Raw genomic sequence first — 144179 nt, forward strand, 5'->3', positions numbered from 1 at the left:
TCTGTTCCAGGCTTAACATTTAACTTAACGTTGTTTACTATAGCTAGGTATACCTTTAGCTTTCAGCATATTAAAAGTTTGAAAAGCTTATTCTCCATCTAGTCTACATTTTAAGACTGGGATTCTCAGACTCTGCTTTAAGCTTACTGTGTGTGGAGAGAAAAACCCATGACCTCAGATAACTCTGGGTTTCTCTTAATAGAACAACCATTATTCATGACAGCATCACGTAAATAGATAGTATGTCAGTTTTTTGTTTTGTTTTGTTTTTTTGTTATAGTGTTGCGGCCCAAATTGCTCGATTTTGCTGCGGCTATCTGGCGGAATTGTAATTGCACGAAATTGTTTTTCACGGTCTTTTGCAGTGATGTTTGTTAGTAAATGAAACCTCTTAGCTGTACGCATATTCGAGGCACGTGAATCGAAGAGGGCTTTTGCCGAATGCACGTTGTGATGACATCACGACAAGTCTTGGCTTAAAATCTTTAATTTTGCTCCCCCGAATATTGCAGTTTCCTTGATTTTGCGTTAAAGTCTACGATTGCAAAATCCTGGAGGGACTGAATAAAGGCAACACAAATGCATGCAACACATGTGACATAAGTCATTAAAAAAAAAACCTATCCTGTGGTATTTAAAATGTCCCCCTTTAACCACTTCAATTAAATTAAAACGCAAGACACACACCAGATTTTTCTTGGTTTAAGATCATTTATATACATATATGGCTTCATACAGCAGCAACATATTCTGGTTGTTGTATTGGAATACAAGCACATCAGGAAAAAGTAATTTAGAGAGCCTCACACTGTACAAACTGTTTGGCTAAAAGACAGTCACTTACTGCCAACAATCGTAAAGTAAGACACATTTATCAGTAAGGAAATGTCAGCATAATGATCTCCAAACAATATCATTTTCTCTTGTATATAGATTTATTATTTATACATACATTGATTGCACATTGAGATATAGAATTTTACTGTGAATTTCTGTACATAAGTTAAGAAATGTAACAGTTTGTTTCAAAATAGGTCACATCTTCACTGCTTTGTTTCTTTATGAAAGTGCAACATCTTTAACTGATAGATTCTCTTCTATAAAAATTGGTCCAAACTGCAATCTGAATACACAAATTACTAATTCATCTTTATCAAATTTACTTGTAGTTTAGCAATTTTATAGATTTTTTTTTCTGTTATTTCTATATTTAATTTAAAAACCGCTGTAAAATACAAGAATAACAGAGTCAGTTTACAAAAAAAGCTTTACATGTAAATCTACTGTCTAAATACTTCATATTTTTTTCATAACATCAAAATTTCTCCACAAGCCCATAGTACATGAAATATATTGTCATCAGTAAAAACAAACCAAAGGTAACAAAAGTAATAAATGAAGTACAAGAATGCATAGGTGTAAGCATTTGCTAAATTAACAAAGCATATACAATACAAGTCAGCTTGCCCATATCTAAAATATTGTTTTATGGTTTATCCAATAATATTAGTAGACATTTTCTATGTTATAGTCCTCTTTTTTATGAGTGGCCTGCACAAGAAATATAACTCAGGTTAATTCATCATTTCTATAATAGATATGTGGCAGTCTTTTAGCTGCTGCCTGCGTGTCCCACGCTAACCTCATGTAAAGAAATCAAATGCCATTATTTTAATAGTATTTCTGTGACACATCAGCTGTTTGATATTTATGAAGTCACTGCATATCACTTTAAAATATAGATGCTTTCACAGAATATTAAAATAGCTCTAAATTGTATCGTTGTTACATATGTCAGTATTCAAAAAGTCAGAGTCGAGCCTGCAGATTCAAGTCTTTCAGCGATGTACTGCTTAACAAAACAACAAAACTGCTCAACAAAACACTGTTTATTTACCATGCTTCAGAATAAGCTTGTATCTGACTCGGCCAAGTCTTGATTTAATCACACACAAAAAAGTTGTGATATACATACACACCCACACCCACACTGAGAGAGAGAGAGAGAGAGAGAGAGAGAGAGAGAGAGAGAGAGAGAGAGAGAGAGAGAGAGAGAGAAAAATGAACACTATCCTTGTACAACCAGTACTATGGAAATTTTGGACTTGAGTAAATAGTGAGCAAAAAAAAACAACAACAACAAAAATATGTGATGAGAAATCACTGTGGAAATCATTTGAATTATGTTCGTAATGTAGGTCTAATTAAATATGGAATTTCTGTTTAAATTCATATTGAGAAATAGAGATTTATGTCATTTATGTAATATATACTCATCTCTAAAGGATTACTAATACCGCCATAGACTTCTGTAGGTTGACTGGGGAATTTGAGTAACAATCTCTGTGATTATATGCTTAGATAGATTAGGGATGTGCCCAGGCTATTCGGTTACCCGCTTAACCCGCTAACCCGGATACCTGTTTCTGTTACTGAGATGCCAGTATTTGTATACTGAAATCAAACATTTGGGTATTTGTTATGCCCTATGACCACAAGAAGTCAGTGTGGAAAATATGGACAAACAAAAATCCATGTCTGGAAATATTTTGTTGTAGAAACTTGGTGTGCAAGTTTAGAAGTGCATCAAGACTGAAAGAAATTGTGGGAAAAGGTGGGCGGTCAGAAATGATGGTCACAGGAAGACAATACTTTAGAAAATAACGCTCAGTACATAGCTATTAAAAGTCTTAAACTACAGTCTTAAATCACCAACCTTGGAATTGCAGATTAAACACATCTGACATTAAAAGTGACACTGTGTGCCAATCTGTGAATCATTTCATTTTTATACAGAGAGAAAAATTGAAAAAATTATAATTGATCGTGTAATATTACAAAAAGTGCTTTTCTTCCCTAGCAGTTAACCAAATATCAATTGATTAATTCTTTTGGATATTCAAATATTAAAATTACGCAGAAGGTACATCGCTACCTTTGATCTACTAGATTTAACACATGCAGCTTTATGCACTTCATGAGTGACACATTCAGAAAGTCCAGATGTGCCAGAACTTTCAGACTTACACTCTGGCACACTGGTTTTTCAGGATTTTCAGTTTAGTCAGAACAATTTGTGTCCTCAGTGACCTCAATGCCAGCCAATAAAGAAACTCACAAATGCAAGAAAGAACAAAATATGAGAACTAACTGACATAAGTCTATGTTGGCAATGTTAAAATTACAGCAACTACTGTATATAATTTGATATGATATTGATTTCCCAAAAGCAAGATATCTCTGTTTTCTCTGAACTGAGCAACTACCCATAATTATAAAAGAGTTTTGTACAGTGTACAAAGTAAATAGCATGGTAGCCAGACTGAACAAAACAAATGAAGGCTAATGGGTTTTATGATGGTTGTACGAGGATAGTGAGACAAGTCAGCTTAAAAGGTAGGAGGGAAGGAAGCAAAAGAAAGAAGGCAGGCAGTAAGTCTAATTGTCAGTTTTTGAGAAAGCCATTTTTTCTGACATCAGTAAATGGAAAGATCAGTAGAATATTGGCATGTACATCACAGTGCCTGAATTTTGAGAGAGAGAGAGAGAGAGAGAGAGAGAGAGAGAGAGAGAATTAATTGTAATTGTGATTAATCTGTGACGTGACTCAATCACGTCTCTTCTCCTTCGCGCTAATAAATAAACTAAATACATTTCCCCACACTTTCTTAAAGGGAGAGGTTATCTACATGCACAGATGGTGGTCCATAAGAGCCTATCTGCACTGTAGTTCTTAAGTACATCGGGACTCGTGTGTCAGGGACTTTAAGAGAAATGTTAAAGGACATGTCCAACAGTTTATCAAAATTTCTACCATGCTAAGTCAAATAACAGGAGTCTACAGGGTAAAGACTGGTCACTGGTATACAATTAAATCATAGCATCTTAGGATGGCAGTATATTCCATATAAAATTGATTAATAGAGCTCCCAAGGCCATACAATTATATTATATAGCACGTTCAGGATACAAACACCTAAAGAAACTTTGCAAAATGGGTGGACCTGTCCTTTAAGGACCCCAAAACACTGTTGAAATGCATTTTACAAGCTTAATCTAACCTCAGCTAAAGCCAACCATACACAAAAACAATAACAAAATTTCAAAAACAAAATCTCAAAACGTATCAACTATATACTTCTGCCATATATATTTACCATATATTTACAAGAAATGTGGAAAGGTGTACACAGTCGTGAGTGAGAAAGAGCCAACCGAAATGTCAAGTGTCGGATCCAGTTTCTCTCGATTTACAAAACATGTCAAATCTGCTGCCCTGATTGCTGAATTCTTTGTGTAAACGTTCTGTACATGACATAATCACAATACACTCGTTAAAAATGAAGTACGTCTACTGCGATTCAAGCACACTGAGGAGAAAACAGAAAGTGTTGTAATAATTCATGTAACATCGTCCATCTAGGCAGAGAGATTTTCCTAAACTTCTTCTAGGTCCTGCCAAGAAAAGGACCTTCTCCACATAAAACTATGTACACTAATCTTCAGGATCCAGTTCTTTTTCCCAATAAGGTTCGCTTTGAGCTCTCTATGGTATTAAGCACTGTATGTAGACATTAGAAAGCAAAAGGCAGCAGGTTGGACTCTAACAGCATGCTAGACAGGTAGAGAAAAGGCATACATCACCCTGCAATGGTCAATTTAAAGGGCTGGTGAAGACAAAGGCTTGGATTTTAAGAATAGGTGCCTTAATTTAGGATATCACCTGATCACAGTGTGAATTTAGTAGAAAATTTGATTCTTCTGATAACCATGATGTAGTTGCATAAGTGAATGCGTGCTGTATGTAATATGCGAGTCTTAGTAGTGGACCACACCATTTTTGCCCTGATTTGACCACTGGTTCTCTATAGCGAGAAGAAGGCAGCAAAATAAAGCACATTTGATTTGGCTAAGGAGCACAGGCACCTGGTTTGGCACTTGGTTTGAAGGCGCATTGCAATGCTGGAGCAGGAGCTTCCTTCTTTAGCTCCCCACTGAACGAACATCCTTGGCAATGTGCAGTCATATCACAGCCATGGCTGAGCAGGACTAAAGCAGAGGAATGTCCATGATGAGAAGCAAGAGAAGAGAGCATAGCGTGAATGGGTGAGAATTGCCTCTTTGGGCTCTTACTCGACAGTCTGAGGGGCAGAAAGGTCTTACCTGAGAGAAAAGGAAAAACAGTTTAATGCGTTGTCGGTGAAAGAAACTCAAGATCACATGAGGTGGCTCTGCCAAGCAACCTTTAAGATTTAAAATGTTTCAAACTGAGCCAGAATTCAGCCTTGAATTCCCCTATTCTGTATATGAGTAAAAGAAAGGTAAGAAAGGTAAAGGTGTAGTTGGTTTTGTTTAAAGGGTTTCTCGATCTATATGTAATTAGAATACATAATGTGAAAGAAATAAAAACTGTAATGCAATGCAATGGATATGGCCAGTTTAATTACTTAAGGCTTCTGTTCACATTTTTCGCCAGAAATATCCCCAGAAATTAGTTCTGTTCTGAGTCAGAAGACTCTGACCAGCTCTGCCCCTTGAAAATCTGATTTGTAGTTTGAGTGTTTTTATTGGTAATTATAATGGAGCAATGTGTAGATGTTTATGTACCTTTACCCAGACACCCAGCTGTGAGTAGTGGTCTTCACCCCATGTGGCGGGAACCCCGGCTGGCTCACCATGGAGTCAAAGTTAAAGTCCAGTGGGTCTCCGTCCATGAGTGTGTCATGAAGTATGGACTCCATGTCACACTCAAAGCGCTCCACAGGCATGCCATCTAAGTCGCTGGGCAGCTTCTCCATGTGCTGAATGGGGGGCAGGCCCGGTCCAGGGCCATATCCATTGCCATTGATGTTGCAGAAGGGGATTCCTCCCCCTCCTGCCCCACCACCTCCTGCCATGTGACCCGAGGCCCCGTATTGCATCTGCATAGCTGACTTGACAGACCCCATACGTCCCCCGTGGCTCATGTTGCTCATTGGATGTATTGGACGCCCATTCAGAGCCACCGCGGCAGGTGGCGCCTGGCCATGTATGCTGTGAGAGTGAGACAAGACGTGGCCATGGGATGCTCCACCCCCCATTAGTTCAGCTCGCCCGCCACCATAAGGAGGCAGCATGCGTCCTCCTCTGCCGGCCGTCTGGGAGACCACGGTTTCTACAGAAGGAATCAGGTCTGTGTGTGGGTCGGAATCAGAGGTCAGGAGCTCCTTAAGCAGCCCCGGTGTGCAGTTAAACTGCCCGATCGATCCAGGAGAAGCTGGAAAAGAAGGCTTGCTCTCCAGAGTCTGCATGGACATAGAGGATAGGTTTCCCATGCTAGCCTGGCCATATAGGCACTTGCGGTAGTCTTGTTGGGGTTGCTGGTTGCTGTACGGTGCATATCCAGGGCTGCTTTGTAAGAGAGAGGAGGGGGATGATTGGTTAGAGCTTGAACCAGGCCCTCCAGCTGATCCTGGGTTATTTGGTGAGAGCAGGTTGAGATTGTCCAGAAGGTTCTCCATCACATTCTCTGTGCTGCCATGTCCCAAAGAGCTGGTCATCTCCGAAAGGCTCGGGAGAGTTGAGGTCATTTTGGCGGATGAGCCAGGGCCCGAGTAGACCATGTGCATTTCTGAGTCAGCCAAGTCATCCTGCTCGGGCATGAAGGGTGAAAGACGGCCGCTCACTGTGCTGGCATTGGAGCTGGTTCGAGGGCGGAACGTTGTCCATGCCTCTAAGTCATCATTGCTGTGCGAGTTGGGGCTGCCGGGCCACTTACTATACTGAGAGCCTGGACTCTCAGCACCAGCATCAGGACAACCATTAAGGGCCAGCTGCAGGAAACAAGAGTGGGTAAACCCATTACCACTAGCAATGATACCAACAAACATATCCTAATGAATGTCTGCTCAGGTAGTAACATATGTTTACCAGTTTTAAATTTTATTTAAAAAACGATTCTTCACATTCTTCAGGAGTCTTTGGATTAGGTGTGTGAACTTGAAACTTTATTTCAGCTTGGTGACCAGATCAGAATATTCAGGGTTAAGTTCAAAATATCTGAAGGCTTTCAAGGTTTAAGCAGTACAAAAATACAATCCAAATTAGGGTAAGAATAAATGCTGTCCAGGGTGTCAGGAGGTGGGTGAGGACAGTCTTTGGCAGCATACCTTTTTCTTGGCTGCACGCCCTCTACTCTTGGCAAACTTGCCGGTGTTATCCATGGACGCGGCACGGCGGCGAGGTGACTTGCCGTTCTTACCACCCTCTGGGTTGAGCATCCACCATGAGCTTTTCCCCGTTCCCTCATTTTGCACTCGGACAAAACGACTGTGCAGAGATAGGTTGTGCCGGATCGAGTTCTGAGAAAGAGAGATGAGAAAGGGAGAGACTGTTATGACCACCTTTGCCCTTTTCCAGTAAATTCTGTTCTGGTGGTATATCACGTCAGTGCAAATCCTCATAGCAGCTGTTTTCTATTCATCTCCTGCTTTTGACCTTTTCTTTCATATGTGGCCTACATTTCAGCTTAAAATCCCTCTGTCTGTCCACCAATCTTCACAAAGGACTGGGCCACTAGGCATTTTATGTACTCTAGACAACTAATTTTCATAAACAAACTGAAACTACCTTATGACATACTCTCTTATGATCTTTACATGGTGTAAATATCAGAAAGACAATCTGAACTGTTCATTGACAATCACAAAGGCAGCCATGGAGGCGTACAGGTGTACAGTACAATTGCTAATTTTGCACATTATCCCCCATTTGCCAGTTGATATAAGCTGAGTGAACACTTCTAAAAGTGGGGATATATTTATGACTGCAGTCATCGACTCCTTCCTAATGATCATAATGCATAAATATCATGTAACAAGTCAAATATTTGACACATTAGGCAAATGTGCATCATTACATTTATTTATTGGTTTATTATTATTGAATCTTTTTATCCCCCTAGACTGTCCAAACACAGGGCCTAAACAGTTGCAATGTGTTGCATCAATTATATAATGATTGCTCTTAAGTCAATTTCTCCCTGATCTTGCTAAAAGAGCCTTAACCATAAGTAAAATAATAATACAAATAAATTGTTCTTCGTGGACAGCACCAGAAAAGTCTATATTAATAAGGCATATCCGTTGGTTTACACTCCAATGCAAAACTGACGGAGATGCAAGAAAGAATGAATGGATTTGCCAGGGTGCTGTGGTCAGTCAAATATTAAAGACATCTTTGACTGGAGAAAGAGAGAAACTGCTTCTATTCTTTTGTCCACTTCACCAGTCACACACAATAGCATTAAGCAGAAAAAAATAATTTCTGTTTGACAAATGCTTTTGACAGATTTTTACATAGCAACACAATGCATCAATAGCAACCTTACCTACATCCAAATCAACACTCTGCAAGGGTCAGTGGCAGTATATCAAAATCCATGCAGTGCTTTTAGAGAAAATATAAACCTCAGTTCCATTTCCCATAATAGATGCTCAGCAGGAAAGCAGTGACACAGCACAGGTAAATATTCAGATGGCTGGAAACAGGTATTACTTAAACTGCCATAGTAATATTCACCATTAGTGCTATTTCTCATGAAGTTAAACAAAAACGGCATTTTTCAGGTACTGGCCTAATGGGTTGTCAGGTACAGGCGTTATTTGGAGTTGTTAATGGACAGGGCATGATGTGATGGCAGTATTGTTTGTGGACTAAAATGCTTCATGATCATCTTCATGTAACTGAGTGAATGTGAGCGTGAGCGTGTGTGTGTGTGTGTGTGTGTGTGTGTGTGTGTGTGTGTCTGTGTTTCTGTTTGAAACAGCATGTGCTGTGTATAAAACAAACACCATGTGAAATTTCTGTGTAGTATTTTTTAAATATGGGCATCAGAAATGCATCACTGAACAGAGGGTGTGTGTTTGTGTGTGTGTGTGTGTGTGTGTGTGTGTGTGTGTGTGTGTGTGTGTGTGTGTGTGAGTGAGTGAGTGAGTGAGTGAGTGAGTGAGTGAGAGAGAGAGAGAGACAGAGATAAATACAACCTAAAAACACAGAGGTGATTGGACGTGTGTATATACAGTGTGTAGTTCAGCTTGTTTTAAACTTTTTGTGGGGAAATTAATGATAGCACAAACACAATAGATAAACAGATATTTTATGGCAATAATTAGATTTGATATCAAAGGAAAAACTAATGCTGCCTCATTAAATAAAATAAAATAAAAAAGTTTGAAAAAGCATCAGGGTTGAAAGATAATTTCATTGCCTATTTGTACAATATCTTGTAGCTTTGTCTCCCTCTATCACAGATAGCCAAGAATCTGGGAGTGTGAAGAATAACACTTGCTAGCAAACATGTCTACATGGTACAGGTACATAACTATAGCGGTTAGTTCTAATTTTAGCTAACTTGTAACCAAAGCTGGGTAATGGTTTGAAATACAACAGTCCGATAGCAATCCTGGCTTCTGTTGTGTACAATATAATAGCTAGCTTAGTGTTCACTATCTTACTAGCACTTGGTTTTATTTAGATGATATGCTATTTAGCCTAGCTTAGCAAACTTGGGTAGCTGCAAATGTTACTGGCAGAGAGATGAAATTAGCCAGGCAAACTACTTAGCTACCAACATTAATGCAGTGCTGTGTTTGGCTAATGTTGCTAAAGAAAAGCCTGACCGCTCTGTTAAGCAACACTTCTGTTTCTTAATATTTACGGGTGCAAATACCTAAACTGTGTAGTCAGGGCAAATTTACATGTATAAGTCAATATGAAATGTAATTTTATTTCAATGACCAACTTGTTAATACTTGGCCGTCAATAATGGCCATTGCCATAAGAGATTTTTTCCTTTTTAAGAATACATTCCTTATGGTGTATGTTTGTGCATGTGTGTGTATGTGTGTGTGTGGGTTGGGGGTGGGGGAGGGGAGGGTTCAGAGAACGATTGCGATTTTGAGCCAGACGCCAGAGTGTCCTGTGACAGTCATATATCAGCAGAGATGCAGGAAGGAGGCTGGCCACGACACTCCAAAGTCTATTCAAATCTAGCACGAACACTAACACACACACACACACACACACACACACACTCTCATTACCCAACACCTTATGAGGCGTAACAGTTTTAAGCAGCAACAGGACAGTTTTCAGTCTGGTTTCGAGTAAACACAAACCCAGATTTTAATCTATACTGTGCTTGTACTGTAAATGAATTAACTCAACACACATTTACAACTAAATCACCATAATCTGAAATCAATCTGCTGCTGAATGATCATGTGATTATTGTGATAATTACCTTAGAGGTGGACTTGGAGTTTCACAGAATCTGTGTACAGCCTGTCGTTAAGGAGAAGACGACAGGGGGAAATACCAAGTCAGAACTCTGTGTGCTGTGTGAGGAGGTCTGGCAAACGAGTGTGTCTACAGTGTGGTCATACTCAGAGAAGCCCAGTTTCCTGCTTTGGGTCGTGTATGTAAGTAGGCTCTTTTTAACTAAGCATGAACTAATGGAACACTATTGCCTCACCCTGCCATTACCTAAGTGTGTGTGTGTTTCTATCCATTTTGAATTATCCACTATGTGTATATATGCATGGTCCAGGTTCAAAAACAAAACTGGCCTGCATACTTCTACTACTACTAGTAGTAGTAGTAAATCACAGTATCTATTATCAAGGTTAACTGATTTGACTGATGTTGCCGCTTTAATGGAATCCATCTTCCTGTTTGGACAACAGTTTATGTATTAGCAGTAACTGAAGACATGAACCTCAGCATTCCAGTTAATCACTGTGTTCAAAGTTCAAACACAATCACAGCTAGGCCATTGGGGTGCAATCTCTTAGGAAATGAAGAACGTGGGATTCTGCTTTGTCTCAATCCACATTCCTGAACAAGGTTACCAAACCACATGGTGTGTGTACTGTGGAGACACTCTAATCTCGGCTTTGCAACAGTCCCACCATTCCATGAATACCGTAACAATACAACGACACGGCACAAACGGAGCAATTTTAACAGAATGTTATTGGTGATTTACAGCACAATGGCCCATATTCAACAAAATGGCGTAGAAGCAAGAACAGACTTGAGGGCCAGGGACGACATATGAGCTGATCCACGTCTGATTCATGAAACTGCTGTACATCAACAAAATAAGCGAGGACATAAGGGATTAGTAAATCGGCTTCTGCTGTGTGGAAACAAAACCCTGCTTTCATCTACATATGAATACAAGATGTCCCAGTTTGAGACTTAATGAATTAAGACGTGATTTATTCGTAATACTGCAACTTTATTCCTGTAATATGAGACCTTCTTTCAAGAAGTTTATATGAGACTTTCCTTCTTGAAATACTACTTTAATCTTATGATATAATGCATTGTTCTCTTCAGAACTACTGTCAGAGTTTGTTTCCTAGCCCCAGAACTACATATTATTTCTAGATGTCTAATATGTGTATTATCTCTATTATTAGTAATATTAACAGTGATAATATTGATAATACTGAAAAGAATTACGATTTTACTGCAGTTACTGTACAGTTGTTAAAATTGTATGAATACTGAAACTGTAGGTACAATTTAAAGATCTAAATGAAAGCAACTTTGATGGATAAAGGCCAATGTGTCAGTTGTAGAGAGATAATGCAGGCTTATATACATCTGCAGTATAAAAAAAAAAACACTCTTCTTATCTATAGTACATGCAGGGATAGAATTTAAATTTTTATTTATTTTTGTAAATGCTAATGGATTGTTTTGCACACAGTCATTATGGTGGCATAATGCACTATTAATACCTGATTTATAGTATCCTCATTTCTACAGAGTTTTGAGCTGATTTAATCAGTTATAAAATTGTATGAGCCTCTCAGAGTTGCTGTGTATGAATCCAGGGGTCAATAGCAACAGCCAAACACCAGGAAGTGACCACATGAAAGAGGACTGTCACAGGAAGCCAGCCTCAATTCCTGTCTTTCAGGAAACAGTGGTTGCAGGTCAGTGTGTAGATGTGTGTGAGTAAAAAGGACTGGAATGCCAGCCCACAGCAATCAGCGCCAAGTCCTGGCGTTTTGGGAGGGGGGATGTCTGCAGTGCTCCCTCCCCATCAGCCTTCTGTTTTGGCTCCAGTGCCAGCAGCGCTTACACTTGCTGGCAAGAGAGAGCACACAATGGCCTGGAGTCCATCACAAGTCCTCACGAAAAGCTCATCTACAAGAGTACAGTCCAGAACATAGCATTAGAGAGAAAACATAACATGCTGTTATGTATATGATACAGTCCAGCCCAACAGCCAGTTAGACTGTGTACAGCTGTTTTTTAAATGCAATGCGAAACGAAAAGCATAACGTTCTTCTCGTGTAATGGGACATTTCAGAGTGAAACAGACATGTTTATAGCTAAGGGTGGAGTATAGAGAGATGAAATGTGACCTGATCGGTGAATGTTATTATTTTAATATAATATTTCCATGAATGCATGGTGAGATGATCAAAAATAACTTTTACCTGAATTTAATTGAAGATAAAGGACAAACAAGAATGTTTCATTTAAGTGAGCCATACTGACAAATCAGCCTGATCTCATGTGTACTCGAACGACCCCAGTGGATGTGGTTTGATGTCTTGGCAGATTTCAGATGAATGAAGAAAGAAAAGGTATCAGTGCTAACCCCAGACATAGCTCGAACATTACCCTTGTTTTGATTACAGGTTCAATTTCGATCTAGCCAGGGACATAAAGGTTTTTAAACAGTGGTCAGAAATGAGTCGTCGAGAGACCATGAGCTTGAATCCCAATGATGCCACGGCAATCTGTGGCTGGGAGTCTGAGGGCGCTTTCATAGCTTTCACTTGATTGGTCTGTTTGCCGTGTCAGAATTAGAGCATAAATTAATACTTTTGGTTCGTTTGCTTGGTTTCACACTGCAAAAAGCGAAAAAAAAAAAATTGGCTGAGGGGCATGTGAGGCTGAAAATATAGGCTCAGAAATCTTTCATTGGCCATAAATATAGCAATGGAGAAAGGAAATTGAACCTTTGCCAAGTGCGCATAGAAATCACAAAAATCACCCAAGCATGGAGAACAAGGCGCTGCATTAAATAAGTGATTTGAAAAATTACAGTGCGGGAAATAAGTATTTGAAGCGTCAACAGTTTTTTTCAGTAAATATATTTCCATTGAGGTTATTCACATGAAATTTTCACCAGACATCAGTATTAACGAAACAATTCTGTTCGTAATGCACAACATGTTTTGTTCACTTCATGCAGTCAGGCTGATTCAGAGTCAAATCGCTTTCTCACTCCAATTGAACTGTGCTGGAATCACATTGAGACCTTGCTCAGACAATCTGAGCACTCCCAGGTGCAAATCTCACCTGCCTAAACAAATTGCACCATGGGGGAAAACAGAGTGACAGTATCAGAGGGACACTAATTACCAATAACGAATGTCTGTGAAGAGAAGAGTTAGCGCTTTCAGCATGTTCAGCCACCCTGTGACATTGCAATGAGCAGCACTTCAGACAAAGTGACATGTCTCAGGAATGTGTGTTAAGCTTTCGCCATCCCTTTCTGAACCTGTTGTGCAAATAGGGAGAATTAGCTAGCGAGTGGGAATTGGCAATGACAAAACTAGGAGAAAATCGGGTAAAATAAATAAATAAAATATAAAGTGCAGATTTAAAATGACTTCAATATTATGTAGTTAGTCCTTTCTGAAAGACAGATGTTAATATTTTTTTTGAATTTAAAATTAAGGACAAAGAAATGTTGCATGACATCTGTGGCAGTGAGGCATGCATATAATTCTTTAGGGTGGGGGTGTGAGTGTGTGTGGGTGTGTGAGTGAGTGAGTGAGTGAGTGAGTGAGTGAGTGAGTGAGTGTGTGTGTGTGTGTGTGTGTGTGTGTGCGCGTGTGTGTGTGTGTGTGTGTGTGTGTGTGTGTGTGTGCATGCACTTGTGTGTGAATGTATATTCTCCACAAGCAGCTGGAGGTCAGGGGATTGGAACTGTCCATGCCAAGGACATAGTGTGCAGTTATCCTCTTTCTCTCTCTTACTTTCCTTCAGTCCAAGGAGGCTGAAAGGCAATACTGTTCTCTCTCTCTCTCTCTCTCTGACTGTCTGTTTCTTTGGGGTCTAAAGAAGCCTGCTAGACTTGGCCAAGTGAATCGCTCACTTCTTCAAAAGATCTCAAACGCCACATTGGCCTCTTTGGGGACCTCCCCAGAGAGAATATGAAATGAAGAGGAGCAGGAGCTAGTTTGAGTCAGCAGCCAAGGCCACATTACAGCTTCTTTTCGGTGGAGGAACTGAATTAGATGAAGGGGGGCAGGAGCACCGTTTCCGATGTGCACTTGATGTTTAGGCGTTGGAGTAGATGGAGAAAAAAGAAAGCATGCAATTACAGGCGAAGACTTCAAAGCAGGTTTCACGCCCTCGTGAGAGAGGTTACAGTCAAACTGTGAGATGGTTGTGAGACATGTATTCAAGCCTGGCAGAGGTAAAAAAAAAACAAAAAAAAAAAACACAAAAAAAATCCCCTTAAAACTAGGTCCTTCTGAAGAACTTCCCCAGGGAGACAAAGAGTAACAGGGACACTAAGGCCGGTTCACACAGTCCGTGGTAAAGCAGCACTGAGCTCGTGTTAGGTCATGTCTGGTTGGAGAGCCATCTGTTGACAGATGTACTTGCGTGTCTATGTGTATATGTGTATATATGTGTATGTGTGCGTGTGTGTGTGTGTGTGTGTGTGTGTGTGTGTGTGTGTGTGTGTGTGTGTGGTTAGCAGCAGACTGAGAGACAGCCCAGACCTGTCATTACCCCATCACTAGCGCAGCAGGTTTCTAACACCCTAAGTATAGCTTGCAGCACTTACAGGAGGTAAAGTCAGGTAAGAAAACAAAAGATTAAAAAAATGTAGCATTGACAAGGAGAGTACACTTTAAACTCATAATGCTGCATTCTGTACAACCCACTTTGTGCAACTGATGCAGTGCTGCTGTTGCTTGTCATTATGTTAATTTATATTGCCACTTCCATGGCCTGTCATGACCCCTCATGACCACTCATATGACTCGCTATGACATGTGCAGCAGCTTGATGACAACATGGCACTTCACAGCAACCGTGTCTCAGAGTTTGACCTTTTTGCTTACTTAGAATTATTCCAATATTAGTCCCAGTTCCTAAGAGAAATATATTTCATAGTATCATGGCATCACTGCTTGTTCAGAATGATGCCATGGAAGTCTCAGTTACATAGAACTTGATTAATGATGTATTCAGCTTCTCTATTTCCAAAACTTGCATCAATTGAGCAGAAATGACGTACTTTACGGCCTTGCAGAAATGAAAGTTAATTTTGTGTTCAGAAGCAAGGAAGTTCTTCAAAAACAGAAACACACACTCAGTTGTAAGCATGGATTAAGCATTTAAAGTGTTTAAAATGAGTATGATTAACTCGGTGAAATAATCCATGAAAAGCACATAAATAACCCAAAGCTGAATGGCACTTGTTGAAACCACCATGTTTCATAAATAACCTAAAATTCAGAGCAAACTGGGTGTACAGTATATCATCACTGACGTGAAATATAAACCTAAAAACAAACCTAGAAAATTTCAGACTACTCTACCTGTTACATGCTCAGGGGTTGTCCTGTCCTTTTTAACATGTAAGACAAGATAATGCTTGTGTTATAAGGGGAAAATCCCAGCCTATAATCACATCATAATTCAAATACACAGTCCAGTACCGTTGTTTCAGCCACTTTATAAGCACATGAATAATCACAAGGTTTATTGTGGTTTGATAAATCATGTTTAAATCACAAGAAACAACTGCACACATAATATAAGTCAATGGTATATGACTAGGAATTGTGCAGTTCATACCTCCAGCTGTATAAAGTTCACTCTAATACAGAAATGATCATCTCCTAGATTTGCACCTGCAGCAGACCCACTGTGTTTCACCACTTCCTGCCACGTACTTCCTGTTCCTTCTGTCCTCTACAGGTTTGTAGTCCTGGGACAGAAACTTTCTCTGAGCAAGACACTCTCTTTTTAGATGCAGTGGTGGCTCAAGAGTTCTGAACTAGTGATTAAAAAGTTGTGAGTTATGACTTACAGGATTCCTGTTGGACACTTGAGCAAGAACATTAACCCTCAAAGTGCTTGGATTGTATCCTGTCTCGACTGTAAGGCACTTTGGATAAAACTATCAGCCAAAATGTTCAATCTACCAGTGCTATCAAATGACTTCAGGTTCGGAGTGGGTGATGAGTGGGTGAAGGCATAAAAATCTAACTGAATAGTTTATGAGGTTTGCTAGCTATGTGCCAAATGAACAGTTTTCTATTTAATTTAACATACAAAAACAGAATGTGGATTAAACGAAACAAAAAAAGTCCAATCAGCTACTTGAGCTTGGTTAGTAGAAGTAAGATGATATAACTAATTTTGCGACATAAACTGCGATATCGATATTGTCATATTGAACATCATATTGAAAGGACATCAGGGAAAGAATACAATTATAGGCTTAGCCTGTTCTAGATCACTGCATGTATGAAAACGCAACACTTTTCAACACTTTTCCTCTGAAAATCACCTCATAAATGATTCTGGGAGCTCTTCGAGATGATGTAAGAGCAATTAAAGTCTCCAACCACATTCGCTACCACAACACGTGTCAAATGTCCTAAACAAACATAAGCAATTCACCCACAACAATAAAACCTGCCATAACAAGGAAAGGTTGCGATGGAAGAAAAGTCTATTAACCACGAAACGGGAAGGCTTCGAGGGGACAATAGCAACTCCTCAAGCCTCTACTGATTTTCTGTACACTTTGATTGATGATCTAGCCCAATGAGAAGTTGGTGGGTGGGGTGGTGCTGGGGGTAGTCACAGCAAAGCAAGCTGACCTACATTTGGAAAGTCAATACGAAGAAGCTCTATGAACGTCTGCTTGAAGAAAAGGTGGACGGGAAGCTTTCATGCCTCTGGCGTCTGGTCCTATTTACACGGCTCATCTCATTATAAATGGCTCCAGCAGAAAACCGTCACTGCAATATTGAAATACCTGGCAACCGACAATAGGTTGCCAAGGTATCACAGCTCAGGAAAATGAGGCAGGTCAGAATAAAATCCCAAAACAGTAAGTGGACCTAAATATGCAAAATAGAACCATGTAGAAACAAAATTCACAAATTATCTGGAAAGTACATCATTGTGTTTCGAATACTGCTGCTGACCAAAATATACAAAATATGGAAACAAATGGTGTTTGGTTTTTGAAATGAAATATATTCTTTTCATGTTTCTCATAATCATGGATATTCCATGCAGAGTCAGAGATTGTTCATCAGGGGTTTTCTTCTTCCCCTCTCACACTGGAACATGCACACACACACACACACACACACACACACACACACACACACACACACACACACACACTCACTCACTCACAGGGACCAGCTGATCAGGCACTCGTGTTGCCGCTGGTCACAAAAGAGTCCTTGAGTCATGCAGTTGCGTTAGTGCTGGCTAACTGAATTACAGATGAGGAGAGGCCCGTTAGACAGAGTGCTCAGTGTGGTGATCCTCAATCCAATTTGCTCTCCTGCTCTTGTTTCCTGGAAAAAATGTCTCATGACCTCATACTCCTCAACATGCTGAGAGTTACACGATAATGAGAATCTCTCGTGCTAATGGACCATTTTTCACATGCACAGATTGTGGGTTAAAATAAATTAAAAAAATTAATAAAAAAAATAGGAGAAGAACCCCCAGTGACTTCCAACAAATTATAAATTCTGGCACTGCTTCATTCAATCACTTTTTTCTCTTTTCTATTGTTTGTGGAAAAGTTGGTCTTTCCACACAAACATGAGGTAAAATACGTAGCTTGTTTTGCTGCCTGTGGAATCCACATGTCCATCAGTCATTAATGATGAACGTTTGCCAACAATTATTACAGGCCAGTGTTTAGTCTGTAACTCTGTTGTTCGTCTCTGCTAAGTGGACTCACGCGATTTCAAAACTAAATTCTCCAAGACAAACAGTTTTATATTCCATGTGTTTATGCAAGTAAACCATTCATTCATTCGTTCATTCATTCGTTCATTCATCTTCAGAAACTACTTTATTCTGGTCAAGGTTGTGGTGGATCCAGAGCCTATTCTGGGAACCCCAGGCTTAAGGTTTGTATACAATGTACAAGGTATGCCAGTCCATCGCAGAGCACCATGCACACACACACACACACACACACACGCACACTCAGCAGCAATCAGCATAGCCATTCCATCTACTGCCATGTTTTTAGGAGGAAACCAGGGAAACCAGTCACAAGGAGAACATGTGGAACTCCACACTGGAGCTCAGGATCAAACTAGAGACCCTGCAGCACTACCCACTTCACCAACAGGCCACCCTATCCATGTCAGGAGACCATAAAGGAATACTCCAGCATTTTTATCTTATCTTCTGCCTCGTTTGTAACATATGCTCCATGGACAAGATATGAACACTTTTCCTTTATTGAGGAAAGGATGGAAGACATTTAGTCAAAACTCTCTTATAATGGAGGTTTAAGGGCAGTTGCTGGGGAAGTCAGTAGACTTTTATGTAAGATCTATGTTTTTAGAAATTCTTCAGTCAAAATGATTCGTAAATTAAACTGTAGATCTTCATCAGCCCTTTCAGAAATGGGCCTACTTTGTAGACTAGTTATTTGTAGACATGTCACCAGTGTAGTTTTTTGGTCTCATAACATGTCGATACCACAAGCTATACAGAACATACTGTTTACTGTATCGCTCCAGTGCTCTAACGTTTTGGTAAGATGTTCTCTCAAGTCTGTCTCATCTTAAGATCTTTGTTAGTAGAGTAACAGTTATATTTTTGATTTCATGTTATATAGTCAACCCTGTGTATGATAAGAGGTAGAGAAAATGGTTGAATATTATATAGTTATGCCTTTAGACTACCTTTTTTTAATATAAAGTGGTTTTCTGTTTTTCTTTCAGTAGCCTTGTCATGTCAGAAGTAAGTGGCCATACACTCTATTTAAGAAAGTTATAGATTAGATTACTCACTGGAGTATTCCTTTAATGTTTACTTTAAAATGAAAGAGGGGATAAAGATGGGCTGCGTCTACAATTTGTAGAACAATTTCAGAATAATGTTCCTCGATGTAAAATTGCGAAGACTATGAATAGCTCATCATTTACAGTACATAATATCATCAAAAGTTTCTGAGAATCTGGAGAAATCTCTGTGCACAAGGGACAAGGGTGAAAATCAAAACTGCATGCCCATGATCTTCAGGCCCTCAGGCAGCACTGCATTAAAACCAGGCATGATTCTGTAATGGAACTCACTGCATGGGCTCAGAAACACCTCCAGAACTCAGTGTCTGTGAACACAGTTCACCGTGCCATCCATAAATGCTTGTTAAAGCTCCATCACACAAAGAAGAAGCCATATGTGAACATGATCCAGAAACACCGCCATCTCCTCTGGGCCAAAGTTCATTTAAAATGGACTGAGGCAAAGTGGAAAACTGCTCTGTGGTCAGAAGAATCTAAATTTTAAATTCTTTTTGGAAACCATGGACGCCGCATCATCTAACTAAAGAGGGACCACCCAGCTTTTTCTCAGCGCTCAGTTCAAAAGCCTGCGTCTCTGATGGTATGGGGGTGCATTAGTGCCTATGGAATGGGCAGCTTGCACATCTGGAAAGGCATCAATGCTGAAATATATATATATTATATATATATATATATATATATATATATATATATATATATATATATATATATATACACATATACACACATATATACATACACAGGTTTTAGAGCAACATATGCTTCCATCCAGATACCATCCCATCTTTATTTCTGAGAGACTCTGCCTCTCTAAGATACGCTTTTTTAAACCCAATCATGTTACTGACCTGCTGCCAATTAAACAAATTAGTTGCAAAATGTTCTTCCAGCTGTTTCTTTTTAGTAGCACTTACTTTTCCAGCCTTTTGTGGCACCCATCCCAACTTTTTTGATACGTGTTGCGGCCACGAAATTCTAAATTACCTTATTTATTCCTTAAAATGGTACATTTACTCAGTTTAAACATTTGATATGTTTTCTATGTTCTATTGTGAATAACATATGGGTTTATAAGATTTGGAAATCATTGCATTCTGTTTTTATTTTACATTTTGCACAGCATCCCAACTTTTTGGAATTGGGGTTGTAAATATATACTCTAACTGAGTGCTGTGTTTGTTGTTTGGTGTGTAGTGGAAATTATTCTGCTGTATGTGGTTTATTAGCTTATGCACTCAGTGACTCTTCCAGGGCCCCTCTGTGGCATTCAGGCAGGAATGAACCCAGCTTGGGTGTGGGTTAGGGGGCAAAGAGCAGGAGAGTAAAGCAAAGCAGCCGAGAGTTGTGCTATTAGCAGACTTCCTCCTCCATTGTATCCGCACAGGAAGTGCTGGCTAGCACTGATACCGATCCTGCTAATGCCTCTGCACTCTGTGCAAAAACACTGCCGTCACCGTCCGCTGAGCGAGGCCAAGTGCCACAAACTATCTGAAGATGAGGGTTCAAGAGCCAATGTTTCCGAATCAAAACGTGCCACTATGATAGTCGCAAAACAAGAGGAAAGGGAGGAAAATAAAAAGTCTCTTACAGGTTTTCCTCCACGGCATCTGCAATGGTTAATAAACACCTATGTTGTGAGGCAGCACTTGAAAAAGACACTTCCACAAAGGTACTACTCAAGAAAATTAATCACCTCAAACAAAAAAAGCCATTTCCTTTTGGCAAGTTGCTGCATTTAAGGTGGACGTCTCTTAATAATTCTGTCAAAATGTCATCCAGAGAACAAGTTTGACTTCCAAAGAGAAGAACGAGACAAGTTCTTTTAGCAAACTGTATGTGGGTTTGCCCACAGGGTAACAAGGTAGTGACTAATAAACCACTGTGACGTCAGCACGAAAGTAGGTGAATCAAACCGAGAGAGCTACTGCTGGCTTTGGTAAGCAACTCTGGAGGAAACAGAGAACTCTCATGCTTAATGCCTTTGTAGATTTTCCATGTCCCTGTAATGACAGGAAATACATCTGTAACCTTTATGTGGGCAACTTAGTTCAATAGGACAGTCAGTGAGGTACTTTACAGAGCTTGAGCGACTGATTTGAGAAGTGATTGCAGTGTCTGTTAATGATGGTAGAGTGAGATTGAAAAATGAGTAATGTTCTAATAATAATTGAGTGCTAGGCACACTTGGACTTGAATAAACTTTAATTAAATAACTACATGCTAGAGTGGAATGGTGGCACAGCAGATAGCATTGCCACCTCATAGCTCCAGGGTCCTTGGTTTGATCCGGAGCTTCAGTTACTGTCTGTGCATAGTTTCACATGTTCTCCTCGTGTCTCCATGGATTGTCTTCCGGTTCTTTGGTTTCCACCCACCTGCCAAAAACTTGCTAGCAGACTGATTGGTGACTCTAAATTGCCCCTAGATGTGAATGAGTTTGTGAATGTGTGTGCCCGGGAGTGGACTGACATCCCATCCAGAGCATATTCCTATCAGGCTCAGTGTTCCTGTGATAGCCTGCGGATCCATGGCGACCCTGACCAGGATAAAGCGATTACTGAAGAATAGTGTGGAAAGCACCGATTAGTGATCAGCTCTAGAGCTGTTCCCACAACTGAAAAAAAAAAAGAGAGAGGATTATTGTTTCTTGAGTATCAGGCTGTATTAAAGTCTGCAACAGGTTTTCTGCTGCAACCGAGTAAAATAAAAACTCCAGTAAACTCATTTCAACTCCATTTTATTTGTATAGCCCTTTTAACAATGGACTGTCACAAAGCAGCTTTAAAGAAATATATAAATCACGGATATACATTTTAAATTGATACTTTTATTAAACTCTACTGACCTCTAATTCACACTCGCTATCGTACAAGCGTCTATATCGCTGCTGTCTTCTCGAAATTGACACCATGAATGGACAGAGTCAGGTTTGTGGTGGTCAAGGTGGTAGAAGCGTTATTTTGGAGTGTGTGTGGCTGTGTTGTACTGGTATAAAGAAGCAGTGTAAGAGTGACACATAAGCTTGTGTCAGGATTGGTGAGGTGGGGCTTCAGACATGGGTTTGCTTGTAGTCTGTGTGTTAGCTATCGGCAGACTAGGCTACAGTGTAGACTCTTGCCCTTGGGGTGTTGTCCCAGCCTGGCCACAGGAGACCTCCTTTAGGTCCTGTGGACATTAAGTGAGGCAAACTGTCACGCAACCTCTGGCTGCTATAGTATGGATGGATAGCCTGAATGTTTTCAGAACAATCAAAGTACTAGACTATCAAGTGAGGACCAAAGACTTTCCCAGGATCCTATGCATTTTGCTGGTGTTGCGGTAGTAACAAGTGTTTTTCTTGGTTATTGCGAATATCCTTGCTGATTACATTTCCAGACCCTGAAATAAATAGGCCATACACAGGAATAGTAGTAGACCTGTTGCTTTGCCCTCCCGTTTTCTCCTGAAAGACAGGTTAGATTTACTTGAGCAAAACCATAGTTGTAATACAGCCAGGCCTATTTTTACCTATACAAGTCAACAGCACAAGAAACAGTACTTGACAGACGTCTAACATCGACCACAAAAACACATCACATTGCAAACGTCACCAGACAGACACTAGTCAGGCTATACATGCCTTCATTGCAATAGGTTTGTACTGAACAGGTTATTTGTGCTTTTGGGTAATTATATTTCATACACTGCTCGTTAGTTCCTAACTCAGACCAAAGGCCAGACATATGCATTAAATCGCATTATGATCTAAGAAGGCAAATCTTGTTACTTTCATTGGTTATAATGAGAGCTAGGAATGATAGACACAACTGGTAGTCTTCTCTGTCAGTGTCCTAAGGCAATGAATGCACATGTACTGGTTTCATACCGAGTCACCAGTGACACACATTTGCTCTAATATCATTGCTCAATCCCACCCCCCTCCCCAACCCTCGGGCTCTGGATTTGGTTATGCAACAGGAAAAGACACTCGCAAATGACAGAATCCAGTTACCCTTGGGAAAATCACATCGACTAAAGAAAATCCTTTAAAAAGTTACGATAAGGCTTCAAAGAATATTCTTCAAGTAGAAGCTTTAAATAGAACCTAGCATTCGTTTAGTAGGAGTCTAAACAATAAGGGGCTGAGATTTACATTTTAGAATAGAGGTTGACTTTTAGGGCAGACTGTAGATTGAAAACCCTCACTAAATGTAAGTTGACTGTAATCCCTCAAGACTTTCAGTCAAACTAAAAGGATCAATCATAAAAATTCCACTTCTGTTCCATTAACATTCCAGTTGAGCCTTACGGCAGAGAGGAAAGAGGACATGGGAAGGAAGGACGAAAGGTCCAGGCGAGAGAGAAAGTAAAACAGGAAGATCGTATTCCACTGGCGTCAGAGTCATTGCTCCACCCCATTATGGTGACATCATCACTGCACTGCTGCGTACCCTAATGCTTTTATAAAGGCCTGACTTCCTGTTAGTGGTTAGACTGATTTGAATTTACAGGACTATCACAATAATCAATATATTCTATCTATTCTATGATATAATATGATCTGGGCCCTATATCACATGTATCACACTTTTTTCAAAGTGATTGGAAGTAGTTACTGTAATACTTCAATAACACTGACTAACTCCATTGTTTTTTACAGCAGCAAGCAGCTAACTGGACATTAAAATATTCATTCAATAAATACTGAATATAATATATTGTATCTAAGCAAAATTCAACGTTCACAACATTAAATGTTGCTACAAATGGATAATAAAAGTATGACGTGCCATTCTTTAGTGAATAAAACATTGTAAGCATTGGCAAATTGTTGCAATACAAGTGGAATTAACCTCGTTACCTATCTCACCTAATTAGAAAGTAGTTACAAATTTAGCTTTCCTGGGTCTTTAATAGCAATGGATTCAGATTGACTCAGTAAATGTGATTCAGCATCCTTGCTAAGGGTTGTACATTTCCAAATGAGGTGCACTTGACGTGTCAACCCAGGGCTTATGGTAAAAGTGTGGGCCATGATATTAGACATGAATCATTGTTTGAATTACTCAGTTTTTCTAATCAGAGTAGGAACAATACTGGAATATTCTCTTCAAGTAAGGTCCAGTGGCTTTTCATGGTCATTCCTCTCTCTCTCTCTCTCTCTCTCTCATACATATATACATATATATATATATATAGATATATATATATATATATATATATATATATATATATACACACACACACACACACACACACACACACACATTATATATATATATATATATATATATATATATATATATATATATATATATATATATATATATATATATATATATATATATATATATATATATATATATATATAGCTTGTACTCGTCATTTCTCCTCGACCATGGTGCAACACAGTACAGTACGCAAGACAACAAACAGTAAAATACACAACAGTGTGAGACACAGGCAGATAGAACAATAGAAACACAGGACAATACAGTGAGGGGAAAAAAGTATTTGATCCCCTGCTGATTTTGTACGTTTGCCCACTGACAAAGAAATGATCAGTCTATAATTTTAATGGTAGATTTATTTGGACAGTGAGAGACAGAATAACAACAAAAAAATCCAGAAAAATGCATGTCAAAAATGTTATAAATTGATTTGCATTTTAATGAGGGAAAAAAGTGTTTGACCCCCTCTCAATCAGAAAGATTTCTAGCTCCCAGGTGTCTTTTATACAGGTAACGAGCTGAGATTAAGAGCACACTTTTAAAGGGAGTGCTCCAAATATCAGTTTGTTACCTGTATAAAAGACACTTGTCCACAGAAGCAATCAATCAATCAGATTCCAAACTCTCCACCATGGCCAAGACCAAAGAGCTCTCAAAGGATGTCAGGGACAAGATTGTAGACCTACACAAGTCTGGAATGGGCTACAAGACCATTGCCAAGCAGCTTGGTGAGAAGGGGACAACAGTTGGTGCGATTATTCGCAAATGGAAGAAACACAAAAGAACTGTCAATCTCCCTCGGCCTGGGGCTCCATGCAAGATCTCGCCTCGTGGAGTTGCAATGATCATGAGAACAGTGAGGAATCAGCCCAGAACTACACGGGAAGATCTAGTCAATGATCTCAAGGCAGCTGGGACCATAGTCACCAAGAAAACAATTGGTAACACACTACGCCGTGAAGGACTGAAATCCTGCAGCGCCCGCAAGGTCCCCCTGCTCAAGAAAGCACATATACATGCCCGTCTGAAGTTTTCCAATGAACATCTGAATGATTCAGAGGACAACTGGGTGAAAGTGTTGTGGTCAGATGAGACCAAAATGGAGCTCTTTGGCATCAACTCAACTCGCCGTGTTTGGAGGAGGAGGAATGCTGCCTATGACCCCAAGAACACCATCTCCACCGTCAAACATGGAGGTGGAAACATTATGCTTTGGGGGTGTTTTTCTGCTAAGGGGACAGGACAACTTCACCGCATCAAAGGGACGATGGACGGGGCCATGCACCGTCAAATCTTGGGTGAGAACCTCCTTTCCTCAGCCAGGGCATTGAAAATGGGCCGTGGATGGGTATTCCAGCATGACAATGACCCAACACACGGCCAAGGCAACAAAGGAGTGGCTCAAGAAGAAGCACATTAAGGTCCTGGAGTGGCCTAGGCAGTCTCCAGACCTTAATCCCATAGAAAATCTGTGGAGGGAGCTGAAGGTTCGAGTTGCCAAACGTCAGCCTCGAAACCTTAATGACCTGGAGAAGATCTGCAAAGAGGCGTGGGACAAAATCCCTCCTGGGATGTGTGCAAACCTGGTGGCCAACTACAAGAAATGTCTGACCTCTGTGATTGCCAACAAGGGTTTTGCCACCAAGTACGGTTTTGCAGAGGGGTCAAATACATATTTCCCTCATTAAAATGCAAATCAATTTATAACATTTTTGACATGCATTTTTCTGGATTTTTTTGTTGTTATTCTGTCTCCAACTGTTCAAATAAATCTACCATTAAAATTATAGAATGATCATTTCTTTGTCAGTGGGCAAACGTACAAAATCAGCAGGGGATCAAATACTTTTTTCCCTCTCTGTAAATACATAGAACATACGGCTGTACACTTGAAACTATTGTGTAGTATAGCAGCAATACTGGCAGCAAAATTGAGGTCCCTAATAAAAGGGGACTGATGCAGCTTTGTAAAGTGCAGGTGTGTAATGCTTTTGAGTCACACTGGGTTAAGTGTTTGACTAGCCCAAGTCAACGTTGGTAGCCAGCAGAGTGACTGCCTCAGTGAGGAACCTGTTGCGGAGTCTGCTGGTGGTGGCACGGATACTCCTGTACTTTCTGACAGATGCTTTTGCTCAGCCTTCTTCGCTATGCATGTGGTGTTGAGGGTCTAGGAGAGTGCCTCAGTCATGTGCACACCAAGAAACTTGATGTGCAGTGGTGAGTGGTCTACTCGGGTCCTCCTGAAGTCAACAATCATCTCACAATCATCTTATCAACATTAAGAGATTGTTGACACCATTGTGAGAACTGGTTCACCACCTCTCCTCACCTTTTCTTGAAACAGATTACCAGTGATCCTCAAGGAATCTGATATATTCAATGATGATAGTTTTATTCCTCCAGTAAATATAGCCCGGAATCTTAAGTGTTAAAATGCTTTATAAAAAAAATTAATAAATAAATAAAAAAATTTTGGCATCTCAGGATGATGTTAGATGTGTTTAAGTTCACTAGTATTATTTACATGGTTCAACAGACACCAGAGAAAATGATTCATTAATAAATACCTCAAAAAATGCTCAGTAATTCCTAAAAAATTAGAGTTGGCCAAACAAAAAAGTTTTCCAAAAGTTCTGACCTTTAAAAAAAGAACTGTCTGAACATGTAGGGGGAAAAAAATCAATCAGCATGGACCTCAAAGAGGCCGCAAACAGGCAGCAAATCTATTTAGTCCAGTAAATAAACAGACACATTAGTGCTTTGGGTTTAAAGAAATATTTACCACTTCAAACACTGCATCGTGCAGTACTATTGTTTTCTGAACATAAAAGACATGCTAGGGCACAGGTTTTCAGCAACTGAAGATAGTCAGAACAATAATTACAGTTTGTACTCTGAAAGCAAATTAGGTATAACTGAGTATATCCAGTGCATGCTCAGCAGGATTAGTATAGCAATGAATGGTGAGGAGATGGGTAAACACCCCCCCCCCCCCCTCCACACACACACACACACACACACACTTAAAAATTCACTGCGTACTTTTGTTTACGAACAGTCAATATTGAAGTAAAATGCAGGTAATAACCTGTGGAAAGGAAACGAATACTGCATGGGAATCCCAGGCATGAAAACAAAGACGGCATGGCCAGCGCTAAAAAAAAAAAAATTCCCGCCTGTTTGGTTGCCTCCGTACACTCTGCTCCAGCAGGCTGGCGTACCAACACATCAATGATTCATTGAGACAAAAACGAGTGCACATGTGGGTACACGGTTAATCTGCCCGACTGGCTTGGCCTCTGCTCAGGAATTTACCATCCCAAAAAAACACCCCCCCACAAAACACACACACACACACACACACACACACTGCTGAGAAGAGGTACAAAGAGGTTCCATTAAAGTACATTTAAAGGCTTGCTTCTCCGTTTATGCCATTAAGGCTAAGATAAAAGCATTAGAAAGCAAAAGAGAAAAAAAAATACTTATTAGTAATAAGATTACTATTAGTACAGTTATTATGCTTGTTGTTGTTGTTGTTTTTTAAAAAAATATGCACTTGAATTGCCATAACTGCATTTTGCTGTGTAATACTGTGACTGCTATTCAATCCTATGAATCTACCATGCAGTGAGGAACTGAAGATGAAAGAGAGAAACACAGATAAAGAGAGTACAGAAACCATAGTAGACAAAAAAAGAAGGAATTCCCACATTGTGTAGATGTGAGATAAGGCCAGAGTAGCGGCACATCAATTTACCGTGGACAGCAGAGCTCTTTTCACTCCTAACACAAAACCAGCAAGATGTTTTAAAAAAAAGAAAGAAAGAAAAAAGCACACTTTCTTTTGTGGCATTTGTGTTTGTGTGTGTGTGTACATACAGTTTACATGTCATGCAGGGAAATGTCCTGAGTTCATGATTATTTATGCATGTGTTTCAGACTGAGTGCGAGCATGAAGCAAACCGGGCAGTGTGTGCGTGAGTGTGGTGGGCCAGCCTGACAGGCACCACTCATAATCGCTTTAGGGCAGGAGTTGCACAACAATGTGGAGAGTCTAATGCCTGTGGTTTGAGCCCTTGGCGGCAAATGGGCTCATAAAAATGACTGCTAAAATCTCAAGCACTGACACTGGATTCAACACACACATTATCTCATACACTCACACACATAGCATTAGTAAGGTATCTCTAGCCATGACTAGAATTAGGCTCTTAGATAGTGTGACTTAGTAGCTTGTCTTGAATAGTGCCTAGTTTCTCTCCTGGTGTGTGTGTTCACTCTGTGTGGCCCCTTCTAGCACTTCTGGAATACTTGTCCCTTAGCAAATAAAACCTCATCCTTCAGCATCATACGAAATAAACAGTTCGATCCTGGCATTCACAGAACAACCCTTTTTTCTCATTCTTTCTAGTTCTTGTCATATCTTAGCAACTAAATACAATGTTTACGAGAACATTCCATAAGAACAAAATTTTCTGAAAGCTCAGCACTGTTGACATTTCTTGATATGGCTGAAGAAAAGCAATAGAAACCCTCATAGAATATACTATGGTTTTAATGGTTATAATGGGAATAGTATTGTTTTAATGAAAACTAATGGTCACTGTGGGTCTCTACTGGTAATTTGTTACCTTCTATTGGTGGCACATTAGGTCTAGTGGATACTATTAAGGACCAATAATGGTAATGGTAATGGCTTTAATGGTTAGCTGATCTTCTGGTGGTATTTGTAGTGGAAACCATTAGAATTTCTGTGATGGTTTCTATTGGGTTTTTTTTTTTCACCAGGTCAGGTGATGCGAAATAATGTCATTTGAATATCATGCTGCCTTTTCTACAGTTTTAAATTCAATGTCATATGTCAAAATATTCTGTAAATTAATTCTGATTATTTACTTATTTATTGTTGATATTTCTTGATGTGGTAAAACTCATGGAAGTTCAGTTTGGGGCTTATGCCAAGTGTAATTACAATGTAATTGTAATCATTGCCTCTCCTCACAAAATTACAAACATATCTGAGGAAAAATATTGATATTGCTGACTATTTTTCTTATTTCCACTGTCACCATACCTTCATACAGGGCCCATGTACGAGCTAGCTAAATCATTAGCTTCAGTAGCTACTTCATGCTCAGTGTCCATATTTCCCAGTTGCCTAACAATTTCCTATGACTATGACCATTTGAATGGTGATCATATTGTGTTTTTGCCCCTTCCTAGGACAATATATTTCAACCAAAAGTTCTATTTAAATGCATGATTAGGAAAGGTCAGGTTTAGGGAACAAAAATTAGTAAGGGGAACAGTTCCACGTTAATTTCATTAATCAAAAACGCATCAGCAAAACTGCTTTAACATGAGACCACATTACATACAACTGAATGCATAGGTTACACTGAGAAAAACAAGCTGTGCATGTAGCCATGAGCCTGACAAGAGCGCAGCCCTACAGTTACACTGACACACAGCCTTGCCTCACACGCGTCTCTCCTCCCGGTTCACCAAAACAGCTCTGTGACTCACTCTGACTCACGCACCATGACTGCTTGCTTTTTAAATGGTCCAATATGTGTATTCGCGCCATCAGACACTTTTGTAAACGGAGCAGAAAGAGAAACATGAGGCGGAGAAGCTGGCTTGTGTCAGGGCCCTGGGACGAGTCGGCCTACATGTGGAGGTGAGGTTGGTTCTGTTTAGAAGCACTGTTTGTGACCCGTTTAGTGAGCTCTCTGCGTGAGGTATCTGCACATTGGGGGTGAAACTCTTTGCCGTTAGATGTTGAGAAACAGTCACAGGAAGTCTGGCTTAAGTGTTTTCTTGGTCTGTTGGAGAGCTGGCCAGCATATTATGGAATAATTTCCAACCCGTGACCTAAAGGATTTCTGTCAGTGAGCTAGACACAATGTCACTAGCTGACTCTCGCACACACTAATTCATCAGCAGGCAACAGTTTTGTGTGGATCGGTGAATACTTGGAGATTAAACTATTAAATCTGGAAAGTACAGCTGCTTTCACATAATCTCACTCGTTACATGTTGAAGTTTTAACATTTAAGAGTAATGTAGCCTAATATTTGGCTTTTTCATAGACTAAAATGGAGTAGGAGTCACGAAATTGGACCAAGCCTTAAGATAAAACTGCTCTTGAATCAGATCACTACTCAGTGTAGTTAATATTATATGAGCAGATGATAAATTAATGATTCCCCCTCCTGCTCCACCCCCATTATATTTTACACCACTAAAACATTAGCACTGGTAACTTAGTGAACATACTGACTGATAATACACACACACACACACACACACACACACAATACACAGACTGTTAAACTAAATCATGAGGTTGTGATGTACTGTCCCTGGACTTTGGCCAGCTGTATGCTGAAATAGCAGTGTGCTGTGTTGTGGCTTGAGCAGGATTGAGGCCTCTCTTACACCACCCTGACAGCACACACAAATAGGCATAGGAGGGTACATGGGGCGAGGTGCCAACGCTCCTCTGATATCATGCCCCAAAATACTTCCCCACCACACCCCCTAGCTGTAATTTTTTACGTACCAGGCTGTTTAAGCTCTGCTGCACTTGCTATCTGGAACCCTTCGACCTCTCAAGCTTTAACTTCCACGCTCAGATCACAATGTCATGCAGCTGCAAATACATGTCCTTACCTGATTGGCTAAACAGATAAACACGGGATCTTGTTTGATAAACAAACTCAGATTGCGAGTCAGTGACCTCCAAGTAGAATCACATCAAATGACGTACAGTCTTCTCAGAACTGAACTGACAGAGCGGCATTTGGACACGTTAAAATCGTGCAGTGCTGAGAAGAGTTTCATTGTCGCTCATAAAACCTTTTATTTATTTCTCTCTCTTTTTTTTTTTTTTGGATAAATAATGGACTAGGTTTGGCATGTCTACAGCAGCTTGGAAAGGTGCTGACAGTTTGTCCGGTACTTTACTACTACGATTCTTGGAGGGCTTCAGCATTTGCTCAGTACTAAATACAGCTCATTTTTCCTTTTCCCTTCATTCTGCTTGTCAGTGGTATGTTTAGTCTGGAGAAGCACAAAGACATTCCCTTTTTCATTTTCTTTCTCTCTCTCACTCTCTGGATTGATGGCCGACCCCAAACAAATTGCCGAGTTTCATAAATGACGACTGTTGTGTTTAGTCTGAAAATCTGTCTGCATATTCACTAATTGGCATGCATGAAGAGTGTCCCCATATAATCAAATGTATGTTTTTCACTGTTTGCTCTGGGCAGAAAAGCACCGAATGCATACTTAGCCATCTCACAATACATCATGCAGTTACATTCATGTATGCATGTGCATATCCATATCCTTTGCTTTTTAAGACCCCTCACATGCCAGGACAGTGATTCATCAAACCCAAATAAATAATAACATGGAATTCAGTAGATCGAAATGAAAATACGGAAACATATGGATGGTTAGGAAGGCAAATGATAGTTAAAAAAGTTTAAAAAGATGTGACTAGCATGCCTATGTTGCTGTCTCAAGTCATTTGTCTGTCGTAACCTGGTTTAGAAACTTAGCTCAGGTTTGTCGTGTGCGTCTCTAAAAGGCCTCATCTTTCCAAATGCTCCACTCACTAACAAGTGTCACCACATTTTGGCCCAAGGCTCTTGGATTCCTGTAAAATATCTCGTTATGCAACCTTTAAGAGGTGTCAAACTTATTTGAAGCGTGTGAACCTTGCACTGAGACGGTCAGCCCTGGGGGGCTAGAGAGAGAGAAGCACTTTGTTCTAGACATCTGTGCCTACTGACATCTATCAGAGTTTATGCCAAGTCATGTTTGAAGTGTCCCGTGCTGGTGCTGGCGGAAGAGCAATTGCTGCCAGGATATAAGAAAGGAAGAAGTGTGTGGAAGAGGAGGTCAGGCATTCTGGAAAACACAGTCTTCCAGTCACGGAGCAGGGCTCGATCATGTCGTCCCAATGGGAGCTTCATATCTGAGGCACAGATTTTCTGTGCTGATGTCATCCAGCTTCCCAAACTCACCAATATTCTTAGGACATGTAATCACAGACTTGGCTTAGTCCAATGATGAATGAGAAAGGTGCTTGAAGAAAAATGTCATGTTAGAATTTTTATTCAAATTTTAATGCTGGCTCACAGAGTTTGGTGTGTTTTTCAGAAACTAAAACGCATAAAAATCTGTTTCTGGAGCTACTGGATTCTTTCCACGGATGTTCACGTTTTTAGATGCTTATGGCTTAAATATAACCGAGAAATATAAGTAAATATAACTTAAATATAACATCTGTCATGTTAGACCGCTGTACTGACTATAAATATTTAATACATTTATCTCAGAGTCACACACAGCTCAATACATTTGCCTCGCACCTCTGGGGTTGGGGGTTCAAATCCCGCCTCCGCCCTCTGTTTGCATGTTCTCCCCGTGCTTCGGGACTTTCCTCCAGGCACTCCGTTTTCCTCCCCCAGTACAAAGACATGCACTGTAGGCTAACTGCCATTTCCAAATTGTCTGTAGTGCATGTGTGTGTGATTGTGCCGTGTGATGGGTTGGAACCCCATCCAGGGTGTCCCCCACCTTGTGCCCAGAGTTCCCTGGGATAGGCTCTAGGCTTCCCTGTGACCCTGTGTAGGACAAGCTGTATGGAAAATGGATGGATGGATGGATGGAACTGGCTCCATCCATCAACTGAATGGAACCGGCACTTTAAAGTCATAATTTGTACCAGTCTCAAAGCTACTTTACACCAGCATAATAACTGGTGCACAATAAGTACACAAGCAATTATTACTTGACAGGGATCTTACAACATCATAGGATATCATTTTAACAATTTTAAAAGTAATTATACCAGGGCACTGTTGAATGCTTGACTGGTCAGAAGACATGCAGACTTGTATAACAGACACTCCACGTAAACAGATTTTTAAAAGATGTGTATTTGATGGTATGGTGATGATTAATGGTGGTAAGGAGAAACCCTCACCATATCATATTGATGTTTTGGAATGAGTCGCCAGTATCAGTGTTTTGTACCAGTCATAGGTAAGGCTGTAACTTAAAGAAAGTCCAGGACAGAAGGTTTTGCAGTTTCTCTGTATTATTACCAGCTGTCTTTTTTTCCTTATTAAGTTGTTTTTTGGATGTTCCACAACATTAACTGTATCCATAAACTAATAAAAAAGTATTGGTATTAGAGATCAAGTTGATTCTGTTAGTCAAAGAATTAGTATTCGAGATCATTTTGATTCTGTTAACTGCTATGGCTGTGCCATCAGGTGGTAGCATATCACACTGTCACTGATTTTACAGCACACCCTATTGTGTTTTATTCCTTACATATCAGTGTCATTACACAACGCTGGATATCCAAAAGATCTGTGAAATTAATGTAGAAAGAAAATATTTCAAGTCAACATGATGCCCTTCACTTGAATGCTGGAACCGAGCTTTAGTTTGTTTTCAAAAAGCTTCGGGCGACTGGCAGAGGTGGTGGAGAATGCGCTATCATGAGAATAAAGTGTGTGACGTACTGAAGGACGGGAAAAATCGATTCTTGGCTTGTAAGCCAACACAGATGGTTGGTGGCCATGTGCTGCATCAAATATTTGCACTAGCCGAGTGACGTCTGTGTCGTATAGAAGTAACAGGAAGAACAGATACAGGGTCATCTGTGCACGGAGCAAAGACATCTGGCTAGGTGTGTTTGTGCGCGCAGTCACATGCAATATTCTGAACACACCGATACTAAATTTGTATGAAATGTGCACTCTAAGTATAGTCATCAACCTTATGTATAGCTTTTTCTGATGAAAAAACCCGAACTATAGTCAGTTCTCTTAATGCACTAAGAGGCTGAAAAAGGCTTCAGAAGCAAAGGACATGATGACTCACCTCTTACTGCATGGAAATGGCTCAATGAATATCTTCCATTTACAATCAGTGCCATTCACTTGGTTATTAAGTTCCAAAAAATGCTAGAAATTTGAGGTTATTAGGGATCATTTTTATTTATCTATTTATTTTTAAACTTAGAACTGAATTCACAATTCTCACTTATGATTCTGTGAACAATTTTGTAAGGAACAATACATACATAACATTTATTAAATGCGTACATTACCGTAGCAGACTGTAGTAACTACACTTTCCTAGCGGATGTACGTGAATGACGGTTTGCTTGCATTATGAATAACTGATTTACTGGAATATTTGTATTACAATAAAATCCTGAGCAAAAATAACTGCTATTTAGTATGGATTTTTAATCATTTTTGGGTGCCCTCCCAAACTGAAAAAGAAACCAGCAATATTAACGGCTGGGTAAATAAATTGCTGTTGTTTCTCTTATTCTATGAGCGCAACTCATAGCCACTTGGTGAAAGTCAGTCTTGATAAACACACTTTATGCAAAATGCATCACTGGCTTCAGGTGCATGGATGAGGTCATGTGACACAACGTCCATGGTCATTACTTACAGTGCTTAAGGAAGAATAGTGGCACTCTCATATGCAGTTTTATGCAATGGATGCAAAAGCGCAAAATTGTGTAAAATTTTATGATGCAAAACTCCGCAGAATCGACTGCTCTTGCGTTGAATTGCATTGAGAACTGAATCATGACTTAAATATGATTTTTTGTGCAATCCAACAAATATCTCTTGTTGTACTCTTTATGTAAAGCACAGCCTTGTGTCTCATGCAACTAGAAGAGATCACAGCCGGCGTGGCAACAAGGGTTTCTCCCTGGGAGGTTTTATATTAAAGCAGTGTGAGTTACTTTGTAAAAAGGATCCGTTTACACTCTGGACTTGAGTTCAACTGGACCTGTTTCAGAATTCCTCTTCACTACACAAGTCAACAATTTAACTCTAGTGAATCAGGGAAAGTGCTTGAGTGACTGTGGAAATCTTTCTCTTCATTTCTGAAAAGGATGCACACTTTTATCTGAAGAACAGATCAGGTTAAAATGCCTGTGCTCTCCTACTCAGTGTCTATTCTCCACTTCCGCTTAGTAGCCTTGACAATAGAAGCTGTAAAGTTGCTTGCAAGCTCAACAGGGCATTTAAGAATAAGCAGTGTAGTGATGCCTCCCCCCCACCCACACTCTCACCTAGGCTGGCCAGATTTACACTCTCACTCCTAATCACACACACTCACATAAACGCCTACAGGACAATAAGAGCCTAGTGTTCATCTGTGCAAGCACTGAAGGAAAAAGGTTTAGAGAAACTGAGTTGTGTCTAACTTTTAGACACAATACCATATGCAAATGAACCTGAAGACTTCAAACAAGAAAGGATAAATAAAATCAGTGCCAACTGTAAAAGTTTATGGTATCAGAAAGAAAACATATTACCCACCAACTGACCTTAAATACCCATGAGTTATTCAATCGATGAGATTAAATGACTTTTGCAACCACAACACTGGCGTAGTAACAGACGTCATGTATACCGTACCACTGAATTCCTTTTTGATAACTATATCAAAACACTGTCTACATTGTTACGTAGTGTGTGTCATACAGTAAGTAACAGGTCTTTTCGTGACGGAGAGCTCTCTCAGAGTGACTCATACACACATTTAGTCAGGTCACAGAGCACTAAGCTTGCAAAATAGCACCCACAAAAGCACAAAGCCTGAGGAATGCTGGGACAATGAACTCAAATCAGTGGGTGGAACCGAGGTTTGCCTGCATGTGTAGTCTTTCATGCAAACATACCTGGCATGCATCGTGGGCGAATTGACGCATAAGCCGTTGGTTATTAATAGTGTGTGGTGCGACAAGGTACTACACCTAACAACGTAACTTTGGCTTCTGTATCACAAGGTGGTTTCCATGGATTTCCACGGGAATGTTTTTGTGTTTCGCTGGTTGTCAGGTGGCCTCGGGCGTATGAGGAACCAGACAAACCATGAGGGTGTCTGTGCCATCTAAAGAAGCTGTAGTGTCGCAACTGACTTCAGAACACTATGCCACCTGGGGTTAAACTGGGGTGGCCTCAAGGGTCTGGCGCTCTCCCACTCTTGGTTTATGTGAGCGGCTGCATAAATTTGAACTCTGGTACTATCATTTGACGTGAATGCAAAACCCAGCATGGCATATAATCGTCATGAAAATAATAACAAAACTTACTAACAAGAAGTACTGAGACCTTATGATCTGGTCATCCTATTAGCCACTTAGGAATGACAGTGATACATCTGAAATATATTTCTATGACATCAACATTGTTGATAACTGTATATAGTAACACAAATGATAAAAGGTAATGGCACATTTTTAGAATGCATGAAAGAAATTCCAAAAAACCCCAATACCAGATGGTATGCTTCCACACACACACTAAATCAGCATTTAGTAACACAGCACAGCTGTAGACTAAATGCATCCAGAGCCAGGAATCCTCCTTGTCAGCAGACACTTCATGCCTAACTTTACTCGGGACCTGTCATATGACTGGCAGTGGGACACTGGCAGCAAGGGACCTGCTGTGTGCACTTTAGTTCCCCATGTGGTACACATAAGGAATCAGGAGATGCCACAAATCCCTCAATCAAACATTGGATGACAATCCAATGTTTCAAAACTCAAGGACATGCAATAAGCTGCACTGCTTTAGTGTTGTTCCTTTATTGCACGTGTAATGTACCCTGCACTGTATAAATACCTTCCAGCCGGCGGAGCTGTTGCTGTCGCCCTTGTCCTTGAAATAAGGCACGCTCTTCACCATCCAGTCGTAGATCTGCGAGAGAGTGAGGCGCTTCTCGGGCGAGCTCTCGATAGCCTTGGTGATCAGGTCAGCGTACGACATGTTGCCCCAGGCGTTGCGCCGTGCCGAGCCGCTCTTCCGCTGCGCCGCCGCCGCAGCCGCTGTAGAAGAGGAGGAAAGTAACGGCACCTGTTGCTGCTGCTGTTGTTGTTGTTGTTGTTGTTGTGGAGGGAGCTGAGCGCCGGAGATCTGCTGCCGCTGCTGCTGCTGTCGATGCCCGCAGTTTTCTTGGCACTGGAAATCTGTGCACAAGACAAGCGGCTTGTCGTCAGCATAGTCCTCGGATTCTTCAAGCAGACTGAGGCTCGTGAGGAAGTCCGCGGTGCCGCTCGGCTCGTGCTTGACAGACGGGGCCGGCGAGGACGTGCTCGAGTCGGCGGGGTTGGTGAACTCCGGCCGGGGCAGCGGCCAAGTGCATGATCGGGGCCGCGATAGAGGCTCAAAGTCCGGGTCGATGTCGACCAGCTGCTGCTGCTGCTGTTGTTGTTGCTGTTGGGCCGCTTCCGCCATGGTACCGACAAACGCCCAACGTCACATAGAGTTGGCAGCGCGCGAGTGACTCAAGCGCGACGGCGCGCACGAGAGCGCGGCTTAAACAGGAAAAAAAAAAGAAGGCGGCGATGAAGAAGAAACAAAAAAGTTTGGTGAGAAGTAAATACTGCTATCCTACATTTGTAACGCGTTGAGACCGTAAGTGAAACCGAGTCCTAGCGCGAGGAACCGGAGGGCGCCTGACATCTGAAGGGTTTGTTATGAAGTTCAAAGTTTCAGCGATACGGCCAAGCTAGTACTCCGCTCGTGCGTGCTCCTGGCACTGTGTGTTTGTGTGCGTGAGTGTGTGTGAGACCGAGAGCGAGCACTAGTCTGGAAGCGGCGTTACCCGAACTCATCTATCATTGGTCAGAGCATACCGCCCACGCTTGATTGACAGCTGTCAGCAGCCAATCACAGAAGCGTTTCGAAAGCGAAACCGCCCCAAAACAGCACTTTTCTCCGCCCAGGACTAGTAAACACATTTCATTGTAGACTCTAAAGTAAACGCGCTGCGCTTCAGGTCACAATGTACCGCCTTCAAGTGCACGTGGATCCTTCAAGGAGCTTTAATAAACATTATGGAGTGTTATTATTACTGGTCGTGTGTCTGTCATTGTGATAAACATAAGTGCATGACCTGGCTATCTAGGAACAGGTCTAAGCCACAGAGCCACATAACATGTCTACATACAGCCTATAGTCGAGCTTTGATACTTTAAGTATGAAAACATGGGACATGTATTATTTGGGTAAAATATTTTATGGGAAATAGGCTTAACTTGTGTGGGGGTGGCTTAATGGTTAGGGTGCTTGCCTTGCACCTCCAGGGTTGGAGATTCAAATCTCACCTCTCACCTCTGCCCTGTGTGTGTGGAGCTTGCATGCTCTCAGTGCTTTTAGGGGTTTCCTCTGGGTTCCTCGGTTTCCTCCCCCAGTCCAAAGACATGCATTGTATGTTGATTGTCATTTCCAAATTGGCCATAGTTTTGAGAATGTGTGGTTGCGATTGTGCCCTGTGATGGGTTGGCACCCCGTCCAGGTTGTCCCTTGCCTTGTGCCCCGAGTTCCATGGGATAGGCTCCAGGATCCCCCGCAGGATAAGCAGGATGGAAGGTGAATAAATTGTCCAGAAGATCCGAGCTGTCTACCTAACTTTAAATTTAATGTCAACTTAATATCAATTTTTATAAAAGGTTTGAATCAACTAACATCATTCACCATTGCAAAACATGACGGATCTATAGATTTGATCATATAGAAATTAGGACCCTGTAACGAAATGGTGATATAAAATCAAGAAAGTAAATAAGAGCAACTTGTTAAAAACAAACAAACAAACAAGCAAACAAACAAACAGCACTCCAACTACTAGGCCTACTGCATTTAACTTGACATAAGTGAAACATGTAATTATTTGGTCTGCAGTGCCAATACCGTGCCAGTCAAACGCTACTACAATGCACTGCTGTGGAGCAGTTACAGCCGTGCGGTCTACAGAATGTTCAGTACCAGTGCTGGCGTGTTGTTTCCACTCAGTTTAGCAGATAATATGCAGGGTTTTTTTGTACCCCTCTAAAATGTGGCGCACGTGACTATACCGCCATCTTGTGGTCAATGTTAAAACTGCTAAGTCATTTCTCATGGGTGTCTCTTCAGTAAACTGCAGTTCAAGACAGTAATGTCACTAACGTCGCTAGTCTAATATCATAATACTGTTAACATTAACACTCTTTGTGAATCAGGTGTGTTAAAAAGGGAAATAATTAAAATGCACTTGTTTATTCACGTTCTGTATATTTCTTGCCTAACGTATACTCTTCCTGTGTTTATTTTACTGTATTTTCTCTTCCATATGATGAATAATTCAGGTATATCAATCAAGACCAGAGATAAGACCTGAGCTAAAACAGAAGTTCTTCATTTTATTCACGAAAAGACCCAAGTTTTCATTTCAACCAAACTGGAGCTACACCAGATTAAATTTTTTTAATAAATACGCCATCCATCCATCCATCCATCCATCTTCTATACCGCTTATACCTCAGGCTCGCGGGGAACCTGGAATCTATCCCAGCGAGCATCGGGCACAAGGTGGGGTACATCCTGGGCGGGGGGCCAGTCCATCGCAGGGCTTTAATAAATAATGTTAGTCTTCAAGCTAGTTGCTTGGCTGGAATTACACCCCTTATTTTACAACCTGAGAGCCAGATCCCCTGCATGTGTGCTTATCAATGTGTCTTTGAGTTGTTTCCGTCGCCGTGGAGATGCCGGTGTCAACCATTATGCAACAAATCTTTGTAGTGTTTATTTATTAGGGCTGGGTGGAAATAAAACCGGTTCTCCGATTTTAATCGATTTTCAATGTAACGAAACTATATCTATTTGGGAAATCCCCGAATCGATTATTAATGCACGTGCTTTACTTGAGAGGATGTGAAAATTATCTGTAGTTCGCCTCTCATCCTGGAGATGTCGCCATCGTTCATGTTTTGAAATTTGAAAACGGTTTTATTTCTTAAACATGTTTCAACTTGTTAATGAATTTCACTGTTGCATGTTTACAGTGTTTATTTATTTTATTTTATTTTATTTACAGTAATGTGCATTGTGTAGTTTGTGCTTACCTTGTGTGCACTGTATGCACATATTTATGATTATGATGCATTTTATGCACATATTTATGATGGGCCCCACTGTTAAAGTAAATGTGTATTTCAGTAATATAGCTAAGTAGGAGGGTTTCGATTACAAGCATTTATATTAAAACATGGATTCCATGTCTGCAAAACTAACATTTTAAATGAAATATTGATGTATAATCGATATTGAATCGAGTCGAATTCTAATTTGAACCCAAACTATATAAGAAAGTAATCGAATAGCCAAATTGGTCGCAATACCCAACCCTATTATTTACTTATATATATATATATATATATATATATATATATATATATATATATATATATATATATAATTATTATTATTATTACAGAGGCGTACATTCAAATGTTGACCTTTAGTTGAATTGAATTGAATTTAGTTCACGTGTTTTCTAGAAGATTAGGTAAACCCGGAGTTGCACGCGCACGCAGTGCATGTTGTAATTCCCCAGAATCCCCATCAGAACGGAAACAGCGCGACTCACCACCACGTGACCCAGAGGAACGATGGAACTGGACCTCCTGCACCTTACCTCGCCAATTTAACGCTCATCTAGACCAGAAGCAGTAACGAAAACGCAAAATGTCAATGAAGACATGGATGAGAAAACACGAATATCTCCATTAACTTGTCTTTCGTCTCATCATCAGATCGACTTTAATCCTTCCACATCACCGGATCACACTCGGTTGTGATCCAGCTGGAAATCCACTGCTCACTTCACCTGGTCAAAACATGGCAGCTCTGAGATCCAACTGGGGGGGGAATGGGGGGAATCGTGTATTCAGGGTTTACACTCAAATGAATGCGTGTTGACGTGTCAGTTTGTTTCAGCGTAACACACACAGTTTGTTTCACACACACACACACACACACACACACACACACACACACAGAGAGAGAGAGAGAGAGTGGTACTTGATGCCCTTCGGTACTGCTCATTTTTCTGACTCGCACGCGGAATTAACAGTAGACGAGGAAGAAAACCTTGAAGTATCTCAGATAAGAAGATACGGTAAGTGTGAAGTTGTACGTCTTTGAAGGAACCCGGAAATGAAAATAGTCTTGCTTAACTTCTGAATGAAATGCCTCAACGGGCTAAGTGTATGTTGTGATGTGCCTTTGAGTATAGTTTTGCAATGAACTAATGACAGGGTGAGTCTTGTTTAAATTCAACTTGAGATTGCTTATACTGCTTTAGCAGTGTCCCAGCTGTCCACAATCCTTCAGCTCCTCTGAGCTTTAAGATCTTTAAACATATGGGCATTTCATGAACTTACTTACAGTTTAGTAACAGGGTTAGTAAAAGTGTCAAAGTAGTGAGCAGAGCAGTAAACTGTCAGTGTGAGATACACACACCTGCCTTTTACTCTTTCTGGAGCCTGAAATGTCTTAGGGTTGCATTTTACAGTAATGTCTGGTTTATTGTGTGGAGTTGTACAGTTATATTGTCTGAGAGCATGTGTGTTATAGAATGGGTTATGACAGCACTGCTCACATTTCTGACAGATTAAGCAACGCAGATCTCAGGACCCAGAGTTTGTATCCTGGATCAGTCCTTTTTTATGTTTTAAACTAAACCTGATATGATAAATTGTGTTTAAACTGCATCCTAAACATAATTGTACTGTTTTAAATCTCACGGTCATTAGGATTGGTCAGAGGGTTGAAAACCTTCATGTATTGGTTCATAAATGGTAACTTTTCATCTATTTCCAAGAGTAAATGTTTTCATGAAACTGCTTTATGAATAATATTTATTCAAACTGCTTACACTGTTCATGAAGTGTGGATGTCTAGGCTGTGTATTGAAAGACTTGTGTGTTTTTAACAGGTGGTAACACAGGAGAGGTTATAAAACCATGGCACCGAGTCCTGTCATTCAAGCCATCATTGATTTATCAGCCGGAGCCTGTGGTATGCTACAATATTGCAATTTTAATATATTGTGTATGTATGTACTTTGGAAATGTGGCAGTGGTGGCTTAGTGGTTAAGGCATCTGGGCTCAGTTTGAGTCCATTGTCATGTTAGGTCATTGAGCAAGGCCCTTAACCCTCTTTGCCCCAGGGATGCCATTATTATTATTACCCTCTGCTCTGACCCTAGCTTACTAACAAATTGGAATATGTGAACAAAGTAATTTCACTGTATTGTATCAGTATATTCTTTCTTTTACTTTGTGGATATAAAAATGAATATACATGTTACTTTCTCCTTTTTGTTTAAACACACACACACACACACACACACACACACACACGCACACACACAGCTGCTGTTCCTTTAAATAAACCTATACATGTACTGTAACTTGTGGTAACATTGTGGCCTGTGCTATACCCTGAATGACAACTTGCCAGATTCTTTATTTCAAGAGCAACACCAACAGCCTATGTTACTGTTATCTCGAGATTTCACCTTGTGTTTATGACCACTGAACGCTATGATATAAAAATGGGCAGGCCAATAACAAAAAAACACTGGAAGAGTACATGCTTGCCAGTAATTAACAGTAGTGTTAGTTAGTGTGTTTCAGGTGTACAATTTAAATACAGTTTTGGCAATAATTCGATCCGTGAGTTTGCATGTTAAAGGCTAGTTTAGCAAGGTGGTATTGCTATACATGTTTTATTTTTTTTAACATAGGATATTACAAGACAAAATGTGCAATACTTAGAGAATGAAGTCAATAAAGTCATAATACTATAATGGAAATAAAACAATACTTTACAAATAAAGAACACATCAGGACCAGATTACTATTAGTATTAGAACTTTGAAATGACTTTTTCAAATGAATTATTCAAATGACTTCCAGAAATTTTGTTTATTTTGAAGAGAAAACCACACAAACTGGGCGGCATTTGCCACCAAGCCCCGATGTTGACTTATCATATGGACTTGAACCAAAAACTTAATTGGAGACTTGACTGCTGTACTGTGTGCGCTGGAGTTACTGCTGTTATGTCACAGATGTAACCATCGATAGTTTTGTAATTTCTCCTTCAGCAAAAGAAACAATAATCTCAGCAAATCCTCAAAGTCTCTCATGTTAACACACAAATGTTGTCATTTGGGCCATTTTATAAACAGTGGCCCTAAAACGCTGATGTACAAACATGATCAAAATAAGAAATAAACATTCAAGTATAGATTTTGTTACATTTTTCAGCCATGTCACTGGTGCTGCTCTTATCTCTCTCTTTGCTTAAGGTGGTATAGCATGTGTGCTGTGTGGCCAGCCATTTGATACCGCCAAGGTGAAGATGCAGACATTTCCCGGGCTGTACCGTGGCTTTGTGCACTGCTTTGTGTCCATCTCAAAGCAGGTGGGGCTGCGTGGTCTATATCATGGCACTACCCCAGCTCTGATGGCCAACATCGCTGAGAATGCAGTTCTCTTCATGAGCTACGGCTTCTGCCAAGATGTTGTGCGTTTTGTGGTTGGCTTGGACAGAGGAGCAGAGCTCAGGTTAGACATTTCCAACCTATTTATCTTATTATCTCAATTTTTTTTTTTTAAATCACATACTGTAGACACATCACTCAGATGTGTAAGGCTAAAGGGTTGCTATAGTGCACCCACAGTATTGGAGAGTTTAGCATTCTGCTTCATTTAACATCCCTGATTCAGCTTATCTGCTAATTACCGAAGCTGTCACAGGCAAGATTTAGTGTATTTGAAGAGGGAGAAAACAAATCCATGCAGTATTTTTGCCTTCAAGAGTCTGATATCCCGGCTATGGAGTTAATCTTAGCTAACTAACGTGTTAGTATAGTTTCTCAGTACGATGTTGCACATATAGTGATTGTTGGATAATAAATGAGGATGCCATGTATTGAGGAGTTGACCTATTTCCATAACAGCAGGTAGCATTCAAAATATGCTACACCCACACCATATCAGTTGGTATAACTTGTGGAAATTATGCATTTAACTGGACACACATGTCATATACGCTCGCTGTCCACTTCGACCACATTGATCCTTGAGGCGTGTTGAGCATCCTGAGATGCTTTTCAGTTGTAGAGTGGTTATTTGAGTTACCATAGCCTTCCTGATAGCTCAAAACAGTCTGGCCATTCCTCTCTGACCTCTCTCATTTTGTGTAAACTCTAGAGGCTGCTGTGTGTGAAATTCTCATGAGATCAGCAGTTTCTGAAATATCCAAACCAGCCATGTGGTATCAGCAACTATGCCATGGTCAAAGTTACTTAGATTACATTTTTTTCCCTATTCTGATGTTTGATGTGAACATTAATTGAAGCTCTTGACCTGTAGCTGCATGATTTAAGACTGGTGCTGCTGCCACATGATTGGATAATTGCGTGGATGGGCATATACAGGTGTTCCTAATAAAGTGAATTCACACCAACATGTGTATACTTTATGTTACAGTACAGTATGCGTCATCTGTTTATTTAATCAATTCTAAATGATTTAAAGTGTGTTGGGGGGGGGGGGGGGGTTAGGGGGGGAGTTGGAATATACAAACTGGCATGCACATGCACATAATGCCAAGAAAACTTATGAAACGATCATTTTTATTTCATGCTGTTTCCTATTTTGTGGGCAAATCTTACAAGGAACGAACATGGCATTAAAATAACAAAAGTCGTACATTGAATTTTCTTCCTGCAGTGACAAACTGAGAATGCTTTGATACATGGTGGGGTGGTAGATAACAGTGTAAGGCCGTTATATTGGAGTCATTGTTGTCATGACATTGTAGTCAATTTAATGCTAAGATATTTGTAGGGCCTGGCTTATGCCGAACCAAAATGGCTACTATATTAGATACAATTGTGTCTTAGCTATACTCATTGGCTATTTTATTATATATTTAAAAATTGCACCTTTTATGCATTTCATAATGAAAAAGTGGAATATTTTGTGTGTATGTAAGTACTGTGTAAGCCTATTTGCTTGGTATTGTGTGTGGCACTAGTAATATGGGCTACAGTCCTTCATTACCTGCTTATAAAGTGAGCCTAAGAGAAATCGCATTTAGTTGCCATTTAAATTAAGACTAAAATTAAGACATTTAAATTAAGACTCCTTTATTTAGTTGACTATTAACTGTAGTTCACATCTAGTAAATGTGAACTGACAAAAGAATGCATCTTAACATTTAATACTGTTATTCAGAAGTTATTCAGATGGCTCGCTAAGAGACGTACAAGCTTCGACAAGCATTTGTCGCTCATGAATTAGGGCATAATCCTTTCTCTGTCACTCGCCTCCAATAAAAGCTCTGCGATGCAACAACGTTGTTCAGCCTTTGTGCTTTCTGCCTTTCAGGCTGCTTTCTGCCTTTCAGGCTTGATTTGTTCTGTCTGGTGGACTAGTTGTAACAAGAACACATGAATTATGTATAATTATTTACTCTTCTTTTTTTTTAAACCTTCATTGTTGTTTAATGGTATTTCATACTTTTTAAAGTTAAATATTTTGCTTTTCATTGCATTTACACTCACATAAGAATAAAAGTAGCAGCATTTTAAAAAAATTAAAACTATCTGACTAATGAAAATATCATATTAAAGAAGTTATATAGATTATATAGATTTCTAAATAGATTAGATTTAAAAAGAGATTCTATGCTTCTTTCTGAGTTATTCTTTATGAGCTTTTTTGAGGTGAGATCCTATTTAACATTAACTGATTTGGAAGGATTTGAAGGTTTAATCAGAAAATGCCTAGATAGGGTCTTAATAATGTGCATTTAAAGCACTTTGTGTAGGCCTTGACTTATAAATGTAGAGTACACAACCAGCTCAGATATATATATAATTTCTAAAAACTGCTCTTCAACCAGATAATTTCTTTAAATTGTTATAACTGTTATAGATATTTATTTTCCAATTGTTATTTGGTTATTGAAAGGTTATTACCTTCTTAAAAGACTTCTACCTAGAGCCCTCTCTGATAGGAAAACATTGGGTTCTACATAGAGTTTTTCTCTTTTCTCTTCACTTTAATTGTTTCTGTAGGGGAAAATCCACAGAACCCTAGTAAGGACTCTAGATTTAATCTTTTGCATCTAAAAGTGTACATAAGTCACACATTGACTTAGTTTAGTCATGGTGCTTGAAATTGCTATACAAATCAGAACAGACTGTGCATTATTTTCAGTTGATGAAAATGTTTAACAAAATGTTAGCCGAGCTTTTGTGATTATGCGGCCTCTGTCTTGTCACCTCTGAGTTAAATTCCAAGCTTCATTAATGGATGGTGTGTTGTTTTAGTGACGTTCAAAAGGCTTGCTCTGGCTCTGTGGCCTCCATCTTCTCCTCACTGGCTTTGTGTCCCACTGAACTAGTGAAGTGTCGTCTGCAGGCTATGCACGAAATGGAGGCATCAGGCAGGATCGCTGGTGGACAGAAGAGGTAATGACTATAACTGGGCGTCAGATTAGTCAACTACAGGATTTACAGAAGCATTCAAACATGCTATTTTGTGTACACTCACATAATGTAGTGTGGTTGTTCTCAGTTTATATTTATATACAGTAAGGTTTCAAGATGCATAGCCTTTTCAAGATACTGTCTCCAAATGAATTCGTCTCATCCTTTTTTTTCTTCCTCCCTCAGCACTGTGTGGTCTGTGGTTAGGCATGTGTTAAAGACAAACGGTCCTCTGGGTTTTTATCAAGGCCTGTCCACTACTGTAGTACGTGAGATTCCTGGCTATTTCTGCTTCTTTGGAGGCTATGAGCTGAGTCGATCTGCTTTTGCCCGCACTATGGGCAAGACCAAAGAGGACATAGGTAACCTGGCTATAATCTGATTATTAAGTGCTTTTCAGTGAAATACAAAACACAGCAATAGAGTTGAAATCATTGGTAAGTTTGATTGAAGTTTTAATTTTTCTTCTTAATTTTCTTGATTTGACTTTGTTTAAAAGGCTACATGTCCAAATTAAATTGAGCTCTATTTATATACCATAGAATATACAATTTAAATTAATCTGACAGTAAATTGTCTTTAAATAGTCTTTTTTTCTGAAGTTATCTTTGTTATCAATCTGAGGGAACCCTAAAAGATTCTATGTAGAACCCAAAATTAGAGTGTTTACCTGTTAGAGAGGCTTCCAAGTAGAACTGCTTTAAGAAATAAATAACCCTTAAGTCCTCAGAAAGTCTTTGAAAAACCATTTGATTGCACAGGCAAGCAATATGTGGGGTCTTTCCTGGACTACAAGATGTTGACGTGATGGTACATCCTAAAAAGTAGCCGTATAGTAATGTGCACATCTGTTTGGCAGGCATCCTCCCACTGATGTTTAGCGGTGGGTTTGGAGGGGCCCTTCTCTGGCTAGTTGTCTATCCAATAGACTGTGTGAAATCCCGCATTCAAGTTCTGTCCCTGGCTGGGAAACAAGAAGGATTTATAAAGACATTCCTTGGAATTGTACGCAATGAAGGTAAGGGTTCAGTTCTTTTGTCATTGGAGAGATAGGTTTACCCAGAAGTTTAGTATGTTGTGCAATTTTGTAGGTGAGAGGTTGAAATATTTCAGTGACTATACAGTATATTCCAAAATTAGCTTGGTGATCTAAATATAATATTCACAAGGATATTAATAATTTTAAAAGCAGAAATGTGACTAAGCACACCTCATGATTTTATTTTCTCTTTTCCAGGAGTGCGACCTCTGTACTCAGGTTTAACTCCAACTATGATCCGGACATTCCCTGCTAATGGCGCACTCTTTCTGGCCTACGAATTTAGCCGTACGACGATGATGAAACACTTTGATGTGTGACACAAGGGTCCATAATTCCTTTTAAACATTCTGTGCTGTCCGCACATTAGAGGTGCTTCTATATTTTAAAAGATTATTCCAAATAACTTTAATGCTGACTATAATTTTTTTTTAATTATTTTATTTTATGTTGGTATGAATAGTAGTCATATGGTTCATACCCTCCACGTTGTCTAATCTATGTTTAGGACTTTTTATCTGCCAGGTCAGGTGCTGGCTCAAATTTAGCCTATTACCCAAAATTCAACATAGAAGCCAATACTCACATTTACCTCTGAGCCCAGTTGGAGATAGAAAAAAAGACACCAGCCGTGAGTGAGAAGAAGCAAGGGTCCAGCTTTATTGGTTCCGTTCCACCACACGAGATCCACAACGATGAGAATTCTCAGAAGTGATCCGATACCCTGAGCCTAAGCTCCAGTATTTATACTGTATTTACCCAGTAAATAACCCATATGTTTCAAGAAAACTATGATATCACTACCAATAGGGTTAAAAAAGAGCTCATCTACCTTACTATTATGTTCAAGAAAAGGGCTATTCCACTTACACATAGAATAAAAACCAGGGGATTTCAAATTTCACATAGAATCAAAACCAAGGGATTTCGAATAACCCATAGAATCAAAAAGTGGAGAGACAAAACAATCTAGAGTGACCTTGGTCTTACTATTATCTCGTGTGGGTGGGGGGCAGCAGCTTGACTCAGCCACCCTTATAAATGGCTCCTCATGGTTTTCTCTTAAAATTAAGGCCTTCCTTGCGAGCCTGCATTTCTAATTTCTAATTTATTTTCATATTTGCTCTATATCTCTATTTTATATATAGTTATACTGCTTGAAAAACGGTTTACTGTACTTCCTACTTCATAATATCATTAAATTACCCTTCTACTGTCCCACATATCCTATTATTCTGTTTTTTTTATAAAGAGTATATATATTATTATTATAAGATATTACCCTTATAATATCTTAATATTCCTTTTTATTATTTTAATAAAGTTATAGTAGTATGTGTGAGAGAGAGTGTGTGTTATGTCTACATGCCCGCCCTTGACTGTACGAGAGTGTGTGTGTGTGTGTGTTAGCACTCCCAGCTCGTATACTTCTTTTTGACCCTTTGACTAATAAACCATAGTGTATTACTCTTAAAGATCTAAGATCTTTAATGTGTGAATCCAATTCAATATTCAATATCAGTCAATATCCGCCTCACACCACTTCTGTGTGTCTTTTCCGTCTTTTCTTCTTCTCCCCTTTACTGGATACTAGGTCTCCCTCATGTTTATTTTATGACATTTTTTATCCACAACACAGGAAAATCTATATATAAGAAAATATTTTCCTAGAAGCACAAATAAGGGTATTTTACCCTTTTTGTCATTTTAATTTGCACCTTGAACTGTATGCTTTTTCTGTCATTTTATATTCTGCCTTCACACAGTTCTTTGCACAGTGTAGTCACATAATGGAAATGTTGAGTTCAAAGTACTGTCACCATGTTAGACTACTAGGTGCACAGCAAGACTTAAACACAATGAATAAGGGTGTGTCACATTTAAAAACATCTTTACAATTGCAGTGAACACAATAAAAAGTGATATTTTTATATGATAGACATTTCCAGGAAACTTAAATGTCCAAAACTGTCCTGGATACTCTACCTTGACAAATTGGACAAGTCTTCCTATGCCATCTTTGTGCAATTTTGTGCTTGGTTTTTGTGTGTTGGTTTTTGTTTTTGTTTTTTTCTTCTCCAGACTCTGGAGGTTTTACCTCTTTTTGGGATCTGGAAGAACGATGTTAAGGAGTCCATTCAGGTGAATGAACAAGAAAAACTTTTAGGTTATATCTCTTTAGCATTTCCATTCCAGTGGAGTTTGTGTCTATGGTGAGGAGTGTTATGGCTCCCAACATACCCAGCGTTTGAGGGAGTAGTGGACTTCTAATTCAACAATAACATAATGGTTCCAGAGAGAACCAGAGCTATTGTGAATATAGACAATATACTAAATAGAAGTTGTGCTGTACGTGGACTACTTTTCATTTTACACAGTTATAACTGTATAGAGAAGTACCATGTTGGTAATTTGCAAATCAAATAAACATGATTTCACTAATTAAAATGTCTTTTAGTTTTTCATTTTGTGAACATCTATACAAGAGAATATAAATAACATAACTCACAAGGCTACTTTTTGAACTGCAACTGCAGTCTGATTTTTTTGTTTGTTTATTTATTTTTCTTTGTTTAGATGTTAAATGACTAGAATGCATTAGATACATTATATCTGTATGAAAACATTTATGTCCATATTCAAGCATACGCTTAAGGCCAGCTTTGCCCAAATTCACATTCCATATTTTAAATCATCATTTAAACACTCCTCATATAAGTAAATCTGACTGGATTTAGAAATACTACTACTAATAATAATACAAAATGCTCATTTAAAAATTTCGGTTCTTTAAATGAATCAAATCAAAGTGTAAAAATTACTATAGATCATGAAAAGTACATTTAGTAAGAAAAAAGAACAATAAAGAGGTCAATTTAAACATTTTTTAACTGGATTTAAAATCACCCACTGAGATGGTGTTCCTCGTGTTCTCTGTGAGATATAGCAATATCCTTGAGATTAACAGCAGACCTGTCTCAACTATGCAAAGCACTGGGGATAGGCTATAATGCTTCAGGGGATCTGTAAGAGCTAAACCATTCAGAGCTTTAAATGTAATGTTGAATGTGTAGTTTATAAGGAACTTATTAGGCTGCCATGGTATTGAATAATGAAAAAGAATGGTGAAATATGCACTGACTTTCTTTTCCTGGCAAATATGCAGTCTATCTGAACCAACTGAAGGTTACAATAGTCCAATCTAGAGATTATAAAAGCATGCACTACTTATTAGAATATTTCTCATTTTGGCTATGTTTTTCAGTTATAATACTCAGTGATTCTTAAATATTGTTTAAATTATAAACCAGCATCTGTATGGCTAGATCAAGTTCTTTAAATCTAGCGTAACTGTAGATTTCATATTATAACTATCAATTTCTAGGGTGAAATCTCCAACCTTATCGAGTACCAGACATCTGTATTTTTGTTTTAATAGAATTTAGGAGAAGGAAGTTTCTGTTCATTCAAGACAACAGAAACTTCCTTCTCCCAAATTCTATTAAAACAAAAATACAGATGTCTGGTAATCGATAAGGTTGGAGATTTCACCCTAGAAATGCTTGTGTCAAATGAGTTCCACAGTAGACGTGACTCTTTCATAACTGTTGATGGAACAACAAAGAATTCATCTCCACATAGCAGTTTAGAGGTGGATCCTGGAGAACCGGTCTAGAAGCCAAAATACTGCGCACACCTGATAAATACATAATGGCAGGCAGGGCTGTTTCTCAAACTTTGAGGGTCCTAAATGACATCCTGTATACTTAGAAGGGCCCCTGGTGGCCCTGCCTGGTTGCGGACACAGCAGAATATTTCAGCAGACCAAACCGAGCATTTAAATAAATACTGTGACAGAATGTAGGGGGGAAAATTGCCTGTAGTTCAGTGACTCCATGAGCTTTTTTCACATTTTTTCTAAATACATGCACTTACGTCAATTATTTTTAAAGGATCACACATTTGCTAGAGTGCTAGAATCATTTGCTCAGAAAGGACTGTTACAGATTGAAAGGAAAGGAATGTTACAGATTGTCTTAGATTTTTTTTAAAAAAATTTACTAACTCTATCTTGTGTGAATAGTGCAGTGATGATGTGGCTTGCTAAACATTTTTTTTTTTTAACAAACCACAAAAGTTGATGAGAAAATAAAACATTTAAATGATGTCAGAAGTGTGCATTTAAACTACCCACTTTATGTTTAAAACAGATTTTTTTTTAAGTTTAAAATCTGTTCTGGTATTAGTTATTATTCATTAGTACTCATGTAAATTACCACTACAAACCAAAACAATTATTTCAAACTCAAAGGTGAATATGTAATGTCCAGCAGAGTGCGAATCCATTCTCTTATAGCTCAAGAGTGTGCAAATGAATGCTTGTTATGAATAGCGTGGGTTTAGAAAAACATAAGAAGCCATTCAGACACAGAAATGGTAAAAGAATGTATGGGGGACTGCCCAATCTGCACTATGGATGAGCCACTATTGTTTATGAGGGTCCAATTACATACTCATTGTAATATTTAGCTCCATAGAGAGTTAATAGAGGCCCATTGGCGCATGACTCATGCTGCCTCATGGTGAGGTCAGGTGATCAGCCAACAGGATATATCAGGCAAAGGCAAACCACAAAAACCAGGAAACAAAGTCCTTGTGCTGTCAGTGTGCTTAAATTGTGTGTGGTTGTATTTGAGTGTAGGTGTGTTCATTCAGTACGTGTCTATGATGTACAGAACCATTTCTATTGCATAGATTGAACAAGGAAAAGAGGGATTATGAATATCCATACATCAAAACCATATATATAATATCCATACATCAAAACCACTCAAAACGAGCTACTAGTCTATATAGCGGATGAGCATGTTATTGACTCTCAGCTGCCTATTACAGGGTTGCTCTAAAATCTCATAGAGTCTGATAGCCTCTTGAGTTAATTTTGTTTGAGGTTATGCTATTAATGTCATCCTACCCCATCAAAATCTATTGTCATGAGTCACTGCTGTTCAAACTTTTAATTGAATACTCACATATCAGCCGAGTCTGGAAAGGCTCTGATAGCAGAAAAGACTCCAGAAAAGTGATCATTTCTATAAACAGAATTTACATGGTTGGTTTATAAAACATTTAAACAAAAATAGCTGCAAAAAGTACCAAGACATATTAATGAAAGAATCATAGAAATTTTGAGTAGTTTAATCCAAAGTTAATAGGCATGTAATGGGTTGTCAAGATTATTTGAAAACGAATGTTGAAAATGGCAGCTGAGTTACATGTAGATTGTTTCCCCACCAAATGACATTAAACTGTGAGAAATCAGCATTGTGCCAGATGACACCCAAAACGTTATATTTAGAGACCTTTAATTCATTTCTAAATATATAAAAGCCAGTTTTCTGTTGGCTACAGGGCAGGGCTTTTTAATTTTTTTTTTATTTTTAATAATTACAGTTAGTTATATTCATTTTGATTTGAATTTTACTTGCTATGGACACTTTTGGACGGCTACTACTTGAATATCAAAGTAGTAAGAATTGAGAGCATGTGTGTAGTGTTATGACCATTATATATTGGTACAGAAATTATATTATTATTATTATTATTATTATTATTATTATTATTATTATTTATCAAATCAAATAATCAAAGAAAAGCAGAGAAAACCTTTGCTTTGATAGTTTATTTCTTATCTGAGCATGGTAAGGCAATTATTTCGTTAATTTAACCTAAAGTTAAGTTAAATGTTAGACTAACTTAATTGTATTGCAGATAATGCAAAAATTTCAGCTGTTTTCCGTGAGTTAGATCATCTGGCTCAACTCACAAATACGAGCCGTCTCCTCTAGCCTATTGCCTTTTATATATATATATAACCAGACAAAAATCCATTACAGAATTAAGACCTGAAGCCCTGCCGTATTTTGTAAAACCCCAGTGAGTAAGCGGAGATAATCAATAAAAGGTCTGATACAGTATGTCTCAAGAAGACCTGATTTTTCTGTTCTGATTGAATCAGCTACCATTACATCCCTCCTCTTTTGTCCATTGACCTTCCCTTTTGTATTCATTCTTCCACACCAGACTTCTTGTGCTATTTCCATTCAATGTCCTAAGAATGATGCAGCAACATTTTAACAGGATGGCCTGAAAAGGAGGTGATCACAGAAATACATCTACAGTTCTGTAACAACTATAACAATGCTGAGACTTTGACCACAGCTCTAACAGTCTGCCATGTATGATCATAGATTTCACAGAAGACACATAACTCGTTTTTATTAATTGCATTCGGTCCCCCCCATAGTTATAATTTGCAAGTTGTTTTGTAGAATGCATTACCTTAAATTATATTTATCTTGAAGCTTTTCTGAGAGCAGTATTTAATAAGTAGCCTCTATTTTGTCTTAATTTTGTATATTATATAACATGCCAAAAAATGTTTTGTTCCACCCAGTATTACAGCTTGCTTGAGTGTGTGTGTGTGTGTGTGTGTGTGTGTGTGTGTGTGTGTGTGTGAGAGAGAGAGAGAGAGAGAGAGAGAGAGAGAGAGAGAGAGAGAGAGTGAGTGCATGTGTCTGTATGTAGCTAAGATATAAGCCCCACCCTTTTTCATGGCAGAATTAGAAGCTCCTGGAGTGACGTATCTTCTTACACACCATGCAGCAGCCTCCAAACAAAACAGAGTGACTTCTTCTCTGGATATGATGAACAAAAACAGGATTGACAGGGAAACAATGGACAGAAAATCTGACAGCGTAATACCTATTATACAAGGTATATATATATATAAAGACATGTATCTATTGATCTATGAAACAATTAATCTGAGAGTACTTCTGTGATATCAGATAGACTATAGAAAGTCAATTGTGATGTCAGTGTTTTTCCACAGTAGCTTGTTTTAATAATAGAGAGGGAGAACTTTAGTCTAACTTTATAATGGAAATCAATCTTAAACAAAAAGAGTAGTAAACTGTTCTGCTGTGCGAGGTCTCTGAAACATGCATAGTCATGCTTGGCAAGTAGAATTGCTAATGACTAGTGCTGTATTTTCTGGAGGGAAAGATTATCTGGAATCATAAGATTTTACTGATTGCAGCATGTACTGTAGTATTTATTAAGAAAACAGCAGATTGGAGGACATGCATAAGGCAAAATATGTTAGTCGAAAGTGCAGTTCTCGACCAAGAAAGACTTTGCTTCTTAAGTGTCTTAAGTGTTATGTTTCAGATGCTTTGGACATAGGACTTCAATAAGGAATGGGTGTGTAAGTGTTTGTGCGAATGTGCCTTGCGATAATCCCCGTCCAGGGTTTCCCCGCCTTGTGCCCTGGAGTTCCCTGGGACAGGCTACAGGTTCCCCATGACCCTAAGGGGGCCTGTTTCACAAAGCCGGTTTTGGTGAGTTTAGTTTGAGCAAACTCGGTTTTTCGGTCTCAACAAGCCATGGTAACGCGCCATGGTAACACGCTACACGGTTAACCTGCTCTGGAGCAGGTTTTATTCTGGGTAACTCTAACTCAATTTGGACCAATCAGCTGTGAGCAAAGTGATATAAATCTGATGCATCAAAGCTAAGTCTTTAGTGTTTTTAGAGATGACTTCACCGTTTATGGAGCTTGGAGCGCAAATAATAATGACACTTCGACGGGAAAGAACTTTTACAGACAGACACAGTCTCCCTGGCTTCTCCCGAAGACCATCTGTATGAAAGCTATGGATTTGGGGCAGATGGTATATTTTATCTCTGCTGGCTTCTTGAGCCATACATTAAAAATCTGGCATGCTGATTAAATGAAATTACATGAAATATGTTGGGGTTATAAATTTCCAGTCTGTTTATTCTCATTGTGAGCCTATAAAAGTAAACTTATACATGTACACAACAGCAGTATTCCCGAGCTGTGTGATTTTTACGGTTAGTGTAGGTTTACATTCCTCATATTTTTGCATAATAATTTCCTGCTGTTCAACTGGAAGTATGCAGGGGACTAGGGTGAATTGGTCTGCACCGTTAAACTTACCTCTGGTCCCAGCACCTCACTCTCAGGAACCAAATTAATACACTTTGGAATCATATAAAACCTGGCTGCACGATTTTAATCGTCACCATGTTACAAAGTAGTCACGTGGAAGGAAGGTCATTTTAAGACGTGCCAGTGAAGGAATGGATATAGACTGTGATACTATGCCTAACATGATAACCATGGCTGCATGTGACATTATGAAGCAGAAAAATCAATACTGTAACATCAAAGCCTTCTTTCATTTAAAGTTTTAATTTCCACATCCCAGTTAGACAACTGAATAAAATTGCCATACAAAAATATTAATAATAATAGATTTAAAAAAAACAAAACAAGCATTTTAATTTACACTAACTTTAGATTTGTTTACTGAACCATAATCTTGGTCTTTTAATTGTTAATTGTGATTACTGGCATTCTGAAGGGATCACACTGTCATCACACAATTTTAATGTCAATTTCTCTCCTCATCAGATGACAGCCCTCGTTCTTTGGGTTTCTGTGGCTGGATTTTACTCTTCATCTCTGTCATTTTCACCATAGCCTTGTTTCCTGTCACCATATTCATGTGCATCAAGGTATGTTTAAGATCTAAAATTAAAGTTACAGGCTACAGTAGGATTGTAATTAACGCTAATTTTCTAAATGTTGGGATCTCAGTAATTACATCACTTGTAGTCTGTAGTCCAAGAGAGCATAACTGGCTCTGCTCTCTGTGTGGGAAGATAGCCTTTCAAACATCGTCATCCTGCTAGATAGATACAGTGCCCTCCACTAATACTGGCACCCTTGGTAAATATGAGCAAAGAAGGCTGTGAAAAATTGTCTTTATTGTTTTTGTTATAAAAAATTCACAAAAATACTCTGCTCTCATGGATATCAAACACTTGCAAACAAAACACACGTTTATCAAAAAAAAAAAAAATCTTTGTTAAATATAGGTGCGCAACAATTATTGGCACCCTATTAGTCAATACTTTGTGCTACCTCCCTTTACCAAGATAACAGCTCTTAGTCTTTTCCTATAATGCCTGATGAGGTTGGAGAATGCATGGCGAGGGATCTGAGACCATGCCTCCATACAGAATCTCTCCAGATCCTTCAAATTTCGAGGTCCATGCTGGTGGACTCTCCTCTTCAGTTCACCCCAGAGGTTTTCTATGGGATTCAAGTCAGGGGACTGGGATGACCATGGGAGGACCTTGATTTTGTGGTCAGTAAAACATTTTTGTGTTGATTTTGATGTATGTTTTGGATCATTGTCCTGATGGAGGATTCAACCACGCCCATTTTAAGCTTTCTGCCAAAGGTAGTCAGGTTTTCATTTAATATCTGGTGATATTTGATATTTGAGTCCATGATGTCATGTATCATAACAAAATGCCCAGGTCCTCTGGGAGAAAAACAGCCCCAAAACATTAAAGAGCCACCACCATAGTATGTAACCATGGGCATGAGGTACTTTTCCATATGGCTACCTCTCTGTGTGCGCCCAAACCAACTCTGGTGTTTATTGCCAAAAATTGTAGTTTTGGAGATTTTATGACCCCAAGATGCAACTAACTTCTGCAAATCTCCAGCTGTGAACGTTGGAAATTTTTTGTCCACTTGAACCATCCTCTTCACAGTGTGTTGAGACAATATAGACACACGTCCATTTCCAGGTTGATTCATAACATTTCCAGTTGACTGGAATTTCTTAATTATTGTCCTGATGATGGAAATTAGCATTTTCAATGCTTCTGCTATTTTCTTATAGCCACTTCCCATTTTGTGAAGCTCAACAACCTTTTGCCACACATCACAGCAATTTTCCTTTGGTCTTACCCATTGTTATCAGTGACTAAAGGAATTCGGCCCATGTGTTACCTCATATTTATACCCCTGTGAAACAGGAAGTCATGGTTGAACAATTTCCTGTTCCTAGTCACCCAGGTGTATTAAAATAAAATATCAATGGGAATATACGTCAAATATATTTTTCTCATGTGAATTCAAGGGGGTGGCACACCTAAATTTAACAAAGATATATTTTTTTGATAAACCTGTGTTTGTATGTTTCTATGTGTTTGCAATTGTTTGATATCCATGAGAGCAGAGTATTTTTGTGAATTTTTTCACAGCCTTCTTTGCTCATATTTAGCAAGGGTGCCAATATTAGTGGAGGGCACTGTATGTTGGTGGGGGATAATATGAGGAAAAAATTGCCAATGAAATTGAAAGAAAATTGGGTGAAAGTATTGTGCTTTTCTATATGTTATTTCCGCCCCCTAATTCAGCTCGTCCAGGAGTATGAGAGAGCTGTGATCTATCGTTTGGGTTGCATTGTTGACAGGAAACCAAAAGGACCAGGTATAACAGCATCTTCAGTTTATGAAATGGTGATAATCATTTAATGAATCTTTTAGGAATTAATGAATTTCTAATTCCTAAATATTCTATTACTATCTGATGCTTCATACATTGTAAGTCAGAATATGTGGAAAGTTTTATCATTTTTTCGTTTCCTCTGTTCTGCAGGAATGTTTTTCGTGGTGCCGTGTGTTGATACTTTTACAAAGGTGGACTTGAGATCTAAGACATTTGAGATTCCACCTCAAGAGGTACAGTCATCATTAGGGTACAATTCAAGTCTCAGATTTGAAGCCTAGATCTCGCTAAACAGCATGCATCTTTTCTCTGAGCACAGATTCTGACAAAGGACTCGGTGACAGTGTCTGTAGATGGTGTGGTTTACTTCCGGGTCAGTGACCCCATCTTGTCTGTAGTTAATGTGAGAAATGCTGATGAGGCAACTCGCCTGCTGGCCCAGACCACACTGAGGAACGTCCTGGGTACTAAAAACCTGTCAGAAGTACTATCAGACAGAGAGGGCATCTCCCATAGCATGCAGGTTTGGAAAACATGATGTCTCACTGATCATAATGTTATGATTTTATAGCAGTATAACCACACTCACTGGCCACTTTAATATGAACACCAGTACACCTGTAATTTCATGAAATTGTCCTATAAAGCGTCCAATAAGTGGAAGTGACACAATGCATAAAATCATGCACATACAGGTGAAGAGCTTCAGTTAATGTTTACAGTATATCAAACATCAGAATGGGGAAAATATGTGATCTTAGTGACTTTGACTGTGGCATAGTTGTTGGTGCCAGACAGGCTGAATATTTTAGTAACTGCTAAACTTGATATTTTATGCCCAACAGTCGCAAGAGTTCACACAGAATGGTGCAAAAACAAAAAACATCCATTGAGTGGCAGTTCTGTGGGCAGAAACAGAATCTGAGGCTACAGTTGGCCCAGGAATATTTTTCCAATCCTTAGCTGTCCAGTTTCAGTGAGCCTGTTCCTCACTGAAGTCTCAGATTCCTGTTTAGGGTTGATAGGAGTGGAAGCCAATTTGGTCTTCTGCTGCTGTAGCCCATCCCTCACAAGATTTGACATTTTGTGTGTTCTGAGATGCTTTTCTGTTCACGAAAGTGAAAGTGGTTATTTGAGTTAGCCTTCCTGTTAGCTCGAACGAGTCTGATCATTCTTTTCATTTTTCCCACCATGCTAAGTAAATGCTAGAGACTGTTGTTTCAGATTGGTTTTTAAAAAATAAATGTAATGCATGAATGTTTTTTAATGTATTTAAAATGCGTCTCCTTGCTGTGAATAGAACACAGGGCTTAAACAGGTATATGACAGTATGGCAAACAAATGCCTTGGTTGCATTATTTGTCTAGATTATTAAAATATGATGAACAGCAGTCAGGCTACACTACCCTTCATGTCTCTGTGCTAACTATCTTACTGGCAGTTTGTCCTAGATGAGGCCTCACATCCATGGGGTATCAAGGTGGAGCGAGTGGAGATTAAAGATGTTAAACTCCCTCTTCAGCTCCAGAGAGCCATGGCAGCTGAGGCTGAAGCCTCCAGAGAGGCTCGTGCTAAGGTGAGTTTTATCATCAGTCCCGAGTGCACAAAGCTGTGGAAAGGCAGGGTGGAAACTTATCATCTACAGAAGTTACCAGTCTTATTTTGCAACACTTGCAGAAGACTCAGTTATTCACAGCTCTGGATGACTACCTTACAAAAATAATGTTCACAGTGGAAATATCTTGCATGTAGACAAAATGTAGCTAGTATTACTTATTATAACATTATTATACTATAAATGTTAAACATAAATAAACAAAAACTAGTCAGCCTATTTTTAGAATTTTATACTAAATTAAAGTTTGAAATGTTTTGTTCTGTTGGCAGATAATTTTCCTATTTTCTAAAAATAAATTATTGAAATGTGCAACTTATTTACAAAACTGGCAAGCAAACTAACATTTGCTCATTGATGGACACTTGTATCCAAAACGATTTAGAATATAGACTGCATATCACTTGGCAGATGAGGGTTAATTGTCTTGGTCAAGAATAAACAGTGGCAGAATTTGAGTTCAAACCTTCAGATCAACCCAATAATCCCAAATCCTTAACCAGTGAACAACCCCTTCCTTTCTTCCTTCTGTCCCTCCATCCGTGCATATATGAATTATATGCAATTTAATAATATAATACGCTAATAGTGGAGATTATGGTAAGTTTTTAAGGAAATGCTTGGCAGGATGATCAGTACTGCTAAAGTTTCTATTCCCTTCTCCCCTGACAGCTATACATGAATAATGTAGAAGGTTTTGGTTTTGATGGTAAAACAATAGTAGTGTTAAAGTTCCAGGTACACAATGTGAGTGTGTAATCTTTGCATTCATCCTTGATAAGTAAACACTATGTTAATTTTTAATTGTTCTAAATGGATGGACTGTTATGGACAAACCTAGTGGAGTGTGTTCTGGATTCATGATAAAATTATGATATTTAAGTCTTAATGTGTTTTGTGTTGTTTTTGAAGGTGATAGCAGCAGAGGGAGAGATGAATGCATCACGGGCCTTAAAGGAGGCCTCTCTGGTCATGTCTGATTCACCTTCAGCTCTGCAGCTCCGTTACCTCCAGACACTCAGCACCATCTCAGCTGAGAAGAACTCCACCATCATCTTCCCCATGCCCATTGACATATTGCAGCACTTTGTGTCCCGTAAATGATGTTCAATTATAAGTCTTCAGTAACAGGTCGTATATGTCATTTCATATTGTTATATATTATCGAGGGGGGAACTCTGGACTTCATTTCCCAGCAGCAACTGCACTATACTACATCACTATCACATGACCACCTGCACCTGTATCACATTTTTTGTTTAACGAGCACTCATATATATAGCCATTGTTTGTACTGCTTCCTAGTCTTACATATTGTCTATCCAGGCTTTTGTCCAAGCTTCAATGTTTAGTTTTGCCACTGTATTTTGCCTCATGTTATTGTGTCTTTGTTTTTTGTCTGTTTGTTTATTAAATGTTTGAAATCTGCGATTGCTTCCGTCTCTACCTTTGAACCATGACAGAACGTAAGACCTAAAACTCGGAAGCAGCAGATTCATCATGAAATACCTGGGCATCACTCTGCCACCTATGTTCAAGGAGAACTACGCTACGCTATGTCAACAGGAGGAGGAGTACCATGCTGCGCTACATAAGCAGCAAGAGGACATGGAGGAGTCCGGGTACAAGTGGGAGCCTGTTAACTGGGCAAGTACCATCTCCCATCCTCCCTCCCCTGGATCTAGTCCAGCAAACGGAGTCAGCAGAGAACGCAAGTCAGCCTCCCTGCTCGTATGAGGATGCTGCTCAGCCTTTTGGATCAGCCAAGGACGTTGCTCAGTCACCCTGGTTGACTGAGGACGTTGCTCCGTGTCCCGACATACTCAAGTGCTCCCCTCTGTTCGCCAACCCCATGCACAATGCCACTGTGCTTGTCTGCTCCGCTGAGGAACTCGCCCTGCTTTTTTGCACTGCTGAGGGCATCACTCGGCTTTACTGCTCCGCTGAGGAAGGCACTCCACTTTTCTGTCCGGCTGAGGGCGTTGCTCTGCCTACCTGCTCCGCTGAGGACGTCGCTCTGCCATCCTGCTCGGCTGAGGACGTCGCTCTGCCATCCTGCTCGGCTGAGGACCTCGCTCTGCCATCCTGCTCGGCTGAGGACGTCGCTCTGCCTTCCTGCTCGGCTGAGGACGGCACTTAGCCTTCCTGCTCGGCTGAGGACATCGCTCTGCCTACCTGCTCGGCTGAGGACGGCACTCAGCCTTTCTGCTCGGCTGAGGACTTCACTCTGCCTACCTGCTCGGCTGAGGACATCGCTCTGCCATCCTGCTCGACTGAGGACGTCGCTCTGCCTACCTGCTCAGCTGAGGACGTCGCTCTGCCATCCTGCTCGGCTGAGGACCTCGCTCTGCCATCCTGATCGGCTGAGGACGTCGCTCTGCCTCCATGTTTCGCTGAAGACGTCACTCCTCTTCTTTGCTGTGCACCGTATGTCTGCTGCACTTCCTGCTCCACGGAGGGCATCGTTTCCCCCTCGTGCTTCGCGGAGACCATCGTTCCTCCCTTTGGCCTCACGGAGAACTTCGCTCCCCTCTCTGGCCTCGCGGAGAACCTCGCTCCCCTCTATGGCCTCGCAGAAATCTTGGAGCTTCCCTTGGTCCTCACGGAGAACATTGCTCCCCTCTCCTGTCCTGCTGAGGAAGTTGTCCCGCTGTTCTGCCCTGCAGAGGACATTGCTCTGAGCTCCAGCCCTGCTGAGGACACAGCTCTGCTTACCTGTTCCGCTGAGGATGCTGCTCTGCTTGCCTGGTCCGCCGAGGACGCCGCGCTGCATACCTGTTCCGCTGAGGATGCTGTTCTGCTGGCCTGTTCTGCTGAGGACGCTGTTCTGCTTGCCTGTTCCGCTGAAGACGCCGCTCTACTTACCTGTTCCGCTGAGGACATCGCTCTGCTTACCTGTTCCACTGAGGATGTTGCGTTGCTTTCTTGTTCCGCTGAGGATGCTGCTCAGTCTCCTGGTTCAGCTGGGGACATTTTGCCCAGGGGGCCAGGACTGCCAGAGGGAGAGAGTGCATTTTGGGCGCTCTGGGAGAAGCGCCCTTCTGGGGGGGGACTCTGTCATATAGCAACGAGGGAACTCTGGACTTCATTTCCCAGCAGAAATAATAATAATTAAATAATATAAATAACAATTATTTGATTGTTGTTTTTGTAGCACTTTAAGAAAATATTCTACAAAGCATTTTACAGAGCAAATATTTTACTAGATATAGCAAAATAGTTATACTGAATATATAGTGCCTGCGGCCGCAAGCTTATGGCCGAATCACAGCTGCACAGATATTCAGTATAACAGCATGATTGCGAGTGTGATATTTCAGTTTTATAAATAAGAAATTAATATTGAGTAACTAACATTTTGGCCACAATAATAATTTGTTTATTTTTGCTCAGCTAGCAGAAATTTATCCTAAAGAAGCCACATGACCTGTTTCACACGTCCATTCTTCCTTTTCACCTTCACCTGGCGAGCTTTCATACAGTATTCTAAGTCAGAAGTTATATTTATGAAAACTGTATCATTTGCTATATCCACTGATGATGTCGGTAACTCTACTGTAGTAACGGTTTCAGTGGGACTGTTGCTAGAGTTGGAATTTTATGTGGCGAACAAGCACAGTGATTCAAACAGTGAAACATCCCAGTATACAGTAGTTATACTAAATATAAGCACTCTTGGAATGCTGCTCATCCAATCAAATCAGTGGACCAGAGCTAACTGTTGTATAAATAGCATACAGGTCTTTCAGGTTCACATTTATAGTCAGTATATCTCCTACAATGTTAAACTGTAATGCTGATTTACTTACAATTACCATAACTATGAAAACTAGATCATAGCTACAGTATACTGTATTGTACATTTAGCTTCTCGATATGAAATTAGTTAATTCACACCTTCAGTTTGGGGATTGGCCATCACTGATGACTGTGGATGAACAGCTGCTTCAGGTTGATAGAAGATATATAACAATAATTATGACTGAAGAAAAGAGTGCTTATTCTCATACTCACCTCTTTCATAACTTGAAAATGTCTGCCATCTTGTAGGGAGTCCATTGTCTGGTTTGTCCTGATTATAAAAGATAATGATGTGCCAATACATACAATACATACTGTGAGGTATGGAGGCAGATTATTAAATAATATACTTATTAAATAATATACTGGTCTTGTGCTATCTTCTAATATATTCTTTTTCTTGCCTGGTGAATAACATTCACCTTGTTGTCTAATTATTCATTTAACATCCAAATAGATAAGAACATAGAGGAGACTAGAGGTACGCATACAGAACACATCTGGGTTTTTTTTATTATTTAGTTTGTGTGTGCAAATAGTAAATGGTCTGCTTTGGATAAAAGTGCTTTACACTGGTTCTCATTCACCCTCACACAACATGGTAGCAGAGCTAGCAGAGCTTGCCCAAGGACACTTCGGTATGTGGAGTCACATGGGCCGGGAATCAAACCACCAACCCTACGATTAGTGGACAACCCGCTCTACCACCTGGGCCACAGCCACCCCACAGTGTGTGTTTGATCTGCATATCTTTGCCTATACAGATCCTCAGGTCAAATACAATATTTCACTGCTGATAATTAGGAGCTGAACATATGGGTTTAAAAAATAAAAAATTACTTTACCTTTAATTTTACAGAGACGTCCTATTGAGATCGAATGATCTGTTTTACAAGAGAGACCTGGCCAAGGTGGCAGCTATGCAAACTCACAAAAAAAAAAAAAAAAAAAAAAAACACAACATGTAATTAAACACCGAATTATTTTACCAAAAACAATTACACAGCTCCTTCACCACATTCTTTATGATTGCCTTAAATTCAACAATAGATATAAGTGTACTCAGATTTAAATCTTTCTGCAATTTATTCCACGTCCAAGGTGCATAATAGGAAAAAGCAGTTTTCCCAAGATCTGTCAGAACCCAGGATACATTAAAAAGTAGCCTAAATGTCTGTTGGCACAGTAAGTGCAATGGGTAGTGTTTTTGCTTCATAGCTCCAGGGATCCCTGTTCATTTCTGTGCATATTGTCTCTGTGTCTGTGTGGGTTTCCTCCCACCTCCCAGAAACATGTAGGTAGGTGAATTTGTTGTGACGTCCTTCTTGTGTGAATATGTGAGTGCACAGTCCAGGGTGTATTCCTACCTTTTGGACTCATATACATCCTGACACTTATTCATTAATTCAAATTAATGAATTGTTGCTGTACACTTCGGTGTAGGCTTTATTATTTACATTTATGGAATATTGCAGACACACTTATCCAGAGCAACTTACATCTATCTCATTTATATAACTGAGCAGCTGAGAGTTAAGGGCCTTGCTCAAGGGCCCAATGACAGCTTGGTGGCACTGGAAGTTGAACTCACAACCTTCCAAACTAAAATATTGTATTAAAACTTATATCAGGATTTCTATAATTGTTCAAAGTGCTATATAAATAAAAATTGACTTGAAAAATACAATGCTATGGTACTGTGTTCTTTTATTTATTAATTTATAAACCAATACATTATTGGATTTATTAGATCATACATAGCTGCTGCCTGCTGTTATACCATATAATATAACTAGATTACGATCCTTGTAAACTGTAAATAATGATATCATTCCTTCTTTTAAAAGTGCCTGATCCATGTCCTTGAATTTGCAGTTAATTCCAAAGTGCAATATATACAAAACAGATCTTTCTGAATACAGTCTAGCTCCAAACTGTAATCTAATCTATACTTATATGGTTTACAACAACTTAATACAACAAAATCACAGCTTTAAGACATGCTCTCTTTTCAGATAAAACATATAAACAAATATAAATGTTACAACCTAATTTAAAACACAGAAACCGAGAAGGAATAATGCACAGTTCAACCCTTGACTTCAACTCTATTCAGATTTTAGTTTTAAAATGAAAATGCATTTCTATGGGATACTCTCTCTCTCTCTCTCTCTCTCTCTCTCTCTCTCTCTCTCTCTCTCTCTCTCACATACACACACAAGCATAAGTAATAAAATCATGACAGGCTACTGGAGAACTGGATCCAATGTAATTTCACAGTTTGACACAGATGGATCAAATATGAAATCATGAAAACATTAAGCAGTATTTCTCAATCTCTCTCGATTTCTCCACAGTATGTTTAACTGATATGTTGTTCTCTAGTGATTTGTATTTTAAATATAACAATTTCATACAGTTGAAATGTGTAAGTTAAAAACAGATGTTGTTGCTATTATTTGTACATCTATAGAATTTAAGAGCCTTCAAAAGAACCTTCTTAACCTGAGATTAAATTCTGACTGGGATATATGATTATACATAATACAAAATGAAATACAAAAAAATAACTACAAAAATAAAAAATACTGAGCTCAACACAGAGAATGAGACAAGCGGTTTTAGCTTTGGAGGTTTGTGGGATTGCCAAAAATGAGTAAACACTGACCAGAGATATTGTCTGGTTGAGCTAAATATGATTTTGTACTGTAAAAATCTACAGCAATTATAGAAAAATTAAGTACACTTACTGTATACTGACATTTGCAAATAAATAACACAATTCATGATTAATAATAAATTAGCTTAAAACATAAAGGAGTCAAATATTTTACCTTCTCATTCCCACATTTGCTTTTGTATCAGTACATCACTCATATAGGTTCAGGTATTTGAAATGTCTATAGTAGCAGCCAATTTTCAATTAATAATTTATCATTAGTTTCACTGGAATGGACGTACAGGCAATGGAACATAGGTTGCTGTAACTAATAACCCTTTGGCTCCCAGTCTCAGTTCCCAGGATTTATTCTTAATAATCTGATTTAATGGCTAGTTGTTAAGCCCTTTATGAGCTGGTTTGTATGTGTTTGTGTAGCAGGGAAAACAGAAGAAAATGTGAATATGATGCTCGAATAGTAAAAAGCCTAAATGAAGATTGGAATTTTTCTTTTCGGAAAAGCATTATGGCTTTGAGTTTGTACATCCTGAAAGTCTCCACGGTTAACCAGAAGCCCAACTAACATAACATAATTTCAATAATTGACTATTACAATGCTAAAGTACTTACCGTGCCTCCAGATTTCTTTTGGTACTCATTTTAAACTTAATGTTACAGACAGTAGTACATCACTGAAAATATTAACCTGCTAGCAGTTTCAGCATAACGTATTGTAGCTCAAGTGCTAACATTGAGGTACTAGCATTATGGTATTATCTTGATATACTTTCATGTTAGCTTAGCAACATTCCAATGTAGCCAGGTCTGTCTCCTGACATGATGAAATGTCTTCAGTGTTGCCTTAGCAGGTAAATGGTATATAAATACAACATCTGTGTTCAAACGGAAGACTTGTTTAGCAGGAGGTTTGTTCAGCATACAATCAGTCCATAAGAGGAACAGCAGTGGCAGTTTGCCTGAATGGAGGCTGACATGGAGTTCTGTAAACTTTTCTGACCAGAAGATGAAGGCATGAACTTTTTTTTTTTTTTTTTGCACTGAGAAGACAGTAGTCTTGAGAACAGCCTGATAGTGAAGTATATTAGCATAATGTAAATTATTCAAATGTAAACACTTTGAACGTATTTTACTTTTCTCACTCAATATCCAATGTCAATCTGTGTTTAATATTTTTTTGAACAATGAGCTCATGAAAACCATAAAATGTTATGGAAACAGAGAATGAATGAGGAACTACTTTGGTTGTATAAGAACAGTGATGGTCATTATTTTTCCTCACTGCCAAACAATAAGGACTATACAATATATTTGAAGGGGAAGAAATATCCATTTTAAGTATGTGTTCTGTGTGCATTAGTGTGTAATTCTTTAAAGAAACTGAATGAATAATAATTTACAAGAATTGAAAATACGGTTACTATCTGTGTGGAGTTTCCTGGGATGTTTATTATAAATAAATAAATAAATTTAAAATAATAATAATAAAAAAAAGGTATAGGCAGCTGCTTAGGACCCCCAGTGGGATTCATGAATTTTAAAGAATTATATGTGCAAAAAAGCACACCTTTCTATCATAGAGTTCTGCAGGGATGAGAACTGCAGGAATGAGAACTGTATTTTTGTAGGCCAACCCGGAAGTTAGCATCACCCTGGTTTCCTCGGAAAAATTCAACAGGATTATTTCACTGGCTTTTAGATCATTACTGAAAATAAGATCTGTGGCCAACAAAAGTTTATTATCCTTACATGTTTTATATATATATATATATATATATATATATATATATATATATATATATATATATATATATATAAAATTATTTTTTTTTTTTATCAAGCCTAAATACAATCGCCAGAAATGAAAATAAATAAAATAAAATAAATAAAGTTAGTCTATAAACGAACTACACCACGGTCGCATGACTTCAACGTCACAACCGCTAAGCTTCTGACAACTCAACAAACAAAAAAACACCATAATTGGAAAATACTATAAATTGATAAATCTACAAGTTGGAATGGTTTGCAAGAGCGCGAGTATAAACACAAGGCTGCAGTAGATGAGATTTACTGTTCGGCGTGATGACGTCTAATGTCCCCGACAACCTCTGTAGTCCCATTTAGTCACTTGCTAGCAACCGTCCTTTTCAAGACACGTAAAAGCTTTTAAAAATCACGAGTAGGTAGTACTAATGTATTTTATATCGTAGAATAAAGCATGAAAATATCTTGAGTTTGTGTTAACCACAGACCTTATTTCAAGAATTTAACCAAAAACCCATTCAAAAAACCCATTGACTTCGGGACGCTGAAACCGGAAATGCAAAATTGCTAACTCATTTCCGGGTTTTAGGACTCATTCCTGCACCACGCTATTTGGTGAAAAGGTTTATGCATCAGTCAGTTCGAGGGGGCCCCCTTGTGGTGTGAAAAGAATAGAAACTGCTTTTTAGGTAACAATATATTATAGATCTTGCTCCGTTTTCCAGTTTTCATATTTTGCAGGCATATTTTAATATGTATACGTTAATATATATTTATTTTATTTATTAAACTCCCCTCATCCAAGATATATTGATTCTTTTCATTCTTATAAATAAAATAATATAACCGGTGAGAGTAAGGAAGGGGTGGGGAGTGTCAGGGGTGATCCTGACCAGGATAAAGCACTTACAGGAGATGAATGAATGAATGAATGAATGATTAAGTATATGAATCTTGTATCTTGTTTATGCTTTCATTTTTACTGTTTATCCTATATAAGCTGCAAATGCTAGTCAAAGCAAAGCTTGACATACAGGCACCACAGAACCTAATTAAAACTGCCAATTTGCAAAACATGCCAGTGGTAATTAGTACTTCATTATGCATGATACAAGTAAGGTAGAAAAATCTGCAGCTCAAAACTGGCTGTGTTCATGTTTATATATGATGGTCATTAAAATTTGTTAAAACGAATAAACTAATGGGTTATCTGTCCAAGTTCTGTTATACTCAAACTGTATTACACAGAGCCCCATTTGTTCATCCAGAATTAAAATGTGTAAGACACAGATTTACAGAGGGTTTAGGGGTTTGAATTCAGACACACTCCTCCTGAGCCTCCTGAGATAACCTAGTTATCAGCACCCACTTACAGCACATACAGCTCAACTGATACAGTCTATAACACTACAGAAAGCACCTTAAGTGTCTGCTTGAACTTACGCTTGATAAAAGAGGGTACAGTTGAAATGAAATCGATGAAAAGACAGAGAGAGGAAGAAAGTGAAAGAAGGATAGTGGGGTTCATCTAGGAAAGGGTGGTAAGTGGGATGGTGAGCCAGGGCCTGGAGAAGGTCGATGGAGTGGCGACTGATTTGGTGACATGTGTGGGCTCAATTCGCCCGTCTGCAGACGCCAGAGCAGCTCTTCATTTGTGCGACTCAGGCGCTTTTTCTCATTACTCTCCTTCTCCACGTACTCCTGCAAGTTAGCATTCTCTTCTGACAGTTGCCTGAGAGAATGAGGAAAATGATTAGCTTGATGCAAACTACATCCAAGATAATAATGTAACTAATATACCAAAGGCTTTCATTTATCTAACTGTTTTCATTAACCATTTTAAGTCACAATTATTGCCAGTGATAACATAATTGTATATCTACTACTATCTGCCCGTGTACCACAATACGCTGAATTCTTGATTTTGAAAATTCTGATCATTTTCTGTGACAGCAGCTCCGACAGTAGGTAAAGCACAGCTTTACATTAATGCACTAATACATTATTGTTTTCGATAGAAACAACTCATACAGGGACTTGTGCAGCAGGCGCTCCAAATGAACTGATGTGTGTGTAATCTTTGATACGGTGAAAGTGTCTGTGAGTAGACATTTATTTTGAAGTTTTAAAAGGCATCTCCAGTGTCAGTGCTTTGTAACAGTCAAAGCTAATCTGTATCTTTTCTGACATGAGAAATTCTTCACAATGGGGGACTTTGCACTTTCTCTATTTTTCTTGGTATTATTAACTTCAAAAGAGAGAAAAAGAGAGGCTGGCGCTTCTATAATACAAGTGATAGCAGGAACTAACTTATTTTGTGGACCTTCCACAACATTAAACGCAACTGTAAACTGATCAAATTTACAACTTCATTCTTTCTTTTTAAAAAAAAAAAAAAAAAAAAACAGTATTGAAAAACTGCTGTGGTATAAGAGGAATAAAACATTTGACACATGCTGTTAAAGTAAATAATAAAGTAATCAAGTTCCTTTGGTCCTATAACAGCATGCCCCATCACATTTTTTTCTTACATAGCTCACAGATATAAAGTGCAGATTATAAAATTTAATTCAACCCCATGTATGTTTGTTTTTGTAGGATTTAGGATTTTAAACATATACAATTATTTGAAGGTCAGAATAATCATTTGGAACATATTGCGTCTTTCAATAATCTTTAATGTACAGATGTGTAGAGACCTGGACATGGCAAGGTTGAGATCTATTCTCGCCTTAAGGTCCTCATTCTGCTGCTGTAGCACCTGAACACGCTCCTCCAACAAGGCATTTTTCTGGGCCTGTACAGACACACATAAAAATGTGCTTCTTCAGATCTACAGATATATACTAAAAGAGCATTGGAATTAGGCTCAATATTGCACAATAAATTTTATCATTTATTTATTTTTTTAAAATTAGAATGATCAGAATAGGTATAAACCTTTAACTTGGTGATTCAGTCCTGATTGTTGTAGCTGTTGTTGTTGTTGATGTTGTTGTTAAGAACAAGTCAGTGTTACAGTTTTTGCTGAATAGTTATGTGTGCCAAGTCAAACTGAGATGCAATGCTATTCGGCACGTTCCAAGGCTTCTTTAAACCGCAGTGAGATTTTAGAGATTGTGAGCTTAAATGAATATTACATAGTTGACATGTTGCTCAAATTACTTTTTTGTCAGTAATCTGTGAGTCCTTTTCACATTCTTTTTTTTTTCTCCTGTACATGAGCTTGTAATTGTAACCTGTGATTGCTGAATTGTTTAAAGCAGTATAAGCTCAAGCCACAGTAAATAAAAAAAAAAAATACTGATTGAAAGCTGAATGTAGTTTATCCTTATAAAGTACTTTCTTTGTTAACTCTCCATAAGCAGGTAATGCAGTGTTGTTAGTCACAACATAACCATAAGATACTTTCTGCATCATATGCTTGATGTTAGTCTTGCAAGCCAGACTTCAGGCATCCATAAGAGAGTCTGGTACATTTGGTCCAAGAATGCCCAAGTTTACAGAAAGAAGATAGTATGGCTGACATTGTGATTACCCACAGAACCTATCATATGGTTTACAAAAAACAAACTCTTTTAGACAATACAAATATCATTTAAAAATGGAAATGAAAAGCTCATTTTGTCACAGTATTTAAAAGTATGTTTTCACAGTGGAAATTTCCAGATAAGTGTAAGATAGCAAAATAAGCAAGATAAGTGTACAAAAGATATAAGATGCTTTGTAGATTACGTACCATGAGGTTATCAGGTTAAAACTAGCTTGATGTAAACACTGGATGTAAACAAATAAACAAATACCATATTAGACAAGCTCAATTCCACAATGCAGTGTGACGTGACACTGATTATCAATCCCCACAAAAGACATGGACTGGCTAGATGCTAAAACAGAACCTTTACGGCATTCGACTGCCATTTTGGTCTGTTAGCACTGTAAGACAAAATCTAATACATCCGCTTGATTTGATTCTAATCATTTTACATTGATACAAGGCACATGAGTTTTGAGAAGTAATTCTATTTGTTACCACGGTTACAGCCCTGATCATATGAATATGCTTTACTTTCACTTTTTCCTTTCCTTCTGTAGTAACACTAACCAGTTTCTCCAACTCAGATATCTTGACTTCTTGTTGGTGGATCTGTTGATTCTTCATCTCCAAAACCTCTTTGAGACTTTTTAGATCCTCTTCTATGTGCTGATAAGGGGCCAAAGCTTCCTGAGTATATATAAACACAAGCATACACATTAAAATATGCCTCAAGATATGGAAACTGGAAAATAACTTTGAGAACATGTTTATAGAATGTATTATATATATATATATATATATATATATATATATATATATATATATATATATATATATATATACACACACACACATATATAAACGCAAGTGAAGATAAATGCAGTACCACAATCTGTTCATCTGTACTTCTGCGCAGCGCCTCCTCAAAGCGCTTGGCTCGGTCGCTCAAGCTGCGGTTCTGAAACGTCAGTGTGTCCACCTGATCCTGAACGCATCACCATAAAAACACACACACACACACACACACACACACACACACACACACACACACACACACACACACACACAAACAAACACACTTATCACACTGGGTGTCAGAAAGAAAAGGAAATGTATGTGCTTGGACAGTAAAGGCAGTTTTTCTACCTGCAGAGACAATCTGAGTTTTTCAAATTCTTCTTCCAGAGATTTCTTCTGCTGTTCGTGTGCCATCCTGAGATCTGAAAGAACAATCTCTGTTATTACTAATGAAGCCATGAAATAAAAGTAAACCAGAACCAGTTAAGTAAGAAATATAGCACAACAGCGCTGTAGACTACTTCATTTCGCTTATATCTCGACAACTTTCCAACCAATTTTTTTATTTGTAAAACACCTTGCAATTTTTATCCATTTATAATTACACTTAATATAATATTAATATAATATAAAATTTACTGCATACACGTATATATCAGCTAAAACATATCAGCTAAAAACAGTTGACACTTCACCAACATTTGCGTCTGTGATTAATTCTCTCTTGAAGACTTTCCCCATGCCATAAAATTAAAGGCAACAACTTTACATCTGACTGTTAAAAAGTCTTCAACGATAATCCAGAAGCTTGGAATTATAAGCTTCTGTGTGTTTAAAATATCAAGCTGCAAAGTTCTGACCAGCAACAAGGTCAAAGCATTTACTTTTCAACTTCATATATAATTTTAAATACTCTGAAGCAATATTTTGCAATTTAAAGACTGGTGTGCAAATAACATACTTATTAATTCATGTAAAACAAGTCAGATAGAACCTTATAATCCCTTGGCCTTTTGAAAATGTTGACTATAGAATTTTTCACGGTTAAAGGACAATTATTTTTAATGAAGCAGAGCATCTGCTGAACAAGTCTCTTTGAATTCTTTATTAGTAAAGAGACTGAGTGCGTTAATATTTACCTTTGTGTTGGCATTGCTTATCCAAGCCATACTATTGTAGAAAAAACTCAACACCTTCTGACCAATCATTATCAAGAATTCAGCACTATGGTATCCATCCCTTTTCCACACCGCTTATCCTACATAGTGTCGTGCGGGAAGTCTGGAGTCTATCCCAGGGAACTCGGAACACATGTGGAGGACACTCTTGTTGAGGTGCTAACCCATTGCGCAATCACACACACATTCACACACTACAGACAATTTGGAAATGCGACTCAGGGTACAACGCATGTCTTTGGACTGGGGGAGGAAACTGGAGTACATGGAGGAAACCCCCAAAGCACGAGGAATACATGCAAGCTCAGACAGGGCAGAAGCAGGATTCAAACCCCCAACCCTGGAGGTGTGAGGCAAATGCAACCCGCTAAGCCAGTGTTATGGTATAACATTTTATTTGTAAAATGCTAACTATATCCTCCGGGTTTTCATTATTTATATGGTTTAGAACTTATGGATTTCTCAAAGGACTCACTTTTGACTGTCCTAGCATGCTCCTCCTGTAGAGTGGCCAGTGTGGCGTTATGAGCAGCCTCCATCTCCAGCATGGCCGCCTCATGGTTCTCGGTCATCTCCTCCACCTGACAAACCATATTATTATTAAATCTTGGGATTAGAGCTTGGGAGAGCTTGAACATGTGTAGAAAAATACTGGCTTAACGGCTGATGCATGTGTCTGACCTGCTGTTGGTGCAAGGAGCTGAACTGCTCTAGCTGGCTGCTCTGCTGTTGCTGCAGAAGCTCAGTTTCCTTCTGCTGCTCTTCTCTCAGACTCTCCTGCAGATCCTGCAGTTCCTTCTCCTGCTCCACCTTCAGTTTCCTCAGCTGCTGCTCAAAATTGCGCTCCAACTCAGCCTTCTCACCCTGCAAACGCTCCCACCGGCCCACGCTGACAACTACAGACAACAACAGGCAGATTTACATTTACAAAGAAGGGAGTGGGAGATTACGTACAGAGTGTGTGTGTACCTATTTGTCATCTGACATGATGACATCATGCTACCATTTCAAGTGCTCTATCTTGCAAGGGTTTTTGTACAAGGTGAATCAAAGCAGCCTCTTCTCCACTTACCCACTTCATCCCTGATCCTGGAAAGCTCCAGGGACAGTTCCCTCTCCTTCACCAAGGCAATCTCGTTCTGCAACACACAGACATACGTAGAGGAGCATAAATTAGTATATACAAATACAAAATAGTCTTACCAAAAATAAATGAAATCCTGAAACAGATAACATTTGCAATTAAATGAAATATATTGAGTTCATTAAGGACTATTCCCAGTCTGTAATAGATGCTGAGATGGCTATATGGTAACCAAACCTGTCCAGAATATGACTGTAATATTTCACAAAGAATATCTTGCACTGAAGAAAAAAAAAAGTGAAACAATCTTGAATATTTTAAAATTTAATTAACATTTTTCATCATGATATTATGATACAACTAGCAGCCATTGTTTCTCATAATGAGACATAACACATTTTTTATATTTTATACAAGATATTTTCACTTGCTAAGATTTAATATTTTTTGCAGTGTGGTTTCTCACTAATATTTATTTTTCACTAATATTTTAAACTAGGAAATTCCATTCATTCCTAACTACATAACCACATCCATTGTTATAACCACATATATTCCATTCAATTTAAATGTCCATTTATTCCAGCTATAATTCCAAGACATTTTTCATAATTTTATTTATCCATCTTTGCTGAGCGTGCCAATATTTCTGTATCTGACTGTATCATAAGTCACTGAGAATGTCAACTAAGTAGGATTTTAACATGTGTGGAATACTTAATAATTGTGATCCCAGTAAAAAATGAAAGTGAACAGAAATACTCAAAAACACTCTTCCTGATTCACATGTCTGTTTGCACAAATGCCATGTAATCAACTAACACAGTGACACACAAACAGTATAAATATCTCATAGGGATGAAAATTAGGTGGTGCTCTATATAAAGATAAGCAGGATCTATGTATATTATCTATTGCATTAGAGACATTGCTACATAATCAATGTCAATGTTAATGCATTTTAGTATACAGTTATTCTTACAGAAAATTCTAGTGCATCATAATGAATCAAACACTAATGAACTACTGAACATTCTAGCGTATCTTATATATAGTCAGAAACGTAGAAGTAATATTTTCTAGGTCTTAAAACGTATATATATACAGGTTATACCAGTTTTTTTTCAGTTAGGTCTTTGCAGGTGCAATCTCCCACACATCATCTTTGTAAGCAAAATGCAGGGTCATGACCTACAGTATTACCTGATTTAGTTTGGTAACCTCTGGGTGTGAGTTTATTCACATCATTCTTCCAATCAGATCTTTTTATTCATTTATTTATTTTAAATATACTTGCTAAGACTTGCAGGTCGTAAAGAAGCCTTTTCATGAATATAAATCCCTGATTCCTCTGTTTTTTTTCCTACTAGAGACCATTTGTGTTGGACATGACAGAGGCTGTTTCAAGGACACTGTTCAAACCTATTACCGACCCCATAAATTCAGTCCTATAAAGGGATTAAACCCCCAGCACATCCGCAAATGTGAAGGCACTGCACATAACCATGTAATATTGAATATATGATTATATTTCAACCTGTAAAGTCAGTGAAGGAAAGGAATTTGTAAAAATGAACAAAAGTGGAAATGAGTGATTAAAGATGATGAACAGTGAGAAGGATCACTAGTATGGTTTCACTATATGGCTTCAGGTGTCTGAGGGTAAACATGGGGCGTGATCTGATCTCTAGCATGTCTTGAGGACAGCCACAACTGCTAATCAACAAACACAAATACCACACATAAAAGCTCACACATAATTGAATTCACACAGATAGAAGCAAAAAGAAGTACACAAACTACATCAAGAACAATCTCTGAATCAGTCCATGCACACAATATACACACAGACACAGATGCACGTACACACAGGCATCCTCCCTGAGAGTGCAACTAAAGCAACGCCTGCATTACCCGTGTCCAATGAGCATCCAGACAGCAAAACAGGGGGAGAGACTTAGAGAAATAGCATATACTGCAGCTCTGGCCCATGCTAATGCAGAAAAATAATGAGAGAGAATAAGAGAGAGACAGAGAACATGTGGGGAGGGTGATATCATGCAAAAGAAAGAGGAGAACGCCAGCATCCCTTTAAATAGCCTTACCTCATCCCTGGCATCATAGCACGACAGCTTTGGCAAGAGCTACCGGCAAACGCCTATATCTCAGCTTCTCCTAAGACACCCTTACCTCCCTCCCTCTTCTCTACCTTCTCTCTCTCCCCCACTCTGTATCTCCCTCCCTCCCACCCTCACACCCTCATCTTCTCTGCTTCTCACACACTGAAATGCACACAGGGTCTCGTCCGTCGACTGAAAAGCGGAAGTGGATGAAAGGGGGAGGGATGGAGAAATGGGAGGATGAGATCGATAAAGGGCTGTTCTAGCCTCTTGCAATGCATGATTCAACAATGTCCACAGGGAGCCGAGACACATGCAAAGCAATTAAACACAATGGGAAAGCATCAAAGCCGACCCCACTCTCACAATAGCACCACAGAGTCTTATAGGTCATCCTCAGTTCACAACACTCTACCCTGAATAAAAGATGTCTTTATACTTTACAAGAAGACTGCAAGAATCAGTTCCACCAGTGATAGGAACAGTAATAAATTCAATTATCTTGTGAGTTAATTGAGAGACAAATAAACAGAAAATAAATAGCAGAACATGCAACAAAATCAGCAAAAATACAAAGACAAAAATGGAAACATTGAGCAATAAAAGAATATTCTACACTGCTCATCTTATAGAAGGAAGAATTATTAGGTTTATTAACTGTAGTAAATGACCATGGGAGCAGCTGCTGCTGTAGTGATTAGTCAGTGTAGGTCCTCAGACTAATTAACTCCTCCACATGTGTTTTATTATATTTTCAAACCAAATCTATATGCAAGATAAAAACCCTGAGAAAAATCTAGCATTTTTATTATACATAAACATTAGTATAAAAAAAACACCCTCACATACTGCTACCACTAATTCATATTAATATTAAAATATGTTTAATGATGAGTGAATGAATGAATAAATTAATGAATTAATTGTTCTTCTTGCTTGCCATAATTTTTTGTAAAGAATTTTTGCTACGAAAGTTATTACTATTACACCAATACTAAATTTTAATGTTTACAGCAATTGCCAAGTTCAATCAGTGTATTTCATTCTACTTTACTGGAACAGTCTGAATGTAATTTAATCAGAACAAATCTTCTATAATTACATGTGTAGCACAATACATATTTATGTTTCATAGTTAATACTAGCCCTGTGTTAAGGTAGCACTAGCACTGTCTATAATAATTAATCATTATTTATTATCAAAGTGCTCATTTATAGTTGTTTAGTTAGTATCTAAGAGCAATCAGTTAATAAGTTACAAGAAAATATAGGTTTCCTTATTTAATTGTTATTCTGTATCATTTTGTTTTGTCTGTGGCAATAATAGTGAATCAACTATAACAAAGTATAATAATCTCTGGGTGTTCACAACTTTTGAATGTCAATGTATTTGCAGTAATGCTGCATTTAAAAAAAAACACAAAAACCCCCCACAAAAAAAAAACAGTGATTTTATATATATATATATACAGTGAGGGAAAAAAGTATTTGATCCCCTGCTGATTTTGTACGTTTGCCCACTGACAAAGAAATGATCAGTCTATAATTTTAATGGTAGTTGTATTTGAACAGTGAGAGACAGAATAACAACAAACAAATCCAGAAAAACGCACGTCAAAAATTTTATAAATTAATTTGCATTTTAATGAGGGAAAAAAGTATTTGACCCCCTCTCAATCAGAAAGATTTCTGGCTCCCAGGTGTCTTTTATACAGGTAACGAGCTGAGATTAGGAGCACACTCTTAAAGGGAGTGCTCCCATTATCAGTTTGTTACCTGTATAAAAGACACCTGTCCACAGAAGCAATCAATCAATCAGATTCCAAACTCTCCACCATGGCCAAGAACAAAGAGCTCTCCAAGGATGTCAGGGACAAGACTGTAGACCTACACAAGTCTGGAATGGGCTACAAGACCATTGCCAAGCAGCTTGGTGAGAAGGGGACAACAGTTGGTGCGATTATTCGCAAATGGAAGAAGCACAAAAGAACTGTCAATCTCCCTCGGCCTGGGGCTCCATGCAAGATCTCACCTCGTGGAGTTGCATTGATCATGAGAACAGTGAGGAATCAGCCCAGAACTACATGGGAGGATCTTGTCAATGATCTCAAGGCAGCTGGGACCATAGTCACCAAGAAAACAATTGGTAACACACTACGCCGTGAAGGACTGAAATCCTGCAGCGCGCGCAAGGTCCGCTGCTCAAGAAAGCACATATACATGCCCGTCTGAAGTTTGCCAATGAACATCTGAATGATTCAGAGGACAACTGGGTGAAAGTGTTGAGGTCAGATAAGACCAAAATGGAGCTCTTTGGCATCAACTCAACTCGCCGTGTTTGGAGGAGGAGGAATGCTGCCTATGACCCCTGGAACACCATCCTCACCGTCAAACATGGAGGTGGAAACATTATGCTTTGGGGGTGTTTTTCTGCTAAGGGGACAGGACGACTTCACCGCATCAAAGGGACGATGGACGGGGCCATGTACTGTCAAATCTTGGGTGAAAACCTCCTTCCCTCAGACAGGGCATTGAAAATGGGTCGTGGATGGGTATTCCAGCATGACAATGACCCAAAGCACACGGCCAAGGCAACAAAGGAGTGGCTCATTGAAGAAGCACATTAAGGTCCTGGAGTGACCTAGGCAGTCTCCAGACCTAAATCCCATAGAAAATCTGTGGAGAGAGCTGACGGTTCGAGTTGCCAAACGTCAGCCTCGAAACCTTAATTATTTGGAGAAGATCTGCAAAGAGGAGTGGGACAAAATCCCTCCTGAGATGTGTGCAAACCTGGTGGCCAACTACAAGAAACGTCTGACCTCTGTGATCGCCAACAAGGGTTTTTAAACCAAGTACTAAGTCATGTTTTGCAGAGGGGTCAAATACTTATTTCCCTCATTAAAATGCAAATCAATTTATAACATTTTTGACATGCGTTTTTCTGGATTTTTTTGTTGTTATTCTGTCTCTCACTGTTCAAATACAACTACCATTAAAATTATAGAATGATCATTTCTTTGTCAGTGGGCAAACGTACAAAATCAGCAGGGGATCAAATACTTTTTTCCCTCACTGTATATATATATATATATATATATATATATATATATATATATATATATATGTATGTATATGTAGATATATATACATACATACATACATACATATATATATATATATATATATATATATATATATATATATATATATATATATATATATATATATATATATATATATATATATATACATATACACAATATTGTAACTTTAACATGACAAATAAGGAAAACTAATTATTTGGAGCGAAAATAGCTTTTAACATCTGATCAACTCCTGGCTGTTACAGGTACCAGCAATGTTAGATGTTATTAAAAACACATTTTGCCCGTGATATCTCAAGAATGTGTATTGAGACTTTGAGAATGTATTACAATATTGATATTGTAATAGTCACAGGTGAATGAATAGCAGTGTGTGTTTTGCTGGTGTAAGTGTGTGTTACCTTATGGCAGAAGTGCTGAGTGGTAATTGCCAAGACGTCCATGCAGATTGAGGTTTCTCCAAGTTGGGCCTGCAGGGCGCTGATCTGCTTGGCTTGTTCCTCACAGCGCTCTTTCAGCCCCTGTACCGCTAGGAGGCGTTCATCCAGTCCCTCCGTCTGGCCTCCGAGACGCGCCACACATGACTTCTGACGCACTGATACACAACCATACAAATGGGAAGTCAACTTTATTACCATTCCATCTATATAAAAACATGGGATTAAACAGTGTGTCTCCAGGATCAGAGGAGATGGAAAGGGTATAAAATAAAAGAACCACACTCTACTTGCTAACAGTGACTAAATCGTTTACTTCTGTAATTAAAGCCTCAGAATTTGCAGTGTAAAAAAAATCCCTTGCTAACTTGGTTAAGTCAAGTGTTAAAAATCTTGTTTTAATCTTTTTAACAGCTTTGAAAAGACATTTAGTAACATAGATGTAATCCTTAGCACAACACAATTCATGAACCACAACACAATTCAAGAACCACACTCTACTTGCTAACAGTGACTAAATCGTTTACTTCTGTAATTAAAGCCTCAGAATTTGCAGTGTAAAAAAAATCCCTTGCTAACTTGGTTAAGTCAAGTGTTAAAAATCTTGTTTTAATCTTTTTAACAGCTTTGAAAAGACATTTAGTAACATAGATGTAATCCTTAGCACAACACAATTCATGCTAACTCTGTAAAATAGCAATTTTTAGTTTAATGTATATGCTGGGTTACAATTAATGGCAGCCATTTTTCATTCAGTCAAAGTTTTCAGGCAGCTTTTGCTTATTCCAATTCGAGGGGCAAATGCTCTTTATGGTCATCACATAGAGATCATGGAGGTTATCTACAGAGCATCACATGCACCATTCCCATTGTAGACATTCCAATAATTCTGTTCCATGAAAGATTTGCCAAACATGGAAGACTAAACAACTGCTTTAAATCAGGAGTATAATTATAAATGTAAGGGAACTGCTAGTCTCATAGCTAACAGTCATATTTATGTTTGTAGATTGCCAAAAGTCATTTCATGTTCAAAATCAACTAGCTAACACAAGGCAACCTCACAGCATATGTATCCAGAGTATGTGGAAAACTAGTTTGCTATGGTATTGGCAACAGAACAATAGGTACTGCTACATGAGTATCCATCCTCAGGTAAGCCAATATACTAGCAAAGCACTTAAGGGTGTCCTGAACCCTACTCCTTTTTGGTTAAAATAAATAATTGGAGGATGCTGCTACTAATTCGGTGGTCAAATTCTGGCAAACTGCCAAAAGCACATGACATATCAGGTATTTTGGTAAATTGGTATTTTCTGCAAATAATATACTTACACACCTACTTCAAAAGAAATGTTACTTACCGTGCGTTTTTATTGAATTATCTTCCTACAGAGATTACTTTGGGAACGAGCCAGTTTAACAGCAGGCCTAAACTACAACCACCAATTCCGAAAAAGTTGGGACAGTATGGAAAATGTAAAAAAACAAACACCGGATTCCTTGAATCTTTTAATTATATTGTGCACTGTAGAAGGTGAAATGCCCAAGATCCTACTGATTTGTCTTTGGCAAATACACATACAAAAAACATGCACAAGTATTGATAAGTATTAAGAGGGGGGGATGGGCAATTTACAGTAATCTAGGAGGTATGGATTACACATAAAACACTGAGTGACACAGAATACACATAAGAGTGCATGAAAAAAGCAATAGTCTGTGTGGATAAGATTTTAAAAATGCAAATGTCCATGTCTACAAAACCAGAAAGCACACACAGTTCACAGAGATTTTATCCCAAGTTTGTCACAGTTGCCTGGTTATTTATATGTCGATGAAATTAAGGTATCTCACTATAAGTCCACAATCAAACACCCAATATCACATCTATTACTATTATATCTTTCACTTGTATTTTACATCACTAATTATGAATTTATTATGGAGAGCTCAACTTTTCTTGTCTAATCTTATTTAGTTATACATACACTAAGGTGTGGAGGGACAAGCCTGTGTTCCAGTGGGTCTTTCTTCTCGTAATGTTGCTATGATAACCCCCAGGAGCCATGTGCAGTGTAATTAGATATGAGATGTGTGTGGGAGTGGTAATCAAGATATATTACACACACACACACACACACACACACACACACACACACACACACACAGGAACAATGATGCACTTACCAGGGGAATGAGGTTTGGGCGAGACCATTGCAAATCTCTTTGGGGAGGACAGAGCAGGATGAGCAACATCTCCATCTTTTTGAAACTCCTTTCTAGAAGCTTATTTACAACAAACAAAGAAACATTAATGCATAATAACCCACTGTAAAAAAAAAAATGTTAGACTCTATTGCTCCAGTCTCAGAACACTGGATGAAAATCCATAACAGCTTTGTTAAAACATTAAATCATATCTATGTTATCATAATACACTATATATCTGAAAGCATGTGGGAAAGATTTCCACAGAAATGTGGGGGGAACAAAAGGGGGGAAGAACTCCATGTTAATGCCCATGGTTTTGGAATGGGCCCATATGTATGGGTAATGAACAAGTATCTAACCCTAGGGCTAACCCTAACCCTAAAGGGAATTTTTTTTAAGTATTAGAGACAAGATTGAAACAATGCTTATGCTTCAACTATATATATATATATATATATATATGTATGTATGTATATATATATATATATATGTATGTATATATATATATATATGTATATATATATATATATATATATATATATATATATATATATATATATATATATATATATATATATCACTGTGCAGAAGTCATAGGCAAATGCAAAGAAATGCTGTAGAGCAAAGATGCCTTCAAAAATAATGAAATGAAATGTTTCTTGATTTAAAAAAATACTATAAAGAACATTTATTTTTGTGCTGGAAAACTAATGTTTGGAAATCTAAAATGTTTTTGTACGGACTCGATAATGTGGAAGTCATAAAGTAAAACTCCATAACAAAGTTTGTACTAATACAAAATAGTTTGCCTAAAACTTTTGCACAGTACTATATACATTACCCCGTATATTGCCCGGTTCAAAAGTTTAAATACCCTTGATTCTTAATACTGTGTGTCGTTACCTGGATGATCCACGACTGTTTTTTTTTTTTATTTTATGATAGTTGTTCATGAGTCCCCTGTTTGTCCTGAGCAGTTAAACTGCCCATTGTTCCTCGGAAAAATCCTCCAGGTCCTGCACATTCTTTGCGTTTCCAGGATCTTCTGCATATTTGACCCCTTTCCAACAACAGCTATATAATGTTGAGATCCATCTTTTCACACTAAAGACAACTGAGGGACTCGTACAACTATTACATAAGGTGAAAACATTCACTGATACTCAAGAAGGCAACACGACACATTAAGAGCCGGGGGTGTAAACTTTTGAACAGGATGATCGGTGTCAATTGTTATTATTTTGCCTTCTGGGAGATATATAGATATCTTATTTAGCGTATGAAGGGCAACACTAAATGAAAAAACAAAGATCTTTAAACAAAACAATAACAATTTACACCAAAACAAAAGAAAATACCTTCATAAGAAATGATGAAGGTTTAAGATTTAATATTTAAAGTTGAGGTGAGGTGTATAATATAAACCTTAGCATAAGTTTTCATCAACATGGAACATTCAACACAATCTTTTTTTTAAGTATTTTTCCGCAATGGATCTTCCATCCTTTTAACAGAATCAAGACAGTTTTTGCGATCAATAATTCATTTTAGTATTATTTTAATCTAAACATCTATATAAAACTGAAGTTCCTTATTCATCTGCCTTTTACAAATGATTTTTCTATCCCTTTTATGACATTCATGTCGGTTTTATTATTCGATGCAGTGCTAAACCTGACTCTAACTGGTTTTCCAGAACTCTAACACCCAATCAAACTTTCACTTAAATGTATAGGTTTGAATGAATCATATGTCGCCATTACATTGGACGCAGGATACGAAAGGATTTATTCATGTTATCTCAGTAGGTCTCCCTTGACGCAAGACCAGACTGTGACCAGTAGGTGGCGCACCTTTCCCACATTTCCAAACGTCTTTTCTGCTACAAGCACTGCAGCAAATCTAGTGAAAAGCATAACTAGCTTAGCGCTCAGTCACTGTTCCACCACTAGATGGCACTTTTTAGACATCTTTAGAAGCCTATGATGCAGACATACCCAACAAATTTCACCTTCGTCATATGAGCAAAAGTGCTGACCGGCTGTGTTAGAATCCTCTGAGAAACAGTTTGTCCTCTGCCTTGACCATGCTCTTTGAGAAGCCATGCACATGATTCTGTATTTATCCTTGATGCTTTGCATGCACTGTTTTAGAATTAAATAAATAGTAACATTTTCGGAGCTAAGGAACGCTACATGGTCATGCTATAAAATACTTGTGAATATTACAGGTCCAAGAAATAAATTCAGCTAAATTCATACACCGCAGATATGTAAGACAGTGATTAATTACAACAGCATGACAAAAACATGAGTTTTGACACTTCATTCCTTTGAAAATTTAGTCCCATCGCTAAAAGGGAAAAAAACAGCTTAATGTGCCTCATCATATACACTTTGTTTGACAATCCAAAGATTATTTTTTAAATGATGAATGTTATTGCTGGTGATGTTATTGGTGTTATTGGTGTTATTGTAGTTGTTGGTTGTGTTATTGTAGTTGTTGGTTGTGGTATTATTGTTGATGGTGTTATTGGTGTTATTGCTGTTGGTGGTGGTGTTATTGGTGTTGTTGTTATTGTTGGTTGAGGTGTTATTGTTGTTGGTTGTGGTGCTATTGTTGGTGATGTTATTGTTGTTAGTGTTGTTGGTGGTGGTGTTAGTGGTGTTGTTGCTGGTTGTGTTATTGCTGTTATTGTTGTTGGTTGTGGTGTTTTGTTGTTGTTGATGGTGGTGATGGTGGTGTGATTGGTGTTAATGGTGTTGTTATCTTTCTCAAATTCTCAAGGCAGAGAAAACAGACAGAGTGCATATACAGTATATGCAGTCAGTGATGATGTAATATGAAGTAACAGAATGGTAATGAAAAGAAGGAGGAAGGATGAAGCTAGACATACACAGCAGCTGTAATAGCAGCTGCATGACTACATGTCTGCACAGCCAGCATTCTTTGCATTACCCAGTATAGGAATGACACCTGCAGAAGTGGAACAGCCTAGAACACTAAATATATGCTCTTACGCCCAGCCATTACATATGGGAATAAGATTACAGGGCACTAACAGGATCAGTGTCTTATTAGGTTGTGAAAAACTACTGATGACAAAGAAATCACACTAAGGGCCTCTGAGGCACAGTTTCATACACTGTGTGTGACAGGGTGTGAAGTGTGAATGCTACCATAGTGACAGTGGCATGTTCCTGACAGCACCAAACCACTCCAACTGACATCCCAGCCTTCAATGTGGTCCTGTGGCTACAGTTTGAGCGAGTCAGCAGAGAGATAGAGACAGACACCTCTCCAAAAACCCAATCACTTTATAAAGACTCCAACACTGCTAGTTCAACAGTGTCTTCATGATTTGGATATTTGCCTGGTGTACTGAATACAAGAAGCCTACATGTTTGCACACACCATGTGTGCACAAAGAATAATAATAATAATAATAATAATAATAATAATAATAATAATAATAATAATCTTATTGGCACCCTTCTATAATCTATTACCTAATCTTATTGACACCCTTGAAAAGAATAGGCAAAAATTATTATATCTATTATAATATAAGAATTACACAAAACTCAAATTTTTCAGTAAAACAATTTGAGAAACTATCAAACTTTTTTATAACAAAAAGTCATTCTCATAAATATATATCAATTTGCAGTATATAATACTATTTTGTCTCTAAAAATGTGTGGCAATTTTGATATTTTAACCAAAATTGTGTTTTTCAGCCTGCAGCATACTTTGACACCTCAACATAATATTAAACCATAACTATACTATACTATACTATACTATACTAATTTTTAATATACTGCTTTCTGTCTCCAGGAATATTATTGCCCCATTTCTATGGTATATAAATATAGAGTTGCACATGGATTTGTAAAATCCCTATGCCATCTACTGTAGCACTGTTTGGAAAACAAAACAGACAGATGGCTGTTGAACAAGTCACATAATGGAAATACAAATACGTAAGGACTTAAAAGTCCCATTTTCTACAGTCAGGAACAATGAAAAGAATGTTTCAGGAGTCTGGGACAGTTGACGATTTGCCAGGAAATGTACACACACACACACACACACACACACACACACACACACACACACACACACACACACACACAGAGAAACACACACAGTGAAGAGGATGGTGTAGGAGTCACAGAAGATGGTCTTTCAAAAATATTGGTCAGTGCAGCCATTGTAAATTAAATAAGACTAAGATTATACACCAACCCATGAAATATCAGTGGCACGGAGTCTTCATAATCAGACTGTTAAGACACATAGCCTTAGCGAAGACACTCACCAACAGGCGAATCCTGCAGTGGAGGCACCATAGAGCGGCGGCTTGTGTTATGGGCACTTCCACAGCTAGCTCGTCTACCGCTGCCACCATGACTGGGGGAGAAAGGAGTACGAGGCACAAAGGTCTCCTCATTTTCACTGCTTTGACCTACAAAGAACAAACACAGTCTGAAATATTATAACACATGAAGTCCTGACTCTACTGCATTCTCCCTGCAGTTTCCAGATTATTTCCCTAGACTGTTCACAGTCTCAAACAAAAAAAAACTGCTGGCTCTGTGTTCTGCCAAAAATGAGGCCAGTATTAAGAACACTGACTCATTCCCCATGCTATTCACACTAGTAGGCAAAAGCTTGCATCACTATGTAAGTATTAGAGAAGAGAGAGCTGTGACTCAACAGACTGCCTTCAAATGAATCTGAACACATAGCAAGATCAAATTATTAAATTCAAATTAGTGACAGAAGTTTAAATTCTCTAGTGGAACCTCTGGTGAATAATGTACTAATAAAGAAAAAAATCTTATTCCACACAATGTTAAGCATGGGTATATTTTGTAACATGAACCCCAACAAAATAGCACCATTCCAAATCCACCAATTCCACTAATCAGACCTTAGATCTGAATTATGCTAGATGCATAGCAGATGTAGAGCAGATCAACAGACCAAAACAGGGAGATACAGAGATACTGCAGGCCTGACAACTCAACATGAAATACACATCAACAAATTACAGAGGTTTCAATACTAACAATGAGTCACATGACCTCAACTCTCTGAGACAGCTGACTTTTTGCTAGATAATATCTAACAGCTAACAGGAAAAGCTTCTGGGATTTGTACAAATTTTAAGCTCTTGTCAACACACAGTAGCAAAGCTTAACATTTATTTTACAGTGTTTCTTTAGAAAAGAGAGCATTTACATTTTAGTAATTGGTCATAGCTATCATTACTGACAATATATTTTTCTGTTTTTAAAATATATTTAGGTTTTATTGGCGTTTTATTGCAGTAGGAAAGGTGGTATTTTATTTTGTAGGTTTTAAAAAAAAAAATACATTTGTGAAATTTAGTATTATATCTGAATACATTTGTATGTACTCACCTCCATTTATCCATGCAAACAATATCACCCTCACAAATTTCACCAAACTACATATACAGTGACCCAAAACATTAGCATGAAAAACATTTAAATAATCAAAACTAATAAGGTTGTTTTTTCCTCTTTCATATCAGCAAGCCAATCTATTTGGTATTTAGTTCTGGGAATGTGTTATCATACATTAAGGTCACAATGCCACATATATTATTAAAGCTATGATAAATAAGTGTCAAGCATTTTAAGATGAAAGGATATAACACTTTCCTGTGCAAACTCGAATCCAAATCCACACTTACATGAGAGCAAATCCTGCTTTGGCGTGTCTCTTTGAAAAACAAAGGTAAGAAGAGGTACAAAGTATCCTAGTAACGTGAACATTTCAGCATCAAATCCTCTTGACTTAATTTCTTTGCTACATCGTTCACATTGACATCTACTTTCAGAGCAGTGAAACTTTAAGATAGGAGTTGATAGGCACACCAGCAGTGTGCTAATGGATGCTAATATCAATAGCTAACAGCCACGTCCATTGCAGAAGAATAATTGAAAGACAGATGCAGTTATCACCAGACACTTCAGAGCAGGTTAACTACAGTGTCTCCCACCATGAACTAGATCATACCTTAAAGCAAAAGTGCTCATAAAGGCGTGGACAAGAGATCATATCGGGTGTGGACAACAGCTGTTGTTTTAATTCTTATTCAAGCTTTCCATTTGTGCTTACTGGCCCCAGCATCTGTCAAAAATGCTATTGGCATACATGTAAATAACAAGCAGACGAGTTGTGGATAGCGAGGCCATAAAAGTTGGCAGCACTAGAATGCACTGCCATTGAACCTCCAGCTGTCTAAGAGCCAAATGTTTCCTCACTATAGTATCAGACAAGCTTGAACTTCTCTGAAAGTCATACCAGTGGTGACAAACTCTAGATTTTGGAGAGTCATAACCACGCTGAGGTTAGTCTGATTTTCACCAACTCATACACAATGTATCAGTGGATTGGTGGGAAATGTTTGGTGCTGTACTAGTCTACGGTTATGTTAGGAGAATGCACAATCTCAGACTAATAGGTTGAATACTAACTGCATGTTGCCACTTAAATTAAAAAAGGGCCAAGGCTTTGTACAACCAAGAGCAAAAAGTGACAATACTTATTGTCTTATTACAGTTACTGAATGTTAACTGATGGTTTTGGGTAGATTCAGAAGAGAAAGAATGTGAGAGAGAGAGAGAGAGAGAGAGAGAGAGAGAGAGAGAGAGAGAGAGAGAGAGAGAGAGAAGGCTATTCTCAGCATTTTCTCATACTGCAGCGATTGACTCAGCACCACTTCTGAAGCAGAGGAAAGACAATGAAGTCATGCAGTGACTGCGTTTAGAGAGCAATGCCTACAGGGAAACTTGCAGCAAAAAGATCTACTGTATCACACACCACATACTACAAGCCACCTCACACCTTATAAAGATACATTAACATATAAAAACATAGATGAATTTTCAACATTAAATATTGCTTATTTTTGTCTCCTACAGGCAAAAATAATGTCTATACTTATGCTTATTCTATACTTATACTAGCTTATGACAATTTGCTACATCTTCTTATTCAAAGCATCATATAGCTGATCCTGTATACAGTCCAGGTATACAGCTGAGCGGTTGTGTAAGGTGCTAGTGATGGTTTTCTGGCAGTCCTGATATTTAGAAGCTTACATTTTGACAAAAGAGCTACCATAACTGTTTTGGGCAGTTTTGCAAGAATACAAAGAAAAATACACACCGTAGGTATGACTATCAGTAAGCAAAGCACATGTACATTTCACAGTATTAAGGTGTTCAGACTGCTGAATGGAAGTCATGCCACAAGGTTGATCATTCATGAGTTTTTCAACATAACTTCATTACCAGGAACCAGAGCAAATCTGCATTTTGAACATTAGGCTGCAATGACTGAAAATAAACAGTAAAATAATAAAAATGTGGTTTGTTTTCTATGAAAATAATTATGGAGAGTGTAGTGTTTTCTGTTAAATACTGAAAGTTTAAACCTAAGAACAAAACAGCATCAAACACATTATAAAGTGGGTGAACAGACTTGATGAAAAGCAGTAAAACTATGACTCAGTCACACCAAAACAAGCACACACACAAGTCTGAGTATAAATTCATGCACCAACTTGTATCATCTTGGCACAGTGAGAGTATACTGTAAGCATTTAATAATTTATATACACATATAATGTGAATATTTAAATGGTATACCTCACATGAAATTTAGGATCTTTAAGAATATTTGAGAAGTTTGAAAATACTAAAACAAGAATCAATTGCTATTTCAGGTTCAGTGTAGTTATTTTTGCTTGTGTGAAGGACACTCTCCATTCTGCACTAAAACTGTGCCGCTGCTGGAGTAATTAGAACGTAATTAGGCCTGCATTGAAAAATCCTTCCCTCTGTGAGGAAGAAAATCACCCAGAGAAGCACAAAAAACTTAGAGATTAATGACAGGCATCTTTCCTTACCAACAGTAAGCTGGAGGAAGAGAAAAAGAAGAGGGTAAAATCAAATCCCACACAATATGCAGTAAAATGGACACACCAGACACAAGTCGCCGGAAAAAGGCTCACAAGTCCCCATACCAGAGGGAGGTCAAATTGACTAGGGAGAGAAATCTGTACATTGACTAATGACAATTTTCTGCCCATAAATTATTCCCATGGAACGATTAAATTGATAGAATTCGCAAACTCACTCCTGTGTCACTTTTGCTCTGCCTCATTAACGCCACTATTAACCCCCTTCCCTTTTTTCCTACTTTTCCTTTCACCCATATAGAAACACAATAAATCTCAGTTGGCATTGTCGCAAACACTGGAAAACACTGCATGTGACATTTGGAATGATGAAAAATATGTATTACTAATATGGCTCATTATCTATATAATGAAAATAGCAATCCTTAGTTCTTTTCTGTGTTTAATGAGGTTACTTAAAATCCGTTTACCAAACTACGTTCCCTCTGCAGAAATCCTGCTGCACAAAACCGTAAACAATTTAACTTTGTTGCTTTTCTCTGGCACAGTCTTCCAAAGAGAATTTTAGGAACAAAAGCTGTAAATGGTAAATAATTTAAGTCCCAGATGTCTTATAGTACTGCTATTGCAGAACCACACATAACACGTCTATTCCTTAATAATTTATTCTAAACTCTGTTTACTATATCCTGAGGTTACGAAGCATGGATCTATGCAAGAGACTAATGAGAATACAACAGTACACTCTGCTCCAGTTTCTACCCTAATCCCAGTATTGTCAAAGACAGCAGCCTGGAACTTATAATGCAAATAATAATGATAACACATTGTATACCCCTAGCTAATTCCTCACACATAAAGAATTCAAGTTAAAATAGCACTTACAGTGAGGGGGGCGGCATGGGCTGCTATGAGTGCTATCATTGGACTGGTTGCTGGACACGGAGGACACACTGGCACTGCGAACGAAGCCGAAAGCAGCAAGGCGAGCAGTGGGTAGGTGGGAGAAGCCCGGTGGGCGCAGGCCAGACTGACCTGATTTGGGGAGGAGGGACTTGGGAGCAACCTCTAATATAGGCTTCTTCTTCTCCTCTGATGAAACATTACAAAATACTTTAGTTTGGATTCCCATCAGTACACAAGTAGCACAAGGTAAATAAAGTGTATTAAATATTTGTGCCTTGCAGAATTATTGGCAAATCATTAAAATGTGCATAATGAAATGTACAAAATTAACACTGCGTAGAAGAATTCACATTTTCCAGTCAAACAATTACAAAAAAAACCTGGTTTATTTTTATTATAACATTCTCTTTTTTCTCTCCAAAATATATGTGCCACAATTATTGAAAGTACACAGTACTGTGCAAAAGTCGTAGCCACATGCAAAGAAATGCTGTAGAGCAAAGATGCCTTCATAAATAAAGACATTAAATGTTTCTACATTTAAAAAATACTAGAAAGAGCAATAAACAGTACTAAATGAAACAAAGTCAATATTTGGGCTGATGAGACTTTGCTTTAAAAAAATAGAAGGCTCAAGTAGAATTCGTGCAGTTTTATAAAGAAATGAGCTGCTAAGTTTTATTGAGCATCTTGCAGAACCAGACACAGTTCTTCTGGAGACTTTGGAGTTTATAACAAAGTTTCTACTAACGAGGTCTTGCACAATACTGTATATAAATGCTTTTTATGGTCATTAGTAAATTAGACTAAATTCACTGAATACTACTGGAAATAGTAAATATCATTTATCACATTATAGGATATTCTAAAGCTTCTGAAATTACAGCATTCCTAGTTATGTAAAAAGGTATATAATTAATAGTAATATAGCCTATAAACCGCCAGCACAGTCCTCTAGCACAGGTAAGATTTCATTCAAAACTTCATTTCATGTACATTTCCTTTCAACCATGAACTGTTTTACTCCTAACAGACATCAGAAACAGAAGTTAACCTCCTCATACTGGATTAATTTGTTGATTAATTGTTATTAATATTCTTGCAATATCGGGATATACAGGCATAACATAAATTATGCCTGAAGGTACCACAAGCATATATTTAATATAATGATAATGAGTCTTTATTGATCACATATACATTACAGCACAGTGAAATTCTTTTATTAGCATACCCCAGCATGTCAGGAAGCTGGGGTCAGAGCGCAGGGTCAGCCATGATACAGCGCCCCTGGAGCAGAGGGGGTTAAGGGCCTTGCTCAAGGGCCAAACAGTGGCAGCTTGGCAGTGACCTTCCGATCAGTAATCCAGAGCCTTAACCACCAAGCCACCACTGCCCCCACTATCTGTGATGATTATGTTGATTATGGATCATCCAAGATCAAATATGATATTTTAATGTATACTATATTTTTCTGCTTTTATCCAAAGCAACAAAGCAAAGCAGAATCTAATAAAAGTCTGATAACAAGCAGTTATGTCTTAAGGGCTTTGTTAAAGGGCCTAGCTGTGGTTTTTGGTCAGCCCTAGGATTTAAATTCAGATCCCTAGGCACTAAAGGATATTCAATTTATCATGGTCTTATAGTTGACATTTATTTTATATGGAGCAAAGAATTTTTAGAAATGCTCTATTTAAGTAAAACTAGACAGAATCTTGAGCTTTGGCTATAAGACTAGGCAGAATACAAAGGAATCAATGCTCAGTAAACATATTCAGAAGGTGTCAAATGAGCAGCTCTTGAATTTGACTGCTGTCATGGGTTTCCAACTTCAAAGCAAGAAATGGTGTAAGAGGCCCCATGCATATGCAATTCTCAAAATGATTACAGTACAAAGCCTCATGGCTGGTATGGTGACACTTTAGCCTTAGGCTGGATAATTAAACCGTGAACTGTTTCGGGAGGAGAGTGTTAGCTTGTGCATTTTATGATCGCACTGCAGCATAATTTATTAGTGGCTTGGTACACAGGACTAGAGATGAAGCGCATGGTACAGGATTTATTCACTGCAAAAAATGCATTAATTAGAATTTCTGACAACAGAAATATCTTAATTCCCTCTTTATGATATTGAGTCTGACACTGAGGTGATTTTTAATTGAACTGGATATTTTCATGGAATGAACATTACACACATCTAACACCAGGTTTAGGCTGCACAGTGGTAAATTCATACCTTATAAGATACATTATAATTACCATACCTATAAACTCACGTCTACATAAACCCTAACCCTCCGAACGTAGAATTTTGGTTAATTAGTAACAAAGTAATATTAATTTTTTTGAATTATAAATGGGACCAAATATATATTATATAGTTATATATAATATAAATCAATGTTCTATTAATTTGCCTTTCTTGACGTTGCACAATCATGGGTCAGTGTGCTCACTTCAGCGCCATAGAATTTTTGCACCTAGTGGTCAAATTGGGAACTGCAACAACTGCTAAAAGATGCCCAAAAGAGAAGGAACCATGCTTCATGCTCAGTCAGTGAATGTTTTCAGTGGAGGAGGAGCAGCAGACAGGACAGGTAATGTCAGGGTTCTTGGGATCTTTTTTTCATGCTAAACTGGCGTAGTTTTAAACACTCCATGGCCACGAAGATATCTGGCAACCTGTGATAAAGTTATCAGCTGTTCTCACAGATGAACAAAGGTATATTGTTCACTCTGAAGATATCTGCAGCAGTTTTAATGTTCAAAATGAGCTGCTAGACTATATGCTGGATGACAGTACACTGTCAACTTTAAACTGCCTAATAGAGGGTTACTCTAAAAAAAACCTAAAAAAAAAAAAAACCAAAAGATAAGTCAAGTGTGATAGCCACTCGCCTTAAATTAGGCTGAGGCTATGTCGTTATTAATGTCATCCTACCCCACCAAAATCTATGGTTATGAGGCATCGCTGTCTGTTTCATTATCACTGCAGATATCTTCAGAGAGCACCATTTTGTGAATTTTCTATTTGAGTTATTCAATCATCCAGGAACATGTGCTAACTAACCTATGGAATCTTGGTAGCAGTGCGTAGACTGCCCCATTGAAGCTGAGTGGCTGAGAGGTGAAGTTGACCTATGGCCTCTCATCAGCATCCTGGCTTTGGTTGTAGGTTGTCTTGTGACTGCTCCAAGGCCAAGCTGAGGCCTTAGACCCCTTGGTGATCGAGTAGCACCAGCTATTTCATATGCACCAAGATGGACACCTCTGCCCACCTAGAAAAAAAATTAAGGAGGTTCTTTTAAAATCTCAACATAAGGCAAACATGTACACATAAATGACAATACCATTCCAAAAATAGCAATTTAATAAAAATTGCAATTCATCCTTTTACATGAATTCTCACCTCATGCAGATATTTGCCTGGGAGTTCACCATGGAAACTTTCTGACTTTCCTACCATTTTATGATGTACAGTATGCCCTGGTAGTCTGATGCCAGACACCATCAGGCCAGGTGGTGAGTAGTATCCTGATTTCTGCAACTCCTGTCGATACTTGTCCTGTAGGATATTGGAGGAGCACATCACTGGTGAGCCTCTAGATCCTGCAACTTTTTGCTCCTTTGTGGCTGGCATACTAGAGTACGGTGAAAGCCTTGAAGGCAGAGTAGAGGCTTCATATGGACTCTCTGTAGAATGTGACTTTGGCTGAGGACTCTTACGGACATAAGTAATGATTTTTGGGCGGACATTTTTAGGTCTTTGAGGAGGAGAGGACTTCATAAAAACAGATCCTGATTTAGATGGCTGTTGAGGAGGAATTGGTTTTGGGATGCCACTACTGAAATAGCTTTTACTTGGAAGCTTCAAACCACTAGCAAGCCTCTGTGGAGAACCAGAAGGTTCCTGGTTTGGACTTCGTGTGCTGACACCCTTGGCTGGTGAAGAAAGTGGTTGTCGTTTTGGGGAGCTGGTGGTCTTGGAAGATGGAGAAGTAGAGGGGTGTGATGAAGTTCCCCATGGCATTCGTTTTTGCAGGCTGGATGGGCTAGTGCTCTGAGTTCTTTCAAAAGATGCCTGTTTCTGGTACAGTCTGGGTTCCGCTACCACACTGTGACTGGGTGTTTCTGATGAGTCTGGCTTAAAGGATCTTTGAGCCATTTCTAAAGTTTCCTCTTTTTGGGATTGTTTAGATTTTATTTCATGACTAGTATCATGAGGAATCTTGTTGGCCACTGAAAAAGAATGTATGTCATCTGACCCAAATGGTTTGCAAGATTTCTGCTGAAATGAAACTGCTTTTGGATCATTATGTTTGCATTCTTCCTTAATTGAAGTCGGGTGCTTCTCAGCAGCATCTGCATTGTTCTCACTGGCATTTTCTGTTTTGTTGTGCTCATTTTTAGCACCTGCAATGGTTGGTTTACATTCAGTTATGTCATTTTTCAACTGGCCTGAGGATTCTTTGCATGTTTTTACAGGTTGGTTTTGAGCTGCTTGGTTTTCTTGTGCTTCTAAAAAAGGTTCCTCAGGTAAAACAGTATTGTTCAGATTGAGATCTACATGAGTTCCTTCAGTGTGTGGAGAACTTCTGCTCTTATCTGAGATGGTCAGACAGGACTGTGAGGTAAGACTGGACATTGTGGAGTAACAAGATACAAATACATCATTTTCAGAGTTAAACTCAGCCCTGGAAGTGCATGTCTCCATCTCTTTGCTGATGGACTTGTGGGAAGCTGTTTCTTGCCCTCGTGTGTCCAGTTTTGTGTCTTTTTGAACATCAACCTCAGTTTGAGTGATAGTTTTGGAAAAGGTCCCTAGTGTAGGTCCGTCGTCTTTAACATAACTGTCCTCTGAATCGACAACATAAGCCTCCAGTTCCTGGCACTCCAACATCTCAAACTCTGCCAGTTCAGGATCGTCATACTGAGAATCTGTGCCCCAGATGATGATTTTGTCCTGTTCCTCGGTGTGAGATACAAAAGAGGACTGAGTACCACTGTCCTCCAAAGTTTTACTTTGAAGCTCATTTGCATTGGCATCTCCATCCCATGAATGCTCAGAGCACCTGTTGTTGTTTCTGATTTCCCCATGATCGGCCTGAAAGCTGGATCCAACAGGTCCAACAAGCTTGTCATTTATGCTCATGTTTCATTAAGAAACTGTGTTTCTAGGTTCTCATGACTGTCACATCAATTTTAGTGTCATTTCTCTTTTGGGATTCTTTTGAGATGCTTTAACAGTTTTACAAGCTCATGCTAATAATATATTCTTGCATCTTTTTTGAAGCAAAGATAATTGCTCCACTTTGACAGACACCAGAAGCTGTTGCTTTCAACCGGCTGAAGAGACAAAAGGGAAAGAAAATCGCATTACGGAACAGGGCTTTCACAGGGAGACTATGAATTACTTTAATACAATGCACAATGCCAAAGGCTCATCATTGGTTAAATGATATCATTATGAACTGAATGCCCTGTTTATTGAAACATTTTCACAAAACATCTTTAATTAGAAAATTTCCCCTTAAGATGTAGAAAAAGATGCACTGCCTGGATAAATTTAATGTGCTCATCAGCGACACAATATTTTTTGTGTCTCATTGCTTCATTGCATATGTTCTGACTTTATATGTTTCCCTTTCACAGCAAAATAATGGATATTTTGGCACAGACTGTCTTATTTTCCCCACAGAAAATAATGTCAAACAGCCTCAGAGATGGTAGACATTTAAGAGAGAGATTTAGAGATTTTCTGAACTAATGTTATATTTTGTTAATACATGACCTATGCAGTTATAGTAATATGATTTATAAAAGAAATTTAAAAAAAAAAACAACATATGGAATGGCAAGCCAAAAACTGTCACGCATTCCCTGCATTGTTACATGTTTTTATAACCTTCTCTTCCTGATTCTTTTCATTGAGTCAAAGTTTATTGCTCTACAAACCACTGCCAAATGACCAGGATGATCATACTGAAATTAAACAGATTATTCTGCATAAATTTTTCTCAAATGCCCTCAGGGTGATAGATGCAACTCACATTCAATTAATCCAACCAGTCAAAAATGAAAATCTGTTTTAAAACAGAAAAGAGGCTCACTCATTAAATTTGTGTTACTCATTGTAACACCACAGGAAAATGAATCATCCTCCAGTGATGAGGTTTATGCGCTTAAATAATTTTCAACCAAAATGCCGGACAGAACCTCATAAAACTGAGGTCACAGTAAATTAATTTGAAAAGACCTCAGTTCATTTTCATGCATGTTTTTAATAGATAACCCACTACACTCTCCATGTGTACCAGTATAAGCAGTTGCTAAAAGTCCTGCTTTGTTTAGCAAATATGCCTAATACATAGCTGATCTTCTTTTTAACAATCACAACAACCTGCCATTTTCTCTACATTGCAAAAACTATACTGTGCCACAGAACTATGCCTTTTTTTCTTGTGCTAGCTGTAAATGTGGTTCTCAATACTGCATCATTTTATGCAACTCATTATAGAATTTGCATACTGCTATTTAGGAATGATGAAAAATACAGTAGCCATAAATGATAAAAGGAAAGGACAGGCTCTGTTTTACCCAGCAACACGGCTGGCTCCAAAACCATGCCAGAAGGTTAATCACTGCCTGAGGTAAAGACACACAAATGTTCTGAGAATGTACAGTACATTTATTCCCACAGGAAACACACAGGTACATATGTTAATTTAAAAAGAATTCGTACTCTGTAATATGTAAAGTAGGTATATGACATTTTTAGATTATTTAAAAAGTATACTGAGATAATATTGTATACTGAGATAATAAGTTATGATAGACTGTATTAAACCCATTTTAAACAGCTTTAATGTATAGTATTGTGCCTCATGGTTTTCTATACAAGCAAAAGTCTAGGAAAATGCTTGAAAAATACAATGAATTGAAATGTAAAAAACAAAAAAAATGATCGTTATAGGAATAAAGCAATAAATGAAAAACAAATTAGACTCCAGTGCTGCTTTCCTTTAGTTGTTTATAACTGTGTATTTAGATGTACATGACAGTCTGCCATTTCTGCCCATTGAGTCCCATATCTACCCTTTTCATATTTCTGGTGAGAATGGCAGGCTTAAAATGCATTGGCTACAATCAGGAAATGGCAGTTTTTAACTGATAGGTGACCTTTTTTATAATTCGTGAAAATGAGTTAAACCTGTTAATGTTGTAACAAATACCACAGACAAACTGAGCAGATGGTCAGAGTAACTGTGCCAAAAAAGCATTCATCATTCATACACTTATTCAAACATAGTGCATCTCAGAGGTATAGAACATGTACGGCACTATTAATCATTTGTAAAAATGTGTTATTAATTGTGAAGAATATAGTGACTGTCAAAGACTATAGTGATTATAGTGTCAGGGTTACTTGAATTATGCACAGTACAGCCCACTAAATTGGAAGGTAACACTGAAAATATTCCCCAAGAACAAGAATGAACTTGAAGCAGTTAAAGACTGCGACTAACAGCCTTATCAGTCACACATGACAATTCTAATCCTTGTCCTTGTCAGCAGCAGAAATGACGAAGTACACAGCTTGAACAAGAGACCAAAATATATGCTGTATGTCTTACTGTGCAAAGAATATAGCTGGAATGATAAATGTTGGCCTACTAGTATTTTAATCATTTATTCAATGGAGATCGGCTTAATAGAACCAAATTATTTGGATTTTGTGACCTGTAATTAGACACAGAATTTGTAGCAAGCTGTTTTGGATGTACAGTATGTCTCTCTCCATCTTCTCCAACCTACATTCTCCCATTCATGCAGACTGATTTGAACCTGACATACTTTTACTTCAAAGATTAAAATGCTAAAATGAGAGCTTCTGATATTCTCAAACGATTTCAAACATTCTACATAAAGGAGAAAGAACATTTCTTGTGCACAGGGTGTTTAGAATAATTAAATATTGTCAAAACTGTCTGCAACTACATGCAGAATTCGTGTTCAACACTTTAGATGTTGTTACTTTAACACCTACATTCAAGCAACCGATGAGCACCTCAAGAATTATATTACCATTAGTCTCATTATCATGATGCTTAAAGGTCTAATAAATCTGAATAAACAAATTAGGGTGTAGTAACAAAATAAAACCATCTATTAGAGGCAGAAGAAAGCCATAAACTCAGTACTAAAAACTCCACTCTCAATGTCTGAGGTAGAGAAAGTCTGAGTGGCTCAACCACATGACATAATGGGTGCTCCTGTTGAGGAAGCGAATCATAATGATTCATTATAGATAGTTAGATAGATAGATGGATGGATGGATGAATGGATGGATGGATTGAAAGATATATAGATAGATAGATGGATGGATGGATTTAAAGATAGATAGGCAGATAGATAGATAGATAGATAGATAGATAGATAGATAGATAGATAGATAGATGGATGGATGGATGGATGGATGGATTGATTGAAAGAGAGGTAGATAGATAGACAGACAGATAGATAGATAGATAGATAGATAGATGGATAGATAGATAGATAGATAGATAGATAGATAGATAGATAGATAGATGGATGGATGGATTGAAAGATAGTTAGATAGATAGATAGATAGATAGGTAGATAGATAGATAGATAGAAAGAAAGAAAGAAAGATAGATAGATAGATAGATAGATAGATAGATAGATAGATAGATAGATAGATAGATGGATGGATAGATAGCAGTAATCAGGCTCAATTTGCATTTTTATATTTGAATATACTGTATTTCTTGTAATCAGTGTAATGACCATGCCTCTTATAAAATCCTCTTTGGAATAATATGATTGTGTGATATCATATAAATATAGATCCACTGAATCCATCCACTGAATGTCCTTTGGCTGACTAGCTGGCTAATAAATGTGTAATGTAAGTTTTGGGGTTTTGTTTCTGTGTGCCGAGACTGTTATGGCTGGACAGAGGATAAGATTATTAACTTACTTTTCCTTGCAAAATAGGTTATAGGGCAATTTAATGACATTTAGGAACAACCTTAATAGATGTATCTGTGACCCTTCTGTCAACCTTTACCCTGTAAAATCTTTTTTGCTCAATGAGGTGACGTTATTCTAAAAGCTGATGCTAAAAGATATTAACATCCACAAAAATGAAAAATGAATATAAAATGCACATGCTAAACACAGACAGGTCATTTTAGCAGGACCTATATGCTTTCTTTATATCTGAATTAGGTTGGTGAGATCATTTCATCCTGTGGACATTTTATTGTTTAGGGCACACACATATATATTTTTTACAATATCTTTCAGTGCTGTACTTCTTACTAGTATAACTCAGTATGTAAACTCCAAACTAGCGCTGAAACAAATGCAGATAGCTTTCTGTTACTTAAAGAATAGCAGGCAAGCACACAAAGTTGCTTTGTCAGTGATAGCAGAGAGAGATAATCAATCAGCTTATCTGTAATAAGAGTTTTTAAAGGGCATCCTGCAGGATAGAGTGAAAGTTCCATTCACTTTTCAGCACTAAGACTTAAATTTACTTTTAATTTACTACACTCATTTAAAACTCTGTTGTACCATCTTTGGTCTTTTGATTCCTGATACAGATTGACCTGCCAACCATGGTTAATGTAACAGTTAGCAAAAGTAACACAGTAAAACCGTGGCACTGTCATGCTGAGACAATAGGTGTCGTGAAACACCATAGTACAACTGACATTAAGATGGTAAAATATGTAATAAAAATAAATCCCATAAAGCACTATAGCAAAAACATGATAATGACGTGGTTATGGAGAATATAATGGTGCGGTCTGGTCGTTGGTGCCTGACAGGCAGGTTTGAGTATTTTGGAAACATCTGGGATTTTCATGCACAACAGTCCCTAGAGTTTACAGAGAATGGTTAAAAAAAAAACTAAAAACATCCAGTGAGCAGCAGTTCTGTGGTTGAACTGAACCTTTGTGGATGAGAGATGTCAGAGGAGAATGGCCAGACTGGTTTGAGCTGACAGGAAGGCTGTGGTAACTCAAATAACCACTCTTTACAATCCTGGTGAGCAGAAAGGCTCCTCAGAACGGATTACATGTCTTGAGGCAGATGGACTACAACAGCGTACTGTATGATCCCAACAGGTTCCACTCCTGTCAGCCAAGAACAGGAAGCTGGGGCTACAGTGAGCACAGGCTCACCAAAACTGGACAACTGAAGAAGACCAATATCTGCATGTTTTTATTAATTTAGCTGCTGACACAGTTAGTTAGTTGACTAGTTCATAAAGAGGCCAGTGAGCCTATACTAACCACAGTTACCAAAGAGTACCAAAGTTCAGCCATAATAAACTATAGTAAATATTTGGAAAGATATGTATGAAATTGACATTAAATCATCTTTTCTTATAAATTACCTGCTCAGAGATAAAATACCTAAACCTTCATGAGAAATTTTTGATTCAGAATTATGTTAACGACTGCTGTAGGATCGGCTTTATTAGTCAGTGCTTTACTTCTATGTCCAAAACATCAAAAGTGACCTACTTTCTAGGGTATCAAAGTCTGGTTCAAATGACTCAAAATTTTCCAGTGCCAGTTAGGTCCCAAAGGCAGTACTTAAAAGAAGCTAAGTGGAATAAAACTATGGCTACATTCCACTCGAATACATTTATAACAAGAAAGAAAGACACTGGATCAGTCATACCTTTAGATCAATACAACCCAGGAGAACCAACACATACTGTGTACAGCCTAATAAATTCCTCAGACAGCTCAATTAAAGACAGAAGCACATACAGAATCAGCCACCCTAAGAGGAAAAGAAATGTGTGTCTCAAATGTATCAATCATTCATTTCAAGCACATTTTCAAAAGCGTGAAGTGAGAAAGAACAGCCTCTTTCTTGTCCACAACATGTGAGACTGGATCTCTTTGGTCTGACAACTCAGCACTGAATCCAATCTCAAGACACTGGGACTTATTGAGACTAGTTTTGCTGTGACTCCATTATATGTCATAATTAAAATGTCAAATAAAGAAGAACATAGTATTTTGGAAGTCCCCCCAACAAAATCCAGCCATAACTACATTCTTGGTTGTCCACTACTGTATCCAATGGCAATCAGTAAACAGTTATATTACTAGGCTCTACTGTACTGTTTATACTTGGTTCTATTTGGACATATCATTTGGTGGCTCAGCAGTTAAATGCTCTGGGTTACTGATCAGAAGGTTAGGAGTTCAAGCCCCAGGACTGCCAAGCTACCACTGTTGGGCCCCTGGGCAAGGCCCTTAACCCTCAGTTTGCTCAGTTGTATAAATGAGATAAATGTTGCTCTGGATAAGGGCATCTGCCAAATGCCATAAATGTAAATGTGTTAAAGGAGCAGTTTGTGATTTATAGAGCCCTCTGCTGCCTATGAAGGGAATTACAATTAATGTACACATATATATATATATATATATATATATATATATATATATATATATATATATATATATATATATATATATATCTATACACACACACACACAAACACAAGCATTTCTCTTTCCCACAACTGACTCCACTCCCTCTGTCACAACTTTATACAGTATGTTTTCTTAGTGGATTTGAAGGAAAACAGAGCTGTTCTGGCAGGAGGTGAAGCTAATATCCGGGCTGGAAAAAACATTTACCAAAAGTCTGAAATCAATAACCTAGCCAGCTCCATTGCAACACAACAACAGCGTTATATTTTAAGTTTTTTTTTTTTAATTCTATGATTTTCATGTCTAGACATACTTTTAAAAATGACAAACTGCACCTTTAAAGGCAACATGACAGAGTCAAATCTCAGGCGTAAGGATTGAAACCTAAGGATCCAGAGGCTTGATTCAAATTAAGGTGTAACTGTAAAAAAAAAACTCAACATTTTGACTACATCTATCCTAAGCAGTTTAGAGCGAAACAACTGAGCAATTAAGCACCTCTCATAATAAAGTTTAAGTGACTCACCTATTAGTGCAGTCCACTGACCTAATGACAAACCTGTACAAGTGCTGTGGTATCTTTAACAGTTCTCAATGGCTGTTAGTTTCATCCTGTCTTGCTCATAGCTCACCTCTCAGAATACAAGCTGGTTCCATGAAAGAAAAATAAATAAAAAGACATAGATTAAAAAAATACACACTAATAAGCTGATTAAAGTCAAATGGTGGATGCATGAATTTCATAAGAGACTTGTGGCATGTCTTATTTTGTCTCTGCAACCTATTAGTCATAGCTGCATTTGGTAGTTCCTAATTTTTTTTTCGTCTTTCACGTCAGTTTGACACATTTATTCCTGCCATGTAAACAGAATTGCTGCTACAGATATTTAAAATCAAATCATCGCCATTAGTTCATTCAGAACAGAGATTTTCCTAATCAAACAAGCAAACTTACACAGGACCTGTCTGCACTGGACAAGCATGCTAAATCTGTGCTTCTCTTAGGCATTAGGATACTGTATCTGTCACACATTAGGCATTTATACATGTGTAATGTATGTTGTTGGCGTGTCTATACATCTAAACTCCATATAACGAACCCACATTTCATCGTTATCTCTCTAATGTCTAAGTTTGAGAAGTAATGGTAGAGCAGTTCCCGTGCTAAGACACTTTCTGTACTGCTGTCCTCATGAAATATTAAGACAAGAAAGAACACAGGCTGGACCCCCATTTCTTTCTAAAGCCAATCTCTTATCAGCTTGACCTACCAGAAAAACACTAAGTCAAACCATAAAAACCAGCAGCAAGCCATAATGACCAAACCAGTACACATGGAGGTTATACAGTGATTCTTAAGTGATTACATTTCTTCTATGTTCACACTCATATTATCAAGCAGATGCCATTTTAATCCTATGGTATTAGATCTCCTGCAGTTCAAGAAATAGCCTCACATGCAAACTAAGTGTAGAGAACATTATTCATTTCAAGTAGTGTTTGTATTGGAAGAATAAAACCCAAAAGATGAATCTGCACAAAAGCTCCTAAACTCTTTACTCAATGGTTTCAAATAAAGTACAAAAACACAACATAAATTATGTAGAGTTGTGCCAGTGTGACTTCCTCTCTGGTGCTCTTGATATGAAATATTTCCAACGCTCTGCCACAAACAGACACAACAAGGTAAATGTGATCCCAGAACACTTCATTATGTGGCATCTGGTGCCATGGTTTGTGCATAAAGACAACAAAATGATCTGAACAGAGACTGTACGCTCTACGCAAATTGTATATGTAAAGCAAAATAATGCAAATCGGTATTTGGCTGGTGTACGTTAGTCAGGTTTTCTAAAAGCTGGATGTATTATTGATGGGTAAGATTAAGTCATTAGTTTGACTCCAATTAATGGCATGCTACATTTCATTACACACTAAGAACAGTCATTATTCAGATCAATTAATGCACGAAGCATATTTATGATTTATAAATTCAAGCATTAGGCTTTAATAAATGAAAAAAAAAACTATAAATAATAACTGTGTCCCTTAAATATCCTTAAAAATGTCAATATCTCCCCTTCTTTTATGCACATATACATGCATATATATAAATGAATGTAGTGAAGTGTATTATTGTACATATAGGAACATCAGAAGAGTACCAGTGAACGCACACACACACACACACACACACACACACACACACACACACACAGTAACAGATAAATATCACACTTCATTAGAGATCACAGCTCTATCCTTCTGCATGGAATGGTGTTTAACCCGCACGCGCTAAATCCCAACGCGTGCACATGATTCTGCACATGAACACATCCACATAAAGGTGTGTGTGTGTGTGTGTGTGTGTGTGTGTGTGTGTGTGTGTGTGTGTGTGTGTGTGTGTCAATGCAGCAGTAGCAGTGTGTTTATGGTTTTCTTGGGTTGCAGTAACAGTAAAATGAGGCAGGAACAGGTGACAGGTAGCATTACACAGTAAACAGACTGCACAGCATCATAAGGTGAACAAAATGTTCTTACCTTGCAAGATGTTCTAGCGTCAGTGGGAAAATGTTGCACGATCAGTCCACATGTCGGTATGGAGAGATGGAGAGATCATTCACACAGCATCCTCAGCAGAGAGAGAGAGAAAGAGAGGGGGGAGAGGAGAGATGGCACAAAAATGGAAGGATGATGCGGAAAGGATGGATGCTTGTTAGAGGTTCGGATGACCAGGCTTGCGTAAAATGCGGTAACAGCGCCTCCCCATGGCTGCTGTGGAAATCGGGCAGGGAACATCCTTTTGTAATCATTTTCTTTTCTTTTCTTTTCTTTTTTCTTGTTTTTTACATAGACATACTCACGGCAGTATAACTATATCGTATAAATATGTCTCATAAATTGATCCACAAACTGCAATAACTGTTACCAGGCCAAAAGTATGTGGACAGCTGACCATCACACTACATGTGGTTCTTCCCCCAACCTGTTGCCTGAAGGTTCTAAACACACAATTGTCTAGGATGTCTACGGATGCTGTAGCATGAAGACTTCCCTTCACTGGAACTGAGGGGCCCAAACAGCAGGACAATACCAAAAATGAGGTCCATAAAGACATAGTTGGGCAAGGTTGGAGTTGAAGAACTCAAGTGGCCTGCACAGAGCCCAGATGTCAACCCTACTGAACACCTTTGGGATGAAGTGGAATACCAACTGAGCACCTGTCCTCCTCACCCTACATCAGTGCCTGCACTTACTAATGCTCTTGTGGTTGAATGGAAACAAATCCCCAAAGCCACAAACCAAAATCTAGTGGAAAGTCTTCCCAGAAGAGTGGAGTCTCTTACAGCAGCAAAGGGGGTGTGTATTAATGACCCTGATTTTGGAATGGGAACATATGGGCATAATGGTCAGGCATTTTTGGCCATATAGTATAATATTGTATTGTCAACAAGGAAGAAATCTAGCCAAGAAATTGCTCATTTAGTAGCAAACTCACTTTCAGCTTAAACATATGGTTACTGAGGCAGAAATTAGTAACAAAACCCACGAGGATTCATCAGAACATTGATTTCAAATGAACATAATATAGCATCTGTAGAACCATAACCGCACAAACAAACCCACCACACAAGCTAACACTAAGAAATAAAACTTAATCTAACAAATGGAAGACTTTAAAATAACACAGTCGTGAAGGCCTCATGGGTGTGCAGTGTATAGTTCGTTAACAGAAGTGCAGCGAATGCTTCACGCCCTCAGTTTCAGTAACTGCTTTATCCTGGTCAGGGCTGTGCTGGATCCAGATCCCATTCCAGGAACAGTGGGCATAAGGAGAGAATTCAGCCTGGATGGGACAGTCCATCACAAGGTACCATGCACACATACACACACTCATTCACACAGAGGGGGCAATTATTCTCAGCCAATCCACCTATGGGCATGTTTTGTAGGAGGTGAGAGGAAACCAGGGAACCCAGCAGAAAACCATACAAACAGAGGGAGAACATTCACAGAAACTCTACACAGACAGAAACCTGAGCTCAGGATGGAATCCAGGACCCTGATGCTGTGAGGCAGCAACGCTACCTGCTGGACAACCGTGTCTCCCAGCGGCAATACAGTGTTTATTTATTTATGTAGGGGTATTTAATGTATGATGTAGAGAAGGCGAAATGAGGACACAGGTTCTGGTGCAGAGCTTATATTCTCTCCATGTGCTGCAAGTGGCCACTTTTGGAACCTTTTCTTCTTTTTCCATAATCTTAAAATACCATTTAGTATAGAATTTTGCAGTCAGTGACCTAAATCCATGACTCACAGTCATCACAAGACTGGATATGTTCCTTGGAGTTTCATTTCCCAGCCTGTAACACAGCCATTTGTTCCTGTCTGCATTATTCAAACAGAAGGTATCTTGTGTTACGAGTAACAGCACTGTAATGGTGACTTGATAAGAGTCTTGTCACAGGCACAAACACAGTTTGTGATGGACTGTTTCCTTTACTGCCATAATAGCAGTAACTATCATGCTGGCTGTTGAAAAGAATCAAAAGGTTCAAAGGTTTGTCCACATAGGACATTTTCTTTGAATATACTGACCTCTATTGGTTACACGTTGCAGCACACAGAGTCCACTAGAAACTTGCATGATGCAAATTCTGTCAGTCACAGGAACCAAGGCAATCACAGCATATTATTAACTGCATTGCATCAGCCAATTCAAAATATCCTGCAATTCTTTACAGTTAAAACAAACCTGCAATGCTGGGCTAGTGAAAGCTAGACTATCCAGAAACTACAGAAAAAGGGCTTAATAAGTAGTTGAATGGAATTAGATCAAATAATTAGTGGATAAGATGAATACTGTAGAGGCACATCAAGTATTTTTAAAAAAACAACAAGAAAAAAAACCCCGTTCACAATAGACTTTTAAAAAGAAGAAAATAATTTATTAAAAGAGAATACAATATATACATTTTATGTACAGCTGTCTTTAACAATTATTATTATTATAATAACAAATGGTAATTTTATATATTTTGCAAATATAATTATGCTATCTAAAACTTTGTTTTGCCCACATTCAAAAGGTCCATGATGTCAAATAGATCCAGAGAACACGTTTAATTAGAAACACTTTGATCCAGTGTTCTACACAGAACTGTTAAAGGGGACAAAGTAAAAATCTTACAAGTGTCTAGATTAAAACTTTTTTGTCCTCAAAGTGTAGATATTTTCTTTCAGTTTTCGGGGAAAAAACTAAAACAATACAAAAACACGCACACACACACACAAAAAAACAAGCACAAAGATGACAAACACAAAGTTTCATGTAATAATGAGACATTTAGGAGACAGCTTGATGTGCATGCTTTCCTAAAGAGATCACCAGAATACACAGTAGAACAAGTAAGTGGCTCAAATGGAAAATGTAAGATGCATCATAAATAATATATAAATCCCTAAACCAAAGTTCACCTCATGATACAAACAATTTAAAATGCACACACAAACATTATTAGACCTTTACAAGAAAAAAAACACCCTAATGCAGGCACTGCAATTCTTAATCATCATTAATCTTCTATATTACAGAACATTACCACCCTATAACCCGAAGTTTTGACCAAAATGCTCATTATCCAATTTCCATTTTCTTTACTGCCTCTCTCTTTTAATGCTAGTCATTTATAAAATCATCTCGATTCTCCCTCAGGAAAAGCATAGTGAGGCAACATTCACATATAAGGATGGGCAAGTCATACTTAAATCTGATGGAAAAATAAATAAATATTGATGGTGTAATAACTAGACTGGCTTTTCTGTATCATCGATACACCCAGGACAGAGCAATATATACAATACACAGCCTCTGCTCATAAACAACTCGTTCATCAATATACATGATTCAAAACATGTCTTACGCAAGGCAAACAATTTGGCAACATAATTTAAAACAAAGTTATTTGGCATAAAAAAATAGCACCTGGCATTTCCGTACTCATGAGTACTGACAAACAACTCTAGACTATATGACACACCCGAGGCTAGAAATGATAAGTCAGCAGCACTGGTAACAGTAAAACTCATGATCACCACCAACAGGGCATTGATTCCACGAATGCTCTAAATCCGTGATCGCAAAATGAAAAGTCTGTATTAGGCTGCACACAGCCACACTCTGCTTTTCATTTCTCTACAACACCATATGGCATTAGAGCATCCTTAGGAGTCACTGCTCTCCTCTTCCTCTTCATTAACAGGCTGGGTGAGGAAGGCCTCTTTCTCTGGGGTCAGAGGTCCATTTATTTTACATACAGGTTTTGTAACAAAGGGGTTGTCGTCTTCTGTGCCATTACTGGCCCCTGTGCTGTTCCTGATCCCGTAGCCAAAGTAGATGACGAAGCCTGGGTTGAAAACAGAAGAGACAAATTATCAGAATGAGGTTTCTCCAACATGTAACTTTATAACCTAAATTTTTAACAGACAATTCTAGCTAAAAGCAGTTACAATTTCCGGCGGCACAGTTCTATACCAAATGTTTCATATTAGTGGGTTCAAGAAGCTGTTTAGGGGTATTTTAAACCTGGCTCTCAGAGTGCCTCAAACTTTATTTCCATCTATAATCGGTATTGCATGAAATTAAACTCTGTGGTTGGAACTAAATCATGTGGTTGGGTAACGTTAGTGCTAAATTACAGCATTATAATGTTACTTTATACACGCGTAACGATGACTTTCTTTTTTTGTTGTTGTCTTACTAAAAGGGTAAGACTTACCGATTGCCATCCAGATGGCAAAACGCAACCAGGTTCCTCTGTCCAGCTGCATCATCAGGTAGACATTAATAAACATACTCAGCACAGGCAGGAAAGGGAGCAGAGGAACCTGAAAGAGGAAACACACACCTCTTTCTTACACTTACTACATTAATCATCTTCTTACATGTTACCATTCTTATAAAGCAACATCTTAAATAGATCTGCTGCCTTTATTATTATCTTGCATGCTCACATGTTCACATATGTTCCAGTTAATTTCGACATATTTATGCAGTATGTTTCATGACGTCTCACCTTAAAAGATAGCTTGGTTTTGCTCTCAGGCTGCCGCCAGATTAACAGAGTGACGAGGAGACATACTACAGCTAGGACTCCCAACATAGCCAGGGACCAGACCTGAAACGCACCCTGTACTGCTACAATACAGAAAACACACACCAGCAGACCTGCAGAGAGTGACGAGAGACAATAAAACATTAGAAACGCATGTCCATGTACTGTTCGTGCGCTCTGAAGGTACATGCCTTCCAGTTAAGGAGACTCTGATACAATGCACCATAGTCAATACAAAAATAATTTATTGTTATCAATTACCTAAACTCACCAAATATTGCCATTAATCATATTTAATTAACTGTAATCATGATCACAATTTTAAAAGAATTGTGCTGCCATACTTTTCACAAATTATATACATGCAGCTTTACATTTGAACATTCTGAATTTGTCCGTGTTTCGTGAGTTTGTCTGACCTATTACACTGGTGCAGATGTTGACGGTAAAGCCAGACAGCCGTGAGGGCTCTGTGTTTTTAGGGGAAAGCAGGTTGCTGAGCGAGCAGTCGTCTTGAGCTTTAGTCAGGTAATTTGAACTGCTCTCACTTATAGAGTCAGGCTCGGCATCATCCTGAGACCTGGCGATCTGATACTGCACATTCACACTAGGCTGCTCCGGCTGGTACCTGAACACAAGCCAGGAAGAGATGTGGGGGGGAAAAAATGTTTGGTGCATAGTTCTGACTTAAAAATTTTTTTGTAAACTCAAATTCACTATTACACTAGTCTGTGGTCTATCACAGGCAAAAACTATTCAAGCTGATGAAATACCTCAAAACCAAGACACAGGCAGCCACTAGGGTATACGCCAGCAGTGTCCCGATGGACATGAGATCCACCAAATCCTTTAGGTCAAACAGGAAAGCCATTACAGCTGCAAAGGGGAGACAAAATGCTTAATATTTCATCGTTTTTATTAAAAGGTCATGTGGCAATAGCAGCAATAAACTGATTAAAACAATTATATCAGTAATATTAACATTATGATCTCGATTATGAACTAGCAAAGCTCAAAGTCAGGTCAGTAATGTTATGCTTTAGCACTGTGTTTAAACGGTTTGGGTCCACTTGTCCGCTCAAAGTGAAAGGGCACGACAACTCAAAACAAAGTTATGTTTTGCTTTGATGAAATATTTCTATGCAGTCGGGAGTGGCCTTTTTCAGGATGACAATGCTCCCATTCACATGACATGAGGGCTCACTGAATGGTGTAACGAGTATGGAAATTATGCAATAAAAATACTAGTAAAGTTTTATCAAGGTAAACCCTGCATAAAATCAAACACTCAGGTTGGTCCTCTTCTCCTTCGAGCTTACCGGACAAGAGCCCTGCCACCGTGGTGGAGACAACGGGCGTCTTCAGTTCACTGAGGCGAGACAGGAAGGAGAAGAGCAGGCCGTTGTGCGCCATGGAAAAGATTATGCGTGGCAGGGGAAACATGAAGCCCAGCAAACTGAGGCACAGAACGGATGGAATGAGTAAAGAAGGGAGAGAATGGGGAGGATTGGAAATACAAACTGAAGCCTGTGCCAAAATGAGTGGTCTCTTTCTAGCGGTTGGATCTGTGGCCAATATTAACTAATTTGACTTCATTCACAAAGGCAATGCTGCCATTTGCAGAACTGGTAAAATTGTAGTGTTTAGTCCAGAGGAAAAGATCTAAAGTTACTATTGGAAAGGTCTGATTCTTGTGCAACTGTTTAGTGGGAAAGTGTGGAAGAAAGTGCATGCTGGAAGAGAATTCCAGAAAGACCCATGAAGTAAACCAGTCTATTAGTGGTTATAATTTAGTCTTCTCACCTGCCACAACACCCGAGGTTAGAGTGGCTATTATAGGGGTTTTGGATTTGTCGTTGATCTTTGCCAAGAACTTAAAGAGCAGCCCGTCCTCAGCCATGGCCCATATAACTCTGGGCATTGGAAACATGGAGCCTAGTAGACTAGTGGAAGGAGAGAGAGAGAGAGAGAGAGAGAGAGAGAGAGAGAGAGAGAGAGCGAGAGAGACATGCAAGTAAGTAAATGCATACCATGAATACACAATGAAAATATTATTAATAATAAAGAAAGCACTGTGGAGAACATATTGCGTTGTGTAAATAACAACATGCTCACTGTTTCCCACTAACAATTCATTGTTATTCACATTATCAGGTTTGTGTGAGGGTTTGTTTAGCACAGGTGAAAGACGTTAGCTTGTGATAAAGATGTGCATTGAGACTGTAATCCTGTGAGACAAAACTTAAAAAAAAAAAAGGGATTTTTAAAAAAAAATATTGTGAGCCAGTACAAAGAAAAAAAACTAATTTAAAGGAGCAGGCCAGAGGTACTGGGAAAGAATTAAGCAGTCCTGTACACACCTCTGGCTTGTGGAGAACCAATTATTTTGTTGATCATTTAACCATGACCTGTTTTGACATCTTTTTACTTCCTATAATTTTGTACATAGCAATGGGGAAAGAAAGAGTCCAATCAATAAGCAAATCTTAACTTAAAATCAACATGAGGTAAGGCTTCATGGAAACACCATCTAACAGATGCCATTTAAATATAGTACTATTTCAAATAATCATTAAGAAAACATTAATTTCCGTGAAAATCTTTAGAGCACAAGCCATATGAAATGTACATTTCCTCATCAGTGACCCATAAGTGTTCACTACCGAGAAGCTTCTTGCCTATACAACTATATTCATTAAACATTAAAGCTCAAGTGTAGGGTGTGTTTACCTGGTGGAGAGGGCACACAGTGATCCGACTGCCACTGCGTACGTAGCTCCATCCCAGCCCACGTATTTAAAGGCCACAGGCAGCGGACTGTTTTTATCCAACATGTAATAGGGCATCATCACGGTAAGAGCAGCAGACACACCGAAATAGGCCACGAAGCAGATGAGCAGCGAGGCCACAATGCCGATAGGAATGGCCCTCTGTGGGTTCTTCACCTCCTCTCCTACAGAACGAGAGCAGCAGGTTCCATAAACACACACAGCAAACCTAGTTCTGAAGCCTTTTATAGCTCTGTACTCTGAGGTTTGGCGAGACTAAAGCGCATTTGAATAACAATTCGGTCGTACTTCTTTACAGCTCTAATGTTTATATTACAGCATAAGACAGACTGGAAAGAGAATCAAAGCCAGGCTGCTGATGAGTGTATAGAACAAGTGTAATACAGTTGACTATGTTTCCCGTATGTGATATTCTGTCTCTCACCTGTGGTAGCGATGCAGTCAAATCCAACAAAAGCGTAAAAGCAGGTAGCAGCGCCTGAGAGAACTCCGCTGATGCCAAATGGCATAAACCCTCCCTTGCCCAGACTGTCAGGTGAAGGCAATAGCTCTGTCTCACTAAAAAGATTTACAAAAAAAACAAAACAAAGTATATTAACCTAAGTTTCAAACAAAATTATTTTATACACGACTAGGTTGAAACTCACTTTCCACTCAAGCTTCTGTTAAGGATCTCTTCTGGATTCAAGTTCCAATTTTTGGGGGATCCTTTGATCAGACCCGCGATCACGACAAACAGCAACACCAGCACATTGACACACGTGAACACTTTATTCACCATAGCAGACTCCTTCACTCCAAACACCAGCAACCCTGAAAACAATACAGCACTTCATGGAGGTCTGCAAGGCATAAAAAAAGGTAGGATCTACTTGCACCAAGGGAAGAGATAAGATACTATTTACACTACGTGCAAGAGCATATTAGCATTAGTGATACAGTATGTGTATGGTGTCACGTAATGGAGAATGAAGACGGATGCAAATGCAGATAAGAGTTTTATTAAAAGGAGATATAGGCAGACAAATCCAAATCATGAAACAATAGCGTGGTCAAAATAGCCAAATGGTCAGGCGATCAGCAAACAGGATAAACTAGACAAAGACAAGACTCAAAAAACGAGGACAAGAACCAGATCAAAACCATGAAACATAAAGCTATGAATAAAAGCTTAGTACACGACAGAAGCTATGGTATATGAGCATAATACTTCGCAAAGTCATTGTTTGTAAACAGTCTCTTTGGGAAATGTAGTCACTGGTTTGCTGTGATATGACATATGGGACAAAGATGAAATGTGTCTGTGTTTTTTTTTTCCCTTAAAGGATATTTGCTTTACAGAAATGTATACACAAAAACATATGATTACGCTCTTATTTCTCTGTTGTCTTATTATTCTGTTTCAGTAGTCGGTACCAATACCATTAAAATTCCACAGTACTCTGTACCAATTTCGGTACAAAAGCAAAAGACAAAAACATGCTAATTGAACAACACACTATTTTATTAACAAAGTTAAATATCAATATAAAACGTATTTTTAAAAGTGCCATTCTGTATACTTCAAATATTTCATTATTGAAGATACTAGAGTTATCCAGACTAGAGTAGAAATGTGTTTCTGACTGACTGATATTAAAGACATAAACAGTGCTAGCCACACATATTATTTTCTAACAGATAAATTTCAGATATATCGATCATCAAAAAGCCTCTAGTGTAAAATTAGTAAACTCCATGATGTCCTCCCATTTATTTTACCCCATAAAAGTTAAAGCATTAAATGGTTAATAAAGCCTCCTGACTGTATTAGCATTAAACGTGTGTATGCTAACCATTAAGCAGGCAAAAACCAGAATGTTTTCTTGCAATAATACACTCCAATTAACTATGCTACAACATTCATAATGCAACCGCTACCATCATTTTAAACTTCAACTGCTCGAATAAATACTTTGTTTAAGCAGCCACTCTTCCTGAAAGGAAGATTAATCTACCTGCACATAAATTTTAGAGACGTGGCTTTTACACACTTAGCGGTAACAGCACCGAATGTGGAAAACGAGCATCCAAGAGAAATTGTCACGTCACGGCCAGCAGAGGGCACTGCGGCACGGCTTCTGACTGGTCACGTGACTCTTTTGTTTTCGTTTGCTTTCTGCTTGGATATTTATTTAAGTCTGTGTTCCAGAGCCGGCGCCGAGCGTTCCAGAGCCACCGGGGGCGGCACCCTGCATTCCAAAGCCGGCGCTCAGCGTTCCAGAGCTGCTGGGGGCGGCACCCTGCGTCCCAGAGCCGGTGCCCAGCGTTTCAGTGCCGCCGGGGGCGGTGCTCCGACTTTCAACCCCGGTGGGGGTGCTGCTCCACCCCTCTGCTGCCCGGCGGAGGCTGCCTCGCTTTCCGTGGCAGCGAGAGATAGTTCGCACAGGGGCCCGGGACCCCCGTTGGAGGGGGGTTCCTGGTGCTCCAGGAGGAGCACCCTTTGGAGGGGGGTTCTGTTATGCCATGGCCAGCAGAGGGCACTGCGGCACGGCTTCTGACTGGTCACGTGACTCTTTTATTTTCGTTTGCTTTCTGCTTGGACATTGATTTAAGTCTGATCATGTCTCTGATTTGCCCCAGGTGTCCATGTTTTGGTTTGATTATGTTGACTATTTAAACCCCTTCGGTGACTGCGCACTTCGCGCAGTATTATTTGGTTTACATTTATCATGTCGAGGAAGTATGGCAGTATGTGCTAACGTGTAGCATGCTAGCAGTCGTAGCCAGATGTCCAGAGTTTGTATAGTCAGTAGAGACCGTGCTCCCTGTGTTTGTTTATCTGCTAATTAATAAAGACTTTGACCTGCACCTGCATCTGCCTCCAGTCCCGTTTCATAACAGAATTACATGTATCTAGTCTTCTATACAGTAGGTAAGAATGCGGTTTCGGACGCAGCCATGGTGACTGGCGGAGCTGCTGCTGCTTTGGCTCCAAAGTCTTCTTGTTGCATGGTGCACCCATGAAAAGTTCCCGACTGACCACCTGTCAGGCAGCGCGTCAGGTACTAAAGGTACTTATGAAAATTTGGTAAAGTCAACTTTTTTCTTTTTTGTACAAACTTGGTACCGAAGTACTGGTACTTTTGACAACCCTAATTCTAATTATGTTATCCATGAACAGGTACGTATGTAACATGTTAATGTTCAGTTAAATATTTATATTTTACATGCGCATACTGCCCTGGATCCCCAGAGGGAAGATGATAAATATCAATTTAGTATTCAACATTAAAATAAAAACATGGCTTTTAAACATTTTCTATGACTTTAAGGGATAGTTCACCCAAAAATGAAAATTCTGTTCATGTCGATCCAAACCCAAAATACTTTCGTTCATCTTTGGAACACAAATGAAGACATTTTTAACGAAACCTGTGAGATTTCCATCCCTCCATTTACAGTCCACGTATCCAAAATGTCCGCTCTCTCATTCTCATGATAAAACCGGACCCGGAAGTGCTGCACTGTTTAGAGCAGAGGAAGAGGGACGCTGTACACAAACTGAGTCATGTAACACTATCTTTGTAACAAAGATGCCTGCAGATTTCGACATAGAGGAGGACTTGCATGTTTGCGCTTCATCACAACACGCATGCGTTGCGGTTCTCTTGTGAACGCGCTTTGGAGATCTATGCACAAGTGAAGATATTTGTGAAGAAAGACTTCATTTTAGGTTTTTTTGCACACACAAAGCATTTGTATCGCTTCGTGTGTGTTCCAAAGATGAACGGAAGTCTTATGGGTTTGGAACGACTTGAGGGTGAGTAATTGATGACAACAGAATTTTCATTTTTGTGTGAACTATCCCTTTTGCAGCAATTTAGCGTTCAGCTGATTGGAAGCCTTTGTAGAAGGGCCTTACCAGTTAGAATGAGGATGATGAGCACAGCGAATATGTCTGGGTACTCGGCTAAAACCCCAGGTGAGTTTATTCTCATGTGCTGCCTGCAGAAGAATTCGATTTGTTTCCCTATGAGCTCATCGAATGTGGCACTCCAGGCTCGAGCTACACTGGATGTCCCTAAGAGAGAGATTTGAAGACAAAAAACAGTCATGTTGACTTCCAGGAAGCCACAGAGCCAAAAATGACAGATTTCAAGTATCACAGTGTAGATAGAGATGGAACAGATAATTATGCAGAAATATCCAAGCAACTCCAGCATGGTACTTATTTGCTGGCAGAATGATGAAGCAGCCTACTCAGGAAACAAAATACATATTTGAGAGACCTGTGAGGCGTGACACTTCCTGAGCCCTGAACAGTTAGTGTCTGATATATTGAAATGGTTTATAATCCCACTATCCAGTGTCACTCAGAAGGAAAGAGGACAGGTTCCCTATTGACTCTAGTTCTATCAAGGTCACTTCCTCTTCTCGTTTCTGGGAGTTTATTCTTTCCACTCTCTCCTCCAGCTCCCTCATTAGGAATCTAAACCTACATCCAGATTTCTGAGAAGCTGATTTGTGACAACGCCTACTTTAAAAGTGCTATATGAATATACAACCCCAATTCCAAAAAAGTTGGGACGCTATGTAAAATGTAAAATAAAAAAAGCAATGATTTGAAATCCTCATAAACCCATGTTATTCACAATAGAACACAGAAAACATTTCAAATGTTGAAAGTGAGTAAATATTATACCATTTCAAGAAAAAAATTACTTGGAAAAGTATGTGTAATATATATATATATATATATATATATATATATATTTACTTTTACTATATTTTTATATTCCTATATTGCTTTTTTCTTTTTGCACATTTTACTTGTTTGTTTTAACTCTGATGTAATCAAGATAAAAAATAATATTGTTTACAATTGTACTTTGGTTAATAGTTTTCTTGAAATTTAATGGAACTGTTCTTTTATTCCAGTGGAATGGCATTATTATTATACAGTCAATATTATACAAGATTACACAGATTCTATTACAGTTGAGGTCACAAGTTTACATATGCCTTGCAGGATCTGCAAAATGGTAATATGTTTTTAAAAATTGCATTTTGTTTTTATTTAGTTCTGCCCTGAATAAGCTACTTCACATAATAGATGTTTACATATAGTCCACGAGAGACAATGATAACTGAATTTACACAAATGAACCAGTTCAAAAGTTTACATACACTTGATTCTTAATACTGTGTGTCATTACCTGGATGATCAACAAATATGTTTATGTTTTGTGATAGTTGTTTATGAGTCCCTTGTTTGTCCTGAGCAGTTAAACTGCCCAGAAATCCTCCAGGTCCTGCACAATCCTGCTTTTCCAGCATCTTCTGCATATCTGACCTCTTTCCAACAGTGACTATATGATGATGTTGAGATCCATCTTTTCACACTTACATTTCATACTGCTTATATTATACAGGACATATTTTTCCACCTATAATAAATAACTTACATTTTTGCTTTCTGCCTCACTCTTGATTCCCAGTCTCACCATTTTTGCATGTTTTGTGCCAGTGTTACTTGAGTTTGTAAAGTTCTCGTTTCTAACGGTTACTTTCTATTTCCACTAATCGTGCTTTTGTTATTTTTTTTAACCTCAGCCTGACAGCGTATGTGACTCTGAGAGATAGCTTTGTCCATGCTACCCTTGGTTTTTAGAACATCGGCATAACCATGTTTCACAAACAAGCCCTATTAAAGAGACTTGCATTCCTCTTACAGGATCACAATTAGCTCACCTATGACATATGACAGGATGAGGTTCCAGCCGGTAATGAAGGCCCACAACTCTCCCACTGTCACGTAGCTGTACAGATACGCAGAGCCTGTCCTGGGCACCCGTGCTCCAAACTCGGCATAACACAGTCCCGCCATGACTGAGGCCAGAGCAGCGATCAGGAATGAGAGCACAATGGCAGGACCAGCATTTTCCCGTGCTACGGCACCTGCCAGTACATACACGCCAGCACCGAGTGTACTGCCCACGCCCAACGCCACCAAGTCAAACGTGTTGAGACATCGTGACAGGCGTGATTCCTCAGTGCTGCAATCAACCGCTTTCACACGCAGCAGCTTTTTCCCAAAGCCTTGCAGCATAGTCAGAACCATGACGAAGCTTTACACACAAACACACAAGCATTCACAGCACACAGTTCTCCAATGCAGGGTCTATAACCTGAAAAACAAAAACAAACAAAGCAGACAGACACTGAGATAAAATGACAATACTGAAGAAACTTTATCTAAACATGTGATAACCTGTGCGCTTAAGAATCACCAAGTTGTTATTACGTTAGAATTGTTAGTTTGGGTCATTCTTAAATATCTAACATTTGTAATGCCATTCAATATAATACATGTCAAGAGAGGACTGTTTTGTGTCCTTATCTTGAGGCCAAAAGAAAAAAATCCAATTTCCAAGATAACAGGTCAGAAAAACAACATTTTGCATGTCACTGGGCCAAACCATTCCCTGAAAGTCTGCTGAAAGATATGAAGATTCTGCTGAGCATTTACACATCAATTAAAACATCCACGATCAGCCAGAATATCTCTCTACTTCTAATGTGTTGACAAGTTTGATAAGGAAGATCCAAGGATGCTATCCAGTTGACAGCATGGTTAGCTATCTAATAATAATAATAATAATAATAATAATAATATTAATAATAATAATAAGAGGCCAAAGGATTAACATTAGTGGATGGGCTGTAATATGTAGCACATAAATGCTGATCTTAGATCTCAGAGCTTATTTAACAAGTCCTAGTATATGAGTCTACATATACAGGTTTCCAACCTGATCAAGCAAATTCAATTGAAACTCTTTGAAAATATGCCAAATTCTTAAATTACATGGTGGCTCTTTCACGCATCATGCTCATGTAGTGTGTTGAAACAGGATCGAGCTTGCTTTGACAAGTGGCTGACATTTACACCAAACATTTGAACAAAGCACTAACGCTTAGAAATGCTAGCTCTTTCAATACTTTTCACAATTCAAAAAGGAAATGAAGGGTAGGTCACTTCATTTCTTGAAAGCATACTTGGAACAAATACTGGACCTCTAATAATTAACAATAAAACTAAACAAACAAAAAAAAGCACTGCCTTTAAAAAGGAACAGAAACTTTGACTTACCAACGCCCACTGAGAAACCCAAAATACACTAAAGAAACTGTCGTTTTGTTGTCAACTGCAACAGCTTCCCCACATAAACGGTGACAATCGCAAATGAGTAAATCACCAAGCTAATAAATGTATACAGCCCATTATACGCAAGGAGAGGTGTTTCGACTTTGTGCTGCTCAGTGATCCAAACACAACTCAGATGCCTTTATGAGCACCAACCCAATCAGGTCCAGAAATAGAACAAAGTGGGGTCACATGGCCAGGTGACTCCAGCAGCTGACCGTGCCAATGCCCCCTTGTCCATTTTTTAATACACTCTCAGCAATGTCTGTGACTGCCTCTTGACATCACATGCCACTATTACAAGAGATTAAAGGACTACATCAAATGCCACCAGGACTTTATATGCTGTAGAGAGATCATGTATACGGTTTAGAATGAACTTGGGGCTAATCTGAATTTTTATATATATATATATATATATATATATATATATATATATATATATATATATATATAAAATTAATTCATCAACTATTTCTGAAAATTAATACCAGACACCTTCACTTGAATGTAGTTGTTGAATTAAAACTGAAAATGATTTTCTGCTCACTGACAACTGCTTCTGTTTCCTCATTCACAATCAAATTTTTCATCATTTTTTGAAAAAAAAAAATCTTTAGGGAAAAAAACAACCCTTAAAAGAGTTTATTTATATATATATAAAAAATTATTTTCCATAATTGTTCAATTGTTTCCAATGTATTTTTTAACACTATTATTTTTAAATATTGCCTGGCTCTGCTAGTGATAATTTGTTTTTGCAATTTTCCATTCTTAGCCATGTGATCATTTTTGGATATTGAAATGCTGGTATGTCTAGTGTAAACAAAAGACAATGCCAGAAGTAACCAGGTTTACATAAATAAATGTTTAAATGTGTAAAGTGTTGAGAGTGAATGATGAAAATATGCAAATATGCACAACTTGTTTCCAACCATGTGTTACGATCCATTTACAAATGCAAGACTAATAACATGTTAATCTTCTTATTATAACTGCTATGATGCCTGCATTGGAAGTAAGCAATGGAATAATATATATATATATATATATATATATATATATATATATATATATATAAATAATAATTCACCCTTTCTAGCTGAATCAGAAAAATGAGATTAGCACGCAGAAAGGAATGTATTCAGACCTAGGATCGTTTGCTCTTTGGACAAGAGTTCACATGAACCCGTCACACCTTTTACAGTAATATTTTCTCATTCATTCTATTATGTTATCTAACAAGTATCCAGTTCACATTCAACTGTATTTTCCAACCATATATAAAAAGACTAGCCACATATACAAAGTCTTTTTCAGGAAGGAGGAAACATTCAGGAAGAAGGATGGGTGAGGTCATTACTGTATCACGTGAATGTCCTCTTTAACGGCCATCCATTAGGGGCCTATTCAGACGTCAATGGAAATCACTATGAAAAACCAGGTGTTGTTATAGAACAGGTAGTTGCACAAAACACAATACAAAGATTGGTATTGTCCTTTACGTTTTAAGCATGACAAGAACAGCTTGTGCTATTCCGGCCTTCTGTTAATCACTTTTATGCATGCATCGTGCCTCTGTCAAAAGCAGATAATTTTTTTTTTTAATGGGCAGGGTTGGGACCCAACCCTAATGTCTACCAATCACAGCACAGAGGCTCAACAGGAACAAGAGACAAGTCAGGAATGCCAGTCACATGGAGAGGACACCAGCTTGATATTTATATTACATGTCTGTGATCACTAGACATGTGGTGAAGTGTAAAATTGCTAAATAACACCTGACAGAAACTTCCAACAGAGCTCTTATCTGATTAACAGGACTGAGAGATTGTATTCTCTCAGAAGAACACACACAATTCTTTTTCAAATCTGTCCAAAATAAGCAGGAACGCTTAATCATTTGTCCTTCTCAGAGAAGGGCAGAGCTGCCAGGAACTTTTAGAAATATTGCAATTAATAGAACCCATGGTCACTAGCCACACCCTGATTATTTATTAAGGATTTATAGCTACTGTATAAAATCAAGTCTTGGAAACTGAAGCGGACGTTTGGTTTATGCAAAGCAAGACGGCAGAATTGACACTGGCATTACTCATCATGGTCATGATTAACATGGGCTAAAATTACCATGCTGCTAGGATTCAAAACAATCCTGAGAAACAGTCACGTGTCTAATATTGAATACTGAAGGGTACAGGGCAAAATGTCATGACAAGTTGACACCATGGTCACACAACCTGTAAAACAAACATTTATGTACGATAGAGTGGATATGAATGTCACAGGCACTTTCACTCAGGAAGCATTTGTTTTTAAAAGAACGACTGACTAGGTGAAAAGCCTTGTCTGCTAGAATATTTTTGATTTTTCTTCTAACAGTTGCTTCCGATCACAATTTTTATGTTCCACAAACCCAAATTTGCTAAAGTAATGCCAAGCAACACATGCTTGGGCCAGTCCACACATGTATACAAGACAGTGATACACAATCACAATTGGAAAACATGCTCCATGTATGTAAACTTACGTAAATCAGTCAACAGTCAACACTGCATGCTTAAATATGTATAATAAAAAATGCAAGACACGTATTATTACCTACAGTCTACTGTTCCTGTATATATGGTATCCTGAACGGTTCACAAAATTGTGCAATACCGCAGACTCGCAATACCCTATTAATCCTGATCATTAACTGAAGCGTTAAATACTCCGATGTGCTTAAAAGACACCTATATGGCTTGCACTTCAAATATTCTCTGAAATACTACTCCAGAGTTCAGGGCTGACATATCAAAAAAGAAATCTTTCACTGGCTGATCAGTGAGTTTTCTTGGGTCTTAACAGTAGGTCTGCCTCAGCTGAGCAAAGTGTTTGGGATGGACTATACTGCTTCAGAAGTCTAGAAATACACATGGAGCTAAACCATTTAGCAAGACATTAGAGTCAAAGCAAAACATAATGGGGGGTCTCCCATTATAGAGATTGGCTAAACTGAGGTAGGCCCGTCACGACAAATACTTTTATTGGACAATATATTGTCGCAGAAATAATTGCTATAAATGATTTCCATTTCAAGACCATTTTATGCTATTGATATAATGATAATATTATAATGCAAGTACACCCTTTCAAAGAGCAACAAAGTTTAAATTATTAAGAATATTCAGCCATTGTAATACAACATTGTGAATTCTTGATGCTTTAGTTATTCATTGTCCGTGTTTTAGTGTGCTGTTATGGAAAGAGCACATTCACAGCATGACTTACCATTCTACCTAGCACCTTTCTTAATTCCCTTGTTACAGCAGCTCAATTACACACAACAGATAAGAAAATACACAGTAATAGGAATAGAATAGAAAAAAGTCTAAAAAATTTATTGGATTAGAAAAATAAGAACATATACACACACACATATATATATATATATACATACACACATACATACATATATACATATACATATATATATATATATATATATATATATATATATATATATATATGAATGATTTTTTTTTAAATGCTGCATGCACTCAAACAATCAGCATGTTCAGCTCCCAAGTCCCACCCCGCAAAGTTCCTGAACTTTGAAAAAGTACCACCTCTCAAGTAGGGACTTTGCAAGGGCTAAATATTTTACCCAGAACTTAATTTAGACCCTGTTCCCTGTGGTAGAAACACACCGAATACCTCCAAAGGTCCCTAGTTTCTGGGGAAAGTTTCTGCAGTAGAAAAGTGGCATAAGAGAATATTTATTAAAATAAATAAAATAAATAAATACATACATGCATAAAAAAGTCTAACTGTGCTCTCTGGGTTGGAAGGATGGCAATGCTCTCTCCCTTGGTGATACTAAACAATCACAAGTGCCTGTGAGGTCATGTATAGAGAAGATGGCAGTTCCTCTAAATGTGTTCAGCTACCCTGTAACATTTCAAGCACAGCAGAGTGGCAAAGCAGGTGTTGCCAGAACAGGGTACACATAAAGAAGAAGAAAAATAGTTCAATTTAGAGGTTATAAGCATGTTTGAGTTTCTCAGCATCATGTAGAGTTAGTAGAGGTCTTACTTTAGCCAGGTTTCTCAAACATAATTATTGTGGGCAGGACCAACATTAGTACATCTGTTTTTACACAGACTTAATGAGAAGAAAGATTCTATTCACCCAAGCGGAAATGATAAATATAAAAGTACAGAAGACACACAGAAGAAGCATTATTATGCTATTACATCAGCCCAGACGTGAAAACCAACATTAGGTTACAAATCACTGCCCTTGTACCACACTGTACTCTTTAAGGCTCTAAAGAATCTTGGTTAATTCCAACATACTGGTAATAAACTGTCACAAGATAAGAAGGTCAAGATAGGAAATTCAGCTACTGACAGAAATGTGCAAGACTGGTGTCCCAACAGAAGCGATAACTGTTTAGATGTGAAATGGCTTGAGAGCTATGGTTCTGTATGTGAGTGCTTTTCCTTTTTTTGTGCTGAAATGCTTGACTGGTTTACACAAAATGGATAAACTCCAACCATAATTTTTTCCCCAACTAAGGGATGGATGGCAAGAGGAATAGTGGGAGAAAAGATGCACACAAAAATGCATTATCAAAATATACTTGTTGCTAACAAGCTGCTACTGTAGAGCAAGACCTGGGGGCGGGACATGTGAATTCTAGAGAGCATTTAATTGCTTAAACAAGACTAGTACAGAACGTTTTCCAAAAGTAACAAACGGTCAAATTAAAGTTAGAACATCTCCAAAAATATTTTTGTGCATTTTTCTTCTAGATATACAATCGTATTGGTGTCCAAATCACTAATGGACTGGCACCCCCCCCCCCAAAAACAACAACAACAAACAAACAAAAACAAAACAAAAAAACAAAAAAACAACAACAACACACACAACCAAAAACATAGCAGTAGTTTTTGATTGATACTGACACACCAGTTTTGAAGAAAGAAAAAAAAAACTACAAAAAACATTTAAGGGCCACTTAAACCTAGCTAACTTATATATTTCACCCTTTGTTGCCGCTGTTCTTAGCATGAGGCCTACGTGGCCTTTTAATGTAATATCTAGTATTCCAATTATTTAGGCTGGTAGATACTTTTAATTTAAGTTTCGCAAATTCACCTCGCTGAGCGCGCGCCATTTCTACACACCTTGTAAGTCAGTTTCTCCATTAGCATTAACACACATTCAGCCCACGTGCGCCAGGGAGAAATAACACTACTTTTGGATTTCACAAACGTGGTTATTTTATTTTCGATGTATTTTCCACTTTGAACGTATTCCTGCATAGTCTACTGTAAATGATTACTCAGCTTGCTATCTATTATCTCACCTAAGCATGGTCTCCATGGTGCACATAGTCTCCAGTATATAAATGCACACTGAGAAAACAAAACGACTCTTATATGCGAAAAGTGCACGCTATTATTCCATAAAGACGTAGCATTAATTTACTCAACCATATGGTTAAACATCCTTTTAAATGAATCGACGTGTATTAGGGCGTGTAACTATAGCAGATCAGATAATGACGCGGCGCGTGTTGCATCAGCTCCTAAAATGGTCACCGACTATGCGCGAGAGCTACATGAACAGATGAATAAAGGCAGCGCGCGAGCTACGTGAACAGATGGATAAAGGCAGCGCGCGACTTCCGTCCAGCAAAAAAAAAAAAAAAAACCTTTTAAGAACACAAAGACTACAACGACTGGTACTGAATAAAACCGATAAATAATTTAACGGATTGATTTAGCTCTTACCTTGCTAAAACCGTATATTCTGGAGACTCTGTGCTCAAAGTGTTTGTTTTTTTCTTTCCTCGAAAGACTACTCGGAAGAAGAATAAGAAATAGATGCTGAAAGCCGCGTGTACTCAGTGGGAGGTCAGTACACGGACCTCAAAGGAAACCACTTTCTGCGAAGTCTACAACTCCTTACCAACTGAAGAAGCGTCACCGGGAAGGTCCTAAAGCACGCCCAGAATTCATGTATTCTTTGGTGGGGCGAGGCTCGTGCTATGTTCGACTGAGGCCGGAAATGGGAAGTGAAAACTCAAATGTCCCATTCAATGGGTGCTTCTCATTAGTTATTTATGAATCCTCGTTTTCTTTCCTCACTTCCTTTTCTTGCGTCTTAGCGCCCCCTACTTGGGATGTGAGAGAAGGATGCAAGGATGAGATGTGAGGAGAGAGAAGTCGAATGAAATCATAAACTTTCTAGATAGCAAAAAGTTCTGTGCAGCGTTATTTGTTGACCTTTCAAAGATTTTGATTCTGCCGATCATAATCTACTGTTATAGAAACTTAGGTCTATAGGTTTTAGTGAAGCTCCTCTAAAATGGTTTGAAAACTGTTTTTTTTAAGCACACTCAACGTATGTGTTTAGAAAATTATACTTCACCTTTCCATCAAGTAAAAAAAAAGGAGTTCCTCAAGGATCTGTTTTAGCTCCCCCTTTGTTTTCTATTTTCATCAGTGATTCAGGCTTCGGAGTGGATTGCTCTAATATACATCTGTATGCCGAAGACACAACCATTTATACTTCAACGCCATCTTTAAATCATGTTCTACTGAACTTACAGAATGCATTCAATGTAATACAATATTCTTCGTCACAGCTGAAATTGATTTTAAATAAAAAAAAGACAAACTATATGATTTTTAGTCGTACTTATTCTAAGGTAACAGATGTGGTAATTTCAACTTTAGATGGAACAACCATTGAAAGAGTTAGCTTTTATAAATACTTAGGTATATGTTTGGACAAAAAACTAGCTTTTAATGTTACTCATTGATAATCTATTGAAAAAGCTTAAACTAAAATTGGGGTTCTTTTATCATTTAAAAAACTGCTTTCCTTATGAGGCTAGAAAGAAAATAGTGGAGAGTACTTTTTTTTTTTAAATCTATAATTGATTATGGTGACCTTGTTTATATGCATGCGGCTTCATCTTTATTAAGGAAACTGGATTCTGTCTATCATGCAGCGTTACGCTTTGTTTATGGTGCAGATTCACGTACGCATCACTGTATGAATCACTGGCACTATATGAATCATTGGCACTATATGAATCATGGACACTATATGAATCATTGCTAGGGCACTGCTAGGTAAATTGCCCTCTTATATTTCTAATCTCTTAATTTTTTATACAAATAGTTATTACTTCATTATTACTTCATATTACTAGATCTCAATCACAGATTCGGTTAAAAGTCCCAAAGGTATACTCAGAATTTGGCGAACATGCCGTTTCTTTTTAAGCTCCCTGGGCCTTGAACGATTTGCAAAATGTAGTTAAACTAGAGATATTGCCACCTCTGAGTACTTTTAAATGGCTTTTGCAAATGGTGTTAAAGGAGTCTTGTAAGTGCTTTTCTTGATTTTACTCTTATTAATTGTTTTCTCTGGGTATTGTTTTCTGTGATTACCTCTGTGTGAAACCCTATGTGCTGCCGTCTTGACCAGGTCTCCCTGGTCCCTGGCTTGGAGAACAACAGAGAAGCTAGTCTGCTGAACGTTTACTTCGCAAGGTATGTCTGCATCCAAAGTCTCTAAAAAGCTATGGTGAGAGGGCAAATTGATTGGCTGCAGGTGTGTGTGATCAGAACTCCGGGGAAGGTGAGCACATGCGTGTATGGGAAGTGTAGTCCTCAGCGGCCATGTTAGAAGTGGGTGCTGCTTCTCGGGAAACTGAGTCATGGCTGGGCTGAGATATGACAGTGATATCTCAATGGGATCCTCCTGGTTAAATAAAGGATAACTAAATAAATAAAATGGAATATCCTCGCTCTCTCAAGCATCGCTTCCAAGCGATGTCAATTAATGATGACTGTGCTCAGGTGGATGATCTTTTGTGCAGCTTTGCCTAACCAAACATGTAAGGATCAATCAATTACAATACTAATTGTAAGCATATTATCATGTATCATATTTCACACAAAATTCTATCACATGATCAAAGGGCTTTTTGTTTGAGATTGTGGCAAATGTAAAGGAGGAGGGGAGTTTATACGTATGTCAGGTTTTCGATAAGAAACACTGTCGCATAGGATACACTTGTGTATCTTCACTCTTAGCTTTTCTGGAAGCTTCCTCACTCCTGAATTGATATGTCCTTCAAGATGGCGAACTTCGATCGATTTCCGTGTTCACGGACTGGAGGACGGAGGAGTGAGGAAACGAGGAAGCATCAATTTGAATATTGAGAAGCACCCAGTGACTGTATGTGTGGTTGGGCATTGTAGCAGGATTAAAAAATGAAGCCAACATGTTTCTGAGGCCCACTAGTGCAGTACAATTTTCTTTTTAGTGACGTTTTACATACTGTCTCAAGAGGTTCCTTTTCAGTCTTTGTGGGAAAGCAGTCAGAAAATCATTGAAATTCATTCAACCACCTTTACATCAGTTGCTGAGCTAGACCTGAATCTCTGACTATAAAGATAACATCTGCCAAACAGTAGCATCAAAAATAAGAGAGCATCACATTTTTTAGCATCACAGCTATTTTCTTGATTACCCCAATGTTCCTTTCGTTTTCAAATCATAGAAACGTAATGTTTGAATGTAAGGTTTACTATAAATGCATTTCCAAGCTCTAGCCCAATGAACTTCCCCTGAGTCAAAAGGTGGGTTCTTTTTATTTAGTCAGAGACTCAGGGGAAGTTCATTCTTCCACTTTTACAGTACAGATAAGAGTCCTCTCCCTGCAGCCAGCTGTCAGTGCTATTATCAGTTTGTTGTTGATATTTTATCCTTTTCTATTTCTCTTGTAACATCTCCACGATGTCCATTTCCCTCTGTTTGGGTTCGTCTTGTTTTCTTCTCCTTCGCACCTGTCTCTGCTTGAATAATATGAAGCTCACTGCTGGCCCTTATTTCCATCTAACTCTCAGATTTGTTTCCGTTTCTATCTCACAGCTAGCTGCTCAATCACATACTCAGTTTCTGTTTGATTTTTAATCTCTTCACTCATCCTTGCATTTCCCCCCTAGACTCTGATCATTTCAAACAGATAATCATCCTGCTGTTTCCTCACATCACCCCTCTCTCTCTCTTCTCCATCCCTCTCTCTGCTCTGTACTGATTATTGGAAGTATCTGATTGATTTGGGTTTTCGTCCTCCTGCTATTCCTTCTTTCAGAAGTGTATTATATGTTCTTTGCACTCTCCTTGCTACCAGCTGCTCTATAAGATTGTCCTTTTGGTTGTTTGCTCCTCAGTCTTTTGCTTTTCCTCTAACATTACCAATATATTAAACAAACTCTTTTTCTTGCTGTTTAGAGTCTTCTCTTTTCCCTCTTTTTCATTGTGACCAGCTGCTCAGCGTCCACTTGTTCCCAAGTAGTTTTCTTTTTTGCCACAACTTTCTTTTCCTTTAAATTACAAAGGAAAAGTCAATAAAATGATCTTCACGCTGGTTTTGTAATTCTCTATCACTGACATCCGTCTCTTTCTGTTTATTGTTTTGCTCTGTCTCTCTCTTCTTGCTTTCCATTTCTGTGCATATGTATGCCTGTCTTTTTTAGACTCTTTCTCCATTTTTATTCTGTCTGCTTCAATTTGTGTCTCTGCCTCCATCTTCCTCTGCAAGTCTTCCTGTTTTTTCATTTCCTCCTGCCTCTTTCTGTCTACCTCTCTCTCCATCTCTTCCTGCTGCTTTGCAATTGCACATTCATTCTCTTCTTCTTTTAACCAGTTCTTTATACTTTTCAGACACATGGCCTTCTCCTCATCTGTTGCTTTGATTTCATTTTCCATCTCCCCTTGTTTTTCATTTTGTCTATTGAGAGCTGTGAGATTCTCAGTCTGTAATTCTATCTCCAGTCTCTTCTCCTCCAAAGGCATTTCCATCTCTTTGTGTTGCTCCATTTTATTCATCACATGCCTGTCTCTCTCTTTCGCCTTCTTCCTCTCAGACTACACTTTGTTGTTCAGCTCTTGGATTTCCTTTTCATGTGTAATTCTCTCTCTGAATTCCTCCACCTCCCTTTTCTTACTCACTGTCTCACTTTTTCTTGTCACATCCTGCATTTGTTCCAAATATTCCTCCTCCTCATCCTTCACCCCCAGTTTTCCTGCCACTACTTTTCTCAGATTTTACAGCGTATACTTCAATGCCTCCTTTCTTTCTTTGTGCTCCATCTCTCCATCTCTCAGTTTTTTCAGGTCATGTCTTTCAGTATGACCATCATTTTTTATTTGTTAATATCATGCTGTTTCTCCAACTTGTTGCATTAATTCTTTAATTAATGCAACAAGTTGCTAATCCAGCTCTCTTCTCGATTCATTTATCTTAAACCATCCACTCTGACACTCTTTTTATACATCTGACTCCAATAGTCTTGGTGTTCCCAGTGTCCATACATGGTTTGGTTCATTTTCTGTCTGTACTGTCTGCAGTATGTATATTGTAGTGTTTCTGTCACACCAAGGCAAGTCTTTCTCAGTTTTTCATACTCTCTCACAATGTTCTGCATGAAGTACGTCAGTTCATTTTTCTATAAAACAATACAAATAGGTTAACTAACAATTCATCTAAAAAAAAAAAGAGAGAAAAAAATGCAAGCATTGATAATATAGTTTGAATGCTTTATAAATCCAGTTAGAATTATATTGCTGGACCTCTTTGGCTTTCATTGTTAGTTGTGTTAGTTTTCTAGTTATGAGTAATACTAATAATGGTAAATAGCAATAATATGTTGTAATCCTTCTGCACCATTTAAATGTAGGCTATGATATATTTTTCTCTCTCATCTCTCACTTCATTAACATCAATTATTTAAACATTACTTTGCCTCTTCAGTTCTGCCTCCATTTCCCCTCTTGCATTTACATCTCCACGGCTTGTGCTTTTTGTAGATACATCCTGTTCATCTCTCTGATCATGTCTAGCTCTACTTTTTCCTCCCGACTTGCCGAACTGCTGGAGCTGCATTTTCAACTTTTCCACTTGCTTCAGTTCTCTCTGCTTCTCACACTGTTTCTTTTTCTCCTGTAGTTTCTTTTGCTTCTGTTTCCAAATGAGCACATCCTGTTCTGGAATAATTAATAGTAATCAATCTGGAGTAATCAATAGTAAAACTAAAAGACAGAAAAATCAATGCTGAATAGTTTGTGCATGTTCTTCATCTCTTCATATCCTAATTTCCTCTACGGTGTTCATATTACATGTTTTATGTATGTTTTCTGTTCATTACTGACAATACCATTCTCTATAGCATTAAATAATGCTGGAGTTATGCAACTGATTTGGACAGTCAGTATCGGATTATAAACTGACTTGATTGGGCATATCCATTTCTCTACAGCACGTAGCTACCCAACAACTTTATCAGTGTGTGTAGTGTGACACTCACTGTGTGTACAAAGCAAAATCACCAGTGTTGATATAACACCCACAGTGTTGAATTCACACCCTACAGTATTTATATAAGTCCACTGGACTCATATAACCTCCCTGGGTGTTAATTCAACACTAGGGATTTTACTGTGTACTACGGTGGTGCTTGAAAATTTGTAAACCCTTTAGAATTTTCTATATTTCTGTGTGTACCATGGTATAAACAAAGGAGATTTTTGAGGACCTCATAAAAAAGTTGTTGCACATCAGGCTGGGAAAGGTTACAAAACCACTTCGAAAAGAGTTTGGACTCCACCAATCCACAGCCAGACAGATTGTGTACAAATGGAGGAAATTTAAGACCATTGTTACCCATTATATTTAAGACCATTACATGTATATAATGGTCTTAAATTCTCATATATATATATATATATATATATATATATATATATATATATATATATATACACAGTGAGGGAAAAAAGTATTTGATCCCCTGCTGATTTTGTACGTTTGCCCACTGACAAAGAAATGATCAGTCTATAATTTTAATGGTAGTTGTATTTGAACAGTGAGAGACAGAATAACAACAAAAAAATCCAGAAAAATGCATGTCAAAAATTTTATAAATTAATTTGCATTTTAATGAGGGAAAAAAGTATTTGACCCCCTCTCAATCAGAAAGATTTCTGGCTCCCAGGTGTCTTTTATACAGGTGACGGCTGAGATTAGGAGCACACTGTTAAAGGGAGTGCTCCTAATATCAGTTTGTTACCTGTATAAAAGACACCTGTCCACAGAAGCAATCAATCAATCAGATTCCAAACTCTCCACCATGGCCAAGACCAAAGAACTCTCCAAGGATGTCAGGGACAAGATTGTAGACCTACACAAGTCTGGAATGGGCTACAAGACCATTGCCAAGCAGCTTGGTGAGAAGGTGACAACAGTTGGTGCGATTATTCGCAAATGGAAGAAGCACAAAAGAACTGTCAATCTCCCTCGGCCTGGGGCTCCATGCAAGATCTCACCTCGTGGAGTTGCAATGATCATGAGAACAGTGAGGAATCAGCCCAGAACTACACGGGAGGATCTTGTCAATGATCTCAAGGCAGCTGGGACCATAGTCACCAAGAAAACAATTGGTAACACACTACGCCGTGAAGGACTGAAATCCTGCAGCGCGCGCAAGGTCCGCTACTCAAGAAAGCACATATACATGCCTGTCTGAAGTTTGCCAGTGAACATCTGAATGATTCAGAGGACAACTGGGTGAAAGTGTTGAGGTCAGATGAGACCAAAATGGAGCTCTTTGGCATCAACTCAACTCGCCGTGTTTGGAGGAAGAGGAATGCTGCCTATGACCCCAAGAACACCATCCTCACCGTCAAACATGGAGGTGGAAACATTATGCTTTGGGGGTGTTTTTCTGCTAAGGGGACAGGACAACTTCACCGCATCAAAGGGACAATGGACGGGGCCATGTACCGTCAAATCTTGGGTGAAAACCTCCTTCCCTCAGACAGGGCATTGAAAATGGGTCGTGGATGGATATTCCAGCATGACAATGATCCAAAACACACGGCCAAGGCAACAAAGGAGTGGCTCAAGAAGAAGCACATTAAGGTCCTGGAGTGGCCTAAGCAGTCTCCAGACCTTAATCCCATAGAAAATCTGTGGAGAGAGCTGAAGGTTCGAGTTGCCAAACGTCAGCCTCGAAACCTTAATGACCTGGAGAAGATCTGCAAAGAGGAGTGGGACAAAATCCCTCCTGAGATGTGTGCAAACCTGGTGGCCAACTACAAGAAACGTCTGACCTCTGTGATTGCCAACAAGGGTTTTTAAACAAAGTACTAAGTCATGTTTTGCAGAGGGGGTCAAATACTTATTTCCCTCATTAAAATGCAAATCAATTTATAACATTTTTGACATGCGTTTTTCTGGATTTTTTTGTTGTTATTCTGTCTCTCACTGTTCAAATACAACTACCATTAAAATTATAGACTGATCATTTCTTTGTCAGTGGGCAAACGTACAAAATCAGCAGGGGATCAAATACTTTTTTCCCTCACTGTATATATATATATATATATATATATATATATATATATATATATATATATATATATATATATATATATATATATATATATATATATATATGTGTGTGTGTGTATATGTATGAGAATCCTTGAGATATCCTTGAAATGTTTATGTCTCCAATAGTGCCTTACAACAGCCTTGACATCTACAGCTCAATAATTACAGATCTAAATGAAACAAAACTAATGTCCCTCAGAGGCCAATTTATTCCTGTTTTTCAAACAGCAACCAGATCTGCCAAAAAATCTGATTGGCTATTACTACTACTGAGAAAGAAATTTGACCCACCCATAAGGTGGGGCACATATGGATTGTTGCTAAATAATGAGAATTATTAGAATAAACACAGCAACCTTCCTATGGTCGAATTATCACATATAAACCTTGTTTATATTAAATGAATAATAGATTTATTCATTTATACATTGTGTTTATTTCTCACCGTGGAATACACACTTGATAAACAGCATTTTTCATTATTAGTTTAATTTGTATTGTATAGCTATTAAATAATGAAATTAATTAATGAGTTATCCTAGGACACTTATTCACATGTTCATACTGAACATCCTTTCAACACACGCAGTGCTGTTTATCTTAACACTTCTATATCTGTATACTCTAATGGTTTACAACCTCACTATCTGGTGTCACCCAGAAGAAGATGGTTCTTCTCAAAGTTTCTTCCTCATGTCATCTCAGGGAGTTTTGCTTTGTCACTGTCAACTCCGGCTTGCATTGTGCTTGCCCATGCAAAATTTGCCACTGACATGCAGCTGCCCATACTGGTCAGTAGGGGGAGCTACATCTGTGTATGTATTTGTTGAAGCATAACTAATTTGGGACTAGTGAGGTACTGAAGAATGCTTTGCTTTGCAACCACCACTAATAATAATGTGACACATTCAGACTGAAAGTTATTTTCAAGTATATATTAAAGTGGCTTCTGCTTGTTTGGAATGAAAACCTGCACCCACACCGGCCCTTTCCAGATAAGATTGCCCACCCCTGCCCTTAACCCTCAACTGCTCAGTTGTATAAATTAGAGTAGGTTGCTCCGGATAAGGCCAAATGCCATAAATGTAAATTTTATGTAAAAAAAATTGTCAAATGTATATCTTAAAATCAAATACCACACTCTCCAAACTGGGCAAGGAAAAAGTTAATTATATATATGTAGTAAATAAGAAGTAAAATAGTATATAAATATTCACAAGGTTTACAGCTAACTTGTTTTTGAGAAGGTGTGAGGAAACTTGAGGACTCAACACAGACTTGGTGAGAACATGCAAGACAGTAACCAGAAGTCAGGATCAGATCTTGGAGCTGTGAGTTTTCAGAAACCTGAAATAGAACAGCTTGGCTTCAGTGCTGCTTTTTCCACTAAAAGCACGACTAATTAATGTTAAAGAGGATAAATGAATTTGAATGTTATGAATGACTGTGTTTGGCACATGCGGGTGCTATACTTCATAACGAAGTGAAACAGGGGTCTATGGAGCTACCCATAGAGGGCAGCATTATATCACAGTATCTACTTATTTTCTGCTGAGTGAACTTCACAGCACGCTTCATGAAAATGAGGACAAACTGAAGTCAGTGTGTCCTAGAAAGACCTTTCAGACAGAGCCAGCACCGAAAATGCAACACAGAAGCAACACCACAACACCTGGGGCATGTCCACAGTAAGTGGCTTTAATATGGAAAGCTATGTGTTTGATAATACAAATGTATTACAAAATGATCACAGTTCTTCTTGATAGTTAGTCTGTAGTTTGTTCTGCAGGTTTATGGTGTTTGTGAATATTTTTATTGTATGTAATGAAAATAAAGAAAGATGAGTGATGAAAGCAATGCAAAAACAAACAAATTTAAATTTTCACATTTTTATGACTTAACCTTCCAAATTAACAATCCAAGACTGAAAAATGAACTGAGGATTCTCTTCACATAAAAAAGAAAAGAAACATCAAACAAACAAACAAAAACAAAACTCGCATTGTACTGTACCATACATGTACACTTGAATGGAGTCTCTTCTTCACACCCTTGAAGAAGTGAGCGAATGGAAGAAGAACTGAAGAAGAGAAATGAAAATGCATCTGTCCCACACGTGCCCTTGTGGAGGTGTTGGAGCACCTCGTTCAGTCTTGATTTCCATACCTGTTTTCTCACACTCACAGCGATGATTAATGACAAAGAGCAAACTTGATTAGCATGAAAAGAGACCAGCTGTAACAAAGTAGGCCCGCTCTCCTACAGACTCTTCTCTTTCTGTTAACACACTTCATTTCAGAACACTAATGAACATGCCTCTGGACAGCATGAAAGGTATGATTAAGCAAGAGGTACCTCCTTCAGGCTCACAATGCGGCTCGTTCATGAGGCGGATATTTATGCAGAGTGGCGCTCTCAAGCTTTTGGAGAACTGAAAAGGGAGATGCTATAAAAAAAAAAAAAAAAAAAAATTTAAAAATGCTTTTGGTGTTGCATAAAGAGAAACAGGGATTTGGAGCGCTTGTGAAGAACCATTAGAGAGATGGTGTCAGAATATAAATGCAAATTCTTTTTTTTTTGGTAGGAAAAGGAGATCAAACTGAGCATATGGTAAATCAGTTAAAACAGTTTAGGATCTGTTGCACGGCTCAGTGATTAAACAAAATTCCTGCAAACAAAAACGCTGTACAAAAAAGGCATAAGAATGATACACCAGAGACATTAGTGCATCAATGAAATGTTTGCTGAGCACATTTTTTTTTTTACACAGGTAGCAGCAGTACTGATATTTAGAGTGGTGTAAGTTTCAAGGATTTTTACAATCATTCAAAGGTCTTTAATACATTTACTATAGGGATACGTTTTCTCAGGTTCTCCTCTTTACCGTCATTAGACTGCTCAAAGCATCATCAGCTCACTTGCCTGAACTTAACGTTTGTACTTTTCCTTAACCCGAAGTGTTACGGCACTGTTTTATAATACAGCAGCACAGATTCCTATTTAGTGTTTACTGAACCTTTGCATTATTCTTATACATCAGCATAACTGCACCATTAATCTTGCACAAATAGTTTCTCGGGTACTGTTAGGATGTACATAATTATATTTTCACAGCTTTGTGTATCTATTTATCTGCACAACTATAATATAATATTTTATATATATATATATATATATATATATATATATATATATATATATATATATATATATATATATATATATATATATATATATATATATATATATATATATATAATTTATATTAATATCTTAATTAATTCCTATGTTTTTACTTTTGTATTATTTGTATGCTACTGTAGCACGTAAATGATCTTATCTCCACTACAGACAGTCCTCTCCGTCACTTTCAGTAAGTGCTTTGGTCAGGGCCAAGGTGGATCCAGGAACACTGGACATCAAGCAGGAATACATCCTGGATGATATTCCAGTCACCAAGTTTTATATCATCTTAATATAGAAGAACACGAAACACAATACATATAGAAAGGTGAGGTAGTCTAAGTAAGGTTTTAGACCACCACAAGATCTAACAACAGCTTCAACGTGGATTAGCTCAGATTCTACAAGTGTCTAGAACTGTACTGGAGGGATGAACACCATTCTTCCAAAAGTTATTCCCACCACTGGTGCTGTGATGATGGCAGTAGTGTGCAAGGTCTACCTGTCTCCTGTAGGTGTGCAGTTGGGTTGAGATCCAGTGACTGTGAAAGCCATAGCATACGATTTACATCATTTTCATCCGTATCGAAACATTCAGTGACCTTGTGCATTGTGGGTAGGAGCAGAGTCTTCCAGGAAGAGACCACTCTCATCAGGATAGAAAGGGTTCACCTTGTATTGATTTTCCAGTGATCGTTCCATCTAAGAGGACAACTGGACCCAAACCGTGATAGAAAAATGCTTCCTACAGCGTGACAGAGCAGTGTTTTTTTTTTTTTCTTTAATCCTTTTTTTTTCTTTCATTCGTCACCCATCTGTTCATAATAACCATGACAGCACATCAGTTTGCAGTGTATGTATATTATATTTATTTTCAAACAAAACTGATAACCGTGGAGAACTGTGTTGATCCTAAGGAGAAAACTGAAATTAAAAAACATTACATTTCCACAGAAATTTCTACATGATTACATCCTCTTACTTTTAATGATCACACTTTTCCTCATTTCACAAAAAGACGGCTTTAAAACCTGAAAATAGCTGCAGCATTTTTCTTGTTGTCCCAAAACAGATTTGACTTAAAGCTATGAAGAAAAAAACCCAACTACCACATACACACAATTTCTCTAACTTCTGTGGTCAGAGAGATGTCTACAGCCTCATTATTTCAATATGAGCATCGTATTTTTTCACAGGACCACTCTGCTTGATCGAAACACAAAGCAGATCGAGAGGCATGTCTCTTTAAACACAGAAGGCAAAGGAAAAAGGCTCTTTATTTATTCAGCAGGGCAGGTTCAGGATAATAACTCTTAATGTATTTACACACAGATTCATTCTGCTTTCTCTATAGAGGATTCAAAAGCAGGCCAGCATTATCTTCAAGTAGCTACTCGACATTAATGAGGAACACTGTTGCTGAAGAGGGAAGGCAGGAAATGAAAAGTTCACAACAGACGAAAATTATAATGGGACTATGTGCTGCCCATTTACCCATTATAATACTGTGAGACCAAAACCCAGAAGGAGCATTTGTGCCAACACTTCATTTACAATTGACTTAAACGGGTAAATGGTTCCTTAACCAACATTCAGCTTAATATATATATATATATATATATATATATATATATATATATATATATATATATATATATATATATATATATATATATATATGTGTGTGTGTGTGTGTGTGTGTGTGTGTGTGTGTGTGTGTGTGTGTGTGTGTGTGTGTAAACTAACTCTAGGCCCAATTGAATCAATCTGCACAACTCGATTCCTTGTTAGAATTTCTCTAAATAAAGTGGAACCCCAATAGCACAGTATTTGCGGTCATTCCATTCACAATCACTCAGACTTTATAAACATAGATGGACTGAATATTCAGCTGGTGTTTCGTACAACAGTTTAAAAAAATTAATCACTACAATGTACTAAGAGAAGATATGTTTTTTTTTCTTATTCAAGCAATACACAGAAGTGTTTTTTTTGGTCTTTCTGAAGATCCAACATTTTAGTTCATTTCTTCCCACTAAGATTAAATACTCATCGAATCACTGTATTACCATCCAGTAGTCCATCTTCCTACCGTCCATTAGTCTAGTGGTTGAAAAAAAATAACAACATTGCAAGGCACACCAAATGAACAAATTCAGCCTATCACAACCTTAACCTTATCACAAACCAGACCTGGGAATTACTCAAAAGTGTATATTCAGCCCCAGATCAGCACACACATGCAATATATCTTAATTCACATGTTTAGAGTCCCATCATAGAGCCAACAAATATAAGGAAGAGTTTTGTTCAATATGTACCATAATATCAGTGTCACCAGAAAAGTGGTGACATACAGTATGTAGTAAGACTTTGCTTAATCGTGTTCACATGATAACATAACACCTTCATAAGCTCATCATGACAACTGATAAACGTAAATAATTCCTTCATCTACACTAACTTCTTTATCCTGGTCAGGGTTACAGCAACTCCAAGGAACACTTGGCACAAAGTTGGAATACACCCTCAACAGGACACCAATCGATTACAGTATATAAACACTTATAACGGCTTATTCCAATGGTGTCAGCTGTCTTAAAAACTAATTTAGCTCATTTGGATGTCAAGTTGACATTACACAAGTCATGTGACAGAGAAATTTGTTGACATATGGTTGCGTTGTGACATTTTCTAGGCTGGTTTACATTAGAGCATCATTATAACTGACTTCATAGCTCTGTGTATACTTGTATATAAGGATGACGATGTAAAATCAGAACCAAACACTAATTTATGGTAATAAACAATATATATTCATAAAAATCTTATAAACCATAAAATTAAACTCATGTAAAGGTCCAAAAAATATACATACCTCTGTTATAGTGTTGTTACAGTGGAATATCTGAAGTGCAGTGATTTATAAATTCATGCTGTTTGAAAGTAAGTCAGCCCTGAAAGTGTTATAATCCAACCTAATGTCAACAACACGTCTAGGTTATACTAGGTTTTATGTATACTTAACAACTAAATCACCAAAAGCTGAGAACTTACACTTATTGCAATAAGCTTTCATAAACATTTATATAGGTTTATGTCAGTTGTCTTGAAGGGTTTATGCTGACATCACGTAATCCTATGAACACAAGGCTCAGGTGAAGTGCTACCACACATATATAATTGTTGTTTTATTTCCCCAGACAGGGATTAATAGCAGTATCAGAAACTATAGCAAACCGATACCAATATACTAAAGGCCAGGTGGCGTTTACGTACAGTTTCAGAAAAAAACTTGCTATTAATGTATCACAATGTAACAGCAACCATGGGATGCACTACAATCTACAATTTGTTCCCAATTAAATGTTATATAGCACATTAATTCCAATGTGCTTTGCTGAAAGCAAACCAGGTCTGGTTTGGAAATTGTGAGTGGGAAAGGTGAAGAAACAGAGCGAGGCTGTTATGGTGTATCACACACAAATCTTAGATGGAAAATCAGTGGAGAGACACATTTGTTGAGTATCAATCTCTCAGTGAATCACTGTGTTTCAGTAGCAGTAATCGATTTCTTCATTGGCTAGAACAACAGCCGTTCTGCAGGGAATGTAAACCTGTGAAAGAAACAGGGAGGAATACAGAGTAAGACTCAAAGGCAGGAATTTAAGCACCTCTGAGACAAAATACTGCAGTTAAAAATGTGCCTCTGATGCTATAGAGGATTTAGCAATTCAGGCTCCTTTACAGCACAGTGCTGTTGAATTCTTGAATCTGATTGGTCACAAGGTGTTGGTTAATTTTCTACAGCTGCAGCATGGGCAATAGGGAAGGTTGTAATTCAAATCATAGGTTTACATTAATGCACTTGTTCTAATACGTTATTTGTTACACTGTTACAACTCATTTACAGGGACTTGGATTGAGGATACTCTACATAGTCTAAAGACGGGTGCACACTGTGTGATTTTTAATAGTCCTTTGCGACAGTTGCTTGTCAGACTGTAAGAACTTGACCCCTGCTGTAAGCCACATCACACTGTAGGATATCAGTTGTCATTAATGTCAGAGTGTACGACAGTCAAGACGTGAAAAACGGACACATGCAAGAAGACATGTACGGAGTAGGAGAAACCACACTACAGGACTGTGACTCAGATCTTCTGACACTGCCAGAATTTAATCGGAGGAAAAACTTGATCGCAACAGCCATTAATCGGCTGTCGGGGAACACGTCACACTAGACATCAAAGACTACAGGTTTTGGCCTCGGATTATAGGAATCTTTTGGGATACTCAAAATTCGTCTCAGACGACCAAATCATGGCCAAAACCGTACAGTGTGAACCCGGCTTACGATTTCGGCTACGATTTGGTTTGAAAAAAAACAACCCTGAAATGACCTGTAATTTATTACTGCTCAACATTCACACACTATCCAGCACAGCAGATCTGTAGTGTAGCGAGCGCAATTGTACAGCACACGCAAGCTCACATCTCACAGCGCTCAACTAAAACCAACAAACAGGAGCCTTTTTCCCACCATCCAAAGGGTAGTTACCATAAACCACCATATATACGTACACTCCGTTGTCCACCGCAGCTGCTCTGACTGTGGTCTGAATGCAGGCTGCGTGCTGTGCTTGATCCAAGTCACACTCGCACATACAAAAGGATTTGTGCGTTGTGCTGGCAGTGACACAACCATACATTCATTTTAGTGAGATGAAGAAATACACAATCTTAAATCCCAATTGTTTCCCTGATCTGTACAATTAAACTGGTAAGTGTCACGTGCTCATGCATTTCATGTGGATGTCAGACAGCAGTAGGAGCAGTGACGACAGAAATGAGTTATTTAATCATTTATGGCGCAATTTACTGTCAAACAATCGTTCCCTATTAATAATGTTGCCATAAAACATCTTTACGACAGTTCCACTGAAAAAGATTAAAATAAGTTAATAATAGGGGAAAACGACACCTTATATGATAAATCCTGAACTATTTTTCTTTTGCAGTAAACTCCAGTAGGCTACTTCACCAGTTCTCAGCTCCATATCTCTGTGCTTATAGTAGAACTATCTGGTTAGTAGCTTTTAAACGGAAACACGAAACATCCTTCATCCCAACTGAGTAATCCTGTTTGTTTCGCATCACACCAGCTGGCATTCATTGAAATGTGATTAAACAAAGGAATCTGTTCATTAAAAAAAACCCAACAACTTATATTATAATCAGTATAGTAAACGTTATTATCTAATAGTGCATACACTTTAATAGTTTTTGTTAGCCCTTCTTTTTTCCTGGAAATATCCTATTCTAATTTCAATTCATGGGTTTATGGTGCTAGTTGAAAGAATATGTCAAATAAGTTAAAACAAAACAAAACAAAACAAAACAAAACCAAAACCTTTTGATTATAGATCTTTCATTCTGGGTGTCACAAAAAGACTAATCTCGCCCGGGCTGACTTTTGAGTGCAACACCCCAGACTAAGGCTAACAATAAATAGATAAAAATGCGATGTAACAAAGAAAAATATATATAATCATTGATATCCTTACAGATACATTCACCATATGTTTATTTAACATTTAAGGAAGGAGTCTCCAGTGTCAGCCCATTATAATGGTCAATAAGCTTTCTGTGACGGGAGAGTCTTCACTTTGTGCTTCCTGATAGTTTGGTAACATTAACTGTTTTTTTTTTCCCTTCGCCTTATTAACTTCAAATGCGAGAAAAAAAAAAGAGAGACTCGAGAGGGAACGACTGTTCATAGTTGTTAGAACATAAGTGAAACTTGGTTTGTGTATCCGCCGCAACATTAAATGTGCATATAAAACATACTTATAAGTGGTTAATAGTGCTTTAATAAATAAAAAAAATTGCTGTAGGACAACATTATAGTTCTAGTATAACAATCCACTTCGGGGTGGAAACAGTGATTCCGCTTCATGTCAGGCAAAATCACGTCACCCTGTTGGAGATTATTTTCCTATAACAGTGCGCTCCATCGTGTTTTATTCCTTCCTTTTTTTTTTTTTATTCAATGAACGATATAACATAACAGTCAAGACACAACATGAGGTATAACTGATATGTAAAAAAAAGAGGTCTTGAACAGCAGGATAGGAAAAAATAGAAACATGATGCGAGTTGCTTCTGCTGGCTATTCCATCAATCATTACAGCGGTGCTGTATTTTTGGAGAAAACTGCCAACTGCTGGACAGAAAAACATCTTGAGCCTCCAGCAATGTGGAGATTGTTGGTATTGCCTCAATATGACTTCTCTTTCAAACAAAGAATAAGGGAAAATGAGTGAAAATGCCTCGTAGCTCATGTTAACAGTTTAAGATCAGCTTTCTTTCTCACCCCGCAGGAATTTCATTTCACGTTCAGTGGTCTTGTGAATTTCATTTCCAGTGTTCTACATATGCAAGGTTTCATGTGGAAAATTACTGTTTGCTTTGCATGAGAACAGCTGTTTCAGTTTTTCTGACAATGTGCAAATGTTCCCAATCAATACCTATTCATTTAAATCAAATTCATCTATGCTTTAATAGCGGCCTGTTACCTATGCTGCAGATTTTACCACTATTCCTGTATGCCCTGCTAGTACGTCCACAGGCCGATCGGCATCGTCAAACACATCATGTGTTTGCAGAAGAACAGTAATTATCTGACTCAGTCTACATGAGCTATCCGACTGATTTCCTATTTTTCTTTCATATTGATGAGGGAGGACATTTGGGGAGCTTCTCACCTATTCCACACTGCATGTACTACAATGACATCTGAAGTTCAGTCCAAAAATAGGTTCTGCCTCAGCTGGATGAGTCACTTGGGGTCTGACACCCTGTAATTCTCCTTTAATGCTATTCCAAGAGAGTCGCATGCACCTTCCTAGCCAGAATCCACTTAACATGCTAAAAAATGAAGCCAGTTTGGTAGAGCATCTCCCGCTGGAGTTACAGCCGTAACACACTAACACGATGCTGCATATCACACATTCCCATCTTGCCCACCCGTGAGCTTTCCCTCTTTATGACACCCAAGTTAACCAAGAGCAAACACTGGCAAACACACTAAGTTGACTCCACAGAGGCCAGAGGCACGTTTCAGTGCTTCTCTCCCCCACTGAATGCTTGCTGGTTCCCCCCGATGCTTCTGAGAGTGTTCGCTGGGCTCAGAATTCTGGCACAGGCAAGGCGCCACGGGAGCTGAACGAGCCAGCACTGCAACACTGACAACAGACAGTGGTGACTAATTAAACTGATTCAGCAGGGAGATGGGAAGCTGGAGCACGGCTGTTCAGAGAGTGAGACAGAGAGAGAGAGAGACAGAGAGAGAGAGAGAGAGAGAGAGAGAGAGAGAGAGAGAGAGAGAGAGAGAGAGAGGAAGAATTGTTGCACCTGGCGAGACAAAAGCTACCACTGTGCAGGAAGTATACAATGTCAACAACATTTATTTTCCAGGGCGGAACAAAGCAATGGTGACAAATCGCAAATTAATTGGCAAACAAAGAACACGTATCCCTAAATGTTATTACTCTGCAGTGTCATACAAATGTTG

The 144179-nt window shown here is 38.4% G+C and overlaps 6 protein-coding genes and 1 long non-coding RNA gene across 14 annotated transcripts in view; 3 read left to right on the top strand and 4 right to left on the bottom strand.

Moving 5' to 3' along the window:
- Window positions 1-691: 691 nt before the first annotated feature.
- foxo1a (forkhead box O1 a) lies at window positions 692-38040 on the bottom strand. Of its 2 annotated transcripts, none has more exons than XM_017490710.3 (4): window positions 37018-38040; window positions 7149-7340; window positions 5608-6812; window positions 692-5049 (listed from the first exon to the last, which is right to left on the bottom strand). In XM_017490710.3, exons 1-3 carry the CDS (start codon window positions 37627-37629, stop codon window positions 5610-5612), a joined length of 2007 nt encoding a protein of 668 aa, XP_017346199.1. In that variant the 5' UTR covers window positions 37630-38040; the 3' UTR covers window positions 692-5049; window positions 5608-5609. The 2 variants fall into 2 exon arrangements, with proteins under 2 accessions (XP_017346199.1, XP_017346198.1); XM_017490709.3 differs by having other exon boundaries at window positions 692-5163.
- Window positions 38041-41211: 3171 nt separating this feature from the next.
- Window positions 41212-48387, top strand: slc25a15a (solute carrier family 25 member 15a). The gene is given in 7 exon segments (NM_001200508.2): window positions 41212-41332; window positions 42152-42234; window positions 43533-43791; window positions 46569-46709; window positions 46914-47089; window positions 47587-47745; window positions 47965-48387. Coding segments are annotated over 6 exon segments (912 nt in total). The 5' UTR covers window positions 41212-41332; window positions 42152-42179; the 3' UTR covers window positions 48087-48387.
- Window positions 48388-54388: 6001 nt separating this feature from the next.
- On the top strand, window positions 54389-61206 carry stoml3a (stomatin (EPB72)-like 3a). Its single transcript, NM_001200988.2, is given in 7 exon segments — window positions 54389-54543; window positions 56270-56373; window positions 58075-58147; window positions 58316-58398; window positions 58485-58688; window positions 59607-59741; window positions 60693-61206. Coding segments are annotated over 7 exon segments (930 nt in total). The 5' UTR covers window positions 54389-54404; the 3' UTR covers window positions 60885-61206.
- A 6893-nt stretch (window positions 61207-68099) lies between these two features.
- mtus2b (microtubule associated tumor suppressor candidate 2b) lies at window positions 68100-105811 on the bottom strand. Of its 3 annotated transcripts, XM_047161411.2 has the most exons (16): window positions 105395-105811; window positions 94777-96713; window positions 94438-94645; window positions 91347-91553; window positions 86823-86969; window positions 82475-82573; window positions 80249-80442; window positions 74612-74678; window positions 74221-74435; window positions 74015-74120; window positions 72710-72783; window positions 72450-72548; window positions 72131-72250; window positions 71765-71802; window positions 70725-70822; window positions 69628-69757 (listed from the first exon to the last, which is right to left on the bottom strand). In XM_047161411.2, the coding sequence occupies exons 2-15, from the start codon at window positions 96517-96519 to the stop codon at window positions 70747-70749; spliced, it is 3393 nt and encodes a 1130-aa protein (XP_047017367.1). In that variant the 5' UTR covers window positions 96520-96713; window positions 105395-105811; the 3' UTR covers window positions 69628-69757; window positions 70725-70746. The 3 variants fall into 3 exon arrangements, with proteins under 3 accessions (XP_017345718.1, XP_053543459.1, XP_047017367.1); XM_017490229.3 differs by lacking the exon at window positions 71765-71802 and having other exon boundaries at window positions 68100-69757; window positions 105395-105808; XM_053687484.1 differs by lacking the exons at window positions 71765-71802; window positions 91347-91553; window positions 94438-94645; window positions 94777-96713; window positions 105395-105811 and adding an exon at window positions 88227-88561 and having other exon boundaries at window positions 68100-69757.
- Window positions 105812-107780: 1969 nt separating this feature from the next.
- slc7a1b (solute carrier family 7 member 1b) lies at window positions 107781-126604 on the bottom strand. 4 transcript variants are annotated; one of them, XM_053687319.1, is made up of 12 exons: window positions 125914-126604; window positions 118494-118930; window positions 116665-116823; window positions 113408-113573; window positions 113185-113318; window positions 112702-112924; window positions 111775-111914; window positions 110745-110847; window positions 110391-110599; window positions 109933-110084; window positions 109636-109744; window positions 107781-109263 (listed from the first exon to the last, which is right to left on the bottom strand). In XM_053687319.1, exons 2-12 carry the CDS (start codon window positions 118861-118863, stop codon window positions 109082-109084), a joined length of 1947 nt encoding a protein of 648 aa, XP_053543294.1. In that variant the 5' UTR covers window positions 118864-118930; window positions 125914-126604; the 3' UTR covers window positions 107781-109081. The 4 variants fall into 4 exon arrangements, with proteins under 4 accessions (XP_053543294.1, XP_017346737.1, XP_053543292.1 ...); XM_017491248.3 differs by lacking the exon at window positions 125914-126604 and adding an exon at window positions 125736-125873; XM_053687317.1 differs by lacking the exon at window positions 125914-126604 and adding an exon at window positions 123744-123882.
- LOC124629087 (uncharacterized) lies at window positions 125309-126629 on the top strand. Its single transcript, XR_006983949.2, has 2 exons — window positions 125309-125686; window positions 125802-126629. It is a non-coding gene; the product is annotated as an uncharacterized LOC124629087 (long non-coding RNA).
- A 10819-nt stretch (window positions 126630-137448) lies between these two features.
- gbe1b (glucan (1,4-alpha-), branching enzyme 1b) overlaps window positions 137449-144179 on the bottom strand; it is a 138626-nt gene continuing 131895 nt past the window's right edge. For both annotated transcript variants that reach the window (XM_047161562.2, XM_017490921.3), the window contains one exon: window positions 137449-140220. In XM_047161562.2, coding sequence (XP_047017518.1) covers window positions 140158-140220 — 63 coding nt within the window. In that variant the 3' untranslated portion in view covers window positions 137449-140157. The remainder of the gene's footprint in view (window positions 140221-144179) is intronic.

The sequence above is a fragment of the Ictalurus punctatus genome, chromosome 17 (genome assembly GCF_001660625.3).
Source record: "Ictalurus punctatus breed USDA103 chromosome 17, Coco_2.0, whole genome shotgun sequence".
In the NCBI taxonomy this organism is placed as follows: Eukaryota; Metazoa; Chordata; class Actinopteri; order Siluriformes; family Ictaluridae; genus Ictalurus; species Ictalurus punctatus.

Coding starts and splice junctions, on each gene's coding strand:
- mtus2b (XM_017490229.3), bottom strand. CDS start 96,519: ATGAGCATAAATGACAAGCTTGTTGGACCTGTTGGATCCAGCTTTCAG. Junction 74,121..74,220: donor GCTCCTTGCACCAACAGCAG/GTCAGACACATG, acceptor ATGGTTTGTCAG/GTGGAGGAGATGACCGAGAA. Junction 72,549..72,709: donor AACTCAGATTGTCTCTGCAG/GTAGAAAAACTG, acceptor TGATGCGTTCAG/GATCAGGTGGACACACTGAC.
- slc7a1b (XM_053687319.1), bottom strand. CDS start 118,863: ATGGTTCTGACTATGCTGCAAGGCTTTGGGAAAAAGCTGCTGCGTGTG. Junction 110,085..110,390: donor CATCTGCACCAGTGTAATAG/GTCAGACAAACT, acceptor CACTCTCTGCAG/GTCTGCTGGTGTGTGTTTTC. Junction 109,264..109,635: donor TGCCATCTGGATGGCAATCG/GTAAGTCTTACC, acceptor TTTTCAACCCAG/GCTTCGTCATCTACTTTGGC.
- foxo1a (XM_017490710.3), bottom strand. CDS start 37,629: ATGGCGGAAGCGGCCCAACAGCAACAACAACAGCAGCAGCAGCAGCTG. Junction 7,341..37,017: donor ACAGCTCCGCCGGCTGGAAG/GTATTTATACAG, acceptor TCTCTTTCTCAG/AACTCGATCCGGCACAACCT. Junction 6,813..7,148: donor GGCGTGCAGCCAAGAAAAAG/GTATGCTGCCAA, acceptor TGTTTCCTGCAG/CTGGCCCTTAATGGTTGTCC.